The following is a 127,800-nucleotide window of genomic DNA, read 5'->3' on the forward strand; positions in this document are numbered from 1 at the left end:
ATACACAGCAGATGCTATCTCTGCAGAATGATTGAGAACTAGTGATAGCACAAGCTTCGCTGACTCTACCTATTCCTAAAACACTAAGATTTAATCTAAAAGTTCCCTTCTAAACAAACTATGGTTTCTGTAACACAAATAAAACACTTCTCGGGCTCCGGCCCAGGCAGCATGTTGACCCATTTACACAATCATAGTCTCCTGCTCCTAGGCAGTAATAATCACATCTGTGTTTCCTTCTGAAATTGGAATTTAAAACACAATTTGATTTACCTAAAACAGGGACAGTATTTGCAGGCTCAGGGAAACAGCTTTCTGTAACACTTAGGGCTCACCAAATCCATACTGAGCTTGGCTGAATTTAAGGAAGCAAAGGAGTGCAACTTTTTTTGCCCCACGTGAAATGCTGGCTCTCATGGAGTCAGGGGAAAATTCCCATTGACTTCAACAGGGCCAAAATAGGGTCATCTCTGCCAGCATATCATCCTTCAGGAAGTAAAATTTGGGGAGGAGAGGAGTAACAGGCTATGCACTAAAAAATATTCCAGAGTGTAATATTAGGTTTTACAGAACAGCTAACACGCCCTGTGACTTTCAAAGGACCTTTTAGTTTTTAAGCAATTTAGCTGCTCAAGACAACAGCAAAGAGTAAAACGAGAAGCATCCAGTTTTTCACTCCCATGTGGTTGCTTTAGGATGGGATCTGCTGTTTCCATGTTCCAGCAGGGACTCTCCAGCTTCCCACTGTACCGGTAAGTCCTCTGTGGGGCTTTCTCTGGTCTTCCCACCTCACTAGCCCATTTCGTTAGAAATGCTAAATTATTTGCACTACATCACTGCAAGGCAAGGTGGCATTATTCTCTTATTTGTATATGCAAGACCTTGAAAGGCAAAATTTAAAGCTGATTGTTAGACCTCTCAAGTGATTTTCATCGAGGAGCAACAAGGGCTGGCTGGTCCCTCAGGGCCAGCAAGGCAGGGACTGCCAGCCACAGTCTGGGCTGACGGGGGGTCCTGGGCCATGGGCAAGGTGGGGGAGGCCCTAGGTGAATCTGGGTAGGGACAGCAAGAGCTGTTAGCGCCCTCAGTTTTGGATCTCCCAGCTGGAAGTACCGGGAGCTGGGTCTTGTGATATCTTCATGTTCTGTACTGCTTCACAGATTGACAGCGTAGCTCTCAACAGAAGCATTTCCCAGGTCAGATCCCCTTCAGCTCCGGTCTCAGCTGCTCCTTTAGGACCAGAAATAAGAATGGCACGAAACGGCCATCCCGGAAAAGTTTGTTGCAGGGGCCAGCCCAGGTGACAGATGAGCTCCGCAGCAGAGGCAAAGCAGTGCCCCCGCAGCACTGATCAGCTGCCTGCGGCGTTTCCCTCCCGCGCTGCCCGCTCCTGCTGCCCACACACCACCACGGCCCATGGGAGGGAAGGACGGTGACTGAAACACAACTCTGACTCACTGGCAGGTCACGGGGCATCTTCTGCATGAATGAGGGAGTCTTGCAGCAAAGATGATGTAAAATCTCAAAATCAAGATGGACAAAAAGCCCTTTACAGTAAGGCCGCGTTAACTTGTAGGGAAAAGTTTCATCCTGTCATTTCCTAATTTTTAAGTCCTTGACTTTATATACTTATTCTTTTGACAGTATGCTATTGTGTGAATTTCCTACTCAGGAAAAAGAACCCCCACTGAGAACGCTAAGCATCATAAAAAATAAACTTTTAATCGATTGTAATTCTATCTATCCTGCACTCCATCACCTGGCTTGGAACATCAGAAGCTGCAGGTGAGTCCTGTGTGACTTGTGTTAATGAAGATACAGTGTAGGAGTGTGCCTAGGGAAGGGAGGTGCACAATTTCCCAGTAGAATTCAGAGTTATTAGGCTGGGGGGGGGGGGGGGGGGGAATGAAAACCAGCCATAATGATTCTTCAGTTTGTGTCACTCACGGCCACACAAATAGCTCTGTAAGCACAGCACAGCAGGCAGCACAAAGGCAAGAATGACTAAACTGGAGATAAGAGGGGAAGACCTCCTTACAGAGCCTTACCACCAAAATTGAGAGCACAACCAGAGCAAGCAGCATCTTTCTGGCTAACTAGACGGCGTGCTCACGTGGCTCGTGTACTTAGTGCTGCGGCAGGTCGCTTCCTGAGCAGTAATTTACAAGCAGTTTTCTGAAAGCTTGACACCACGTTTCCATACAAAATATTAGTTGTCTCTCTTTCAGCCTGCAAGGCAGCACACCAGATGTAAGACTTTGCAAAACGGTAGCAGCAGCAGACTGCAACCTCTGCAACTGGACATGCTCTAGCATCTGAGATAAAGGCTCCTTAAGTATTTCTTATGAGAGTCACTGCATGAAGTGCATAAATCTCTCCGGGGACTAAGTCCCAGGCTCCCTCCGTTCTGGCAGAAGGTCGTCAACATGGACTATGGGTTCCCTTTTGATCTGCTGTCTTGCTGGCCCCACAAATGTGGCATTCCCTTCTGCACAGCACCCCAGCTTCACCCAGAAGGACGCATGTCCTTCGGCGGCAATAGTGCCCCGAGCTACCCCCAGCCTGGGGAGAAAGGCAAGGCTTATCTCATGAGCCTGAAGAAGGACCTAGAGCCCAGGTGCCGGCTCCTTGGCAGGAGCTCCAGGCCACAGCGAGCAGCACTCTGCCCACTCCTCAGACGGCGCTCTGGAGGGAGGGGGCAGGACTCAGCGCTTTTTGGAGCACCTCAGCGCTGCGCTCTCTGCCAGGGCTAGGGCTCAGCTACACAGTGCCAGGCCGGCCAGGGGATTCAGGTAGGAGATCCACCCGTTCCCTCATCCCCAAAAGCTGATGGGCACAGACCCCAGTTCGGGCAGCACCTGCAGACGTCGGCCCCCAGCACCGGGTGCTGGAAGCTGGCCCCGGCTCAGCACCCAGCGGAGGAGCTGCCGCCCCCCCCCAGCCCGTCCTGCTCGGCGCGAAGACCCCAGCCCGGGCGCTGCGGGGCGGCCGGCGCGGCCCCTCCGGCCCCCGAACAAAGGCCCCGGGGCGCCCCCCGGCAAACCCCGCCCGGCCGCCGCCGCCGCTCCGTCCTTCCTGCCCGGCGGGGCGGGCGGCTCCGTGGCGGGGCGGGAGCGGGAGGCGCGCAGGGCCGGGCCGCCCCCGGGAGGGCCCGGTGCCCCCGCGGCGGGGCTCGGCGGAGAGCGCTGGGCCGGGTCGGTGCTCCGAGGAGGCGCCCAGCCGCCGCGGCGGGCGGGAGGCCGGGGCGGGGCGGCCGCAGAGCCCCGGCCGCGGGTGGGCACCGCCGCCGCTGGCCGCCGTTCTCCCGGCCGCCAACCCCCGCGGGGCGGCGAGGCTCGGGCGGGGCCCCCGGCGCGGCGGGGCTCCCCGAGGGCTGGCCAGCCGCTGCCGGCCCCCCCTTGCAGCGCGTCCCGCTTGGAGCCCAGCCTTTCCCCGGGAGGCGGGCCGGCGGGGCCGGGCTGCTGCCGGCGGCGGGGCTTCCCGGGCGGCGCGGCACAGCGTGTGCTTTACATGTTGCGCCGCTGCATACGAGGGCTAGCGTTCAGCCCGGGGATTCACTTGGCATGAAAAAAGCCCTAATTACAATAATTCAGAGGTGCCTGAATGACAGCAGGCTCAGTTTTTGGTTGAATTTGCAATTAAGGGAAGATAATTATGCCTCGCGCTAGCGCAGAGTATTAATATTTATGGTAGGAGCCAGAGGCTGCTTTGGCTGGAGGATGCGGCAGAGCAGGGGTCGAAGCCCCGCGGTATTGGGGAAGGGAAAGTTTGGAGCCCCATAAAGCAGGAAGACCGCGGCTGCCTCCGTACCGCTGATGGAATCCAGACCCCGCCAGAGCAGGCAAAGCTTTATACGTACCCTTTTCTCCATATTTATATCGCCCGAGATACGGATACTTCCTCTATAAACCTTTTACCATTCAGCAGGCACCTCCTTCACCTACTTCGTTTTTAGTCCCGACTATCGATCCCGGGGGCTTTCCATGCCTCATTAACAGATTGGTGACTAAATGAGTAGAATTAATTTTTTAAACCCTTTAATTTACTTTATTAATTACCCAAGTGCGCCCTCGACTACCCTGTGTGTCCGGCTCCCTCGGCACGCAGCGTGCGGGGGAAGTAGCCCCGCCGGGGTGGGCAGTGGGTTAAATGGGGAAAGAACGGGGGGGGCTGCAACCTCCCCGAGGCGCCTGTGCTGCTGCGAGGCGTCAGCTCGCCGGGGCCGGGGCATCACCTGCCAGCGCCGGCTGAAGACAATTTGCCGGTCATTTACGGCGCCTTCGCCGGTGCCGGCCTCAGCACAACAAAGGCGAAAGACCCGGCGCGGGGGTGGGGGCGTTTCTCCCACGGTTTCGGCCACTTGATTTCGGAGAGGGAAGAGGCTTTAGAAATTACCGCGCGCACCCCAAAACCTCCCTCCCCCTGCCCGCAGGCAGGCGGCTCCGGGAGGGCAGGCAAGCGGCGGGGAAAGCATCCTCCTCCTCCTCCTCCTCCTCCTCCTCCTCCCGGGCCGGCCGCCGGTGCCCGGCAGGCGCGGAGCGGTGCGGCGGCGGCAGAGCGGCGGCCCCGGGGGCGGCGGCGCGCCGGTCCCATGGCAACCGGGCGGCCGAGCCCTGGCAGCGCCCGCCGGGCCGCCCCCGGGGGGCCGGCCGGGAGGTCTCGGCTCGGGGGGGCCGGCCGGGAGGGCTCGGGGGGCCGCCGCAACCCTGCGGACGGTGCCGCGCACGAAGCCCCCCCCCGTGCGGGGCTGCGGCTCCCGGTGCCGGCGCAGCGGCTGTGGCGGCGGGGGGTCCCTCGCCCCGGGGTGAGGCCCCGGGGTAAGGTGCCGCCTCCCGCCGTTGTGCGGCGGGCGCTGCTGCGTGCACCCTGCGTGACCGGCCACGCAGGAACACGCTCCAGCTCTTCGCCCGAACGCGCCACGGAGCGGCTGGCGCAGGTGGGCGCTCCCCCGCGCTCGGGCAGGTCCGCGTCGCGCTGCCGCCGGGAGGGGGTCACGGATCTGCCCCTACGACAACCCCCACCGGGGAAAGTCGAATACTGGGAGTCGGCAGCCGGCGTTTGTTTGGGTTTCCCTCTCTCGGGACTTCCACTCACTCGCAGTGTAGCCTTCAAACAGTTAAATTCCCAGCCCTCAGCTCACGTGCCAGTGCATTGAAGAAAACAATCTTTATTTATTTATGTTTACCCTTTAAAAATTCTTTCAAAATCTTGGATCATTTCGTAACCATGTTGAAACACTATTTGGTTTTGTTTTTTTTTTTTTTCATGAACTGGAAATAAGACAGCGCAGAGAGAAGCACAGCTATGCATAGTTACATCATTGACAATGGAAGTCAGAGGTACATTATACCAGTCACCATTGGCTTTATGCAGCTTGCATCCTTTTGTATCCTTGTCATTGACTGAATAAGCTGCTCTTTTCAACGAAGGAAAAAATTAGAAATAAAAAAGAGACGCAGATCAGTTTGGGGGGAGTTAGAAGATGAGTATACGTACTTGTACAGATTTGCGCGCGCACGCACACACACAACCCCCATGCAAATATATTGTCTTGCTAGTAGAGCTGGCTGTGCCATTCAGATAGTTTATGCCAATAGGATGATTTATTAATGGCGTTTGCATGACATTTCCCTGCGCTGCCTGCAGAAAGGCATCACGGCATCATTGTAAACTCATCAGCGCTGCATGGAGAAAAACCAGTAGGATGCTGAAACTGCAGCTTGATAGAAGAGAGGAATGTAGGTGGAGAGTCTTAAAGTATCTTCCAGTGAGGACAAATCCTACCCCCCAGACTTCCAGACGATGAAAAACTCCAGTGCAAAGGACTAACAAGAGACCTCTGCAGCTTTTAAGCCTAATGCTGAGAATCTGTGGGATTTAAATGATTCACTGACTTTGTACCTGTCTTTCTACACAGAATTTAGGATGAATTTTATCCATGGCTAATCCCATTGACTTCAAAGGGAATGCCTGCGTGAGTGAAGTGGTTGATGTTTATTTAAGTGAGATCTTAAATATGTTTTTAAAAATGAAACAGCTTTCCCATTTAGTTTTCAAGGTTAATGCTGCCTTGATTCTGTCTCTCAGAAAGTTCAATTTTTAATTTCTCTGTAATCTGAGTAATTATCTCTCAACAGGTCCTCAATTTTTGGACAACAGTCAAACAGAAAGACTTCATACTGTTCAGAATCTGCTTAAAAGTGAAATATGGTGCAAACTAGTCTGAACTCAGTCACAGACACCCATGGACAAAAACATACGTTGTTTGGTTTAGTTTTTTAAAAGCACAACTTAAATGTGGAGAAAAGAGCATGGTGAGATTTTAATCAATGCAATAGGGTTTGAAATTGTGGAAAGAGAAGATGTATAAACCCGTTCTTGTCTGGTTTTTCTTGTCACTGTTAATTTCAAGGAAATCTCTAGTTGTAACTTCATCCTCTGCTTACCAAAATGTTTCTCAGGACAGTTTCTTTTACAGTAATGGAAATTCCCATTCCCAGTAGTTAAGTCAAGTCTTTGATGTCTCTTCTCTTCTGATAAGTTCAATGTTTCCTGTTTTTCCAAGATCCTCACATGTTAGTAGATTTATTATTGCTGTTTGATTGCAGTGTCATTCTCATGTCCCCCAGTCAGCATCTTTTTCCAAAATAACTATGAATTCCAAAAAGTCAGACCTGTCACCCTGTTCAAACCAAATAGCAACCACCTCTGTGACCGAGAGGGCTGTTCACTGAGTAAAATAGTCTCCAGGCAAATAGACAGCATAGGGATGTAACGTCCTTTAGAATAATATCCTGGAAACTCAGGCCATTCCAAAGTGCAAGAGACACAAAGCTGTGCCATTACTTTCAAATGCAGGTGAAGTGCACAAAATTACAGGTATAAAAAAAACCCTTCCCTTCCAGAGAGGAACATCTTTCACCGTCTATGGATTACCATTTTTTTAAGACAAGTGGGCAAGAAGATAAATCAAGCTGCAGAGTTTATCTGATGAATGCTGTCTTCATATGAGGTCCTGTTTGGTCTTTATCTCTTAAGCAGAGGGCGACTTCAATTGCAGTTAATATAAAGATTTATTAACCTGAGAAGTAAATATTGACCAAGGTGAAGCCAAGGTCAATGTTTACCTAGAGGACTAATAAATCTTTGCATTAACCTAAATATGGAAGGTGGTGGGCCATATTTTGCTCTCAAATCAGTATCTACCCTAAATTAGTCCCAGTAAGATCAAGGTATTTGCACCAAAAATGTTTAGTATACAAACTGTTGTAAAATACATTCTGTATGAATTTACAGAAATACAAGAATGAGGCTTTTTTTCAAAGGATAACTGATTATTTCTTCACATATGAAAATCTAAAGAATAAATAACAGCAGATGGCTAGAATTGTTTTTTGCTTGAAGGTGAACAGCGATTTAAGTGGATATAGGTGCAGATGAGGGTTTTGTTTTATTTTACAATCTGATCGGTAAATATTATAAATTATTGTGGAGAATAAAGGATACTGATTTGACATGACCTATTTCAAGAAATCACAGCTTTTTACCTTCTTGTTTATAGCAATACTAGTGCCGGCCCCTTCGTTAGAACGCGAGAGCTGCCTGTTCTAGGTAAAACAGCTAAAATATTCATCAAATCTGCTGGCCTGCCTTTCTCTAGAAACCCCTCTTGAAATAATTTCAGTGCTATAAAGGTTGAGTGCTTTTGTCTTTATAATATTTAATTTCAAATCCACACATCTGTGCTGTTTTATTGGTCCTCGTAGATTTAGCTGTTTAGCTTATTTCATAGGCATTACTGGGCCTTTAACTTTTAAAAATGCCAAGAAATCACCAGTCCCTTGGACCTCCTCAAATATTCTACTGTAGCCTAGTCTCCATGTGCCTTAGAAGAATATCACCTTTATAAACCTCTCAGGATGCTTCATGAGTTTTGACAGAATTAGTATAAGTGCTTTTCTCTTCTGTTATCTCTTTAATAGATTTTTTTTCCCCCCTGTGTTCTCTGTCTCAGTTGTCTGGTTGAAATGCCGCTTTCTCTATTCTCAGGAACAAAGAAACGGCCCCTGTTTAACTTAATCAAATACTCTGGTCTCTTTCTGATAGAAAGAATAGCGGCCAATTTACCTCTAGCACTATTAAGTCCCCAACAGTTTTCCTGCGTTTGATTTCTGTATGTGCTTTCAGTACAGCCTTTTTTTCCCCTACCCATTTTCCTTTGTCTCCCTCTCTTTAAGACTGACACAAAAGCATATCTTACCCATAACATATTTTTGCTGCAGAATTTAGTACTGTTTCACTAATTTATTTCTTGACATTTATTTGCAATTAAATTAATTCTACCTTCTGCACGCATGAGGTTTCAGTAAATGAAAGTATTGCTGCTCCGAGTACCAGATCTTTCTATCTTTTGCTTTGCTTAGCCTTTGTGCAGCAGAAATCCTGTTGGCTGTAATGGAAAAGCAAAGTATTACTGACTTTAACAGTCTTGCCTGTGTGAGAAATGAGTCTCGAGTTTTGTCTGTTAGTAAATGTGTTCTGGATCGTATTTCACAATCAGACTTTCATACGCTCTCTGCTAACATGAGGTTTCTAGGCTCGATTTTTTAGTTGCACTTCCCATTCATCACGCAGAATAACTGATCCTAGAAAATGAATCTGTGTTGGATAAAACAATAGAACGAGCATCCAGTCTTTGCTGCTCACTTTTCTCATGCAAGTGGACCCCTCGAAATCAATAGAATCATTCAGGGGAGTCAGACAAGCAAGAGCTAACTCAAAACAGGTACTCCGTGCTGCCCAGAAACAAAATGCTTCTGTCCTCTCTGCCTCTATGAAATATAGGTGCCTCAGGTTGTATCAAAATTACGAAAAGAAACTAATTTTAGAAAGAATTCTGTGGAAAAGTCTGTTTAACACTGATGGCTGGCTTTTGCATGCAAAGAGCACGGTTTGGCAGATGAGCAAAAATGCTATGGTTGAGAAATGTTAAGTGACTTTTTTTTAAGGAACTGTAACTAATGCACAGTTACAGCTTTTCTAACTTGTTTGGAATAGCAAATGCAACCTCCAGGTTTCTCTTTTTTTAAAGGGAGAGTGTTAAGGCAGAAGACAGGCAATACCTTAGAATGATACTACAAAACGGTTCTGCTGTTTAATTAATTTGTTTTCACTCTGTTTGCATTCCTTTTGTATCCAGTGTTTTCAAATGTGCTTCATAGGGACAAAATATTGTCCAGTGTTTGTGAGACTATCACTGACACAGTCATTTTTAACCAAAAGTGGAAAAGCATTCACAGAAAAGGAATCTGCAGCACATGGTGGAAACTCAGGTTTCCAGGGCTGTGTTTCATGGAAAGAAACACTCCTTGGGGTCCAGTCAAAATACCTCAGATGTCTACATGCTCATCAGAAACTTCTTGTGAAGAAACTGTACACTAAGATTTACTTGTTTATACAATTTTAAATAACAACTGTATTCAGATCTCTCAATATGTATTCACAGTTAACACTCAAACAGGGAAAGAGATTAATTTCGTTCATATAATTGATGGAATACAAATTATACTTGATGGAATACAAGTTGCACAACACACCACATTTCTGTGACAATGAAAACCTGGTCAGACTGGTGGTGTTTTATCTCTTAAGACCTGAATCTGGAGTTATTTTTGGAGAGTTCTTTTAAGTGTGGACTGCTCCCATCAGTAAAGCTATATGCATGTTTAGGCTGCTCTAGTTTTACTGTATTGATCACGCTGACCTAAACATTTACAAATTGCCTTCTAATTTCTACTATATCATGATAATTAGAATCTTTACAAATACTATTGTGAAGTCAAAAGCCCAGCTAAAGCATCAATTAAAACCTTAAGTTATGTTACTGCCAATAAGTGGTCATTAAGGGCATGTGAGGGCAACCAGAGTTTTTGTAGAATCAGATTCTTAGGGGTTGGTCTCTAAGGCAGATGTTTTTCATTTTTATTTCCTTTTTAAATGACTTATGAAATACTGAGACAGCTGTAAGGATAGTTAATATTTTTTTATATCAACAGTGCATTATGAATGCAGAGTTAAGCTTTTAAACACTAAATTTTATTATTGACGATGGAGGAATAATCCCTGATCTGTGGAAAAAGAAGCATTGCAACAAGATTGATAGTTTAGGAGAATGCTCGCTACATTTTAATGGGGAAAACAAGAATTAGTAGCTTTCTCTAGTGTGGCAATTTTCCTGCACATGAGAAAGGAATTTCATCAAATATAATAAAGGAGCAGAATACAATTTCTTCACACTTATTGGGAGGATACTACTAATTCTCAACGCATGCTATGAAAAGATAGAGTTCTTCAGTCTGTTCAACGTGATTTTTTTTTTCCTTTAGTATATCATGCATAGTCAAAATGGAAGTACTCTTTCTGATGAGCTTGTGTTTTTGTTCACGACCTGCAAAGTGCAATATTTGCTCAAAAAGAGGTATTACTGCTAAAATACAGTCCCAGAAGAACACTTCCAAATGGAAATAGTTAATTAAACAAACCTCAGAGTAGGTGAAAACTGTTAATTTCACTCGCCTCCTTATTCCCATATCACATTGCCACCCTAATTAATTTAATCTTCACTGAAAATGAAGTATAAACTCTTGTTTGGGAAGTAATAATCACAGCATGTAACAGGCTGAAATACTGTTCTTAGTCAACACCAGCTGTTTGGCTTGAGGTAGTTTGTGGTGTTGAAAAAGCATTTAAATTATACAGCAGCAGTGGACTTTTAATGGAGTATCTGTTTCCACTCAGTAGAAACTTCTCTGTTGAATCTCAACGTGAAACAGAGAAAAAGACAGATTCTCACCTCTTTTTTTTGTCAAATTTCAGCCTGAAGTACATGGAAGTATAGGGGTTTAGTTATAAAGCCCAATAATGTAAGGAAAAAATAGTATCCTTCCTGAAGGTGCAATAAACTAGATTCTGAACACAATTACTTTTGTGAGGTAAACCACAGAATAAACAGATGTTAGTGGTAGGTTTATGTCCAACAAAGTGACTGGGCAATTTAGCCTGTCTTGTGATATCCTCGGTGTACAGCACAGAATAGCTCTTTCTGTTTCCTTTCTCCGAAACTATTTTCATCTCAACTCAAGAACTACGGAGTTAATGGAATGGAAAATTCAGGCAACCTCATGCTCCTGATTTATGCATGACAAGAGAAACAGTTCCCGTAGATTTCTGTGATAAAATGCTTTCTTTTTATTACAATCAAGTTCTTTGCAGTTTGTTTGCTTTTTGTGGGGGCGGATGTTACCCGTCACAAGTTAGGCAGGACACAAGTGCTTCTGAGCTACTACAGGGTTCTGCTGGCGTAGGTATGTAGGTCACAGTGACTAATCCCCTCATACAGATGCAGTTTTACTAGCCTAATTTTGCTTTTTTTTTTTTACCAGGATAGTCCATGGAAACCAATCCTGTAGCTGTGTGGTGCGCATTCACACCCGTAGCGCTTTCCTGGTACGTTATACCACTCTCCCTATTTTGGTAGCATCTTCCTAGTATAGGCACGACAAAAATATCCACCATAACGCTGCCAATGTAAGTGCAGGCAGCTCAAGCAGGTATAAGTCAGGCATCGTACAGAGCTATTTGTACATGCAAACGTGACCTGCAGTGTGTTATTTGCAGCCCTCCACCAGATAGCTACATTTGACCCTTCAATGTCAACAGAAATGTCTGACTACCAGAACCTAGTTGTCATCTCCTTTCATTATCACAGGATTTTCTTGGGTCTTTTTCTATTCTTCATATTCACAACGCTAAGCTTCCATATTAATTAAATGTCAACATTCACTAGTCTCAGACTATGTTACCCAATAAATACCTGCCTGAAGCCAACTACATGAAGGGTGGAACTCGCATGATTTTTAATACAAATTATTTGTTCACAATGTTTGATCAAATTAATCAGTGGCAGAAAAAAATGGGAGCTGTAACCAGGGCTGAAAAGGATTTGAAAAAATATAAATGTTGCTGTTGTAACTCATCTCTCCACTTTGCCTCTGATAGCCGTCATTTTGGGGGTCTTAACCTTCCTCTGGGCCAGAGCTGGGTTGTTTGCCTGTATGCACAACAAAACAGTTAAAGATAGTAGGAAGCTTCACGCAAATAGAGTTTTATTTAGATCTGGTGGTTGGGTTTGTTTTTTTTTTTCCCCCCTCTTGTAGATGTCTTATTTTCAGTTCGCTTAGTTTTTTCCTTGACAGACAGTAGAAAAAGCAGAATCCTGATGGGAAATCTAACAATAAGTGGCCCTTTTCTCTCACTTGGTTTGACAATTTTAGCCACTGGCTGTAGCTGATGAAGCTCCCACGGGCAGATATTATTATCCTAATTCCCGAGACGAGGAAGCTGAGTCATGGGAGGGGAGCGGGGGGGCTGCCCAACCGCCCAAGACCGCACGGAGAGGCCTACTTTCAGGGAAGCCCCGCGCTCGGGCTGGCTTTAATCCGCAGAGATAGAAAGCACCTTTTGGCACATCAGAAATAACGCTTGCTCTACACGGAGCCGCTGGGAGCCCCAGGCCCCTCTCGCCGCCTCCCGGGAGCCGGCAGTGCTTTCTCGCGGCGTGGCGGGTCGGGTTCTGCAACGCGCCCAATCGCTCTCCCGCAGCCGGGAATTAATGGCTCGGGGCTGGCTTTGGCGCAGGAGAAATGATGTTTTCCCCAACAGTGCTGCAGATGGAGCTCCAAGCAACTGTCAAAAGCGCAGGGACTTCCACCTCCTCGTAACTCGAGGCAGATTTAAGCTGGTGACCTACAAGGAGAGGGCTCTGTCGCGTTTTCCCCAACTCTGGTGCAATCCAGCACGTTTTAATCTCAGCGGCCATCTAGGTTGTCGCAGGGATAGTGAGCCGAGGGTGTGCTGCAGCGCTTGAGGCCTTATCTCCTCATCAGGCCCTTTGGGATTTCTCCCCCTCCACGTGCTAGAAGCCTTCATTTCCATGGGATTTCTGGGAGAGGCAGCCCCAGCCAGTGCCTGCTGCTCCATCAGCCTCCTGAAGCACGAGGCGAGCAGCTTCTGCCATGTGTGGGACCCTGCGGCGTTCACAGCCCTGAACCTACTAATTGTTTACAATGAGGGTGGTCAAGCACTTGGAACAGGTTGCCCAGAGAGGTGGTGGAGGACCCCATCCCTGGCAACATTCAAGGTCAGGTTGGACGGGGCTCTGAGCAATGTGATCTGGTTAAAGCTGTCCCTGCTCACCTCTAAAGGTCCCTTCCAACCCAAAGCATTCTGTGATTCTACTCCACATCCGCAGTGGGAGAAATTTGCTTAATTGCTGGTTGTTGCATTTTCTTCGGAGCCATCAGGGAAGGATGAGGTAGCCCAGAGGGAGAACAGCACGTATGAGTTCAGTACTGCCTGGGAGTCTGGCCGACACCTCCCTTGGTCCTGTGCACCATCACCATCCTGCCTTACAGTGCGCTGCTGCCCTTCCTTCACCTTAACAACTACAGCAGGGGCGAAGGCGGGAGGGTGGTAGGCTCTCATAAATGGTGGTTCAAAAGCCCTCGGAAAGGACCTGGCATTTCAAAACAAAATGCTGCCACCGCCAGCGCCGCAGTGCTTTAATTACAATTCCACCATATCTGTATCACAAAACCTAGCAATTTTAATGACAAAGTGCTGCGATGCCACAAAGTATTTTTAGAACCAATAAAACCTCTGCAGAATATTTCCCTGGAATGTATTAAGATCCAATTGCTGCATTCATTAGTAATATCAAATAGTACGTGCTGGATGGTTATTTGGAAAAAATGCATTCAATGTAAATTGATTTTGTATTATCAGGAATAATGTGGAGAGAGGCTTTTCCAGCATCTTCAAGCTTCAGCCATTCCATAGCCTGCTGCAGTTTATGCCCTAATCTTGTGAGATTTACATAGCATTTTAATTTTCAGTCTTGCCTGCGTTTGCCAGCTGAGGGACTCTTATTATATTTTACATTAATTCCAAATTCACACCATAACAATAGCAAAAAATCAAGTGCTGACAAAAGCGGGAGGCCAAACATGACTCAATTAAAATAATATGTATCGCTATTAATGACCTCTGCCTGTCCGTCTACATTCCCGTGGTGGTGCCTCTCTCCGCAGCAGTAGCATCCGTGAGTAAAGCCAGCTCTCATCCCTCTGCTCCTCCCTCCTCCTGCCGCCTTCCTAAGAGATGACGAGCAGCTGGGGAGAGTGGGAAGGAGCCCCGAAGGGCAGCACTGGGAGAAGCCCGGGGCCAAAGAGGAGCTGGGGCCGGGGCCGACCCCTGCGCCAGCATGTGCTGGGCTGCCCTTCCCGCCTCGGCGGGAAGCAGCCGCTTGTGCCAGCCGCCGGACCGAGCGCGCCACGCATCCCGTCACCTGCCGTGGCGGCAAGCAGCCCTGCGCCAGTGGCTGCGTTGTCCTCGGATTTGTGCAGAGCTCAGCTGGTTGCCAAAGCTTAACGCTTCGCATTATTATTAACAGTTAATCCACATAAAAATAAGGCAGGGCCGATGACAAAGAACAAACGCAGACCGCTAATAACCACTCTCCACAAAGTAAACCCCCCTGGGTAAGCGAACTAAAAAGGGCAGGGCTTCTGCACAGTTTGCCACCAGCCAGCCATCGGGTTAATAGGAGACTGATGGGGGACAGGCAATGACAAAGGGGACACCGGAGGCTGGGGCAGGAGGGCTGGCCCTGGCTGCCACCTCCCTGGTGTCTGCCATGGCCCGTGCTGCAGCAAATGAGCTGACATGCAGAAATGGGGTAAGCTTCAGGATGGGGGTTCCACAGAGCGTCATCCCGAGGCAGCTGCTGGCAAGCTGGAAAATGGGGTGCTGAGCTGGGGGTCACTCCCCTCGACAGTGGCCGACAGACTGACAGGCCCCAAATCTGCTCACTGCAAAGCCTCACCTGGCCCCGGCTGTCATGGAGGCCAGGTTTAACACAGAGCACTTGGATCAGTCTCTCCCCTCTTCTGTGCTTTGTGCCATTACTTGCATCTGCTCAAGGTGGGAACAAACCGCTACTGGATCCAGCCGACAGCAGCCCTACGTCCACGTGGGCGGCGGGAGCCCTGCTGCAAAAGAAAGCCCCCACACAGTGATGGAGAGCAAGGCCGATGCATCTCTGCGTGACAGAGCAAGAACGCAGCCCCACACGCTGCAGACTTGCCCAAACGTGATTCTGGAGGTCATAATATGAGGCTGGAATTGCAATGCCTGCCCATGAAATTATGAAGCTTTTGAAGAACGAACTTGCTGCTCTCCTGCATCTGACTAGCCAAAGGCAGGTTCCCTCCCCCCCCAGAATCATTCAAATACGACGCAGGGAGCTTCTCTTGAAAGGAGCTTTGATAAGGTCTCAACCTTTGATAGAAAAGGACAGGACTGTGTGTGCAGGAAGTGATGTTGTCTTCTGCTCCCCTCTCTTTTTCCAGATAAGTCTTGTATGTGTCAGCATTACCCGGAGCCTATAGCACAGAGGCAGCAGTCACCAGAAACCACAAGATAGCTTGGTTCAAAGGAGAGCAAGGAAGACCATGCAACGTTTACAGTAAGCATACATATTTGATCTGGCCGTGCTAGCTGCTGGCAAAGAGCTCCAGCCCAGTGCGTACGGGCTCCATTTCATTTGAATAAAAGCACTTCGGGTAGACATGGAGGAAAAGAAACAACTTGCAAGAAGCACTCGCTAGTTTCACAGGAGTAATCAGTCATCTGAAACTGGTAACAAAAAAATGGCCCTGTAGCCAAGCACATCAAACTTCAGCTTGACTAATTTGTGACTGGTTATCTCTTTGTGAACAGTATGTTGAATCAGATCTGGGGAAAAGTGGGTAATTAATGAATCAGTCAATGACATCAGCTCAGTTAGAGACAAAGTTCACCATCTCTTTTAGCTTGGGACTGTCATTTGTTGCAAATGATCAAACACCTAAAGAAAGAACATTTTCGCTGAAAAATGTACTGAGGCTGGGCAGACCCAGAAGCATTTGCAACAAGAGCTGGGCTTGGCTGCTTCGCTGGGTTACTGCTGTACCTCAGCTTTCCTCTACTGAAACAGCAACACAAGATGATACATCAGGCAGGTTAATAGTAAAAGAAATTATTTTCCTCTCCATTCCTGTTACTGAAACTACTGGGAGAGGCATTTCCGATTTCCTTCTTCAGTAGCAACTCTGGCCATCATGTAGTTTATCTGACCTTTGGCTACGCCGTACCATGAAATCAGACACCGCTAGGAGGGGGGCCAGAACAAAGCCTGGAGAGATTAATAAGAGCATTATTTGCGATGTGGCACAGGGCCATGGGTCATCGTGCAGCCAGGCTGCTGCACCTTCTGGCAACAGGAACATCCCAAGTTCTGCATCAAGCTTTCACTTAAAAAAACAAACAAACAAACAAACAAAAATCTTCATTTCTGTTCTTTTATATAAAATCTTGATCAAAGGAATGAGTGGGAGAAGGAGGGAAAAAAAATACTCAACTGGAGTGGAAGGAAAATATAAACATAAAGTTCATGTGTGACTTTCATTCAAAAGAGTCTATTCTTTGCATGATTGTTTGGGGCTCTGGGGGATTAACCAATAAAGACAAAAATTCTGCTTGTTCAGCCTGATGTTAATGTTGGTGTGGTACTTTCATTAGCGCAAAGGTTTGCTCACATCCCCCTTTAATACCTTCCATCTTCACAGCCGCAGAGTGCTAGGGTGCAAATGCAGCTCTCTATGACAAATACTTCATCATCTGATGTCATCACGTACAAATGTCTTGACTGGGAGAACACTAAATTCTGTGCAGGTCAGGTTCAAAGAGCTTGAGGATAAAGAAATATACATAATTTTACAGTGCTATACCAAGCCCGGATAATAAGAAGAGGAATTGGATTTCTTAGCTTTGACTGCATTTGACTGTAGTAAGGTTAGAGATGAGCGACATCTTGATTAGGAAACAAGAATGATATGACTCAAGAGATTCAGAATGAATCAAGATAGTGTGAATCACAGCGAATCAAATATGAACGATATGAATTGTGCTCTGTGTTAAGGAGCTCCCTGACTATACCAAGCTCCAGCCGGAGAGCTGAGACCGGGGGGAGTCTCTGGGTGAGGAGCAGAGGGGACAATCCTGCTGGAGATGGGGCAGCCTCTCACAGCACGCCCAACCAGGAGGAGCCTGTGAACGGGCCTTTCTACAAACAACTGTCAGAAGTGTCCTTCTTACCAGCCCTGATCCTTACGGAGGCTTTCAACCATCCAGGCATCTGCTGGAAGGGCAACGCAGCATTGAGCAGGCAATCCAGGAGCTTCTTACACTGCACTAGCGACAATTTCATCGTGTGAATGCTGGAAGGGCCAGCCAGGGGTTACACTCTACTAGACTTGCCAGCGGTGAATGTGGTCACAGTATCAGCCTGGGCTTATCTGCTGTGACCATAATTGAATTCAGGGTCTAGAAGAAGGCTGGAAAGGTAAGCAACAGTTACAACTCTGGATTTCAGGAGAAGAAACATCAGTTTATTCAGGGAGTTGCTAAATAAAATTCCCTGGGATTCAACCATGAAGTGGAAACGTGCCTAGAAGATCTGAATGATTTTTAAAGATAATTTATTGAGAACTTCATGGAAAACAATCCTGTCATGCAGGAAGATGGAATTTCAGCAGAAGACCTAGCTGGCTATGGGAGCACCTTCTTGATGAAACAAAATGCATAAAGGGAGCATACAAGAGATGGACACAAGGGACGGCACCCATTTCCTGAAAGAACTGGCCAATGAGATTGTGAGACTGCTGTCTGCTGCCTGTGACAACTGTGGTGACTGGGAAAGTCCCTGATGGCTGGAAAAAGTCTAACACTTCATCTGTCTTTAAAAAGGCAAGAAAGGAAACTGCGGAACTGTCTGCTGATCAGCAGCATCTCAGTCACTAGAAGATCAGAGAGTGTGTCCCTCTTGGGATCCACTTCCAAGGCCATAAAGGACAAGAAGGCATTTGGGAACAGACAGTATGGATGTACTGATGGCAAACTGAACTTGACCAACTGGCCTGCTTTCTATGATGAAATGTGTGAAGAAGATGAAAGCGCTGGGTGTAATCTACCCTGACATTAGTAAGGCTTTAACACCATCTCACACAATGTCGTAATTTGGAAGCTCATAGGGTGTGGGCTAGAAAGACTGCAAGAAGGGCTGAAGACTGGCAGGTCATGTCTGGCAGGTCACCAGCAACCAGAGGAGCACTCAAGGGGTCAGTACTGAGATCCACATTGCTCAGCATCTTCATCAACAACCTTAATGTTGACACAGCCAGATTTGTTGATGACAAACTATCTGGACTGACAGGACAAACAGCAAAGCTTCAATACAGAGGGTCCTTGATAAGCTTGAGATCTGGGCCAACGGGCACCTCATGAAGCTCAACAAGGAAACATGATGCAGTACAGGCTGGGAAGCACCTTGCTGAAGAGTGATCCTGGTGAAAAGGAGCTGGGGCTTACAGAGGGCACGAGGCTGAACGTGAGTCACCAACGTGCTCTCACCTGAACAGGGCATGTGACGTCCTGAGCTACATTAGGAGGACAGTGGCCAGAAAACTGTGAGAAGTTATTATCTCCCTCTGTTCAGCTTTGCACCTAGTTTTTGGGTCCAGCAGTCCAAGAGGGGTGTGGAGAAACTGGAAAGGGTCCAGTGGAAGGTTACTGAGATGATCAGAGGCCCGGAGCCACATGAGAGGGGCTGAGGAAGCTCTGCTTGTTTAGTCTGATCAAGGGGAGGCTAAGGGCTTGCTGGAACAGCTGCCCACAGCTCTTTGAAGGGTGGCTGTGCAGACAAGAGCCAAACTCATCTTCTTAGTGCCAGAGGCTGTAAGAGGGGCCAGTGTCCACAAGCTGAGGTCTGGACAGGAGAAGACATGTTCACCAGGAGGGCAGCGTAACCCTGAAACAGGTTGCCCAGAAAGGTTGTGAAATTTCTGTTCCTGGAGATGTTTCAAGATTTACCTGGTCCACAAGCTGACCTTGTCCACTGTTGGTGACAGTCCCCCTTCAAACAGGGTGTTAGACTAGATGAACTCCAGAGGCCCCTTGATTCTATGATTAATCAATTGAAATAATAACTGTATGAAATGATAACAAAATATGATTATAAATAAGAGTAAGTGGATTCGTTTCCAGTTTGCAAGAAGGTGGTAGCTGAATATGCTCTATTTCATATTTTTGCACTGGAAGAAACCATACAGTGATTCCTGAGTAACATTTTTAAAAACTCCAAGATCAGGAGAACAGTAAATAACAAGGAGGCAAGATTGTAACCCAAAGAGTCAACTTGATCATTTGCATGGGCACGGTGAAACCATAAGCTTTCCAAAGCAGGCAAAAGCAAACTCAGACATTTACAAGGATGAAAGATTTACAGCAGAAGAGATGCCATGCTGAACAGCAGAGGTTAGGAAAAGAGACTTTGGGAGCACAGTAAATGAATTTGAATTTGCAGAGCATATTGCTGTCACAAAAGGAGCTAATATACAAAAATCTGTGCACACCAACACAGATAAAAGGAAATGCCAAGTATGACGTGGTAGGTTACGTCACCTCTGACAAGGGCCCTCATGTGCTGTTCTGCTGGCCACCTCCTGAGCAGAATATGAATGAACAGGAGAGCACCCTAGAGGGTACAAAACGTCCTATGGTGAGAGACTGAAACATTTCAGTATGGTAGCTTTTCGAAGGTGAATACAATGGTGATTTCTGCAGTGGTTCGAAGAGAGATGATTCGACATTTCTCAGTGGCATAGGGGCAAAACTGAGTCTTGTTGCTTCCTAGTTGAAAAGAAAGTACTTCAGTGTGTCTTCCTCCACCTCCTGCACGAAGGCAGAGCCAGCAAGCCCTGCGAGCCTGTGTCAAGCCCTGCGAGCCCCTGGTCCTGCTGCCGGCCCAGCGCTGGGGGAGCAAGCTCAAAGCGGGGCTGTGGGCATGGGCTGCAGGGCCGTGGTTGTCCCTCCACAGATCTGGTTTGCTGCTTCCAGCAATTTGCTGCCTGGGGCATCTGCCTGTCCCACCCACACCTAACGCAGGCTTTGGTCTCTGCGTATTTATACAAGGAACAGCATCTCTTAAACGTTTCCCAAAGGTTGGAGGTTGAAGCTAGATCAGTTTAAAGAGGAAACAAGCCACAATTCTGCATACAACATATATATGAACGAAATAACAGTCGTTAAATATTGAAATAAATTACTGGTGACTGGTGAGCGAACACTATTAAATTGAATGTCTATTTGTCCCAAAAGCTGGTGCTTTCTGCAGCTATTAGGCTTGAAACATGACTTATCCCTGGGTTGGCTAGGCAGGAGGTCAGCTAGATGATCACGCGGGGTCTTTCCGGCCTTAAATTCTGTGGCTCTGTGGAAATTATGTGTCAGAAGGTTTTTCTCATCGTAGCCAGACTGAGAGCTTGAAATCCACATGGTTACTGACAACTCCCAACTGTCAGTAAAGCTGTTTCACAGAAAGTGTTACATGACTGATGTCTCTACAACTGCACTTTTCCAAACAGATGGGGGAAAAAAAAGGCACCGGTCTCAAATCAAATTAGTCTTGACGGATTACGCAAAAGAAATTTAACACATGCTTCACATTTTGAGAAGCTTCTAAATATAACATCTCCATTGAAAACAAAGTATATGACGGTGCTAAAAATATGTAAATACAGAGCTATAAAACTATCCTCACACTACAGGATGAGGACCACTATTAGGGGCTGGAAAAATGACATTTTCTTGATGCAGGAGACCCATGTCAGGGTTGCCACACCTTGTTTAACCTCAGAGATAAGCTCATTTTTGAAAGCTCACTGTTTGACTTCTAGAGGTTTCTCTCTACGGAACACAGGGCAAAGATAAAAATGTTCCCATCGTAACTGATGTCGTCATTGCATTTAGAAATAATAAATCCATGACATTATGGAAAAAAATTAAAATAACCCACACAGGAAAATGTGATATTTAAATTCTGTTGCAACTGGAAACATACTGTAATAAGGAATTAACTGGTGAGTCTTGGTCTACACCCTGGTTTTCTTTCATTATAATTAGGCAGGGGTATAATTTTATTTTACCAAAGTAGTTATACCGGTAAAACATTTACTGCATGTGCAGTTTTACTCATATAAAGGTATGATGCATTACTATACGTTATGCCATCACCATTTCAGGAAAGAGATACAGCAATGTAAAAATAGCACACTAGTATACCTACGTATCTACCAAGCAATTGTACTGGTTTAAATGGAGCCATGTGGTTAAGGGAACACACTGTAGGTGTGCAGAAAGGTTCTTGGAAAGTTAGAGAGTGATATTCTGGAGATATGTCTTTTACAATTACTTGTAGGAATTATTAATAGTAGAAAAAGCAGTCTCAGAATTAGCAGAAGAAAAAGGCAGAACTGAGATTTGCACAAACAAAAAGGCAGATTTTTTTTCTGATTGCACAGGTAAAACAGGCCCTGAGAAGTATAGCAAATAGGGTCTGTATAACAGAGGAATTATTTTCTCAAGAAAATTACATTTGAATTCATTTATATCCATTTTAGTGCTCCAAGTGATAAAAAGCAAATCACATTTCTAGGTTCTTTATTCCATGTAGAACCTGCTTTGAAAAAAAGAAAAATGACAGCTTTCTAATTATTATTTTTAAGGTAATTTTTAAGATAAGAAAAAGAATCTCCCATGTAATTGTCAAAAATAATATCCTTTCAGGAACAGCAGCAAAAAATCGGACTGTATAGCCTCCTACCTGGTACAGGGAGTTTTCTTTGGTAAGACTGTGGCAGGCAGAAGAGGCGTAAAACTATCGTAGCAGCAGACATTAAGCACATTAGCATGGGGGGCAATTTTGTTCCACTTGTCAGTGAACACGTACAAGGTCATCTTACTTGTGTGGCTCTGTGCAAGTGGCAGAAGAAGAAGAACATCCATTTCTTCACGAGAAACACCCAGGGTACCACTGCAGGGAAAGGCACTTGCAGTTCTTGCAACAGTAGTTAGAATTATAACTGGGGGTACTGCAAAAAATATTAAGTAGAGCCTAAGCAGTGCTTTTTTATCTTCGGTATATTTTACAAACGTTGATTTTGATTCAGCCCTGGCTTATGCCAGCTTACAGCAGCAGGCAGATGGGGCTCGCTGCCCCACCGGGCACCTACACGATTTTGCGGGGACGTTTATACAGTGGGAGGTGCTGCCTGGGAAAGGATCTTGCTCGGGCATGTGCTGAGTCAATGTATTTCTCTGGCAGCTTGTACTGGCAGAACAATTATAGTGGCCAAAGAGTTATTTATAACTGTCCTCCCGCAACAGGATTCTTGAGGGAGGATGTTGGTATGAACACTGCTATTCCATGTACACACACATCTACACACACAGCAGCTGCATCTCTATTTAATGAATGCAGAATACTGTTCTGACATAAATTCTGGGGTTTTTTTCCCAAGGAGGTCACTTGTATGGGGGGAAAAAAGAATGCAGCTCCAACCACAGTCAGTCCACACCTCATCCAAAAGCCTGGAGGCCTCCCCACAAATTGCCATAATTTCTTCATGAACTCATCAGAACTGACAGCACTGGTAAGCCTCTGACCATGCAAACAAACCCGAATACTAATGTGGCTTCACTCACTTTGGCTTGCCTCAGACTCACCTCCTCTCGGAAAGCAGCCACCATACAGCTTCTGAAAGCCGTGCGAGAGTGGGGAAAAGAAAATCTGCCTCTGAGAAACTCAGGGCTCCAAAGCTGTCCCCCCCAGGAAAGCCACTCCCATCGGACACAGCCTCACCTCGCTCCCTGCTGGCTGCAGCCCCTTCGCTTGCTCATGCGGAACGAGTTACAAAATCAGATCATTGCTTAACCAATTTAACCAGTAACCTACCGCAGGTGAAGAATGACCTTCATACGATTCTTACTCTCTCGTAGTCTAGAACATGGACAAACCGGGTAGAATAATGAAATTATCTGAAAATGCAATGGCAAATGCCTAATCTGCAAAAAGCAGTTGCGTGTATGGGGCCTCCACGCAGCAGCGTGCCTTCGTTATTGTGCTGGCTGCGAGCAGGTCAGTGAGGAACAGAAATAGTCCTTAGGCACTCAAGAATGTGTGCCTGCTAGTTTATTTTCTTTGTTTTGTGGTTTCAAATGCGAGCGTTCAGCCTGCCTGGCTGCTGCGAGAAGGCTCTGCAGCAGAGGAGACGCTGCTTCCCCGCGCTGATATTTTGTATATTTTCCTTTCCTGGCATTTCCCTGTGCAGGGGGAAAACGTGCATTTTGCTCTTTGTGTACAGAAAATGTAAAGGAACTGGGAAACAGGACAGGGTTGTTTACTAACCCTGTCTGCAAGCCAACATAACAGTAAAGGAAGACCGAATGCAAAATCTCCATGAGAGAGAAAACAAAGCCTGTCTCTCTTCCATCTTGAATCTCAGGGTCCTGCCAGGCAGACACGATGCTTCGCACATTTAAAGGTGCAAAGCACATAACAGGAGCTATATCATAGGGAAAATAAATATCTGCATGTATTTCAGAAAAGGTAGGACTGGAAGCAAAAAAAGCACAAGCACAACCCTTTCTCCACCATTTTTGTTTGATACGCAGATCTTTATGTTACAAACTACCACAAAGGAGGTGTTGCAAGAGGGAAACAGGCGACTGATTCCAAAATTGGGATTCAAAACCTCTTGCACGCAGCATAGAAATTAGACTAGAGAAGTAATCTTTTGTACTGATGGGGCTGAGTTAAGAAGCTTTCATTCATGGTCATTCTATATTTATTTCAGCTACACAAACCCTGGTTTGCTTTGGAGGTTCAGAGGAGCTGGAAAGATTTCATAACGCCGCTGTGTCAGAGTTTGATGGCTGGTTTTTGTTCCAGACAATGTAAGGGATGTACAGCTGCTATCGAAGTGCCAGTATCAAACAAACATCAGCGATGATGCCCTTCACAGTTATTTTTATTCTAAGATTCATGTGCTTTGTTACATTTTCTTAAAAAAAAAAAAAAAGGAAAAAATCCCTCTCCTTAGTGGCGCTAAAATTAGCAAGGCCAAGAATAGATACCAAAATCATCTTCTTCCCCATTTATTTTGCTCAGATGTGAATGACGCTGCGGCAAGCGCAGAAAAGGTGTGTGTTAGTCTCATGGCACTGGAAAAACAAGTGTATTACATTGCTGAAACGTCAAGTTTCCACCATGCGTTTGACAATGTGCTCAGTTTCTTGCATCCATTTTACTGAAGATACGCTCTGCACTGGCCAACAAACCAGCCTGCCCTTCGGACCGAACCATTCCAGCCAACGGTGGCTTTATTTAGCCCTTTTAGGTGTGGCCTGGCCTCTCCAATGGTTGAGTATTTAAAAAACAGATAATACTTTCTTAACAACAGAACCTGATTGATTTTTTTGTTTTGTTTTATTATCCCATAATCTTCCATCAGACACTCTTCCCGCAAAGCTTTTTGGCTACCGTAACAGGTGAAAGGTCACACCTGGACATCATCCATCACAGCGGCATTTTCTCCGCACTGCGATTGCATGGGTGGTTGTTTGTTTTGCAGGCTGCGGTAAGCAGGTAGGAACAGCGCCGGCGAGAAGGGTTGCACGCTGTCAGTGCAGGTCCCCAGATGACTTCTATCATAATTTTAAGGCTCTGCATGTCATGAAATGCCCTGACACTAAGCTTCAGTCTGTTTCAAATTATACCAAATGCCCGCACATAAATCTCACTCGGAGCGGTCTTCCTCAGACACAGGCTGTGACAAGCTCAGGGTGTGGAGAGCTACATAACTAGGTACGACTGCTATATCCTAGTTATCATTTGAAAAAATGAAAAGGACTTAGAGTACCTTTCTTGACCTCACTTACCAAAAACCAAGACTGGAAAGCATCGGTGATCGCACACATGTTCTCTAAAAACTCTGGAGAAGAACTGGCTTCTAGAAATCTTCTCCCTTCAGCTGCAGCCTTGTGAAACCTGCTTGTCTTCAGAATCTTACAGCAGTAGTTGAATGAGCTGTGCTGTCAGCTGCCTGCTTTTAGACACGCTGCTGCTAGAAAATGAACATGGGGCCAGCACCCGAGGGATGGGTGCAGAGAGGGAGCCATAAGAGGAGAGGAAGGAGCCTGTTATCTATGAGAAGTGACCTGCCTAAAGAGCCCCCCGGTTGCTGCCTGCTTTTCTCCCCCCGTCTTGCCCTGGCCTCGCGCGATGTGGGATGCCCTGTTGTGTGGGAAAGAAGAGCTGAAAAGCAGTGCCGGAGGAAGACAGTAACACACCACCGGACACTGGAAAGTAGTCAGCATCTCCAGGAACAGGGAAGGCTGAAAGTAGCAGTGGGCACAGAGAAAATGTTACCAGCTTGATGAAGGTAAGAAGCACTGTAAGAAAACAAGAAAGGAAAGTAGACAAATTAGCTGAATAAATTTTGTGGTGAAAACAGCTGGGTGAGCATCTCTGGAGACTGAGAAAAACCAGAAACAGAATGGAGAGATCATCATAATCTGTCCATGCTTATAATGATGACAGATATGACAGCCCGCCCAAGCCAAGCGTTCCCGTCCTGCTGTGGCACTTTCTCTTCCCAGAACAAAGCTCCTCAGCAGTCGCTTTGAGCCCAACAAAAAACTGACGTCTTTTACTGCTGCATCCTGTGTTTTTATTTAGTGTTCACTGTTACTTTTTTACTTTTGTATTTTCCTGTCTCCCCATCTTGGTGATGGCCAGTAAAGAGCATTACCTGCAAAACTGCATTGCCTGTGAGCAGGGACAAGAAAAAGCTTCGCTGCCCTCCAGCCCCTTTCTAGAGCTGGATCCTCTGAGTCTCCTTAGCAGCATTTGTCCTTCATCAGATGTCATGTAAGAAATATCTGTGTTTAATAGTTGGCAAAGAACTCTTCATTTTGGTGTTTCTCTAGCCCAAAGGGTCTGTATTGAGCTATGTTCTTTAGTTTTGTGCTCATTTCTTCTGTTAAATCCTAATCTATCAATTTCAGTGTAGAGTTATGGTGCCTCCCTCCCCCTTTACTCCAATAAACTGCCAATGCAGATATTCCTGTCACACCACAGGGAATATCCCACCAATTATCAATTATATACCAATAGCAGGTACAAGACCTATGACAGAAATTGTATTATCATCTAATGTCTATACATCTTCTCTGTATTTTGCAGACCATCGTATGAGAAGCCATATAAAATGTCTTGTCCCTATGGAGGGAAGGGTGGGAAAGAATAACTGGCACTTAAGTACTCAGTTCAGAAGTTGAGCAAATGTGTTTTGTAGTTAAAAAACATGAGTTACTGACGTTTCTCTGGGTGGTAGTTTCCACTCATGAGCAAAGCTCCACTCTGTCCCTGACTACCGTTCATCCTCACCCCTCAGCCTTGGGCTGCATGGGACGGGAAGGGTAACCCAGCATGGCAAGCACCAGGTTGCCAGAGGGCTGGCAAGCTGCCATTGCAACTCCCAGCCACAAAAACGACTTTAGAAGGGATCCTGGGAATTGCAGACCAGGAAGTTTGCCATCCATCCTTGCTAATGGCAGTAGGGTCTAAAAAAATAAAAGTCACTGTAGACAGGGATAAACATGGTCTGTTGGGAACAAGGCAGCGTGGCTTCTGCAAAGAGAAACCCTGCCTCACCAACACACAGTCCTCAGAGTGCATCAGTAAAGACAGAGAGTGGGTCCAGCAGACACAGAACAGTCCAATTTTGAAAAAGCGTTTGGTAAGGTTCCACACCAAATGTTATTAGGGAAACTAACTTTCCACAGGATGGGAGGAAAGACTTTTACAGATAGAAAATCGGAGGCAGGCCATGAAGCAAAAGATAAGGCTTAATAGTCACTCTTCAGGGTGGAGAACAGGCATCAGAAGGTCTCCCCGCTGTGGGATTGATGGTGGGACTAGCTTTACTCAACAGTTCCAGTGAGTACCTGAAGGGGGGAGCATACAGTGAAGTCCTCAAGTTTGTGTGTTACACTAAGCTCTTTCAGGCAAGTAACTCTAGAGGGACTTCATAAAATTGAGTGAGTGGGCAGTGGGTCCATAAGCAGATACTAGAAGGGTTAGGCAGTGATGAGCCTCTAACACTCAAATCCAACAGCTGGGGATGCTGGGGGAGTATGGGCCACAGGACGTGACCAGGCTCACCTGCTGTCTGCAGGTAGCACTGCCTCCTACCGCTGTTGGAGACAGACTCAGGGCTGGATGGACCATTGGTCTGATGCAGCAGCTGACATCTTATGTTCTTAAATGTGCTTCTGCACACTGTCCCAAGACATTTCCTAGTTTCAGTGCACACTCTGATGGGGGCAAATTCCCAGCCTGGCACTAAGCTTGGGATGTAAAAACCCATGGAGTCCAACTGCTTCAGTCCCCAAAGCCAGCACTGCCTGCCTCCCTCCATGTCTTCCTAGTAGCTGACCTGCCAGGGACGCTAAATATAAAACCCTTCAAGGACCACAGCACAGCTAAAGAGAGAAGGAAACAGACTTTGCAGATGTGCTTTCGCACACGTGCACTCTCTCACTTCCTCCTTCTCCATTAGCAGCCCTTGAAGAGTAAAGATCTGTGCAAAACCAAGAAACACTTGACTGCAAATCCCTGCTTTCACCTCCTCACCTTTCCTGGGATTTGTCTGGGGTGTGATAAGCATCCTTTCAAGGTCCAGCATCACTCATCTTTCCATTCTTCCTTTTCAGTCTGCTGGTGCAGGCATGTCCCTCCCTCTGCTGCACGAAGGCCTGTCTCTTTTAAAGGCAGGGCCTGCTGATGCTCGTTCCTGCCTCTCCTCTACCCACGTCCTCTGCGGACCCGACCTCAGAGCAGGCGACTGGTACAAGTCAGTGGCTCAGTCTGCCAGCTCCACAGCCATGCTTTCGGTAGCCAAAACCAGCCCGATTCCATTCCAAAGCACAGTCTGCCCTCAACCATGACAAGGATATCTTAATCCATGCAGAAGGTCACTGTCAGAAATGCCATTAAGGAAATGAAGCTGAGCCCCTGCAGCCGGCAGGGCAGGCACCCTCCGACTGCCGCAGCCTGCGGCAGTGGGCTCTGCCTTGCAGCGCTGACGCTGCCCAGCACAGAATCAAGGGCTGAGGGGGGAACTTAAATCAAGAAATGTGTTTTCCCCAGTGAAATTCTCCGTCTCTCCCAGCTCCTCCTGCTTCCCTGTTTGTTTGGGTTGTATCCCAAAGCCTTTCCTGCATTACATCCCCTTTTCCAACGCCCAGATGCACGATCTCAGATGTTCCTGAGCCCACTTTACTGAGGGAGGACTGATGAGCCCGGCCCGAAGAGAGACCTCTGCTACCACTTAGAGGAGCTGCATCCCAGCTGCCTCTCCCCCAGCCCCTTCAACACCACCCACACAGCAATCCATCAGCATCACCCATGGAGCATCTGGGGGCAACATGTAATTAGGAATGATGCTGTCTGCCATTTATAGACATACTACCGCAAGGAAAAGCTGGTGAAAGTAATACCCACTGACAGGCATACCTTATAGCGTGCATCGAACATTAATGGGGAAAAGTAATGGGAAGGTGGAGGAAAGATACAGAGAGAAAGATGAAGGCGGTAGCGTACTCCACAGCTTTAAAACAAAGCAGTCATTAAAATACATGCTCAGAGTGATCATGACGTAGTTGCCTGATAAAACAGTTTATTTGAAGCAATAAATGAATTCTATAAAATAAGAGCACCCTGTCTTGCTGGGTTAAGTAGAGCTGCATTTGCTCCGTGATCCCTTTACTGGGATACAACCCAGCAGAAATTGTGCAGGCACCCACATGCTACATTTCCTATGTACAGGACATCGTGTGACCCATGGTGTTTTCCTCTCCTCTTGAAGACTTTCACTGCAAGAGATCTTCTTTGATATTTTCCTCACAGCTGACACTGTGTGGCTCATCTCAAGCATGCCTGCTCCTCAGTTTGGGAATGTTTCTTTTCAGTTATTTCCTGGTTTTAATCTCCACCTTAATTTTTTTTTTTTAAAGGATTTCAAAAAATTGGTTGTGCTTGTCACGACACTGTAAGCATTTAATATGCAGGCCTGCTTGTTCACTTTCGAGGCATACATCAGCCTCTTGTCACAGCAAAAAACAGCTGTTTGTGAGATGCTATAACAATTCTGCCAAGACTCAGTAACTAGCCTTGGAAAAAGCAAAGTCAAACAAAAGGGGTGTGAACTATGACAAGCAATGTGTGGAGTGGTAATTTAGAAGGGATGAAGGAGATGTGAAAAGTAATTAGCCAAATAAACAGAAAAACAGGACAAATTATTTAAGTGCATCACAACCTGGAATCAAGGAACAGAGGGAGTACCTGAGGTCTGGAAAAGCATTGGAAGGAGCTAAAGGAGAGATTCTTGCATCTCTCCCACAGAGTCATGTAGCAGATACATGCATCAGTGAATTTCAGTTAAAGCAAATGAAAGAATTAAAAAACAAAAAGACAGAGTGACAAGATGAAGGAAATCCAGAAAAAGGGACTGAACCACTATTTTGTTCAGCAGGAGAAAGGGAAGGAAGCAAATGAACCAGCTGCCCGCTCAGGGCACAACAACATGGCAACAGAGAACAGCAAAGACCTCAGCACTGTGCCTTTGGGGCTATGGAAAATGCTCCTCTAATGAGGAGTTTTTCAATTGCATTATGAAGCCAGATCAAATCTCTCCATGGCTTTGTTCTTTCACTTGCAGTGAAATCTGCAGCAGTAATACTGACCGCAGTTAAATAGGATGGAATTTATATCAGGCTTAGAAATTGTACTTGCTGCCTATGGTTTCCCTGCAGAACAGCTTCAAATTACAGCGCACTTGCGTGAAGTTGCAGAGTTTTGTCATCTAACCATTCCACCAGTCCAGAGCACATCACGGGAGCTGCACCGCCGTCATCTGACTGCCATATGCCCAGGCCCGGGAACCTTTCTTCAGTGTACAGTCACCCTCAAATCAACAAAAGCTTTTTCCTGGCTGAGGGTTTGCAGGACGAGCTCCCCAGACAAGTAGGACAGCCTCTCCGCAGCACTGGTTAACTAACATCCATCTTTTCTGTATTCTTCATGTGTCTGTCACCCCAGGATTCCAACACACTAGCGCCACATTTCATTCATCTGCAGCAGATTGGAGTGAACATTCAGCTGAAGTTTTATTAGCTTACTAGTGAATTTTCCCAAATCACCTTTTAGTTTTGTGGATTTTTTCAGTTCCTTCAATAGCTATTGCTAGGGGTTTTCACACTATGATCCTAACAGGTGACTTAGCTGTGTATAAAAGGATCTCTAGCTCTGGTCCTTTGGACTACTCAGGTTGAGGGGAAGGGAGAGGTATGTCCCTCCTTCAAGATTCAAGTCATTTTCATTAAGATTACAGAAAATTATTTGTGGTCTCTGAGGAGCAGAAAAAAAATCCAGATTTCAGATTGCTTTTGTAGTTCTGTGTCCTTCCTTTAGGTGTGCAATAATGTAGCTCTGTCTATTTTCACACAGAAGAAATCCAGCTGAGAGCACATTTTATTATAACTCCAGATGATGTTCAAGAAGATGAAAAACTCATTTTTCTCAGGTGGTCAGAGAACAAGTCCCAGTAAACTGGCATTCTTTCCTCTCTCATCTGAATTACGCAGAGGAACTCAAATTGTTTATAAAGCCATTTCAAAGATGTTTTAAAAAAGAAACACACAAAATTAAAAAAAAAAAAACGAGAGGACAGCCCTGGACTTTTTCACCTCTTCAATTACTTTTCAATCTCTTAAGAACAGTCATTTAGGTCAGAGTAGTTAAACTGCTATAAAACAGCTGCTAAAGCATTCTTCTATTGTAAATTAAATGGCAATTTTACCAAACATTCCCATTGCACGACTACATAAACACAATATCGGGATTTTAAAAAACACTTGGAGGGGGAAGGGCTGGGCCTAAAACAATGATTCATGACCTCATGACAATTCAAGTAAATGGGAAAAATTTTAACAGATTTTGTTACTAGTAGGTCATGTCTGATATAAAAAGATACATAAATATGGGGAGATGGTCCAAACTGGAGCTCCACACCTCAGAGACAAAGCCAAGTTCCACCCTTGCTGTCGGACAGGGCAATGTATCACAGGCACAGCTATAGTTTCTGAAACTGAAGCTTCTTAAAACACCATCATCAAACCAGTTCATTTTCTCCATTTTAACCAAGGGAATTACCACAAGAAAATGAGTTAAGGTCAGCTACACATTGATCACATCGGTAAACAGTAATAACACTTAGCACTCATAGCAGTTTTCAACTTCAAAGCACTAATGGACAACACCCCTGGGATATCCTACGAGGTGGAAGTACTCCCTGTGCCAGACCCAACCAGGTAAGGTTGGCACACTGCTGCCAAACGGACACGGGATGGAGGCGGGGAGAGGAATCTGTAATTCTTCTCAGCCCTACAGGTATATGCTGTACTCCACCTTTTCCAGGGCAGGGTGGGGTCTTAACCCATGCAATTAAGGACAGACTGACTTCAGCTCCATCCCTTTGGCTGTAATGGCATACAAGCAGCATAGGCACAACACTTGCTCTCCTTGAACCCTGCCCAGCCTCCCACTGCCAAATTTCCCTGTCTCTGGTGTGCTCCAAGCCCCTGTAGTCTTCACAGATAAACTGGCACAGGATTTGCTTTGGAGTGACTGAAAGCAATAAAGTTTCATATTGTTAAACTGTTCATAGAATCGCTGGAGTTATCCTCATTTCCATTCCGATAAAACAAAAATGTCTGCAGGAATCATGATCCAACGCTAGGCTGGCATGAGCAGCACTGCCACTGTGTCACCGACTGATGCAACTGCGTGGCCCCAAAGCAGGAGGCAGAGACAACAAGCCCTGTGACCAAACCCGGAGATGGCTACAGCAAGGAAGTATTACTCATGAAAGGAGATAGCAAATTTGAAGCTTCCTTACATATTCATTTCCCAAAGCAGGTAATAGCTGCAACACCAGTATGTTACTGATTCTTCTAATCTCCCTTTCTATCTCATGCCTTGCACAGCTGGGGATTCAGGCTCCAACACAGAGCATGAGCTATTCCTGAAAAGCTCTAGAAAGATTTTCCTACCTTTCCCTCAATTGAAGCACTGTTGGGGAAGAAAAAAAATAAAGTAATTTTATCACTTTTGCTTTGTTTCCAGCAAGAAGCAGAGCTGTTCAGAGCACAAAAGGAGTACAGGTGATGCAGATCCAGTGCTGATTCTCACTGCAATGGAAATCAGGTGGGCATTGCTGACCTTAATGGAAATTAGTACCATAAAGGTGGCATTAGTGAGCAGAGGACCTGGCAATGACCTGATCTCCTCCAGCCCCTAAGGATGCTTTACAGAAGCAAGTCCTGTGAAAGCAAAGACAGAAATCATTATGATTACATTTTGGTTGACCATGTTTGCAAGTGTGTATGTATGTGTATACAGGGAGGGGTTGCATAAAGATCAGAGCAGACTACAAATGGGAGCTGTTCTTTCCAAATTTTATACGTTGCTTGAGTCATAAAAAATTAACTTTGCCCAACTCAGTAAACTCCCTTCCCTCTTTGTTCGTATTCACTCTAGTATATCCATCATTTTTGATCCTCTACTGATTTCCATTGTTGGGGCTTATTTTCTGTGACCTGAGAACCTGAAATTACACTATATATCTTTGTAGCTCATTGAACTAACCAGCATTTATTTTAATTTAGTAAGGAAACATTTGGCTGGGTGTGACCAAATAAATACTGTGTCTAAACCAACACAAATATACTTTGCACAAGGCTATAAACCTGTCTCAGAGCTCTAATGATATTGCAAGTCAATGAAGCTTCAGTGTTCTCATTAACATGATTCCATCAGACCTCTATGTTGCATATTATTAATTTTTAACAATAGATTGTAATATAATTTATAGCACTGTGGAGCAACAAAGGCTGAATCTTGGTAGTAGTCCAACCTTTCAGATTGATAATGACTTTAACACTGACCTAATATTGAAAGGTGAACATGTAAGAGGCCATCAGACCTAATTATAAATTGGACAACAGGGATAAAACACATCACTAGTCTGTATCAATGAGACAAAACTTTCCTTGAGAGCAAAGGGCACAGATCTTGTCACAAGATTACAGTTTTGTCACTGATTTTGACACAAAAAACAATCAAAAACTTTGTTTTAAAGAAAGACATTAACACACTTCCCCCCCGCCCCCAAATCCAATTTTTGTTATAAAAGGAACAAAATATAGAACAGCTGAAGTTAATCTGGGTACCTATTCTTTAACTCAGTTTAGAGGTAGGAACTAGTAGGAACAAGCATATTTTTATGAAGAAAAAGCAAGCCTTCAAAATCTCTGTGGAAATCTGTTAAGATGATAACATTAGTACACTCACATTGTTCCTCTCCATAGCCTGCTGATGCATGATAGTGAACACAACCAGTTTCTGCTACAAACAGTAGATCATGGTCTTCAGCACTTTGCTGAGCACTCAGCGAGCCTCGTGGTTGGACCTCTGGGTGGGAAGGAACACAACTACAAAATGTGTTCAACCCAAGTAAGAGTAACTTCTTGTGAAAGGCAGCACAATAGCATTTCCTGGTTTAAAAGGCATTCTCATAATGCAAATAGGCTTCAGTACTGCTTATATGTATTTTCTAATTCAATCTTTTGTGCAGTGTCTAGAAATACAGTACAGTGGTAATAATGTAATTAGTATTTTCACTAGCTAAATTATAGAGCTGACTGCAGAATACAGCATAGTAGCATCAATATTAACAGTTAAGTATTATACAAAAATGACATCAGTAGTTTTAGTATAGTCATGAGAGACATTGTAATTTCCTCTTTCTCCAAGATCCCTTCAAATTGTGTCAGATGAGGAAATTCACAAAATCCACTGGCTTTTAGTTCAACTCAAATTCTAAATATCAGCATCTCTAAGATTTCTTAGGTAAATTTTTGTAGGTTCTTGAACAATATTCCTTTCTGAATATGGTATTAGTTATAAAGAATTTAAGTTCTGCTGCATCGACCTCTCATATGAATTTAATTTTCCCAGCACTTCTGCAAGTTAACAAAGGAGTATAACAGATACTTTACAGCTGAAGATGATGATACACAGGGATTTGTAATAATTATCCAAGACCATAAAAGCAATTCTATGTCAGTGCAAGAAATGGAACCACTGGCTTTGCAATCTAGTGCTGCTCTGTATTTCCTTTCTACCCTGGTCGCATAGTGAGATCTAAAACTCTAACAACCAAGATACTGGGCGCCAAACAGCCATTCAGGAAGATACTGAGGCAAGCATGCTTTCACAGATTCCTCACCTGAAGGAACAGTAGTCAGCCACCCCTACATGCCCAGAAATGAGAGGACTCCAATTTACACCAGAAGCTGAAGGCTATCCCACAGCATCCTCCATGCCTAAAACTCCCTTTTGGCCAAGCTAATTCACAACCCCGAGACCAAATCAAGATACACGGAGGATCTGCCCACACGCCATCCGCTTCCTAATTACAGTAACTTTATGCTTTACTTCACAAAATGAGATTCATTTCTTCCTTCACCAGTTCCATTCAGCTCCTTCAACATTTTGTTCGTTTGTTTGTTAAGATGCAGATCTCCAGCAGATTGATCACTTCAGATGAGACAAAGCAATCCCTTGGTAAATCCCTCTGGAAATGCGGAACATATTATACGCACAAGAGTTGAACTCCTTGAATTTCCCCTTTTCAGATCCTCTTGGTTTCCAGTCATTCAGATAAAGAATGGAGCTTTTGTAGGCCAGTTAATCCATCCACTGAATGAAATATGGTAAAGTTTTACACATCCACATGTTCTTTCAAGGCACTGGTTTACATCTGTAGATGTAATAATAGCTGTAGTAACGTAGACAAAAATCATGGCTCGGGCCCCCAGAGAAGATCTTTAAAGACTTGGGTTGAAAAGTCCCAATGCTGCAGTCAAAGGAACAGGCAAAATGATTTAAGGGCTGTCTCCGCTCACATTTATTTCTGCCAAAGCACTGGCTTAATTTTCTTTGTGTGTCTTAATAAGCCACCTCTGTGAGAGGGACTCTTACTTAAAATGCTTCTATGTCCTAAGCTCAGAAGTAGGCACTGTTGAGTGGTAAGCCGAGACAAACATCCAAAGGTGGTGTCAGGCTCAAGCTGCAAAACGAGCCTGTTCTTCATCTTCTCTAGCATCAGTCACAAACTAGCATGAAAACAGCATTTACGCAATGAATTAAAATGCAAATCTACATTTTATTCTATGAAATTGAGACAAACGATACACACTTGAAGCCTGCCAGAGTAGTAATTACAAACATTAATATAGTTTTAGATGATGACTTAAGCCAAAGGAGAAGATGGAATAGAAAAGCTGTACATCAGAGCCTATGAAACACTACAGGAAAAAAGCAACTCTTGCCCTAGTAATGTAGACCTAAAATACAAATTATCGATAATTCTGCTGTAAAGGGCTAGATCTGCCTCGTGCAGACGCGTACTTCCAGGGAAGCCTCTAGCCACAAGGTGTATGTACAATGCAGGGAAGCAGCCTGCCAGCAAAGGAGAGCTGAGGGGGTCTCGAAGTATGCGGGAGAGGACTTTGCACTGCCACAGCCTAATAGGATGTGGCATCGTCCAGGAGAGTCCTGCAACAAGAGGCCAAACAGCCACTGGTCTAGGACAGAACTGCCTAGCTGGTGTAAAGATGTATTTATGCTAGGTTTGATTTAGATTGTGCTCTGCACAATCAGATCGCTTTGAAGGTTTGCCTTGTGCAATCATTTCCTTTGTCAGGAATCAGAAAAAGACTGTGAAAAGACTGTGAACAAATTGTTTAGGCATTGAAATTTAACCCTGTGGAATCCTTACAGTGTAGCACAGTGTGACACAGCAGGAGCACATTTGTCAGGGGACTGAAGCCTCTTTGCTCTCTCCGCACAAAACATATACATTAGCATTGCGTGGTGTGGGTGTGCTCCCCAGCACATGATGCAGCTATGGGTACGCAGCTCTGTGCCTACCCTGCCTCCCATCTGCACTGCAACTGCATTCAGCCCTCTGCACCATTTCTGTTCCGTTAGAGAAAATAAAGGCTTCAGATCCTTCAAGACGGTCCAGTACATTTTCTTTTAGACACTGACAAGATTTGATTTTTAAATATCCATAATGCATGTGAGAAAATTATTGAGTATTACACCGATCTTTTTAATAGACCTAATGTTTTTCCACTAGTGTTCTAGCATTAATAATGTCAGAATATAAACACCAAAAATGAAAAGGCATTTGGTAGAAGCTAGTCAGCTCCAAGACTTTTCACTCTGATGTGGGCTAAGGAAAGAACCCAGCTGGTGTGGTTTCTATACCAGCATTCATGACACCAACAGTTTCTATCTCAGTTAGGCTCCATACAGCAAGGTACTGTGCATCCCCTGCTCCTCCTGAAGAGCAGAGTCAGAGAGCACCAAGTACCTCACAGCGGGAGCACAGCCCCCTGTAGAATTAAACCTTAACACAAGATAGCCCATCAATGTTTTTGTGAACTGTTGAAAAATATGCTGACAAGAATAAAAGAAAATAGTCATTTGGAAGTTGGCAGAGAAAAGCCACTCTAAATCATTTCCAACTGCAGTAAGTCTTTGCTCCTGTTTTACAAGTAATAGAAGAGACTATCCCTGTTTTATAAACTCATTCAGTTAATATGTTTTAGAAAGTAGACAAGTTTCTCTCCTGCGGGGGTTTTCAAATATTGTCTTTCCTTGTGGCTGCCAGTATTTCAACATCCCGTTCCAGAAATACTGTTTATTACTCTTTGGGAAAAAAAAAAAAACCAACACAAAAAACTGCTGCATACAAGGAAAAGAAAAATGGTTAGAAGAACAAAAAATGGTAAATGACAGTTACATATTAAGGAATACTAAAGGGTTGCACGCTGCTCCCTGCTGCTACAGTACACCAGAGGAGTAAGCAGAATGGAAAAGTCTTTTCACTCTACATAAGGTGGCAAAAATATTTCCAGGGTGTTCTACAGACAGGCAAGAGCTCATACCTCCAATAACCTCCATGTCAATGTGATCTGCAACTTCAAGACTAAGTTCCAATTGTGTTCCAACTCAATTCTGCAGCAATTTCAGCTCTTGAAGAATAAGTACTGAGCAGCCTTAGCCCCACCACTCAAATCAGTGGGACTCAAGTATGCTCAGGTTTCCTCTGAATGTGCTCAGAACTTTGCCAACAGTGTTCCTGCAGCCAATCAATTCTCCTCTCTTCTGAGCCACACATATTTGCAGCTGACCCAAATGGAGCCGAACCTCACAGGGTCCTTCCCTTTGTGCCCGTGGAAGTCCTAAGTTCACTCTGTTCTTTCCAAGAGGAACAACGATGCATACACCAAACAGTGTATTGCTCCTTCTCTCCACAGTGAATTCTGCCTTAATTAGGAGGACTTTTGAAGAAGATATATTATCTACCATGCCAGGACCACCACACTATCATATCATGCATAATTCAGCCCTTTTATCATCATCAGATGTGATTATTTCTTTACTTAGCAGCTACTAACACGTTTGGAGATGCAAAATCACATCGCTACTTTCTGAAAGGTAGCAGTAGGAGATATCTCAAGTGCAGAATGGATTCCATAATTAGAAAAAGCACAGGGGCCAGCTTTTTCCCCCTCATCAAGCTTGGGAAGCTCTAAACAATATGCAAAGGCAAAAGGGGAAAATGGTTACAGTACTGAGAAGGCTAAAATTTGAATGAGCTAATAACAAACCTTTCTTGTGGAAGGAAAAGGAAATGGCTGATTCTAAAAAAGCTTCTGTGATAAATCATCAGCCCTGCATGAAATTCCATTCATATATGCTGGAATATCTGGTAGTAATGTTCGAGAAAAACAAAAAGGAACAAAAACTTAACAACAAACAAGTTTATAAAGAACAAAATATAGCTTGCTGGAATTGCTGAGCTCTTTCAGTAGTTCAAACAGTAGAAGGAGATTTCAGAATCAAACAAGAGTTTCAACAGCTGTATTTGTATTACGGTCATAAAGGCATAAATGTGAAATACAGCTCTAATAAAAAATTGAAGTTTATAAAACTGGATGGTAATTTTCCACCCTTTCCAGAAGTATCTCAGAATATCCAGGGGAGTAATACCTGAAAGAGAAACATTTTGTTTGTGCATTAGACTACAAGGCATGTTCTGTGCTAAGTAATGAAACACTATTCATATTTCTATTGATCAGGAAAAAATCCTAGCATTAGACACTAGTCAAGGAATTCTTCAGTTATTCCCGTACAATGTTTTAAGAGCCTGCTTTTCAACTTACATTATCATTTATACTTGGAAGTCAGGTTTTCAAAAATACGTTTAGCTTCTTTTAGGGCATGTAGGTAAGCGGCTAGTTTTTAAGATAGGTTCCGCAGCCATAAGCATTGTCTTTACTAAGAAATGTAGATGTTAACTTCTTTTGAAATTATGGCCTTTAATAAAAAACCATGAGTTTACACAGAACCATAGGCTGCCAGACGACAATAGTCTACTGCTGTTCGTCAAACATAAGCACACACCCCAAAGCTAATGTGAAGTCTACATCAATGCGAGAGACATTGATTCTGGAACAAAAAAATTTATCACAATGACCTTCTGTCTCTAATGCCAACTCAAGGACGGAGATTATCCAATAGGTTTTCATTAGAGTAGGACTCTATGGTGCCATTATTGTCCTGCTGTCATTCAGTTGGTTTTCCACAATGGACCAACTACATGCTTCCAATATGCAAGCATCACCAAAGCTGCATTTAGTTCTTGTTTTCCAGGTTAAAATTATCTGAAATTTATTACTATGTTATTCTAAAAACATACATCTCAGTACATTTCTGGTTTTGCAGACATGTAAATTGTCATCTCTGAGCCCTGGAAGCTTTAACTACAAAGAGAGAGGAACACGCTTCCATGTAATGCGTGCCTAAAATGTATTCAAGTAGAAATCCCCAACGTTTTCACACTGAAGGAAGATCCATTTAGCTTGTTGATTTTCATTTTCTGGATTATTTCTGCATAATGTAACTCTTTTTAAAACTCGTATTAGTTCTCTGTTTGTAAAGCTAACTTTTCAATGCATTATTATATTCAGTCTGCAAACAGCCTAAAATAACAGGTCTCCAGGACAAACCCAGAGCTGGAGTCTATTATAGCAGCTGTGCCTCAGGCAGCACAACCAGCACAAGGCAGCAGCACAAAGAGGCAAGCTGGAGATGCTCGAAGGGGCCCTTTTCTTTATTACATCCCAGCCTACATAAGTAACCTTGTTTCAGTTACAGGGAAAAAAAAAAAAAAATAGCTGTAACAAAGAAACATTAATTATATCCAGGAAAGTGTAAGTGAATGTCCTCTTTCCCTCAGAAGCATTAGTGTTTGTAGCTGCAGAATAAAGTTCCTTTATGATTTTGCTTTACGCATTTGACAGCCACTGGCTTTTCCTTGTGGAGACAAACAGGGCTTCATTTTGCGTGACTTAGTTTGTAGCTACTATTAGCCAGAGAACTCTGGTGCTATAATTAAAATTGATGATGCAGATTTTCAGAGCCTGTAGAGGGAGTGCACGAGTACAGCATCCTTTTGATGTGTTGATGGAGTGAAGGACTGGTAAATGGATATCTAGAATCTAGGAGGGCATTTCTCTCATTATTACAATTTAGGATGGTGACATTTTGACTGTAAGCTATTTAATAGTGTTTCTGTATTCATTAAGGGCAAAGTTCAACTTGGTGCAGACAGCTGGTGTATGGTCCTTTTATATAACACTTAAGCCTCATGATGAGGCTGGGGGAGGAAGGGCAGCTGTGGGCAGAGCAACTGTGCAGGAGAGCCTCTGGACCCTCTGCACATCAGAGGAAGTTTCAAAGGAGCCTCTGAATACACTATCAGACAGGCTCTCAGGGAAGTCAAGGATGCAAGCAAAGATTCACCAATACCTGTAGCTTGGAGCCTGAGTAATCCATAAATAACTTACCAAGATAAACTCAACTTCCCACGGACATTCATTAATATGAGAACAGTTGTGTTGAAGTCTCAGTTTGTCTGGGTAGTGCAAGACTGACTTTTCTCCCCCAGTTTCCTGTGAGAGCCTGATTATTTGGCCTTTGTTTACAGAGAAATTTGATCCCAAAAACAATCAGAAAAGAGAAAGTGTTCAACAGTACGTGTCTAACGGTTGTGTTACCACTGGGGCAACCAACCAAATGTTATGCTGTTTTATTAAAAACAAAATTCCTGTAAAAGTTAAATTAAAATTTTAAATCCCTGCCTTGTGTTGTTCCCGTGAAAAACATCTAATAATGTTGCAAGTATGAGTTTTTTAAATTTCATTTTCCTTACCTTACTATTTCCTCTGGATAGCAGTTGTTAATAGTGTTGATATATTCCTGAAGAAGTGACCCAGCTTCTGCTTTTATTTCTTGAACCTTTTTAAGTCCACCGGTTGTTACAAAGAGACGACGTGCTTTACTGTCATGTGGTAACACCTACACACAGAAAAGTACATTGAAAATAAAAGAACATTTTCTTTTAAAGGAATCTCTATGCTACCAGTCTTAAATATTGCTTATCTGTTTTTAATTCAGAGGACAGATAAAATGGAACACATCAGAGGCACAACATCTGTAATGACTACTGTATTTTAACACCCAGTTGTACAGGGAAAAAAAAATCATAACCCAGCCCTTTATGGTTATAACATAATTTAACATGTACTTTAATACATAACATATATAAACACTGAATTGAATATTTATCTTTATGTAAATAATATTTCTTAAATTATTCCTACAGAGACAATATGATTGCAGAGATTAAATAGATAATAAAACCAGAACACTAACATGGAATAACAACAGCATCTGTTCTACTTAAACCAAGTTATTCAGGTCTTTTATGTTAATTCCCACAGTTTAATTGTAGAGCAGAATTTTATATCATTGTAATGATCTAGTATAGATTAGTGCATGAAAACAATACTGAGAATTGTTGCAAGTGAACAATGCAGCCTTGAAGCATTACATGCTACTATTAAATTCCTAGATATTAAAATCCTACAACACACTGTGTAGCCATGGAAGCCTTTTACAAACACACACACACACGCAAACACACACACAAAATGTGAAGTTTCTGCAGCCAAAGGGGATGAGAAGCAGAAATGATCAGACAATACATTCTGCGCTCCCTGAGTGATGCCAATATGCAGCTCTGTCCAGAGGATGGGAGGGAAGGAGGGAGGGAGGGAAGGAGGGAAGTGGGGGCTGGGCCAGGCAAGGGAGAATGACAGCATGTAGTCCATAGGCCCACAGGGCTGCAAAAATATTAAAAAAAAAAAAAGGGAGGGGGAAAAAAAAAAAAAAAAAAGAAAAAAAAGAGGGAAGAGAGGTAATGCAAGTCGTCAGCTGCATCTACAACAAAACCAGATGGGTTTAAAACCAACTCTGAGTTACATACTATGGGAGCAAAAGCATTTTGTAAGCCTTCACACTGGTCAGACAAATCAAGCCATAAATTTCACTGTATCTCAGTGTAAAACAAGAGCCTTGAAGGAGGAGGAAGGGATTGCCTAAAAGGATGAAGGAAAAGAAGGATGAGATTTTTGCCATGCATATAGGCAAACAGCCTTCATTTCTCTGATCCCTCTAGGCTGTACAAAATCAACAGACAGGTAAAGAAAAAACAGGGGAGCATAGAGACTTCTCCCTATTATATGCTCCATGGAAGTGTCAGGAACAACTGTGATTGTTTCGTTGTGGGAACTGAAAAGACGTCTGTTTCCACGTATCTCCCACAGCAAGAACTGCCAAGAAGGAACTAGCAAGGAGACAGGATATGGCCCTTTCCCTGCCTTCCTCCTCCCTACTGTGACTCCCAGGCTGGATAAAACAGCAGAAAACTCTCTTGGAAGAGGCTCTAAAGACAGACAGCACCTCTGAGACATGGTCCCTTCCCCCAGTCCAAACTGAGACAGCACAGAATTGCACAGACCCTGAAAAGGATAATGCTAAAATGACACAGTCCAGCACCAAGCACGGATAGCATCTCGCTCTGAAGCACAGCTCGGAAATAAGGCTTTTACTGTGCTATAAATAAGCCAACAGAAGTAATACACCACAACTCTAAGGCTAGGAAATTCCCAAGCTATGGTACAGAAGAGAAAAATGCTTTTACTGCAGAGAACTTAATTTTAAATGTATACTTCAGAAGAGCAAATGCCAGGCAAGTATAGTTTGTTTAATACAATGTAGGAGAAGAAGAAAAATGAAACAAAACAAAACATCAGCTGATATGGAGCTTACAAAACCACTCCAACAGCAAATAACATTCAAATCTATACACTGGCTAACCAATTACCGTGCACTCAGCTCATTAATAGCTCCAGTCACACAGAAGCAAAAGGCACTGGATTCTGAGCAAATCTCCAATCTTTGTACAGACTTAGCAAGAAGACAGGACAAACCTCGGTGTGGCAATATAATCAGGAATCTGCACTACAAATAGTAGTGCTTCCAGATCTGTGATAATCAGAACTGAATATCAAGAGTGTTTTACTTGGCACTTCCAGAAAACACATCTCACCGAGAGAGCCTGGTACCCCCTGCTAACAGATTACGCTGCAGACGATTGCACAAAAGATAGTCTATAGTTGAGCAGGATTCCCAACAGCTGGTGAACACTGCAGACACTGGGAATCTCCTGATTAGTTAGCAATTGCTTAAATAATTTGAAATATTTTTATTCAATTATATTGCTTTGTACATGCTGCGCTCAAATCAACGATGTAATTAACAACAAACAGTTTCAAATTTTGAGAGGGATGAGAAAAGATTTGGGATTTTTACACTTAATTGAGACTGAAAATTAATGAGGATAAAAGTGGTGAAGCTTTTACACTCCAGATTATTGTAAAATACCTGACTTAAGTCACTCCTGTACAGACAGCTTGTATTTTATCTAAAACAGATGTGACTGGGATTTATGTGATACATTGGCTCAGTGAAAATATTTGCACGTGAGTTAATATTCCACTTAATCTCAAGAGACAAGGAAGAAAAAAACCATCTTGCTTATAAGCAACTGTTTTCGCAGTCTTAGGATGAATTATGGCAGGTTCCAGATGAAACAGTATCCAGCTTTATCAGACAAAAGAACGGGATGCTCCAAACTGCTTCTGCAGGGGATGCTCGAGGATCCTGAGAAAAACAACTGAGACCTTTAGGAAGACTTCATCTCTGGAAAGATAGCTTCCTTGCTAAATAGAAAACAATTAACGTATTACTCATCAAGCAGAGCCTTTTCTTACCTTACTAAACTGCCCAACAATATGCTTCATAATATTGGGTGGGGCATCATGCAGCAATGGTTCAAGTGCTGGAAGATACGTGCATTTCTGAAGGATGCTCTTTAAGGCTTTTTTAGTCTATTGAAATGCAAAATAAAATTCCTCTAGTAAGACACCAATGAAAACAACAAGAATTCATGTTATATATCACTAAAGTCTGATCAAAAAAGCAAATTGATCAGAATTCTCAAAGAGAATTTTCTGAATAAAAACTATGATATCTATCAGGTCACATAATGAAGAATCAATTTTCTACTTAGATTTATTAAACCTCAAAACCCACAGTGCATCTTATTCTTATTATGTTACCTACAGTCAGAGTAACGGCGATTTTCCTTTGACTATAATGGAAGCACAAGTAGACCCTTTAAGTAAATTGAAGCACTGTAATATAATAAGAAAGCTAAATCAAAACACATTTTAAAAGATTGTATTTCAGAAGTGGCTTACTAGGAGAGTCTGCTGGTCTGGGATAGCAAAGCGCACTACCGTCCAAGCAGGGAGGGAAAGAGAGAGTGAAACAGTTGTACGTCAGTGCTTAGTTTCTGAAAACACTCAGTGCTGACTGCTACAAGCAGTAATGACCTTCTTGGGTAGGATTATAGGTACAGCTAATATGGCCTTGATATTTTGGTGACCACCGAAAATGACTATACAAAAGTTATTTTACAGATCTGGAACGTTATACTTCAGTGGAATGTACAGAAGCATAGTACCACATGGGAGAAAGTATCCTGTCATATTATACTCTTCAGTTTGTTCATTTACTGTTGCTCTTATATATAAATACACTATATATAAAATACACTTAACCAAACGCAACTCTACTAGCTCCCACACAAGGAAGGCCCTAAACAGGGACAGTTGAATGTTTTCAAGAGCAGAGCTTTGAGTATTTGTTACAGTTTTATTATAAGAATAGAAGTGTAAGCAAATCTACTACAAGGACTATAATATGTTGTACAAGAGCTTATACTTAAAAAAAAAAAGTAGATAATTAGCAAATAGTCACACACAAGAAATTATAGCATTTATGGCTGTATGCAACTCTGATCTAAACTGGGAAGAAAATGAGGGACTAGACTGCTGTGGCAGTACCATATGATTTGGTATGCACCATACGCACACCCATTAGGACCAGCCAGTCCTAATAAATGACACACAGCCCTTGGACACCCTACACCCAGGAAATCTGTCACTCGATGAACATCAAGAAAAGCACATACCGTTTAGTAGTTTTTAAGCACTTATACCTGTTCGTTACAATAAATATCTCATACTGCAGATACTACAAATATACTTGCTTTCATTTGAAGATCTTCTGAACTGCGTGTGTCCATATACATAGCAAGCAGTGTGGGTAGCACATTTGCTACGGCAACAGCACGTGCATGCTCAGGAGTATGTCTTCCAACCTGTCCCAAGGCCCAAGCAGCTGCTGCCTTAATATGATCTTCAGGTTCTTCTATCAAGCAGGCACACAGTGGTGGTATTCCCTGTAGCATTAATCAAAAGCACAACCTTTGCAAATCTACACCAGGGAAGGACAACTTGAAACTGATACAGATTGTTAGAAAACGTTTCTCTATTTACACTCTTCTTCTAAAATGAGCTATAAGAGAATGTACGCTAGTGGTGTCATATTTTTACAACATCATGTCTAGCAAGAATTTTGACTAAATCTTAATAAATCTAGTTAAGGAAAGAGAGAGACAGATTCAATGTTCTAAGTCAGAAGGCAGTTTGAGCTAACACACATATTTAAGGGATAAAAGGAATAAATAACACAATTCAGGCTGTACTAAAAGTAAAGGCTTCAGTTTTGTCAGACTGAAAATAAAAGAATTTGAGTGTTTATCAATCTATGAAATCAGTTTAAGACCAGGAAGGGCCCATCATTGAGTCTTTCTTTTTTTATCCACAGCACTAAATTTCAACTTATCAACCTCTTCTTGAGTCCAGCAGTTCATGTTTGACTCATCCAATCACTTCCAGAATGGTTTCACCTCTTGATTTGAAGACATCAAGAGATGGAGAATACCTCATTCACATCCAGCTGTCACTGAAGTTCTTCTGGTTCAGGGTCACAGTCTTCATCCTTTCTCCACGGGATTATGGAGCTACTTAGCAGCTAGTATTTTATGCCAGGATACTTCAATAGGAATCATTTCCTGCTACTTTAGGTAAGGCAAGGCTACTAAACCCTAACTTTCTCTCCATCCCATGGATCATTTTTTCGTCTTTTCTGCACACTCTTTGGGTTTTTTTCAAGATCCTTTTCAAATACAGATAACAGAACTATATGCACTAGTACTACAGATAGATTAACTTTTTCTTTTCCAATAATGCTTCATCTTCCACTCTTTAATACTGCACAGGACTGAATTTTGCCACTGCACTGTAGCAGAAGACCACAATGAAGTGTTTGTCCAGTATGACCCCGAAAATTATTTTTCAAAATTAATCCTTTCCAGGATACAGTACTGCAGAATGGAGCTATCACTTTACATCATAACATCGTAGATGTGTAACTGCATGTGGTTATGCCACAGTGCATTTCTTTCAAATGGTTCCAGCTCACCAAGCCATGTCCTCAGCACTGTGTACCATTCCACAAGCTTAGTTTCCTCTGAAGCAATTTTTTTTTTTTTTAAATGGGGTTTGGGTTTATTTGGGTTCCTTTTGTGGATCATTCGTTAAAGTTTTTATTTTTATGAGAGTTTGCACAGATCCATGCAAAATCTCTCACTGCACTCCCATTCAGTTATGGCAGCAACCATTATTACTCTTCAAAATTTTATCACTTAGGTGCTTCCTCTTGAGCTTAATCCTGGATTCATCCCACTTAACATCAAGCACTCAACAGCAGGAGCATATTTGCTCTCGGCACCCCTGAAAGTGGAGAGACAGAGACACATCCAGAGAAAAGGGGCCTCCAGAGGGCAAGGAAAGTGTCTATTTCTTTAGTTTTCAAATGCAGAAGAGCATTTTTTTTGATCACTCCCACTTTCCTGGCACACTTATTGATGTTATGTTGTAGCAATTTCCATTTTCTAACTTGCATTCCTACTAGAAGACATTTCTGTTGCTCTGTTTTTATTGTTTCGTTGTTTCCACTCATACAGTATATTTCAAATGACTGACACAGTGTGAAAATGGGCCAGCAATGCTCAGTGAAATTACTTCCTTCCTCCTGTCATTAGTTAACATTATTCACATCAGAATATTACGTCAGGCACTAATTTCACCTATTGCGAATATTGCAAATTCTCTCCCTTCTATATCATTGCCCAGCAGAATTTATTTAAACATGAAAATGTATAGCTTATCTCATTTGAAATGTCACTTGCACAACTGAATCAAACCATACTACATTAGAAACTGAGGTCTTTTCAAGTCTGAAGATTTCTGTTGCAAGACTACTCTAGCAGTACTAGCAGAGTCATGCTAGTGCAATGAAGAATGTGCCATTAAACATTCTTGTTTCAAAAAGGGTTTTGATGTAGCCACAAATATTCATTTTAAGAGGAAACAGACCATAGAAATTCACTGACTTATTTACTGTAGCCGTGCAATTGCAACACAGAAGAATCATGTACTGTAATACAAATGGCTGTTCACAAACTAATCCAGGACATTTTATAAAAAGGTTCAATTTCATCAAGACACACTTTCATCAGGTTACCACATAATTTCAGCCACAGCAAGCAGCAATATTAGAAGAAAGTGCATTCATCAACAGCAAGTATATAATTCTGTCACAAAATACATTCTCTGCCCATGTTAATTTGTATCTCTTTCTCAGAATACCACTGAAGAATTACAGGAAGACAACAAAGTGATAGCTAACCTTGGAGACAATCACTGCCATTGACAGGTTCTCCGAATGAGCTGCTACGTAACCAAGCATCATGATGCCAGGCAGTCTGACAGTCCCTCTGCAGCTGCCAATACAATCAATCACAGCAGCAACTCCACCTGCATTTACTATAAGCTGTGAAAGCTGAAAAGATAAACGGAAGAGATTAGATACTGTTAAGTATCAACAGGCATAAAGCACGACACTAGAAAAGTCTTTAAATGTATTACTCCTGATTTACAAAAAAAAGCTCCAATAAGAGTGATGTATCATACAGACTGCTGGGCACTAAGTGCAGCATGAAGTTCTCATGAATTAAGCTATTCTGCTACTCTGTTTTTGAGTGACTTTACTGCAAGGAAATCGGGACTCTGAATTCTTGATGCTGTACAGCACGGAATGATGTATTCTCAACGCCATTAGTATACACCAAAGAATCATGCAAATGACAGCCTAATACATGAATGCCCTTGCAGACGCACCTACTGAGCCAGATATTCTCTTGTACTAATGCCCACTCATTCCCAAGCCAACATCATCTTTTCTGTGCAGGGACAGAGAGAAAGGCCCACTCCTCCTCTCACCCGCATTCTAGATAACCTCTGCAGCATAAAAGCCTTTGTGGATCCCCCTGCTGAGGCATGAAGCACGTGGGTGCACAAAACCAACTTGGACTACACCACTCTGCCATGTTCGGGTGTTCTGAGGGAGGTGTCCAGGGAACACACTGGATGGGCAATGCAGTTTGCCCCAGAATGCCAAATTACATAGCCTTGCTCATAAATGATAATCATGTCCACAGTCTATGATGCTTGCTGTGTGTATCAAGCGATGCAACGTGTTTCTTTCAAAAATGTATCACTTCTCACATCACTTGAGGGACAGCAGTAGTGTTATGTACAATACCAACAATGCACAGAAATTAAAATAATTTCATATTATGATAATTTTCTTCTATCTTGTTAGGTCTATCACATTTTTCCCAAAGATTCCAAAGCACAAGAAACACATTCTTAAAAGTCAAAATCAAATTAACAAAGCTGAGGCATGTGGATTTCCAATCCAGTTGATTTATACAAACATAAAATCCACTGTTGCCTTAGAGCCGTTAAAAGAGGCTTGGGTTTTTTTCATGAAATAGCTAGATGAAATTTAAAGTTATTACTTCAGAAAAAACTCTTCACATGATTGTGAACTGCAGCCAGCGATGACCAAGTCCTCCATCTGGGCACAGCCATGTACACAGAGCCCCTGCACACACTCCCTGGTGCTGTGACCCTCAGGCCCTCCTGCAAGTCCCCCGGATCCTGACCTTCACGTGAATTTTGGTGCATATGCAGATAGAGAGCTGAGATCCAAAAGCCACAACACTCACATGACTGACACAGCCCACTCCTCTAGAAATACCGTTTGCCAATCTCTCCCTGCTGCAACATGTGTTGCTTGAATAGAGTTGCTCAGAGATGGACAGAGATCACTGTCACTCTAAAGCCGAATGTGGATTGTGACTTCCCACTGGGAGTCACCAAGATGCTTCTACAGCTCCTTTGGAGAGCTGCTAGAATGGCCAATTCCCCTTGCACGGACGATCCTGTGCTACCAGCTCTTCTGACTTTACCTGCAGTCTCATGAGTTTGGCCTCTGGCTTTCGACTCTAGTGCCCCCCTTTGATAATGATAATTTCTTCACTTTTTTGAGAAAGTGAAGTTGCATTGCTCATGAGGTGCAGAGAGAAAGCAGGAAATGTGACAAGACTGCAACATTTAATCACCAGCAGCTTAAAGACTAGCCGGCTGAAGAAACAGCACAATATTCATGTTTAAACACTTCTCTGTTAAGCTAGTACCATGGCTTTGACATGGCTGCGCTCAGCATTAGTGCGTTCCACAAATACATTGGTTGTATTTCACTCTGGAGTCATATTTAGAGCCTTTTAATTATCTCTATGGACTGACAGATTAACATAGTTATAATTATTTGTTTTTCCTATTTATTTTGTATTGACTTTGCCAAACATCCCCACCTTCCTGTACCAGTTATTGGCAAAAGCACTGCAAATGCTGAGACTCAAATTACAAAATCAAGCTAATAAAAGAAACTACCGTCAGTTTAATAAAAACTAAGAGAACTTCTGACCTTCATTGTCATTGGAAAAATAATTAAAATGTGATCCCAGCACCCCAGAAGGTATTTTAAAAAGACACACACCATCTATTATTGTTATAGGATGATCTTGCCATTTATTAGCTGGTATCATGACTTCTGTGAGGCTTTTCTCATGCTATTTTTAATATCTAGGACTGACAATACTGTCAGCCTAAGACTCCCTCTCTGTGCAGATATCTTCTGGAATGAAGTAGCTAGGTATACGTTATATGATTCCTAGTTTCCTAACCCAAGTCACATTCAATTCACATCTCATAGTATCAGCAAGCATTTCCATATTTTTCCAATGAACATGCCAAACAGCTATTTGCCCTCCCTTTCAAAAAGCAAATGACAGAATAATCCTGTATTTTATTTAAAGTGTAAAATCTAATGATATGACCTTGTATTTGCATTTTCAAGGTTTTACCTCAGGCGTATGCTTTGCTATCTCTCTAATTAAAGTTGCACCATTTTTCTTGACATATTCATCTGAGTCCTTCAGGCATGTGAGCACAACTGGGAAAATTTCTGCTTCCACCACCAACTCAGCAAGATCCACTGAATGCTTTGCTATTTGGCTTAGAGCTGACAGCACCTGACGCTAGTAAATAGAAATTGTTATAAAATCAATAGTATACAAACATCCCACAACATACCCTCCTCCTGCACACAAAAATCTATTGCATCAAGGAAAACAAAGCACGATAGGGAAAACAATTACAGCTATTTTACAATTCACTGAGTCAATTCATGCACGAATATAATGGCACAGAACATTCGCTGGTTCCTGAATAAAAGTTTCTCCTTTGTTTTATCCCATTCAAGCTTGCTATGTATTAAAAAGGAAAAAATATATATACCATTTAAAACTGTAATTTAAAATTTAGTGAAATCTATAGAAAGTATCTTTATTTGCATAATTTTGGTCTGTCAGACATTATATTAAAGCATTTTTATCTATTTGTTTGAAGTGGCATTTTTATGTTGTCTTCTGTTTCTGTTAGAGTGAGACAGAAAAATTATATTAAGAAACAATTTTTTTGACAATTAAACCCCAGTGATTAAACCTTCAACATCAGCTATTCACATCAGATAGTACATTCCAAAATACAATAATACGTTTAATATTAAACTGGTTTATAGTATAATCTTAAGTATGCAAAACCTTTTTTGTAACTGAATTGTGCAAATTTTATCTATTAAAAATATCTGTTGCATTCTTCATATACTATTCTAAAAAAAATTCGTACTCTTCACTTTAAAGATTAGTTTAGCTGTTCCTCTCAGAGCAGCAGTTTTTACCCAGTAGCTAAATCTGTGAATATGTTCAGAACTCTTTGTCACTAACTATGTAGTTACATTTTGTTAACGCCCAAAACAAGAGCTTCCTAAATAAATATGCACATCAGTGTCTTTGATTCAATATCAAGTAAAGACTGGTATAATGGAGATTAAAAAAAAAATGTTTTTAAATGTACCTTCAGTTTAGCATCAGGGTTCAGGATCATCTGAGCTAAGTGAGCGATAGCTCCTGCATCCACTACTGTCTGTGCTAACTCTGGAGAATGCTTTGAAATATCACTGAGAGTTGAAGCAGCAATCCTTTTCAAAGCAATTTCTGGCTCCTGGATACAGAGCACTAAAAGAGGAACAGCTCCTGCATCCACCACAGCTTGTGACAGTTCTGTAGGTCCAAGGAAAGTAATTAAGTGAGTATGGGTGACTGACCCTTGTGCAAGCCATTTTTCACCCTGACAGATACAGCAAAGGAAAAAGGGGAGGGTGTAGTTCACTGTCTCGACATCTGCATTTCAAATCAGCCCTCCTGGTTTCATAAACCGTGTGGACCAATCCACAACTGAAAAGAATGCAGGTCAATAGATGGACCCCCATTTACATGCACACATTTGAGGTAGATTAGGCTGAAATGGTTTGTTATTCTGTTTTCTTTTTCTTTTTTTAAAGTAAGCAGATGTCAGCTGTTTAAACCCTGGCTATTCTACACTGATCAATAGGAAAGCATTTTATGCATGGCTAACAACAACACAGAAAGCCAAAGTACCAAAATTTTACCAACCACCTAATTAGAGAGCATTTTACCCTCTTTAAATGATAAGCAGATATTAGCATAGATCAAATGCCAAAACCAAAAATACAAAAAACATACATAAAAGATTTATCTTGCATAAAAGATTGGAAAAATGGAACTTGCTGATCAAAACTAGGTTTTGCTACCATACATGGGACAAGACAGAATTTATACTTTAATGACATGAAAATGTTATCATACGCAATTACACAAATGAGAAATATCATCAGTGGGATATTTTGCATCTGAGATTAGTACAATATCCTTAACTAACTGCACCTTAACTAAAAAAAGAAAAAAAAAAATCTGAGCATATGATTAGGTGACATGGACAAAAATTACATTATCAGAAATTCATTAGCTCTCTCCATGTATGCAGCATTAATCATAGTCCTAAAATAAGAATTACTGGATATCAGAAGCAAAATTTATACTGTAACCAAGCTGTGCTATTTTAAAATAGTGTTGAAAAAGTGGTAAAAATCATGGGGGATTCAATAATCTATTAGGTTCTTAGTACAGTTTTGCTACACCTTATTATGCATATCCATTATTATCTTTAACATTTATCTTGACTTACAGTACCATGGCAACATATGGCTGTTGTATTTCAAGACTCTAACTTAGCTTTTGATTTATAGTCCATCCATAAAGAGATTTTAATACTAAGAAAAATATAGCATACTTCATTAAATATACATAAACTAATATAGTTTTTCATGAAATATGTAAGTCATGTCATCATTACGTTGTTAATATCCAAATAACGTTCCTGGCCAGATTTGTTTTCAATTAGTGAGTTATAGCCACACACTCCAATACATGTGATAAGTCAAATATTTACACTGTATGTTATTTTATGATACAATATTTTAAAGAAAGTATAAATATTACCTTACAAAATTACAATAAATAATGCAGTAATTTTAAAACTAATACAAAATTAACCCTTCAAGGTTCACTTTTCAAATAACTATTTGACTGAAAACATAGCATGTGCATCCTCCAAATACACACAAATCGTAAGATTTCAACAAAACCCAAATGCTATATCTTCAGTTTTACAAATTTGAAATTAAATATACCTGAAACGTATCTGAGAACAAACCTGAAAACTAGCTAATGAATATAAGTGGTATAAGCTACATTCAGCTTTTCATGGAAAAAGCCATACTTGATTTCTTCAAATTGTATTTTGGTGCTGTACACTAACCAAGCAGCATACATCACAAACTACTGACCAACAGTCCGGATTAATCCATCTGCCTGTGCCTCAGAAGCAACATCAGAGCAACCAACTCAATTGCCTACAGTCTGCTAGGAGATGCTAATAGCAAGAAAATCATGTCAAGAAGGACAGAACACTACTAGAAGAATGGGGTTCTTTGATGCCTTATGAGCGAAAATCATGAAGTTCAAGCAGGGAGAGAAAGAGCAATACTTTAAGGTCACAACTACGCCCAGGCATGCAAAAATAACCATAAAAGTTATTTTAAAAGAGCAAACTAGATCTGATTCAATTTAGACCAGCCCTTGCTGTTAGAAGTCTGATATCATTTAAATACTGATGGTTACTGTTGGTCATGGTTAATTAAATGGTTGTTCTTTCAGTGGTGTTTATAAGGTTCATGGCTAGTAACTTACCACATGGAGGGCTGGACCATGTGTCAAAAGACAGGCAAGCAGTAAACAGACTGTCAGAAAAACAGGAAAGCTGAGGCAGGGACGAAAGAAAATATAGATCTTCCCATCACATTCCTCTGCAAACTCAGCCCAAAACTACGATTCTAAGTATTGATGACTCTATGATAACTGCGATTCTTTTGTCTGAAAAAGAGGCTCAATTAACCTTCCCACTTGGTAGAACACCTTTAATTGAGACTATACACCAAGGATTTACGAAACTTTGCTATCCAATTACAAAACACAGACAAGGGTGAAAAAAAAAAGAAGGCTCAGAAAGAGATAAAGGAGAAAACACAGTTGTCAAGAAGAAATTTTTGAAAACAAATATTCAAAGAAATTAAAAGAGCTGGAACAAATTACAAAAAGACTTTTCTGAACAGTATGCCAAGACTGCATTATAAGGGCAAAGACAATAGCTGAAGAGGAGAAAGACAGCAGAGAAAAACTAATTTATGAACTTCATTTAATTCCACAGAAAGTTATGAAAACCCTGAGCTTCGAACTTCAGTCTGGGGTATGGCTCAATGAACCTGTCCAACTACATGATTACAAAGTAGGACTTCTCCCTGTGTGAGTGAAAGTAGGAAAGGTTATTCTATGTATGCTCAGAGACAAGAGAACTAAGACTCAAAACCCACCATAAATTAGTTGCTTTTGTCCAGAACAATATGAGGAAGATTTTAGCAAATGGAGATACTGCAGACATGAAGACAGACTGACATGGAGGTAGAAGAAAGACTGATAAAGAAAGACTTTGGAGTTTAAGATGTCACCAGTTTAACTAGAAGTTGTACTAGAGGTGTACTGATTTGTCTCAATACAAAAGAACTCATCAGGGACTAAGAAATGAATTCAAAGTTAAGTTGAGGCCTAGTCGTTAGTTTATGTGATCGGGAAGAGTGGAAAGTCAACAAAGAGGAGTCAATAAGATCCTGACTACATATGCAGTGAAATCAATAGGAAGTCTTACAGGATTCATCTAAACTGGTTTAAGGTGTTACAAAAAAATATCCAGACTAACATAAACATGTTGGCAATAATAGTATGGATAAAAAAAAAAAAGTTTAGGGAGAAAAGATGAAGGTGAGAAAGTGAATGTGCAGGTAGCCCCCAGAGAAGGAAAATCAGCTCTGAACAAATGCCATATTCACATAGTGGAGCAGCAGCAAAACGTTCTTTCCTTGGAAGCAAATGCACGTTTCAGTCCAGACCAGGGTTCTCAAACAGACCCTGCTGTGGTGGCAGGTGTATCCACAGGAAACAGCAGCTTTTGACCAAAACAACCATCAATAATGTATTTTTCTGAGGACTGCATGATCATGTAATGGCCGTATAGGAAGACTCTAATCCCCACAAGTAGTCCCCACAAGGCTGCACTTCAAAATCACAGGTTTACGCAGACCGCTACAACCACAGTGCTAAAGATTCCACTGGAACCAGTGGGAAAACCTTTCATCAGAAGGAGGATGGAGGTCATTAATCATGGGGCAAGTTTAGATCCTGAAATAAGACAAAGTTACTGCTAGACTCAAATCACTGAGGAGCTGAGCAATCTGGTCTAACTTTGTAGCTGACCCTGCTTTGAGCAAGAAGCTGGACTAGAGACTTCCCGAGGTCCGTTCCAAGCTGAGCTATCCTATGATCCTAAGAGTACCACTGTATGACAGAAAATGAGCGTAACTCCACTCTCAGCAATACGCTTGAGTATAGTGTTATTTATTTTTGTTTTCCTACCAATTTACAATATGCTGAAGCAGGTAAGAGATGACTAATAAATTACACCTTTTATGTAGACAAAGCAAATGGAAAGTTAAGTTATTTGCATATCTCAAACAATAATTCTGCATTTTAAAAGTAACTGAATATGGTGTAAGTAAAAATTTACAAAATACTTTTCATGGATCTGATGGTATTTTGATGGTATTTGAAACACTTTACACTTCTTTTGAAACACAAGTAGTAGAAATAACGAATGGCAAAATTACAGCAGACTGATATGTATACTTTGGAGTAAGAGCAGCATCTGATTCAACTCAAAGGGATCTTCAAGAAAGAGCAGAACTGCAAGGGCTGTTCCTAAATTCTGGAATCTGCCCTGGCAAGATTTCTGGTGTCTTGAAATCTCATGAGACATCTGTCTTGACCTAAAATCTCACAGGCCTTCTGGAGACATCTGTTCACAGAAGAACTGCATTTTAAGAGATTGTTGTATGAAGACAGTAGGGAACTTGCTAACCAGAGAATGTTTTCATCGGGGGGGAAAAAAAAAAAATAGTAGTCTTGATTTCTCAGAATGGAAGTCTCTTCATAGGAACACACACTGCAGTTCCTAGAGAGCAGCTTTACCAGGTCATGCATGGAATTTCTGATTAAAAGCAGAGAGACCCTCCCATTGCAAACAGTTATTGCTGAATGCTGGGAGCCTTTGCTTGCATTCAGGGAGACAGAGGTTCACATCCCGCCTAAGACAGATCAGGACCTTCTCCAACGTACATCCTAGACATATGCCCTAATTACTGAACTTTTCCTGCTGGGGCAAATAAGCCTCCCTACCCACCCCCCCCCACCCCCCACCCCCTCTTTTCAGGAGAGAAAAAAAAATCTGATATTCATCTTGTCCCATTTAGGAACTGAAACAATTTTTGAAACTGAAAAATCTTTCGTGGGTGGGGAAAACCATTTCACACCCAACTATTTTTAGAGTTTAAGCTGCAATATGTGTCCACAGACAGTCAATGACAGAAAATCATAACTGCCCAATTTTGTCAACACAAGCATGTGAGTCTAATCCAGAGTTTCTTGAACAGTAAACACCAGATGTTGGTAAGAATAGCTCCACCTATCTTTGTATCCCATCTCCAACAATATCTTGTTGCAAAGGCATGCTTGTAGCAGCGAAAGAAAAATACCATGCACAGAGTGATCTTTCTTCAGTGTAACTCCTCTACTTTCCGTTATCATTTTAGAGACTTCCTCCTGTGACTGTGTTACAGAGGAAGGTAAATCCCCCAAATTGGCTGTAGCTGGGCAGCGGAAGAACAATTTTTTCAGGGTTTTTGTTTGGGGTTTTTTTGTTTGGGTTTTGTTTTGTTTTTTAATTGATTACATGTAGTGATCTGTCTACATCCTGATGCTTGCAGCTTGGTAGCACTTGCAATTTCAACCTAATTTCTGAAAATGCTGTTCTTATTGCTGGCGTAAATTGACACGAGACACGTACCCATTCACCGTCAGTGAATAAATAATTCATAATTGTGGAATAAGAATTTGTACAAGGAGTTTGTTCTCTGCAATACCCCCACATCATTTCCATCTTTGCAGACAATGCCATCACAGAGTGAACTGGATCACCCTAAAGATCAGCCAGCATTCATGCAGTGAATAGCATGAAGGGCAATTGAGGTGAGTCAATATTGATTTACTGACATAACAAAACTACAGAAATGTTTATGTTAAGAGTAACACAGACACACACTTACACTACACACATTTATACAAAGGAACACTTTAAAATGACACTTAAACAAATATCTTTCAGATGGAAGCAGCAATTATTTTCCACCAAGGGTGGGATCCAGACGCAATGACCAAAAGATAAAAGATCTTCAGCACACAAAGGTCCCCCAATAATGAATTTGTTCCCCAGAAAAAGCAGTCTGGTGGGAAGGTGCTGACAACTTTGGAGTCTGTCCCAGTAAGTTAACCCTCTCTAAGTGGGAAGGGGAAAGCCCCCACACCTTCTGCAGTCCAGCACTCCATATCAATTAAAAAAATAAAGAAGAAAATCACAAATTCAGTCTATGTACATTTTAGAGCCAAAAGCAAACGTAAATGTATGAGTTAATGTTGCGATCCTAGAATAATTTTAACTTTAAACAATATGAATACAAGCCATTTCTCCCACCCATTCCAGCCAGCAGTTTCTTCCCTCAGTTCTTTGATTCATAGCTCTAAACTTTTACTTGAACTATATAAATAGCTGGTAAAAGAATTATCAACCACGTGGATCAGCTTTTAAATAGGAACATGACACTGCCAGTGAGTTATACAACTGCTTGTGAGACAGCAGTGAACTGCTCGATATCGGATTCCTAGGATCTATTCCTGACTCTCAGAGAAGAGTGTGGTCTACTGGCTAATGATAATAGCCAGTGCAACGAATTTGGCACATTTATCCTGCAGGCACTGCGGTAAGCTGAATGAAACTTGGTTCTGCCTAGGCGTCTCCATTTTACTATGTATATAAAATAAGAATCAATGTCGAGCAAAAGAATCTTTGTTCCACAGTGACAGTTATACAATACATAAAGATTCTGAAATTTCTTCATGAAGGAGAAGAAAGCAGAGTGTAGCTTCCTGGCCACAGGCCCGATGTATCTCCTCTTAGAGCACCTCTCATAACTGGGCACTGGTGGTGTCAAATATGCCAGCTTCCCACAAAAGGTACAGCATTGTTGGATCGGTATAGTTAGAGTAGGTTTTTATTCCAAATTTAAAATTTTATAATGGTAGAGAAGAAAAAGCGTCTTGTTCTATTTACGAACATTACAATAACGCAATTCATTTATTATAATTCTCATGTAGCATTAAGCTGAAAGATAACACATGTGAAACCTGTTACCTGAATTGTGTCGGGCAATACACCCAAGCGCCCAAGATGCAGCTTCTTTGACTCCAGGGTCAAAATCTTCCAAGCAAATCACAAGCGTTTCCAGTGCTCCACAACGAACTATTGCCTGAGCTAGCTGTGGAGAATGTTTACCAACTGCTCTTAGCACAAATGCAGCTGCTTTCTTGTAGAAACGCTATACAAATCAGAAAAAAAAAAAAAAAAAAGCTTTTACTAACATTAAGTAGTTCAAAGCATAATACAGTTCAGACATGCATAAATTAGACTTTTTTAGTAGCAGTAATAACTCATACGGATTCAAATCAGGACCACTAGACACCACACAAACAATGAACCTACAGTCCTTCTTTGAGACAGCTCATGATCTAAAATTTGCAGTAAGTGCATAAACAAACAAAAAATGAGAGGGCTAAGAGGATATGGGGAAAAGATAATAGTCTAGATAAGCCTGTTTGTTTAAATGAGTAGTGAACGATAAGAGCTGCAGAAACAATAGCTCTTAACATATTTAACCAGATTGCACAGGTTATGCAGGGCAAGCTCCTAAAATAATTCTACCCATCTGTGACACTTGCAAGGTTTCACAATTTCTAATGTACATGCCCTCACAACATCCCTATGAGAAAACATTGTTTACATGTACAAACAGGAAACAGAGGCACAGAGAACTAGATCCAACAAAAGGGTTTAGGATCTGAATCCTGAAATGCCTAAATACTGCCTAAGCCAACAGCTAAGACCCTGAAAACCCACCCCACCAAACACCCAACACTGGGTGTTCCTCAGTTTTGACCAGGCAGCCTGCAATTCTACTCCTGCGTGTGTCCAGAAACAGCTCACTTGACAGGACGAAGAAGCTTGGCACCTCTGTTGTAAGTTCAAGCAAAATCCAAGTCTCAGTTCTACTCATCTCCCTCAGTTGCTGGACCAAATACATGTTTTGAGCACATATATACACACACATATAAAAAACATACGACCCTGCATACATCATGGGGGTTCCATGTAAACTACAGTGGTCGTTGTGGTTTCATCTAAGCGCACAATTAAAGTCTTCCCCCCAAGTGTCACACTTCAGTCTCGTCCTGCAGTTTCATAGCTATCATCATCAGGATGTGGAAGCTGAAGATTAAACTTCTTCCCCTGCCTTACAGTTTCAAATTCCAGAGCCCAGTTAAAGCGCTCTGGCCACAGACACCTGTGTTGGGAGAAAGACAGCTCAATTCCCTCTTGAGGCCACTGTGCAGCAATGAGTGCAAGATTCATTGGGACACAAATAATCTACTGCTACATCCACGTGCTCAGAGTATGCTCTCCAGCCTGGCAGTTGACAGATCAGCCCTAAAGAGGAGCTCTAGAGGGCCCTCTCTATGTGCCTGCTGGCTTTAATCTCATTCCAAGATGCTTCATTCTCCCCCGCTCTGCACAGAGGGCCTGGGCATTTCACAGTGCTCGATTCCTACTGTCAAGGTACCCAAAATTTAAACAGTGCAAAGCCCACATCCCTTTTGGATCAAGTCCAGAGAAACAAAGAACCACGTGAGTGCTTTTGTGCATCCTGTGAGGTGCCCAAACACCTTTGACAGTCTGATCTAAAGCACTAAGGTATGGCAACAGAGGAGTATCTGCAATGGCTCCACAGGAAGTAAAAGGGACCCAGGCCCGCTCCCTGGCCGCGAAGGGAAGCGACGCAGCATACCACATCCGTCCACCTGAAGTCCCCTTCCCTCGAAGCACGATGGCCTCATCCACGCTACTGGAAACTGCCCCTGCCTTGTGCTATCCCCTAAACCACGTCCAGGGCATCGTCAAGTAGTTTGATGGCTAAAAACACATTGGCATTGGCTAAAAACACATCAGAGAGCACATTAACGACTAAAGAGCACAATCACCTTCCAGTGCTCAAACACGTGCCCTGACCCTGCTTAGTTTACCAGTACTGATATAATTCCTTAATGCCAAAAATCCAGTCTTCTAACTTAAGGCCTACAAGCAGGGACATTAAACATAACTTAGAAGCAAAGCTTTAAACATCATGTAGGGGAAACAGAAGTTAAGGGAAGCAGTACAGACAAATGGTCAAATCCCTAGCTAATGCAAGTTACGCTAATTTTTGCTGAACTCAATGGGGCTATAGTTGTTTACACCAGTCTATGTCTGTGCAAATATAGGTATGTTATTTCTGTGAAGTAATTATGCTCCCAGCAAAGAAAAACAGTTATTTGTTTTTATTATTCAAAACACATCTATTTACAAACAAACCATATTCAGGCACAGTCAGAACACACTATAAAACTGTATTTTGCTCAGTTTAATTGACAAAACATTGATCTGGGATGTGACCCTGTAACTGTTCTCCATAAATCAGCAGAATTAGTATTTACTGCGTACTCCGAGAAGCTCCTCCTTAAATATAGGTGTTGATACATGAAGAGTGAGTGGAATGGAAACGTAACTGGGTTGGGGTTTTTTGCCTATGGGAAGTAACAAACTGCATGCATTGCTAAACTCTGCATGAACTGGATAATGAGTTTCCTTCACTTGCCCTCAGTCACCAAGGCATAGTAGGCTTTCCATGACCTCACACTAATCTTACTGCTGCCCCAAGTGATTCTGAATTACAGCCGTCTCGATGTAACGACAGCACGGGCAGTAACATGGAAGAGATAAATCAGGGTACTCAAGCTAATTTAGTGAGGGCTTTGAGTTGTAGCAGGGGGTGGTTTCCAACTCAAAAACAGAGGATAGAGAGTTTTGTTCCCCTTCTTCCCTTAAAAATAGAAATAAAATAACTAAAATGGTTATAAATTTGTCTAACTAAAACCATAACTTTCTTTCCATGCTATACCAGTATCTTGACATCAAGGTTTTTCTTTGGCTGTTTTTTTTTTTTAATATTAATTGTATAGGCAATGACCACATATGCACAAAAAATATGCAATGAGTACTTACATTTATATTCGCTTCAAAAGATTGAATATTGAAATAAATAGTTTTCCAAATTACATTTCCATTGAAATCCTACTTCTCCTAAACCTAATAAATCAAAACTGCAACCTAAGTATGGCTGTGATATCAATGTTCTTAACTCTCAGCTGTCTCTTTCTTTTTCCAGTTATTAGGAACCTTATTTCAAAGTATTTCTCTTAATCTAGGTTAGGATCACTGGAAAATCAAAAGCTGGAATATATGCAAAACCTGAAGAGAAATGGCAAGAAGGGAGAAAAAGAGACCACCAGATTTATTTGCATTGCAATTGCAACAATACTTTTTTGTTGTTGGGGGTTTTTTGACAAATATGAAGATGAAAATCTTTCAGCATACTTTCCTGTGTCAGTGGTTTGATATTTCTCATGCTACAGATTTCCAAAAGGCTATGTTTGGAGAGATGAAATATTTCATTACAGAAGTTCAGGGTTTTTATATATATTTTACAAGTGTTTGGTATTATCAACAAATCCTAGTCAATTATCACTACAGCTTTCAGATTGTCTCATTTTTAAAGAGGGACCTTTTATAAAGCATCACTCAACATTTCAAAAACGTAACAGTGCCATGAATATATTTCCTATAGCGCACTAAAAGGTAAGATGATATTTTAAAGTCAAGCTTATTTAAAGTCAAACTTAGGCACACAGTACACATTGATCTCTCAGCAGTTCAAACAGACATGCTGTCTCTGACTTCAGTACATTTATTGCTATACTTGAACAACAGCAGATAGCTGGTACAGAAAGATTTCCCTTTCCCTGTGCAATAGTTAAAAAAAAAAAGATTACTTAAGAAAACAATGATGCCTTACATTCTGCTCAGACAATGAACACACGAGCTGTGGAAGAATGTCTCCCTTCACAACCGCCTCTGCCAGGTCATCGTTATAATTGGCAAGTCTCCCAAGAGCCAAAGCAGCAGTCTGTTGAATAGTTGGGATGGCATCCAGCAAAAGAGGTCTCAGCAAAGACATTACACCTGAGTTACACCAGGAAGAGAAAAGCCCATTTGGTAAGCAGAAATTTTTCTAAGCATTTGCCTTTACTCATAGAAACCTGTTAAATTACTCTTCCAGGTAATAAGAACTTGTAGGAGATCCAGGTGTTCCACTGAAATGAAGTTGGCACTTTGATAGCACTGTTGATGCATAGCAATGTTTCTGCCCATTTTTCATAGGTACAAAACACTTCTGAAATATAAAAAAAAGTCACATGTAGAAATAAGCTATATTCAAACATCTATAAAATACATGTGTTAAAGCATACAGAAGAAAATAAGGTATATTCAAAAATATATAAAATGCATGTGTTAAAGTATGCACAGGAAACTCCACCTGGAGGTCCTGGTGAGCTGACATTGGCACGTCACTCATTCAGCATGCCAGCAGAACCTCTATGTTGAATCACACCAGATTACATTTCATCTATTTTAAACAATGATTGATTTGGGGACCAATATCCATAATATATTACGCTCCAGATAGAAGAGTTGAAGGTTTTCTTATCATGTTATTATTTATTATGTGTTTTCACTGATGAGTCCACAGTGTATCAGCTAAACATTAAAGAATATGAAAGTCCATTCCCTAAGGTGGTGTTACAATACATACTTGAAATTATAGGTGAGGTAAGTAGCCGTGACGTGAACCATTAGCAATTACAGCCTAAGAAAGTCCTTATATGGATAAACATCTGGCTAAAAATAGGAAGTGGGAGGAGTAAACTTTCCATTCTTGCAGTAGGAGGGGGGAGGTCACAGTGCAGTTCTGCAGGCCTCCGTGTGGGAGGGGACAGGTGCCATTCAGCACTCATCTATGACCTGGAACAGGATGAACAGCGAGGCGACACCTTGCTGGCGGTTCAAAGTTGTTCAAGGTAGTACCAGTGAGGGAAACGGTAAGGAACTAGAGACTGAATGACTGGATAACAAACCAGCAAGTGAAACGGAACACACATGGGGAAGCCAATTCCAACCTCGCATATGCAGTGATGGACCCCAAACAGATCACTACCACCCAGGAGAAAGATCTCTATGTTGCAACAGCCAGTTCCATGGAGATACCAGCTCATTGCTCAGTAGCAGAGAAGAAACTTTACCCACAGAAGTATACAGAGCCCTCAGGATTATTTGGAAAGGAATAGAGGCCAGAGCAGAGACCATCGCTATGCTATTGCATGAATCTATCCTATATTTAACACCCTCCCCTAGAGCAGAACTGGAAAAGGCTCAGTGAAAGGCAACAAGGATGATCAAAGATGACCACTCTGTACGTGGAAGCTCTTCCTACAGTTAAACTAAGACTCTTCAATAGGGATATAAATGAGATCCACATGGTTACGTAAAAAAATATGATTTGTAAGGTCTGGGAAGGGAAAATTACTTGTATTGCGAATCTTCAAAAGTGCTGTCCCTGTACCAGCCAGCTGCATGAATTAATACTCCTCAGCTTTGTACCTCAGCCAGAAAGCAATGCTCTCTGAAGATGCAGAGTGCTACAACAGAACACCAAACACTCAGAGCTACAGTCAGAAATCTCCGCACCAGCTGTCTCGGTTCTTTCCACTACATTTTTTTTGCTAACGAAGATAAAGATTTAGCTTGGGTGACTGTGGAAGAAAGCACACTTCCCTTCTCAAGGGCTCGTGTGGTTATAAGCACTGAACAAAGGCCTTTTGGTGCAACATTCCCACAACAGTGGGAACGCTGCCTAATAGCAGATGACACCCAGGTGTGGAACAGGCACACCATGACCAGGAAGAGCTGAGAGCCTTAGAGCAAGCAATAGTCCAAAGGGATGAAGGCTATAACAAGTTACACACATAGAGTACTTCTGTATAGAAGGGCACTCTGAAAAGAAAAAAAGCAAGCTGAGCAGCAGTGTAATTCTCACAGAGAACATTTTTTTAAAATTAAAACCAAATTGCTCCCAGCAAGAAGAAAATAGCCTAATAATCTATACATGGCTCTGAAAGGGGGGAGGTGGGGTGTAAAACTAACCATGGAGGCCATGCTGAGCACTAATGAATTTGTTCTGGGGAGGTCAATACTCCAGACAGAAGCTGCACTGCCACGAGAGGTGCGGCCTCCCAGGATGTTCACAAGTCAAAATAACACAGGTCTCAGGGGGGCACGCAGTAAAAGGAGAAAAGTGAAATGAAATTGTGATGTCTAACAGCACTACAGAAGCACCAAAAATGGCTTTGTAACATGCATTAATTGAACATGTACGTGTAGAACCTATGGAAATAGGTCTGTAGCATACTACAGAGCTGGGGTCTGCTCACACTTCTGTCAAAGCCACTGGGAGCTGAAAGAGGCCTCCTGTGTACCAACAGACAAAAGCTAGATCCTCCAGTATTTTAAGATCGATGTGAATTCATTTAGCACTTTGCAGAAATCACTACTTCAGAATGTGGTCGTCATATTGACACCTTCTCACAAACTCTCCCAAATAGCAGGTATGGTCTCATTAGCGAGTTATGCTTCATATCAAAATGCACTAAGTACTTTACATGACAAGTTAAAAGTAAAAACAAATAAGCATGTGAGTTGGGGCCAACCCGTATATCATCTATAGTGACCTATCTTTTAGCAAGTCACCTGCACTCTCTATGGGAGAGCATTTTCTTGTCCTTCCCTCTAACATCAGTTGCATGGTCAAACAGTTGCTGAAATTCCTAAGGGGACCTCATGCTGTTCTGACTCTTTACACTGAAGGTATTTCAGTAAAGCAGGAACAGTTAGAAATAGTACACTCGTATTTAGTGTACAGATACTACATTTGAACCTTTAAGTTGAGATTACTAAATAATCTTACTTTCATATTAAGAGAAACAAGAAAAAGAAGAAAAATTTTAAATAAAAAAGTTTTAATGATATAAAAGATACTGTTAGAAGTGGTTGGGGAAAAAAAGGAGTGCCTCAGTGTGCAGTGTCCTGACCCTAGAAAAGCCAAGAGCCTGATGGGTGCGACATTCAAGCAGGACGTGGCAGACAGTTTAATTCTGGTGATGGTCTCAAAATCCAGTGAAATTCAAGCAGACTAGAATCACTTTACCCAGGAGGAACCCATGAGCTAGATCCAGACCACGTGACATGTTTCTATCCTGCATGACATAGCTAGACACTGCAAAATGTAAAACCACATTTAAGAAAGTTTACCTATGCATATGCTTTGAGTTGTCCCAAATATGAGATTTATATCATTTCTATTTTCAAGATTAGCTGATAGAGATTTCACTTTTGGAATAGGCTAACAAGCCTTGAAAATGCTTCCAAGCAGCATGCCTCCCTATGACCAATACCATTCATTTCATTGTAGCATAAACCATGTAAAGCTTGGTGATGACATTTAAGTGTCAGCACAAAATGTTCTACCGCAAATTACTTTAGCTGATGAAACTGAAGGTGAGGAAAGAGATGAAAAGCGAAACAAGAGTTACTGTTTGAAGAAAAGACACAGGATGCTAAAACAGGGTTGAAAAAACAGTGAGTGGATGGAAAAGGTTTAGGAATAATAGAAACCGTGCTGATCCTCAAGGAAAATATATTTTCCTAAAGTGATGTCTGCATGTGAGAAAAGACAGTGAACAAATAATTATCATGACAAGAGCTCTGGTGGAACAAGAAAAAGAAAAATCAATTCCTGTTGCTGTACAAGCCTTATATTGACATCAAATTAACTGATAATTGAGAGAAGTGTATAGGCCTAGATTATGCCTGTGCATTGAACATAATTAAAAGCTTCTACCTCTACTTCCCACCTTCTCTAAAACCAGTTTCTTTCTCTGCATCGAGATGCTATCTGTCACCTCTGACTTCTCTGCAAGACCAACTGCTTGAGGAGTTTTCACCATTATCATGATTTTCACATCTTCAGCAAACAGTTTCTCTCTTTACAGCACTTAGAAAAAATAAACAACTCATTCTGAGAGTGTGAAAACAGCTACATAGAGATTATACGGTCTTCACTAAAACATCTGTAGGAAAACCAAGATGTCCACCTTTCCTTCTATGACTTTTGAAGATAGTGCTGGAGAGGACAGACGTGCCTGACACAGGAGCAGGCTCTCCTGTCCAACCCAGCTCTTTCTCCCAGAGACAGCTGTATTTGGTGAGCTCCTCTATCTGATCTCTTCATTTCTTTTGTCTGTCCTTGCCTAGAGCAAAGTCTACCCCTCTTCTCCAAAGAGGCCCAAGCCAGGACTCCTATCAGCATTTTGAATTACATTCAAATTTCTTTAACATTATCTTAAGGCAGGAAAATAGGCAAGAACCTTCCAACAACTTCCTTTTACCTCTACCATTCAGTGAAGCGAACAGGGACGTAGAGAGCAGGGAGTAGCAGTGTCTTGCTGCCGAAAACTTTAGGAGAACTCTTTGGTGGTCTTCTAAATAAGCCTCTTGTGACAGAAGTAGGAAATTCATTAACTCTAATTCAAAGGCAGCAACACAGAAAGTAAACTACAAAATAAGGCATTTAGACCATTGGACTAGATTTGTTTTGGAAGAGTTCCCACTAGCAACTCAGAAACAGAGTAACAAAGAATTACTGCCAAATATTCTCTCTTGCATCACGGAACCTTGACTGACCTTGGGCAAGGAACGATTCCCCTTTCTGTCCTCAGTTTCCCACTCAGATTTGTTTCAAGGAATGACACACTTTACAAGCTGAATCACCCTTATACACACTTCTCAAGTGGAGCTGTTGTGCACAGGCCTGATGCACTTTCTTTTAGCAAGCCAGTGCTGGCTGCTGCCTATCTGGGAAAAAAAAACACAAAACAAAAACAAAAACAAAACAAACAAAAAAAAAACCCACCACACCACAAAACCCAACATCGCTCAGGGCAGCAGCATGTTCCAACTTTTTTCATTCCAAGTTTCTGTAGCCAGACAGTTAATCACTGTTCTGGAGATACCAACCTTCGTTTGGTCATTTTGACTTCTTGGGGAAAACCACCTGGAAGTCAGGCAGAATCCCTCTACCCTCCTCCCACCCCCGCCAAACCCTTGTCAAACTTGAATAGTCACAAGTCAGAGAAACATCACTCTACGTTTCAAATTCTATTTCTGCACCTGAAGATGACCTTCTACCCTATTCTCCTTCGTTAAAACCAAAAATTATTTCCATTTTAAAATGTAAATGTGGAAAAAAGGCATTCTATGCTAGTGTTTTCTCTGAACACACTCTTATCTTAGAGATGCTGTTCTTCTAATTCCTGCTTTGGGTCATATATAACGTTGTCTTCTCATTTTTGTGTGCTACCTGTTATACTAAGAACATTCACTGAGCTAACATTAGCACTTAAACATTCATCATATCACCTTGATTTTTCAGGGCTCCTGATGTCTAAGTCAGCTGATTTAACAAGGAAATACAATGGAAATTTATTTCTGCCTCACCCCAGCTCCCTATCTTCAACTACCCTTTCCTAGAAGCAGCATTGCAGCGAGTTTTAAGTAGGAGACTTAAAACAAATTTCCCAGCAGAATAGCGAGAGAGAGAACTTTCACACTCACTCATCTTGACATGGCCTCTTCCAGAGACGACATAGTACGCACGTCTCAAGTACATACTCCTCAAGTGTGACTCACCCCGAGAAAGGACTCCTCACTGCAATGGTTCCATGCACAACACAACTACAATCCTTCAAATATCAAAGGGAACATAAATACAGTTTGGTAACAGAGACTCTGAGTGATCAAGTAGTTCATAGAGCAATTACCAGATGGTGTGGGACATAATGCAGATTCAGTTTGACAGCGGGGCTGGAGATTTCTGAAGGATCAAGGAGCAGTAAGTTTCTCCTCCGTAAAAGCTGATCTGGCTGATCGTTTTCCAGACCCTGTTTCTGCGTTAATGGAGCAGAACTAATCCCGTCCCAAGAGGACTGAGTTTCTGAAAATGCCCCTCACAGGGCTAGTTAGTGGCCACCACTCATTCCTTCACAAACACACCAAAACCAAGGTGGTCACAAGGAGCTGCTTCTTTTTAATGGCCACTCGCTAAGATGAGACAGAAGTGCCCAACACATTCTGGCTTTGAAATTTCTACTCGCCAATCTCCTCCAAACAGGCCAGGAGGCTGAGAAGAGGAAGAATCCTGGAGCAGTTGAGCTTTCAGTTGATTGAGTTACAGAAAAAGCCAGTCCTCCAGCTTCAGCTACATTTACTTTCCTCTTCTCTGTCACCTCGCTGGTACTTTGCTTAATACACAGCCTCCTTCTGCCCTTCATCAGGCACCACCGCATCGTCAAGCCTCAGGGAAAGCCACTCTCCTCACTTGATCTACTACAACTCCAAAGATAACCTTTTGCCTTTCATGCCACATTGGATACTTCTCTCCCACTTCTCCTCCCACTAAAGCTCAGCAAAGCTTCTAACTGAAAATAAAAATAATTTTTAAAGAAGAGTGCATCCTTCACAAAAGAGGGTGCATCAACTCAAATATTGAAACTGGCTACACAGGGGCACTGGAGTCTGTCCATGCATATCCACTTGCAAGGTCCAGATAGGGTGAGAACACAGATGCTTTAAGGGAGCAGCTCTTCTTCCGCACAACTGACTCGACAGCCATCCTCCCTACACACCCTATGCTCTCAGCAGGCTCTCTACAAAGCACTGAGCTATCAGAGCACATTCTTTAGTATTACGGAAAATGTGGAACTACATCCTGAAATCCCTTTCCAGATTCTGATCCTCCTTACGCAGGGCCAAGTGTCCAACTGTTGCACTTAAAATAGGTATATTTAAAATACGTACACTAGGAAGAGAAGCTGAGAAAAGCACAGGCAAAAAGACTCAATGTAACTGGATGAGGGAAATAAATTTGAACAGCCTTTTCTCAAAAACAGACTCCTAAAACCACTCCAAAGATTTGGAAAAACAGCTTTTAAAACCTGTCGGCAGTGGAATAGCTCTGGAGCCGGGAGAGAACCAACGCTCATGACATCATCCTCTACTTGCATAAAAACTGACCATGAAGTAAGGGAAAATCTGCCATGCCACAAGGGTTTGTGATGGAGCCCTATTTAGACACAGATAAGCCCTGCCCCCACGGTATAGCCTCTTGCCAACACGGATTGCATTGCGAGGAACAGATACAGGAGAAGATGCCCAGAGGTAAAAGAGGAGGAGAGGATGCTGTCCTACAGTATAGCTTGTACGCTGGAGTATAAGGCCTCAGAAGTAGCTCGATACCAGGCAGAATGGAAAGACCTGGGCTCAGGGTCAGTGGGAGGACAGTTGGATGAGATTCACTGGGAAAGGGTCTTCCTTTACACTGACATTTTGGAACCTTCCTGGAACCCTGCAGACTGGCCAGCAAGTATGTAAGGCAGAGGAATAGAAGTTGAAGTTATCTGCCCGAGATGATAAAAATACCCCAGCAGCAATGAGAAGGGAACCCAGGTGTGCAGGGTCCCAGCACACAGAGTCCCATGGCAACGCACAGGCTGCTAGACCACACACAGCTTCAAATTTCTTCTTCCATGTTCCAGACTCAGCTTTCCCTATGACTTCCACTGCCATTATGCTTAAGAATGTGATCAGCCCCAAGAAAGGGGTTAAAGAGCTGATCTTGTAGTATCTTTAAAGCCAAAGGCTAAATTGCTAGACTAAACTGTTTCTTAATCCCAATGATATCCTTAAATAACTCGCAAATTAAAAGCAAATAACTTACAAATTAAAAGCAACCATCCCATTACCACAAGCTCTAATGCAAAATAAATAAATAAAAAATTAATTCATACTGTGAGACGATACAAAAATGAATACCCAGAAGTAATTCAAGTCTTATTCCGATACATTTACTAATGCTGAATTGTAAATGCCTCTTTAAAAAAAAAAAAAATCAGAACAAAACACTATTTTAAAGGGACTATTTATTTACAGAGTGCTGCACTTCACAAGGCAGATGAAGAAAGAAGAATTAGGCCCTCAGTGACTACCCCTCTTAGAAACATACTGGAACCAGTTCAAATATTCTCCTAAATTTTCTAAAAGACAGAAAGCTGCCTATATCTCAGTGCAAGAAAGAGAGCTCAAGTTCATCTGCCATTGTAATTGAAAATAGTCTATTTCTAGGATTTTAAATTTTGGAAGGACAAGGGGGTGTGGGGCTCAATAATGCATTCCAGTACCAAACTTCATGAGCTGTAGCTGCCAAATTAATAGATTGATTTTTAAAGAATATGTTTAAAACCGTTACTATCAAAGTAGCTTCTCCCATTAGTCAGCAGCCATCCAGAAATGAGATTTGATAAATTAATTGTCTGTCATTGTTCCAAGTATATATTTACTAAACGGAAAAAGTTTAGGAGTTTTGGAGGAGATTTTTTTCCCCCAAATATCCATTAATTAAACATTCAAAGGACAAATCCTGCAATTACTGTTCATGGTAGTATTGAATCATAAGGAACAAGCTTATCAAAGCCAACCACATAGCTGGAAAACACACAGGAATGAGTTCTGACAAAGGAATTTCTCTGATCATGCCTTGCACTTGCCTGCCAGCAGAAAGCTGCTGAGCTCCCAGGCACTAATCCCCCAGGGCATTCCTGACCACGAGAGAGCCACTGCCGTGTAAATGTGTCAAAGTCCAGGGCCAGATTCCAGCTCCCTGGTTACAGCCACTTTCAGGTTCTCTGCTCGGTGCAAAAGGCAGCTCCAGAGCTGTACGAGATACAGAAGCCTCAGAAGACAGATGCCCTGGGAAAAGGTGGGCTCCCTGTTGGCCCTCTCTGACCTTCTTTCCAGCTTGCCAGTTCCCACCAGTTTTCCATACAGGTCATACATAGGAGTCTCCACAATAATAGTTCCTTAAGCACTATTAGTGCTTATTATAGTACTTAACAGCCAAGCCAGCGTAAGAAACTCCCACCTCTGATCCTGGCCGCTTGCTCCCCTCCACGCTGCAGTCTGCCATCTCCTAATTTGCAACAATACCACTGCTAGTACCTGGTTTAATACCACAGAAGCAGGACTTACAGTGCAGTAAAGAATTATTTTTTAACTACACTTCCACCTTTCATGATATTAGCATGGTGGCCCGAGACACCTCCTCAAAGAACAAGGTCTCAAACTGTTATTTATTTTCCTTGTAAGATCAAAAGGACTTCTAAAAATGGGACCAAACACTTTATTCCTTGAGCACTGATCTTTCACTGCTGCCAGTCTGAATTTCGGATATTCCAGGAATATAAACCTAGGCCAGTAACACAAAAGTACACTACAGTACATTTTAAAGGCTCAATTTTGTTCAAGTCACTGTCATCTTGCCTTCTGCTTCAGCCAGAAAAAGACTAAACCCTGACAACCTTTGAGATCCAACTGAAGAACCCTGCAAGGTGCCCCTGACTCCTAAAGCTAATGGAAAATGACAGCAGGCAAAGACTTTCCGCATCTTCTTAAAACAGTGATCTCCCTAAGGGATGCCTAACTTTCTTTACCAGAATAAGAAACGAGCCCCCAGTCCTTTTATATATGGATTTATAGAGAGATGCATGTATAGACAGACATCTATCTTTCTTGTATCGTTGCACCAGAGCTCACTAGATCAAGACCATAAAAGGGACGCCAGTTATCTGCTAGACAGCTATGTCTCAAAATACTTGTGTAAGTGCTTCAAAAAAGGACCAAATCACATCTTATTTGGGGGGAGGTTTTAAAACCCACTTAATCACATTTCATTTAGGAGGAGGTTTTAAAACCTGTATCTAGCACATCAAGAAAAAGTCAAAACTAACAGCTACCATTTTAATTACATAACTATGAATTAGTTTCAAAGGCACAGGTAGGGAAGAGGGTAAAATGTTTGTGGGCCTCAGCCATTCAAATAAAGTGTAATAGGAAACACTGTATTTGCAGGCATTCCCCTGTTTTCTGAAAAAATGACATTCCCCTTAGCATCTGAAAAACTAAAGCCTATGGAAAAGCAGCTCAGTACCAGAATGAGCCAAGAAGGATGACAACCTACACAAATGCACATTTCCACATTACTACCCCAGAGCCTGATCCTCATAAAATTAACCTTCAGACCAACACTGGCTGCGCACAGAAGAAAGTTTCAGGCCTCTGAACTGATTAGTTCTTCTGCACAAGCAACAAATCAGTTCTGAGGTAAAGCCACCAACCAGACCACATCAAATAATTATTTTAAGAAATACAACGTAATTAAAGTTAGCTTGGCACTTTGTTTGCTTTCTTAAAATAGAAGCTTTCTGCATTTAACTCTAAGAAGCCTGCCTAAATGGGATCTCTCTCTGTAAGCAGCTAAAACCACAACTGTAAATGGACACAGAGGGACCTCTTCTTACAAATAAGACATAAATTGTTCCTATGGCCAAGATGTCCCTTCGGTATATGAAGGTAATTTGTATAAACTAAAGCAGTGGCATTAACTCGCTGAAAGATGCGGGGGGGCAGGGAATCAAGAGGCACAGCAAGGCAATACAAAAGGCCTGGTATCAACGTGTCACTCCCATAATCAAAGCAAATGTTTCTTTAACAAGAATTTAAGTGATAGGTTTTCAACAAAAACATTTTAATAGACAGTTGTAAATACAACAACCGAAAGTTGAAAGCATTTACGTGATTGGTTTTCCTTTTTGTTTGTTTGTTCATTCCCACTGTATCTCAGAAAAGACTGACAGCTTTACTAGATTTGGGAAACAAGTATTAAAAACAAAATCAAGACAAAGCAAAACACGATCAATTCATGAATACCATATGGTAAACCAACTACGGATTTATAGCACTTTTTCAATCTGCCTTTCAGGTAATCAATTACTGAGCATTTCTTCTTTTTCCTCTTTTAAGCTCAGGAACTCTGGACAAGGAGAGCGGGTCTGCCAGATGCCAGCAGCACAACAGCTGGTAGAAGTGCTCCCGCAGCTCCTGTTTCTAAAAATGCTCAATTTGGTTCACGACATCCCACGACAGCAATATAACAAAAGCGAATCCCTCCTAAGCTGAGCAAATCTGCCGGCACAAAGCACCGAAGAATTCAGGAACAACTTGTAAAGCTAGTATAAAAAGTTACTTTTAAAGTAGGTTTTCCTTGGCAAGCCAGCGCTGGCTTCACCAGGAATTCCAGCTTCTACGCTTTACGTAAAGCTCCATCGGAAGCGCGAGGAAGTAAATGGAAGAAGCGGGTTACGCTGAGAAGTTTTCCCTGAAATAAAAATAAGTTCGGCGATCACAGCCGGAGACATCTACCGCAAAGCGGCCACAGGAATAACCCCGCAGACAAGCGGGGCACCCCGCGCACCCAGCTGACGGCCGTAATTAGCTCTCCCTCGCACCGCGGGGCCGCGGCACCACGCCAAATCCCACGGGAAAAAAAAAAAAAAAAAAAAAAAAAATCAGTGAAAACTAAGCGGCCAGCGCGGGGGGCAAGAAAAACAGGGAAGCGGCCCTCGGGGCCGGCCCAGCGCCGCCCCCCCCCTCCAGGGCCCCGGCCTCGCCGCGCTCCCCCCGCCCCGCCGCCGGGCGTCAAGCGCCGGGGCGCGGAGCTCCCCGCAGGCGCGCACGGCCCGGCCCGGCCCCGCCGGCTCTCCCGTGGCGGAAGGGCTGCGGGCGCGTACCTGCGTTTTGGAGGGTCTCGATGTTCTGCGGCCGGGTGGCGAGCTCGGCCACCGCCTGCACGAACTGCGTCCGGGCGCGCTGGTACTGCTCGAAAACTGCGGGCGGCAGCGCCGGGGCACCGGGTTAGCGGCCGCGGCACCGGGCTAGCGGCCGCCCCGCCAGCCCCCGGCCCCGGCCCCGGCCGCCGCCGCCCCGGCCTACCTTGCAGGACCTGCCGCTGGCTCATGGCGGCGGCGCGGCAGGCTGCGCGCCCGCGCAGGGCCGCGCTGTGTACCCGTCGCCCTGGCAACCGGGCGGAAGCCGCGCCGCGGGAGGGGGGGCGGGGCCGCGCCAACACCGCCCGTGACGTCAGGGCGCCCGCCCGCCCGCCCGCCCGCCTCGCGCCGTCCCGCGCAGCCCCCGGCCCCGCACCCCCGCGGGCACCGGCGGCGCGTGCGAGCGGGGGACTGCGGCACGGACCGGGCGGGGGGGGGGGGGGGGCGGCTGTGCCCGGGCGGCGGCGCGCGCGCGTCAAGTGTATAGGTGTAGGCACAAGTGCGGGTGTAGGCACCTGCGGGGAGGCGCGGGGGCGTAGGGACCCACGGGGCCGCGGAGAGGGGGCTTCACGCCTCTGCACCGCAAACACGTGCCCGGCGGCGCGGAGATGCGCCCCGTGGGTACGTGAGAGCGCCAAGTTGCGTAAGAGCGCGTACAGGCAGCTGTGCGTGCCGGGCGCTATACGGGGAGCCGCCGGGCGCTATACGGGGAGCCGCCGGCCTCGGGAGGATGGGGACGGGCGGCGAGGCGGGGGGGGCGCGGGCAGCCGGGCCGGGGCCTGCCCGCCCCCGCTGACATTTGGGAGCGGCGCCGCGGCCGCCCCGCCGGTGCACCTCCGCGGGACGCGCTGCGGGGCGGGCGGCGGCTCCCCGGGGCGGGCCAGGGGGTCCCGGCCGCCCCGCGCAGGCAGCCGCTGCCCCGGGCCCCGGTGCCCGCGGCCGCCGAGCCGCCTCGTCCCGCTCCGCTGCTGCGCGACTCGCCGCGGGGCCGGCGGGCAGCGGGGAGCCCCGCCGCCCCGGCTGGGAGCCGCGCACCGCCCGGCAGCTCCCGCGGGATGCCCCTGCCCGGCTGCCGCTCCCCGGGTGGGGGAAGAAATAAAAAGGAAGAAAAAAAAAAAAACATAAGGGCAACCGCAGCGCTCCCGGAGCTGCCCCCGCCGCACCCCGCCGCGCCTTTATTCTTCGGGGAGGGGGCTGCTTTGATTTTCATTTTTTCCTTTTCTTTTTTTTTTTCTTTTTTTTTTTTTTCTTTTTTCTTGCCACCACCGCGATTCCTCCCCGGGGATCTCCGCTATTGCCTGACACCGCCGCGCCGGCCCACGCCGGGGTTTTTGGCGCCGCACGGGGAACAAACTCGCCCCGCGCGGGGCCGCGGAGCCCCCGCCCAGCCGCGGCCGCGGAGCCTCGGCCGTGCGGGCAGCGCAGGGGCCGGCCCCTGGGCCACGGCCGCTGCCGGGAGCCAGGCGTGGGGCGCCGTCCCCGCCGCAGGGGAAGGCTCTGCGCGCTCCCTGCCCCCGCGCAGAGGTACCGGGAAGGCGGAGCGCACCCACCCGCGCAGGGCGGGCAGCTGCCCGTGCTCCCTCCGCGCAGGACGGGGCACCGGGGGCACGGTCCGGCAGCACCCCTCTGACTTTGCCAAGCACGGGGACCAGCTATTCCTGCACACCGTAACAGCGTTTTTTAATATGATTTCCGCCCCCCAACAGCCTGTCATTCTGGGGGGTAACCTGGTGACTGCCTTCCACTTTTTCCACCTTGCTGTCTCCATCTTACAGACTATTACAGTCCTTACAGGACTATTTACGAATACTTCTCTTCATAACCGGTCGGCCAAGGCGTGGCTGCACCTATGAGTAAACACAGCCTTGGAGGTCTTTTCAACAACTAACGCAAACGGTGGGACTGCAAAATGAAATCAGGGGCATCGGGATTTGAATGGAAATAGACTCTACATCTCCTCCAGGACGTTTTGAGGGCGATTCCCAGGACGCGGGATATTTGTGAACGAAGTTCCTAGTTCGCTCCGCTATCGATCAGGCTGCTCCAAGTGAAATTGTGATCCACAGCAGAAAACCAGAGTTACCATTCCATAAAAACTGCCCCTTTCTGTAGGCACCCTCAAACGCACAGTGGCTTCAGGATTTCACAGGCTGGCGTTTTGTTCTGCAAAGCTCTAAATGTACAAAATCAGATGACTGACACTGTGCAAACGCATTATTTGATAGGCAGTATAAAGTTTTGTCTCATATCTTAAAGTTGAAAGGCTGAAGTTACTTCAGCCGCATTTTAAAAGTTTGAAAAAGTGTAAGACAGACGTCTAATTTTAATAAATCATCTCTGGGTTTGCTCAAGTGAAAAGAGGTGGGCTAACGTAAACAGTATCATGGTCTAAAATGAGCCACGTGTTTCCATGAGTATTTAATGCGAAAAAAAAAAAAATCTCTCTTTAAGCAAACAAACAAAACAGGCGATGTGCTGTTCTTTACAAATAAATAAGACAAATTAAATCACATTGGTGAGAAGGTCGTTTGCCACAGAAAATATTTGGGGAAATTATCACCATGTGGACTTGAGAAGGGAACAGCTGTTAAACACATTTCTTTATACTTATTTCTGTTCTTAAGTGAAATTAAAAAAATAAACAAACGGTGATGAATTACTTCCAGAGGTTTTTTTTTTTTAAAAAAAAAAAAAGCAGATGTGTCGATTACAGATAAATTGATTTATCTGTCTAATTAAGTCTAATGTTCGGATAAGTGAAACAACAAAACGCACCCCGAGTACCTCCAAAACTTGCTGTTACATTTCGTTGCTTGATACTGAGAGTCTGTTCACGTGGTTAATAATAATAATGAGGAATAAACACCATGCAAGTGCGGTCTACGGAAATGTCACCCGTTCTCGCAAAAGTACTGAAGACGGAAAATCATTTATGGAAATGACGTAGTTGTGATACTTCATTGCCTGCTGCTGGGGTGCTCATTAGTAGGCAACCTGTATCCTTAAGCGGGTGGTGTTAATAACGACTGCGTTACTGCCCGCGTCAGCTTAAAAAATAAACCGGAGGCCAGGGGAACAGTCGACAGTTATCCGAATTGATAACGTGCATTCGCTTTCTGGTGGGTGTTCTTTAATCTCAGCCTTTGGTTCACTGGGAAATACGCCCGTAACGGGGCAGGGAAGCATCATTTTCCCCAAGTGGCTGAAGGGCGAACTTGTTGCTGGAGTTTTTTTGCGGGGTGAGGGGTGCCGGCAGGGGGGGGGGGGTGGTTTCCCGGCTCGGTCCCGTCCCCGCGGGTGCGAGGCAGCAGGTGGCTCGGCCCCCGCCGGGGAGCAGCCGGCTCCTCCGCAGGTCCCCCCCCGGCTGGAAGGGCGCTGGGTGCCGCCTCCAGGGCCGGGCTCGCTGTCCCTCGACGGCTCATGCCCCGCGGGGCCGCTGCTGGCCAAGCCGTGGCTGCTCCTCCGCGGCTTGAAACTGCGCGACGCTCATTAAAAGGTGAGGTGTGCCCGCGTCGTGGTGTGGCGGCTGCCCCACGGGCGGCGGGACGCCCCCGGCCGCCCCCCGGGACGGCCCGGCGGGGCTGCGGGCCAACCGGGCTGGAGCCCCGGCCGCCCCCCGGCCGCCCCCCGCGCCCCTCGGCACCGCGCCGGCTCGCCCGATCCGCCTCTGGAGGGTCTCCTCCGCTTGCCACACGCCTGGCAAATTGTTCAGGGCTTCGAGCAGATATTTACAGGGTTGCAGAAATTAGGGGGGGGTGGGGGGGGTGGTTAATCCCGTGCTTGGACGACTGAGCGCGTTTGGTGGGAAGAGGAAGGCGCAAACTCCCCCGCTCGCTCCCGCGGGTCGGGGTTGAAAGCGCTGGGCTTCTGGAAGCGGGGAGGTTAAGCGTGGAAAGGTTAGTGGGAGGGAATGGGATGCAGGGAACTGAAGCGCTGCCTGGAAAAGAGTGTGCTGAGTGAGCGATCTCCAACTCCGTGCATAGCCTCTACTGAAAGATAATGTCTGAATCCTTGAATAATTTAATTTTCAAATTTAAGTTGGGATTTGCCATTACCTGAGTCTAGCAAAAACTCTGTCGGTGGGACCGTAGCCGTGGAGAGTCCCCTCTCTTTCTCCCTCAGCTTTGACTCGGGGCTCCAGCGACTCACGCTATTCTGGGGACCCCTCTCCGGATTTTCGGGGGCGAGTTTAGTTTGTGAGACCTTCCTATAGAGTAAATTAGTTCTGCGAGGCGAAGACAGAAACGTCGAGGCACTTCAAACGCACTAGAAAGAGGACTTCTCCTTTTTCTTCACCTAAGAGGACGACGCCGGCGTTTGAGCAGACGTTTGTACCCGTAAACATGTAAACGGTATAGACTTGGCTAGTGGAGGTTGGTGCGTCGCCATTGCACTAGGCAAAGGCAGAACAAAAAATGCAAGGGATAAGTAAGCCGGAAAAGGGCAAAACATTTCAGGTTGACTTGCAGGATGGGACCAGGAAATATTAGCTGGTAGGGCTGAGCCCTTTTTACCACGTGCATATGGTTACACCTCTGGTTTCCTGCGGAACCGTCAGCGCTTGTGCAGTGCCATTTAAAAAAAAAAAAAAAAAAAAAAAAAGACAAATATTTTTGGGACGTTCCAAAACTGAAAGCCGGAGCTTAATTTATTCTGGGGACTTGAAAGGAACGAGGTCTTCCTTTGTGTCTGTTGCTCCGGGGGAGGGTGTGTGTCGGCTCGGCGCTGAACGCTGCCCGCATCTACATATGTAAACCCAGCAGCGCTTCTCCCCCCGCATGCCGGTCGGATCGCGGGCGCTGGCAGCTCACAACAATGCTCCCAGACAATGCCAAATGCGCGGAGCCTGCGCGGCTGCGGCGGGGCTGGCCAGTATTTAGCTCTTCATCTGGAAGGACCAAATTTGCGCGGTGCCCGGCGGAGCCCGCGGCCGCCCCGTCCTCCTGCCCCATCATTGTCCCTGGCTGCTGTGCTTAGAGGGGCGGGGACGCGCAGCAGCCAGACGACGATATCCCGGTCTGCAGAAGAAGGTGTAACGAGAGGCACCAGCAGCAGAAAAGGCTGCAAATCGCTGTCGTGTGGTTGCTATTAGCAACAAATCAGCTGAACAGCCTGCAAACCCCGAGCACCTAGGGCGGAGGTGGCAAGGAAAACGCCAGGGCTGGGGAGGCTGGGGCTGGTGGGCGCTTTCCCGAGGGGACCTCCCCTGCGGCCCCGGGCTGTGTCCTCGGAGGGCGGCCGAGGAGGGCCAGGGCAAGGGGAGCCACCGCCGCCACCGCCGCGCACGGCGCTCCAGGAGAGGGGAAAGGCAACCCACTTAAAAGAGACAAAATGGCAGCTCGTCGCTCGTAGGCATCCCTCTCGGCGCTCAGCGCCTGCCTCGCCTCCGCCGGTCCCCGCTGCTGCCAGCCCCTCGGTGCCCGGGGGCCGCGCCCCGGCCCGGGCAGCAGCAGCGCGGTGTCCCCCGGGGCTCCGGCCGCAGCCCCTCGCCCTCCGCGACCAGCCCAGCCGGCCTGGAAAACAAACTCCCGTCCCCGCGGATGGGACGCGTCCCGACCGGCTGCTCCGCAGCACCCGGTGGCCGGGCGGAGCCGCGGCTCCGTGCCCCGCGCAGCCCAGCTCCGGTACGCGGGCTGCCGGCGCCGGGAACCCGCGGAGGGTGCGCGCAGGCTCCGCACCCCGCGCAGCGGCAGCTGCCTCGCAGGGCCGTCACTCACACAGCACCCCTGCACCTTGGCCATGCCAACGCCTTCCCTTCCAGAACCGTTTTCGCTTTGCTTTCGGGGTGTTTTGGTTTTGGTTTTGGTTGGGATTTTGGTTTGGGGTTTTGGTTTGGTTTTTATTTTTTCGCATTTCCCATTTAAAGTTTTTGGGGTTGTTCATGCGGGGCTGTTCTGGGGTTTGTTTTGGTTTGGGGTTTTGGGGTTTTTTTAATGTTTCTTTCCCTTGTTTTAGGATCAGCCCGTTTCGGAGGCCTCCAGCAGGCGCAAGCTCTTTGGCACGACGTTGTCTCGCAGATCAGAGAGTGCCTCGCTGAAGAGGCACCTCTCGAGCATCCCCCGCACATGCGGAGGGCGGAGTGGGAAATGCCAGTGCTGGCAGAGGTGGCCGGGAGCCCCGCGCTCAGCGGAGGCCCCGGGATGCGGGGCGGCGCCTCCCGGCCTCGGCCTCCTCCGCCGGGGATGCGGCGGGCGAGAGGCACCGGCGGCGCGGAGCCCGGCGGCGGGGGAAGGGCTGCCGGCTGCTTCTGCTGCGGGAAAAGCGCGTCCCTGCCACCGGGGAGATCTCGCCCGGCCGCTCCCCGGGGAGTCTGCCCCGCCACACCGTGGAGAGCGTGGGCGCCGGGAGCGGGGAGAGCATCTGCCTTTCCCTGGCGATGGGGAACATGCAGCCCTTTGTCTCTCTAGACGAGGTGCGATATTCAGCTGCGTGCCATGAAAATACAGGCGCCAAATGGCTACCGCGGCCCCCTCCCCGCTCTGGGGGAGGTCGGGGCGCCCCGGGGCCCCGCCGTGCCCTGGGGAAGGCTGGGGCCGGCCGGCCTCGGAGGGAGGCCGGGTCCCTGCGGCAGGGCGGACGGGACCGCGGCGCCCCGCAGCCGGCCGGGGGATGCCGCAAAGCCACGTCCCGGTGCCCGCTTGCCGGCACGCGCGTCCCCAAATATGCGGGCCCGCTGGGGCACCCTAAGGGCAGGACGGGGGGGGGGGAAGGGCAGGCGGGGGCACAGGGCGGCGCGGGGGCCGCCGCCCCACCGCTGCGCCCCGGCGGAGGGCGGCCGCGGCCGGGCGTGCTGCCCGCCGGGCGTGCCCGCCTCCCCCCGGCCCGGCCCGGCCCGGCCCGGCGGCGAAGCGGGGCACCGCGTCCCGCAGCGGCCGCCCGCGCCGGCGGGGGCTGAGCGGGCAGCGCTCCGCGGGGGGGGGGGGGGAGGGGGCGCGGAGCGGCGCGGAGCCGCGCGCAGCGCCCCGGGGGGGACCCCGCGCGCCGCCCCCCGCGCGCCCCGTTCGAATCTGGCGGCGCGCGGGGGCAGTTCCGCGGGCGCGAGGCGGGAGAGCTGCGCAGGCGCAAGATGGCCTCTGCCCGGGCGTGGGGGGCGCGGGCCGGGCGGCCCGCCCGGCGGCGGGGCAGCCGGCGGGGGCGCCGCGGGGGCCGGGCCTGCTCCCGGGCGGCGGCGTGGGCCGAGCGCCGCGAGTCGGCGGCAGCCCGGGGAGCCCCGTCCCCGCCGGCGGAGCGCGGCGGCACCCCCGGCTCCCCGCCGGCCTTCCGCGGCCCGGGGCAGGCGGCAGCCGCTCGCCCCGCCGGCGGGGCGGCCGGGAGGCCCGCGGGCTCCTCGCACCCCTGAGGCAGCGCCCGCCGCCGGCGCCGCCGCCCGCGACCTTTCCGCGGCCGCCGCTGTCCCGCCCGGCGCGCCCGCGGCTCCGCGGCAGCGAGCGGGGATGGACGTCCCTCTCCCTGCCCACCCCCGGCGGGGAAAACCTCCGTCTGCCATGGGAATTACGTGTCCGTCGTGCTTTACCCGTTACCGACATTTTTTTTTTTTTTTTCTTTTAGCCCACACCATCACTGTTAAATAAATACAAATATCCCATCCCCAAAGACGGTGAGACCGAAAGTTGCCCCGCTTCCCACCGGGCTGTAGCAGTTTTTCTGTTCTCCCGGTTGGGACTCTTCTGTCAGTCGTGGGGAAAAGGAGCGAAGGAGCCACAGCCGGGGGGGGGGAAAAAAAAAAAAAAAAAAAAAAAAATTCCTCGCTGCCAGAATCCTCGTGCAATTCTTGAAGCAATAAAGCACAAAGCAACCGTGGCTTGGAGCTCTCGGAGCGGGGCAACGACTTTGAACTGCGGAAAGCGGAGATCCGCAGCCCTCCGGGCGGGAGAGCAGGTTCTTCTCAGGGCGTCCTCTGGGCAGGAGACGGGCAGAAAAGATGAAAAAGAAACTGTTTGTAGTAAAATAAAGGAAATCCGTTTCAAGTACCCAGAGTAGAAACAAGAACGTTAAAAATTAACAGCGGAAACAGGAAACACTTAGCTGAGTAAACATCGCCTCAGAATCTCGCCGTATTAAAATTGGGAGGGCGCAAGGTGCTCGCCGGGGCCGCGGCCGCCCGCCTCCTGCCGCCCTACCTGCGGCGGGGGCCGCCGCCGCCGCCCGCCCCGCGCCGGGGCTGCAAAGCGGGGCCAGGCACGGCGAGACAGCCCCATCCCCGCGAACCGCTTTGGTGGCAAAGCTCGGAACTGCAGGAGCCGCTGCGCGGTGAGCGGCCGACAGCCCAGAAGTGATGTTTGGAAGGCAGGAGCCCGGCTCCCCGCCACCGCGGCGAAGGGGACGGGCGCTCCGGGGCCGCGGCGAGGAAGGGAAGAGGCGCGGGGGTGGCGGGGGTGGAAGGGGGGAGGCTTCGCCCCCCCGCACCGGCCCCGGGAGGACTTGCTTTGGCCGCGCTTTGAAAAACCCCAGCGCAACGAGTGAGCCCTCGGGCAGCCGTGCGGCGGCGGAGGTGACAAGCGGTGCGTCCTCGGCAGCCGGGGCTGGGGGGGGACCGGGACCGAAAGCATCGCCTCAGCCGCGGGGACGCCTGCCGCTTGCTTTGCCTCCGCCTTCGGGGTTCAGCGCCCGCCGTCGTTAGCGGAAAATCGGAGAACGTCGCCTGCGAGGGGAGCTCCCCGCAGCTCCCGCCGGCGCTCCCCGGGCCCCCGGCGCTGCGGCGGGAGCCTCCCGGCGCTCTCCCCGCGGGACGCCGCCGCTTTTCGGGAGTTTCTCGGCGGTGCCCGCCCGCCGGCACCGGCCTGCTGGAAGGCGGCGGCGCAGGTTCTTTCGAGCAATGCTCGGTGCTGGGGGACACGCGGCTCGGCGTAGCGAGCTCCTCATGCTCCTTCTCTTTCTTTTTTCTGCATATTCCCGCGTTCCTTCTCCCTCTTTCCGCCTGTCTCCTCCAGAAGCCTGTGGAGCTCGTTATGCTCCCTCTCCCTCGCCTCCCCCGGGGCTGGATCGTTGCCGCCTGTCCCCCATTCCGGCCGGGCACAAAAGCGCTGCTTGGAGCTGCAGGCGGCTGAAGCAGGGCGGAAAATTTGGTCGGACGAACTCGGGAAAACATCATTTTCCAGCGGGGACACACCGCCCCTGCCTCTCCCCTTGATCAGATTGCTTGTTGAACAAGCTCAGAAAAGCGCAGCAGACTTCGCCTTTATCCCTCGATCTCTATCAGCGTAACGTCGGATAATGAAAAGGGTCTTCTTACACACGCCGAGCTGAGATTTCTTTCCAGCTAGGGAGGGTTTACGTACATTTGTAAGGAAACCCGGTCGCTATGCAGCTGCGAGGAAAAATGTTGTGAAACCGGGGAGGTTGACACAGCGGCTTCGCGAGTAGAACATCAAGATGCTATCTTTGATCGTCCTCCCAGTTGTGCTTAGCAATATATACGCATCGCAGTGCCATCTGCCTCGGGCCAGCAGCAAAACAAAAGTTTCACATGGCAGCACAAACATCCTCGGCGGCTTCTGCAGCTCGGCAAGAGAGATACTGAAAACGTTTGTTCTTTTTCAGACGGGAGATGTCAAATTGGGAGATGTCGGAAGTGCTGTAAGAGCTTAATAAACCTCGAAAGGAATTATCCCGCTCCTGTTTCATTGCCTTGTGCTTCACGGACACTTTACAAAGACCGAGAATAGTTCCGTTTTGATGCTCAAAGTTGTCATTACCAGCTCCTTCCAGTAAAAATAAGCGCAATTTGATCGGTGCGCTCACGTACAACCCTCTGCTGCAGGTTCAGTGCTGCTCTTTGGGTGAATTAATTGAACCAGTACAGTGTGATTAACTCATATAGTTGAGGGAATCGTGCCAAGATAGACACTCGGTCGCATGGGGAGACATCTTTACATTAAAGCGTATTTAGTTCCACTGAGGCTTTAAAAAGTAATCCAGAGCAGCGCAGGCGGAACCTGGCACTCGCCATCACAAAAATCGTGTTCTTCCCTTCCCAGGCAGTGAGGTTTAAGAGGGGCTAAGTTTGAACAGGTAGGAGGTAAAACCTGTGCCTGACCGGGACGTGAGGATACACCATTTGCTTATCTTCAAGAATAATTCGGGGTCAAATAAAGAACAGCAAATGTTCTCGAGGCAGGCGATCAAAACAAATCATGGCGATTTCTAGGCGCTTTTTTTTTGGTTGTTATTTTAGCACTATACTGCTCTGTTCACTGAAATCTTTTGTACACCCAGAAAGACTTCCAATGAGAACAAGATGTTTGTCCTTTAACACCACATTATCAACAGAGGTAATTTGCTATTTTTCAATGAATTATCCCTTTTATTTGTTTATTTCTTAGATCAGCTATAAATGAAAGTTATTCGTGTATATAAAACTGAAGTTTTTACTGTTGAAATTGAACTGTACATGTTTACTACAGGAAAAAATATCAACTCTTGTTTAACAAGACATTATACATCAATAAGCAATAACCTTGTGGAGGATTTGCAATCACCTGGTCTATAAAAACAAGCAGGACAAATAACAGCAATTTATATGCAAAAGTAATGATTTAATGACTATAAGCGAGACAAAGCAATAGAATTGTGCTTCTTTTGCAGACTGGAGACAATGAAATGTTTAACTACAATTTTCCCGTACAAACATGAAACAATATCCATATAGAATAAACACCCTCACAAATGTATAACTGATGGGTGATGAACACACACGAAGTTCGACCAAAGCAAAGCACAAACTGAAAAGTGGTCTGGGCTGTTCATATTTTATGGTGGAAAAGTTCCTTCTACTGAAAAAATAATACCCTTAGAAGCCTCTAATAAAATGCACCTATTTGCAGGCCATTAAAGAGGAGGCATTCTCCACAATTTATTGGAAATATTAAAGTACCTGTTAAATTTTAATGAAGTTAGTACTGTACCATATACATATATATTAAAACAAATTTAGATAAAACGCCTTCATCCAGCAACTTGCTGGTTCCTTAAAATTTATACCAAATAGTTTATGGCTTCTGTAATGATTCCATGTGCTTTTAAAAACACAATCCCACCACACCAAATAATAAAAAGGTAATCAAACAGGTCAAAGACTTCCACGTCCCTTAACTTCCCCGCCCCCCCCCCCCCGCCCCCGCTTCACTGCATCACTTCAACAATTGGTAAAGTAAAAATATATCACTTGGAAAAAAAGACAAAGCCAGTAAAATCCTTTTAAGATTGCCAATTGCCTCCAGGTTATCAGAGACTTGAATGTGCTTTCCCAATACTGTAGCTCTCACACACAAAGTGTTTCTTGCAGTATGAGCAAAGCTCAAACAGGCGGCATCTGCAAGGGTCGAACCAGTTTAGAAATTTAACAACCATATCATGAGTGCATGAAACACAATATTTTCTTTATAGTATTTATAAATATATCATACAATACTGTTTCCTGTTATGTCATATACCAATATGGCATTGTACAATAAGCATAATGCCATCTGATTCTTACAAAAGCGAATCATTTAAACAAGTCAGTAAATAAAACGGTAATACCCGCTTTTAGGCATACAGATTGTAAAACTGAAGTTTACTTTTCTTTTGATCGGTTCTGCGCAGCAACAGAGAAGTAAAAGATGCAACATAAGAATCAAAATGGCTAATACGCAAAAATTGTTATTCACAGTGACATGGCTACATATATGCATTATTCTATGCATATTCTTTCGGTTTTGTTTGATTTCAAGATGAAAAAGCACTTGCTTTCTACAGGTTCACAAAACAGCATAAGAACAATAACAATCGAAGAGAACGCAATGGAGGAGTTAGTCTGGATTAACAAACTACTTCCCGGGATTTGTATCGTCTTCTGGAGACTCCCGAGTCCAGATGATGGGGACAGAAACAACTCCGCATCACTCAGAACAGGTGAAGGTGTAACTTTTGTTTGCTTCCCAGTCCTCTGAAAACAATTTACATTTCAATCTTGCGTTTCCATTAACGTCCATCCCGAATGTCACCTAGTCCGCCTTTTATAGCCAAGTTCAGTGTCACTACAAAAGAAAGCAATTTGGACGATAGTCACATGGATTAGCATCTATAAAGCTGTAATGGCATGGAGAGATCTATATAAAGGAGGGGCGGGGGGGGGCGGTAGCCTGGTTGGCGCGTCAACCAGATGAAGTGGCCGAGGAGCCATTTATCGACGTTTTCCGTGCTCTGTTGGTGAAGGAGGACTGGTGGTTACTGCTGGGGCTGCTGCTGGTGCCGTTCATGGTGCTGGAGATGTGGGGGAACTGGGGGTGAGGAGACTGGACCGGCGTGCTGGGGCTGGGCAAACAGGAGGAGGTGGAGGGGATGCCTCCCGCCGGGCTGCTCGCCTTGTCGCTCCCAGAGTCACTTTCCAGCTCCCCGCTGTTATTCAAGCCTTCCCTCTGGTGACTGATCTTCATCCTCTTGCAGGTAGGTCGGACCCGGTATTTCAGGGGGAGAGGCCCGTTCTGCAAGGCAAAGGGGAGACGCGGGTAAGCGCCCTCCCCAGCCACGACCCGCACCCCCCGGGAGGAGGCGCGCTGGAGATACTCACCCGCCTCCAGGTGTAGATGTAGGCGATATCCATTAGGGTGTAGTAGTCCTTCAGAGGCTCCTCTTCGTACATCACATCGATCTGTTCAAGATACGAATCCTTGCATTAAGGAGCACCCAGGCATTTACCCCTAGCGTATGACTGCTCTAAGGTGGAAGCAGCCCCGCTGCCATATCTCGCAGAAAATTGAAAAAAATGCTCTGCCAAACCCAGCAGGAAATAGGGAATTTCCCTACCCATTAGATATCTTTGAAACCCATTAAGGAGCAATTTCTTGATACCTCGATATTTACAGCAATAAAAAATTACAGTGTCACCAAACTCTCCGGATAGACATTTTAAAAATAATGTTCATAATCCCATCAACGTATTGCACACACCAGAAACACTTGGTAGCTACCACTTGCTGGAACTGGCTGTAATGAGAAAATGAGGGCTAACCAGCGTTCGCAGGCTTAGAATAGCAAGACTGATGTTAAAAAAAAAAATGACTCTTTCTCCATAGGTACCTGGAAAGTGTTAGGTATATCCATTTTACTCCGCAGGAACTTTCTTAGATGCATCACTGTCATTGCTGCTGGGCAGCGCAAGTATCTTTTGTCATTCACCTGACGGCATAGTAAAGAAAATCAGTCTCCTGAGGACAAGCAGTTACTCCCGCCAAAGTTGTATTCCAACATTTCACGTCATTTTTTTTAAAAAATGCACTTTATTAAATTAGGAACTAGAACATAACAATTCCTGCTGCCTTAGAAGGAACAACAGAAATAAGTGGTAAATTACAGTTCCAGAGAAAGTAATAAAAAAATGCAACTATTTTTGTACATAAAGATTTGTATCTCATACTAAATGCCTTTTTAGGATATACATGCATGGCATATTAAATTTTTTATTAATTAATAATTTATGAAAATAGAAATTTATTGCAGAATTTGTCAAAAAATCAGATTCTGCTTTAAAAGTAATACCAAAGGTATTTTTTTTATTTTAAAGAGTTGCTTACATATACAGCCATATGAAGATGTTCTACCTCTTCTGTACCTAGCCCCATAACGGGAGGTGTGTTTCTTTTGTGCTAGGTACACATGCCTATGTGTTTTTCTCAGCTACAAACCCGCCCCAAAGATGTTTGTGTGTGTTATGTTTCCTCTGGAGTAAAGGAAAGTTATTTACCTCTTCCTTTGATTTTTCTTTCTCCTTATTTCCTTTTCGTTCCAGTCTGTGAGAAGAAATGAAACAATTACAACAAATAATAAATACAGCTGCTATCAGTCAGGTAAACATAAAATATTGCCATTCTGGAACTTGCCTATTCTGGTCAAAGAATTCAATGGATAAGCTTATTATCTCGTCGTCTGTTATAATTCTTTTGTCTTCGTCAGCCACTTCTCCCCTGTCTTCATTAGAGCCATTGGCAGCTGCGCAGAAATTTCCACAATAATTTACATTTTGAAATTCAAATCAGGAAGAATGGCAATTCTCAGTAACAAGAAAAAAAAAAAATCTCCATAGTAAGATTATGAATTAAAGCTACCTAACTGTTAAAACAATAAACTTTTTTAATGCTGAATTTACTACTTAAAATTCTGTCACAGTAACACATAACTTGTAAGTTAAAAAGGAAACAGCAAAGCGTCTAGGCCGATGCTACATTTATTAAAGTTGCGAACGAGAAGTTTTACCATCAGCTGACGGATGAGCAGCATAAAAATCCCTTCTTCTTTTCATTTCATCTAGATGGAAAAGCATATATTTTTCTTTTAGTATTTGCTCTGTAACTCCTGGTATTGATACAGGATAGCAGCTCTGGTTTGGTTTTTCTGCTCTTAGGAAAAAAACTACTTACTTTTGAAAAGGCCTGGTACTAGCTTGTATACAATATCTTGGAGAGTTTTATCTGACCTGAAAAAAGAACAATCCCAAAACATACAATTAAGCAGATGAAGGGATATTTTAATCCAAGCGGCCGCTCCTCATTTATAATCTTTCACAACAATGAGGCATCTTCTACAAAGTGGGAGGCTAGTCATAAAAAGTTAACTTACAAGACCTTGCAGTCAAACCAACACTGCTCTAAATGCTGCTATAAACCAAAACTCATCTGCGCTACCACAACTGAAAAATAATTCTCTCGGGGCGAAGGAAGGCCTTAAAAACTACAGGTCCTCCCGAGAAAATAAAGACAGAAAAAAGTAGCACTGACAAGAAAAAAATATTTCTGAAAGGAGAAGCGTGCTTTAAAGGACTTTTGCCTCTTAGCTTGGAAAGTTTCAGCACGAGTTGTCATGGTTAGGAGCGATGGCTGGAGCGAAGCGTGCCTGGGAGAAATAGAAAGTGGAGGTAGAAACTGTGGGGATGGTACACATGAGAGTGGGGGAGAGGGGAGAGGCGTTGCATCAGTGGTCGGCGTATGCAAAAAAAGACCAACAAAAACTTTCTGTCTCGCATCCAGAGAAATCTTCAATTTCAATCAATGACAAAACTCCAAAGAGGGAGCATACACACGAGTTAGCCTGTAAATTGACAAGTCCTTTCAGATTTAAATCGCAGACGAAGAGATAACATCAGCACGACTACTGCTGGTCTCCCCATATAAAGTGAAATAAGAGATGCAGGGCGCGCATCGCATCCTTCTCCTACCTTATATTCAAAAGCGGTCGAGTTTTGTGAACTTGGACATCACAGATGGGACAATACTTGCTGGTCTCCAAGTAACGCACGATACAGGTCTTACAGACTGGAAGTCAAACACGAAAGCCTTTTAGTGATGGTCGTAGGTGACGCTCAGATATGCATAGATCGAGGTGCGATTTTCTAAACTATGCAAGCTAGGGCAAATCGTCCATTGTCAGCAGCGCGCTGCTTAAGCTAAACAAATACCCAAATAAGCTGCGATTACCATGAAAAGGGGACGCTTAGAGTACATATATTATTACTTTAACAAAGACCGTAGGGCCGTCGTCAGAAAAACTGCACGGCGGCCGGGCCACCTATTTCCCAGCCCGTCGGGGAGGCGGCGGTGCCGAGCACCTCGGGGGGTTCGGGCTTGCCGGGGGTTTGGGCTTGGGCTTTTTGTGTGCGTGTGCGCTCCCGGGATGCCGGGAAAGGTGGGAAGCGGCGGGGGAGCAACGCGGAGCGCCCGGTCGTACTTACAGGAGTGGAGGCACTCTATGATGGTTGTCGCATCAATGAAGTACCCGCCGCAGAGCACGCACATGAGATGGGGGTTTAGCTCGGTTATTTTGATTCTGGTCGTTCGGTGCATGTTGGCGTGGCGAGGGGCGGCTCTGCAAGACACACACGGAGGGCGGATCAGCGGGGGCGAGCGCGGCGGCGTCCCAGGTGCCGAGCCCCGCCGCGGCCCCGTCCCCGCCGCGGCCGCATCCCCCGGCGCAGGGGGAGGCAACGCGCGGAAGGCGGCGGCGGCGGCGGCGGGCGGGGGCCGGTCCCGGGGCCGGGCGGCGGGCGGGGGCCGGTCCCGGGGCCGGTCCCGGGGCGTCCCCGCAGCGCCCCGCACCGCGGCGGGCCGGCCCGGGCGCAGCCCCGCGGAGGCGCGGTCCCGCCGCGGCACCCACCGCGCCGCTCCCCGGCGGGCACGGGCTCTCCCGGCGGCGCGGCGGGGCAGCGGGCGGCCGGGGCTCCGCCGGCGGCTCGGCGGGGCGGCGGCGGGGCGGCGGGGAGCTGCGGAGCGGGGGGCGGCCGGGCACCGGGCTGCCGGCGAGCAGCACAAAGGGGAACCAGCGCCTCCCGGTGCGGCTGCCCTGGCATTTCCGGAGAGCGGGGAGGGGCGGCGGGGGGAGGGACGGGGGGGGGGGGACACACACGCACCTCGGAGCGGGGCCGGGCACCGGGGCGGCGGGGCCGGCCCCGCCAGGGGGGTCCGGGCGGCTGCCGCTGCTGCTCGGTGCCGATCCGGATCTGCTCCGCTCTCCGAGGGGGTTGCTATAGCAACTTACACTTACACTTGGCATCCTGCCACCGCTGGGAACACACGAGAGCCGGGCGGGGGGGGGGGCGGCCGGGGAGGAGGGGGGGGGTGGGGGGGGGGGGCGGGCCGGGCCGAGCCGAGCCGGGCCAGGGGGTGGGACGCGGGGCCCGGGGGCTGGCGGAGGGGGTGGAGGAGTCGAGGAGCCCGCGGGGGTCTGGGAGCCCGGTGGCGAGGGGAGGGGGAGGGAAGGCGGGAGGACGGGGCGGGGGGGGGGGGCGGCCCGGGCGGGGTCGGGGTGCCGCAGCCCGGAGGGTGCCCGGGGCGCGGTGCGGGGCCGCCCGGGCGGCGGGAGCTGCCGCGGGGCTGAGCCGGGCTTTGGGGTCTCAGCCCGGCGGAGGCGAGCGCCAGAGGCTCCTCCCGAGCCTCGGCCATTTCGGATCCTCTCAGGGGCCTCTCTCCACGTCGACTCGGTGCGAGGAGCTGGTCTGAGATCGCTCCTCTCCCCCTCCGCTCCCTCCCTCCCTCCGCCGAGCCGAGCCGAGCCGTGCCGAGCCGCCCCGCGCTCCCGGGCACCGAGCCCCCCGCACCGCCGGCGGGGTGCCGAGCCCCGGCTCCCGCTCCGCGCCGCCGGCATCCTCTCTCCCCCCCTGCTCCCCTTTCCTCCTTTCTCGCCTTCTTTCCTCCCCCCCCCCCCCCCAACTCTTTCTCTCTCGCTTTCTCTCCTTCCCCCCCCTCTTTTGACTCTCGTTTGAAAAGCCTCCCGCGGACGAAGCGAGCGCGGTGCAAAGTTTTCTAAGAGGTGGAAAGAGATTTGCAGCACCAGGGTAAGGTGTTCGGACGGGAGAAAACAAGTCTCCGGATCCTTCAAGAAACCCCCTTTTCAGCAATCAAGCACACCAAGGCGGCGGGGGGGAAGGGGGGGGGGGGGCGGAGGGGGGAAGCCCAAACCGACTTTAAACGGTACATTAGTGACAACATGCGAAGGACCATGTGACCAGATCATTCCTAAAGCTAAATCAACACCTTGTCAACACAATGCAGCGACAAGAGTGAAAAACAAATGTCATTTTCACAGTCTGAAACCCATAAACCCCCATCGGATGCACTGGCACCAGCGTTAGATGCACACATACTATTTGAAATGAGAGGGAATAAGAGGTAAAGGGGAAAGTACACCGGGGGAAAAAACCCTGTCAGCCACGTCAATTGCAGAGTAAATTATTTTCTGTCAACCAGATCCTGAAAAATGTAACGTAACAACGTTGCTCCAATGCAAGCTATTCATCTCCCCGTGTCAGTGCTGCCAGCACACCAGCTCCTACCCTTGGTCCCCACTCCTCCCGAGGCAGAGCTTGCGAGCCACCTCTCCCTGCAGCACCGTGCGAGATGGAGAAGTCTCAAGGTGCGAGGTTCCCCCCAGCCACTCGCAAACTTCGATGTTAGGCAGCGGAAAAAAAGAAGAAAAGAAAAAGAAAAAAAAAAAAAAAAGGAAAAGAAAAAAAGGACAACACACCAAGCTTTCTAAGAGCTTTGAATTTCGGCCAAACTGCCCAGGACAGGGGTACAATATTCCTCAAGAAGTGCGCACAGCGCCAACGAGCGACCCTGGCCAGGAAACTTCTCTTGCTGCTGCAGGAGAACCCTCGAGTGAGCAGCAGATAAAACTCCCCAGCAGCAAACCACAGCCGGCCAGCACGCAGAAAAGCAAAGTGCAAGAAGCTCCAAGCCAGACCAGGTCCCCAAAGCTGCTCCTAGCCCCGTGCGGGAAAGCAAGACCCCCGCTGCATTGTACTGCGGTTTAAATGTCGCTTCCAGGGTCCCTGACCCTCCGCTTCTTACTTTTAAACCGATGCCGAGGGCTTGCTTTACCCAGAAAAGGCAGAGCCGGGGCTTCTGCACCCCTCTCTGAAGAGTCCAGCGCCCTGAAGCCGGCGACTCTGAGGTCCCTTTGGGCACTCAAACACGGGCAGGCTGCCTTCACGGTTCTGTGTCTTATTTGTTCAAGCCACTACCTGATAATTCATAAATATCCGAACCAAAAAACCCAGCAGTGACCGAGGTCACGCAAGTCGGCTGACCGAGAATTCCTTCCCAGCCCTGACAGACTGGGACAAACCTTTCAAGACATTAACGCGTTTATTTCACGCAGGCGTAGCCCCTTCCTAAATGGAGGGGGATTAAATTCAACCGTGAAACCTGTTTTGTCGAAGCAACCCCTAAACGCGGATTATTTATTGCCCAAAGTTAGCACGTTTTCAACGTGCTACGAGCTATCTTTGAAATCAGTGATTTTCTCCAGCGAGCTGAACCAGGCGCCTAACTTCTCCCCAAAAGCCACCCGTACAGGCACACGCACACGCGTGTCTGTGCCTGCGGGTATGTAACACGAACGCAGCGCATTTTACTACAGCAGCCCGAGCTTAATATTTTGGTACGAGGGAAACCCTTTCAGATTTTTTTTTTTTTTTTTCTGCTCGGGCTGATAGCACGGCGAATACCAACACTTCACGCAGTCAATACAAACAGCCTCTTAACCAGGACAATATATATTTACACATTGACACACGGAACAACTAAACGTAAAATATACGGAGATAATACTCTCTAGAAGTAAACACTGCCAGCCAACTGATTATTTAGAGGCCTTAAACGGGTTATGTCAAAATGAAGAAAAACAGAAGCGCATTCTCCTGCTAAGAATCAGCTACATTATTAAAAATCTATAAAGGCAATAAGCTATCAAACCTTGCTCGACAGGTCTCTAACAGAAAATACATACATGAAAACCAGAAGCATCACTCGGGTGGGTTTGTGTACTTTGCACCCATCTCCTCTCGGAAAACTCTCATCAGGAATAAAGCAGCCGTCATTCTACATCCTCACCTATTATCAGTCAGAGCCACTTTTACCATCGAGCCTGTTATTACTCTTTCGCTTAAGAATGGCCACATATGTTTTAAAGGGGGGGACGGTGCTGCTTCCAGGGAAGGCACACGGAGCTCAAATATCTCTGCCCAGCTCGCTGCAGCCAGGAAAGACCTGAATATTGGCAACACAGTGCCAAAGGACCCCAATCCTTCAAATCGCCTCCCTGGAACTAGGTGAAGGGCACTACCCGTCTACTTTAAAACCACACTAAAATGTTAATTTTGTACTATCTAAGCGATCAGGTAGGTCAACCCTCCGTGTCTCTGGCAAACTGCAACACAAGTCTGTCTCAGTTTCCAGGACGCACTGCACAGAGGCACTCAAAGTAGTCTTACTGGACTGTATTTCCAGCATCTCCCCGGTCCTTGGGACAGCCCCATAAAATCAGCCGCTCTGACCACTACGGACTACGCAAAAAATCCTTTTAATGCCAAGCTTGCAAACGGGCGCACACGCCCAGGTTTTCCCCAACTTTTCTGGAGAGTGGAGGAGGGAAGGAAAGTTTCTGGAGGCTGAAAAGTGACTCTCTCACTTTTACAGAAATGCGATTTTTCTGCTCATTTTTACCTGATTATTTGCAAATATTTACAGTAAACACAGAGAAACATCCCGCGTTCTATATTGCCAAGGCCAGACAATTACAAAAACATACACCAGCAACTTTCCAGTGCTGCCCATCAGCAGCACGAGGAGCCCACTCGTGACATCTTTTAAGATCTGACAAAGGATTTCACGTAAATTTACCCTTCCCGGGCTCAGGAGGAAAAAAAAAAAAAAAAAAAAGAAAAAAAAACCCCAACCAGAGAAAAGAAATCCAAAACCCCCCCCTGCGTCCCACAGACACATCACCTTTGCTCCAAAGGCTCCAGCAAACCGCACGCCCCAGCTCCCCAAGATCGCGGCCAAACTGCTGCCCTTAGCCCCCCCAAAAGTTATTTCTCGGTGTTGGCCACCCCTTTCCTCTCCCAGCAGGCAGAACCCCCCGAACTTTAGCATTTAGAGGAGAAATGTAAGAGGAGGCATTGGAAACAACTGGGAACCGCCATCTTACAACCCATCCAATTTCACACAAGTACTTGTCCAACTTAAGTTAATAACATTTTCTGCTGGGTGCCCCGCCGCCTAACAACCCCTCCAGGAGGATCGCTACCCCCCGCTGGCTCTATCTCTATAAAATGGGTGCGTTATCTGACATTTTAACCTCCCCCAGACACATTTCTTTCGGGGAGGACTGAAATCACTTGACCCAGGCAGCTCCAGATTTCACGAACGTCCCTGTTTAATCAAAATCTGCCTTTAAACAAAGGGCGCTCGGGCCGGGCTGGCAGCAGGGTCTGGAAATATAAATATTCTCCTCGGGGGCCATGTGCACGGAAAGGTTTTAGGGGGCGTCTGGAGAAAGAAAGGAACTAAAATTTGCAAATGTGGGTGCGCAACGCCAGCGAGTGCACAGGCTGCTGCTGCTGCTGCTGCGTGCCTATATGTGTGTGTGTGTGGCTGGAGCAGCCTGTCAGCGCTTTTCCCATACGGAGAGCTCGGGGGACACCTAGGCTCCCCTTTGCAGCCCCCAAACCGGCCGAAAACCGCCGCCGAGCCCCCTTCGCCCCCCGCCCTTGGTAAGGCGACACCTCGCTTCATACGTACCCGGAAAACGGAGCCGGTGGGTGATGATCGGAGCGGCCAAAAAAGACAATGAAAGTTAAAAGTCGTTCAGCAGAAAATGAATGTGAGCCAAGCGGCCATCTTGAAATGAACTGCAGACGCTGTCAATTGCAATAAGCTTATTGCCGCCGCCGCCGCTGCGCTCCGCTCATGTTAGTTACAAAACAGCCGGGTTGCTGCTGGCGTCCACCGGCCCTTCTCGCTCCCTCGCTCGCCCTCCGAGTTCGCCGCCCGGGCGGCTCAGGCGCTGGGAGCGCAAAGTCTCCCCGGTCCGGATGGGTCCTCTCTCCACCAGCCCATTGTCTCTCCCTCTGCCCCCCGCTCCGCCTCGCGGCCTCGCTCGCGCTCCCTTTTTTATTAGTATTATTCTTATTACGAGTATTATTGTTGTTGTTATTTCATAGTTGGTGGCGGGGACCCGGGGAGGGAAGGAGGGCGGGCGGGCGGGCGGGCGGGAGGAGGGCGGAGGAGGGAAGAATGCAACGCTGAAGGCACACAGTGGAAACTGACACCGTCCCCAAAATGGCTCGGAGTTCGCCCGCCCCGCCAGCGTCACGTGGGGCGCCTCATTCCTTAAGGGCGGCCTGGGAATTAGCGGCGCTGCCGCCGGGGCCCGGCAGCCTCCCCGTGACCCAATCCCGCAACCCGGCCGCCTCCTCCCCCCCCCCCCGCCTCCCTCCCTCCCTCCCCTCCCCCGCCCGCCGCCCCCTCCCTCCCTCCCCTCCCCCCGGCCCTGCACGCGCTCGCCCGCGCGCCGCCGATGCCTCCTTTTCCCCGCCGCGCCGCCCGCCCGCCCCCGACCCCCGGCCCCGCTCCGCGCCCGCGGCCGCCGCCCGCCCCGCGCCTCCCTCCCCGCCCGGGCTCCGCGCCCCCCCCCGCCCCGTCCCGAGCACCGGCTCCCCCCCCCCTCACCCCACCGACCACCCCGCGAGGTGCGGCCCCGCCCCGCCCCGCCCGGCGCTGCCCTCTCCATCCCCCCCCCGCCGCAGCCGCCCTGCCCGCCCGCCGGCCCCCCACGCCGCCCGGCCCCCTGCGCTCGCCGCCCCCCCCCGCGCACTTGTTGCGCGCTCCCACCCGCCGCCCCCGGCCCCCGCCCCGCGCGCCCCGTCCCGCCACGCAGCGAGCCCCCCGCGCGCCGCCACGCCGCGCCGCGGCCTCGCGCCTCCGCCGCCTCGTGCCCGCCCGCCGCCGCCCCCCCTCGCCCCGCCGGGGCTGCGCGGGGCCACGCGTGCCCTCGGGGGCCGCGCCGCCGCTTTCCCCGCCCGCAGCGGCGGCCCCCGGCCCGCCCCGGGGGCCCCCCGAGCGGCGGCGGGGAGCGGCTGTCGCGGGCGCCCGCGGTGTCCCCCGCCCCGCGGAGGGGGACGAGGAGCGCCGGGCGCCGGCGGAGCGGGCGGGAGGGAAGCGGGGAGACCCCGGCGGGCGCCCGCCGCCGCCCCCGGGCGGGACGCCGCCCGCGGCCCCGGGCACGGCGGAGCGGGGAGGGAAGAGCCCGGCCGGGCGCCGCGGCGGGGCGGCGAGGGCCCGTCCGCCGCCGCGCTTCCTCCGCGGGGCCGCTCTTCCCCCGCCGGCAGGTGCGGGCGGGCCCCGCGGCGGCCGCCGGAGCCGGGGCGGCCCGGGGCGAGCGGGAGGGGAGAGCCGCGGCCCCGCGAGGGGGGAGACGCCGTCGAGCCGGAGCCGACGGCGGCCCCGCCGCTGCCCGTCAGGCGCCCCGGCTCCCTCGGATGCAGCTGAAGTCCCGCTCCGCTCCCGCGCCGCGGACCGACCTTTGCTCTCACGGGAGCCGCAAGATCAGTCGGAGCGCGATACCGGAGCGCGATACCGGAGCGCGATGGGCAATTTGGCAAACGCGCCGCAGCAGCGGCACGGGAGGAAGGGGTTTTCGCCTGACGGAGCCGATCTAGCGCTCAGCATCTGACTTCTAGGTACAGCTAATTCACCCACAGAAATTGCGGAACGGGAGCGAATAAACTTTATTAGATCCCAGAGAAAAGTAATCAGTGACCATTCTAAAAATACACAAAATAAAATAGAAAGAGTGTTTTGAAGACACGACAGTTAAGCAAATATTTAACAAGAGTTAATTAAAAAAAAAAATGACACGAGCAAGGAATACCAAGTGCGGTCGTAAAAAACAGTTATTTCACTTAATTCGCATCCAAGGAATTAAAAAAAAAAAAAAAAAAAAGAACAGTTTACATCCAGAGATGAAAGACATTTGTCTTTTAGAAGACACTCTTAGGAATGAGAGTACTTCAGCTCAGCAGGCTGACACCTTCCTTCAATCACATCTGAGTCGCTCTTTCTAGACTTTTTGCAGCATCTTTTAGTTTTCCAACTAAATCCTAAGAGATGAAATACTGTCTCAGAATAAACATATTTTTTAAAAGGTCAGCTAGTAGAACATGATACTTTTTTATACGCAGAGTCGTGGGAAACCATCACCTTATACCACAAGAAATGTTGCAATTGATGAACAATGCCAGCGAGTAATTAAATAGCTCCCTCTTTTACCATGTAGTAAGAAAAGTGGGAGCTGAAGGAAAACACCTTTTAACGTATACAATCATCTAGTAAAATAGATCACTACTCCTAACACGTAGATTTTATCGGCATCGTTACAATGGCTAACGCTGACATTTGCTCTAGGCTTTGAAGTACCATATACATTTCTAAAATACTGAAAATACCTTGAGTGTAATTTTGTACTAGGACCATTCTCCAACCAAAGCACGTCAGATCTAACCGAGTCAGCAAACCAATTCAAAACACTCATTATTAAGTGAAGGACAACTTTTGAGACACACATGAAAAAAGGAGAGGTGTAAACCTTTAGTTTTAATATCTTGCTTTTCCTCTCCCCCCAACCCCTCTGCCCAATCCTCCAGAGTTTGGTCACTTCCAAGCATTACAATACCTCTATTGTTCAGTTACACATTTAAATCGCTAAACAAAGATCAACGTTTGTTTCAGTACATTTCTTACATGTCATTAACACCACTGAAGAGCCTTCAGTTCGTTCTCTATTTTTAATCGTGACACATTTAAATCATTGAACCAGCTTCTTTAATCATTTCTCTAAAGCACGGGAGATCAGAGTTTCAGAAAAATGATGTATTTCCTCCCATACATATATGTTACATATACATGACAGTTATGAAAACAGACAAAATATTTATGCACGTATGTAAAATGCTCCCCATGCAACTAAAATCAGTTACTTTGCAACTTTATTTGAGAAGACAGGAAAACTACACTCGGATAATTTTTGTAGAAGATCCTCCCCTACCCTCCCAGTCCTGGATTTTTTTTTTTTTTATAATAGTATATATGACTTCATTTTGATTGGCAAGTTGTTAAGAACATTTATATCCACAACTGGAGCCAAGCATAGAAACAATAATGAAGGAAAGAAGTACCTGTAATTGCTCCATTGTGCAACTAAAACTAACATCTGGGTGTGATCCTGAATCACTGTTCTGAAGAGGAAAAAAAAAAAACACAAACAAAACCCAACAATGTCTGTTTCATTAAAAAAATTATAATGAAATTGCATTTTTTCCTCTGAGGGTGCTGGGAGTACAGTACCTCTACATTTAAGGTCACCAAGTAGGAAGGCTGGTAAGTTTTATGAAGTTGATTGCTCTACATTAAAAACACAGAGCATAGAAAAAAAGTCAGGTCTCAGCACTGAAACAGACTAAAGAAACACCTTGATGTGTTCAAATTACCTTGATCTGATATTCCAAGCGCCAAGACACATCAGTTATATGGAGAGGAGATCTGCCTATGCTGAAAGACACAACAGTTACAAGTTCCCCGCACTAAGAGAAAAATGTCATTTTCTCAAGCTGTCCATCAGCAAGTAACTTTTTCACGCTCCTTGTAATGCTTCTTGAAAAGTTCAAGAAGTTTCTTAAGACTAGAATTCCAAAAGGAGGAAGAAAAGTTTCAAGAGCTGTTTTCTAAAGTTCGTTAAAAATGTACTTTTTTTTTTTTTTTAATGGAACAGTATTTCTTACTTTAATCAGCTAAAGTATGCATAGGTGTCTTCCAGGACAGTTTCAAAGTTGCTGTAATTGAAACTATGTATCTGTGCTGACTGATTGACCTACCTTCCCAATAGGATTTCCAATGCATCCTTGTTTTTCTGGTGGGGGGAAAAAAAAAAAAAAGGAAAAAAAAATTTGCTAGGTTCAATAAATTCCTATGAGAGAAAGAAAATATAAGTATGTTAAAATTGGTTTAAAAACCTGATATTCGGTGCAAAATTGTTCTATTCTCTCTTTATCCAGTTTACAGTCTTCTAGACATGTGCTACAGGGAAAAAGAATTTATTAGTTTTCTGTTAACATTAACTCAGCAGTACAGTTTAAAGTAACAACCGCTAGAAAAAATGGGGTAGCTTCAAAGTGTTAGTACCTTATAGCAGCAATGTCGGCTTTGTGCTTTCCTGCCTCCAGAATACACGTTGCAGCCGCAGCATGGCAATGTTTTAATACCGTCGGGTCAATATCTTTCAGGTCTGGATCGTCTAAAACAAATGAATCACTGATGACACACTTATTTGCCAAATCCCAGCACACGGTACCCAGCGCTGCTGCTCGCCCTTTGAACGGTAGCTTTCCCACAAAAACTTCAACATGAAACACGTTTGGTGTTTCAGAGCGAAAGGACGGAGCGAGCAGGCAAGGTGTGAGGAGGAGGAGGAGGAGGAGGAGGAGGAGGAGGAGGAGGAGGAGGAGGAGGAGGAGGAGGAGGAGGAGGAGGAGGAGGACGAGGAAGAGGAGAGGGGCTGAAGCGCTGGCCGGTGCGAGCCGTACCAGGCGGGGCTGCCCGGCGATGCACGCCCCGCCGCCTCTCCATCTCCTTCCCATTAAAATAAAGGAGGGGGGGAGGTAAAAAAAAAAGAAAAAAAGAAGGGAAAAATCTCAATTTCCTCTCCAAGCCCCGTCCGCGCTTCGCAGAAGCCCGTCGCCAAAGGCGAGGAGCGGAGCCGGAGCCACCGGCCGGGCGGGGACCGGGGCTGCCCGCCGGCACCGGCGGCTCCCTCCGTGCGCGGAGGCGGCCTCATTAACACCGCCAAATTAATTGCACGGCCCTACACCCTCGCGCCCGGATTGCCGTGGGAAGCGTCCACGCGCGAAAAAAAAACAAAAAAACAAAACCCAAAACAACAAACCACGGTCGCATCGGGGCGACCGGGGAAAGCCGCCTCCTTGCCCTGCCACCCGGGCACGAACGTGCGGGGGATCCCGTCCCGGGCCGTGTCGTCGTGTCGCCCCCCCCCCCCCCCCCCCGCCCCTCTTCTATTTTCGGCGGGTTTAAGCTTTGCTGAAGCAGGCGCGCATTAGCGCTGACACCCCGCGCAGCGGCACCCTGGAGCCGTCCACGGGCGACGCTCCGGGTGGGAGCCGCCTCCTGTGCAGGGGTGGGGGGGTGGACGCCGGCACGGACACGCGTGCATTCGGGCGACGCGGAAGAAAGGCGCGCCGGCGCGCTCCGCGGAGCACCACCGACCCCCCCCCCACCCCCCCCACCCCCCCCCACGCCTTACCCAACCCGGCATGGGGGTGATCGAGGAGGCTGCGGAAAGCGGCGCGGAGGAGAGCGGCGTAAGGGCGGCGGGGGAAGCGGCGGGGGTCCCCCAAAAGCCGCCAGCCGCCCTGCGCGTACGCCGACAGCTCCATTGTGGGCGCCGTGACCTTCGACACGCGCCCACGTGACGCGCGCGCAGCTGATCGCCGCGGCGAGGCGGAGCCGCCGCCGTGGGGCGGGGGGGGGGGGGGCGGACACGGGGGGAGGCGCCGCTCGCCGAGGGCTCCTTGGAGCCCTCGGCGAGCGGCGCCTCCCCCCGTGTCCCCCCCCCCCCCCCCCCGGTCACTGTCCTGCCCACGCGTGTCTTCTGTCTCACTGACCGCCTGACGCTCTTGCACCCCGGCACGCCCGTAAAGCGCCCGATATCGGTGCGAAGCCTTCGAGGCGGCAAAAAGCGAGCAGACCGGCCGCCTGCCAACTTAAAACATCAGGAATAAACCCTTAGCCCTTTCCCTATAGGTTATTCTGCTCCTCAAATGTCTACCTTAGATACGTGCATCACAAGGTATTCCCCCCCCCCCCCCCCCCCCCCACCCCCGTGGTTATAGATCTGTGTATCAACCCACATTTTCTTTAACCTACGGTTATCGCCAGCTGAAATGCGAGCTTAGAATCAAAAATACTTTTGCAACTAAGATTGCTCCGGCGTTTTGATAGAGGCTTGGCGTCGTCTGACGTACGTAAAATAGTGGCTCCGGCATTTTGACAGAGGCTTGGCGCAGTCTGACGTACGTAAAATAGTGGCAGACAGCCTTCGCTGGTGATTTAGTAAAAATGGACAAACGCTATCTAAAAACATCTCCGCGTTAAGCTAATAAATTCCTAATGTGAGGCGTTAACCCGTTGCGTTAACGCTTTATTTTTTACGTATGGAAACATCGCCATAGTCCCCCCCAAAATCTTAATGTTTTGCAGGTAAACAATGAAATAGCGTGTGTTTATATCTCAGCTAAGGGCCAAATTAGGACGGAACTAATAAAACGTAAGTAAAGGCCTTACTACGTCGCATGAATTATGATGTATACAACCTTTGGAGTTGAAGTCTGCAAAATGTTGTAGATACCACCTTTTCCTTTGTGCATAGCTATTCTGAATTGGGAAGAACAGTACTGTGTAATCGGGCCTTCTTTATTGAACAAACATTTCCGCTGAACATTTCTTAAAGGGAAATTCAATGTTCAAAGCTTCTCGGCCTAAAAAAAAAAAAGAGTAAAAGCTAAAGGCCTCTGCCAGATTAATGATTTTACAATAACATCTACATAACCTCAAAAAAGAGTTCTTTTTTTCACACTACAGGTACGTATCAGACAATGCAGAGTGCAAAACCAACTGTCTTTGCAAATTATTGCCAAATGCATATTGCCAAATGTATATCTAGGTCTCAGTGACGCCCGAGCTGAGGTCAAAAGGAAAATCACACTGGCTGCAGGATCAGGCCCTTAATCCTAACACACTGTATGTACAGTATTAGGCCTCACGATGCTGCGAAGAACGGACACTTCGAGTTTTGGGGTGTGATCTGAAGTAATACTGCTAGCCTGATACTTCGGCATAAAAATTAATACCACAAAATTAATGAACTCTGAGCTTCAGAGCTCTGGCTAATGGAAGTCCTGGTAATTTTTATTTTGCCAGAAACAAGAAAGGCATGGCAACGGACAGGTGGGTTGACAAAATAAGGCTTTCTCTGTCTTTTGGTATGGTTGTCAAATACAGACACGATACCTAAGAAAAGACAGCATAAAATGGAGGAGAAGAAAACCCATAAAATGGAGGAGAGGACAAAGCTCTGGGCTGTAGAATTACAAAGGTAAAGAGACAGAGGCTCTAAAAAAGGACAGTCACCCCCAAAAAGTTAGAATATACACATATGGCATGATTGCACGTTACAGAAATTTATTCTTCAACATCCCCTTATCGTTTATAGCATACCGAAATCTATAAATTAAAATCTAGCTTTAAAGGCAAAACAATTGCTAAATATTCATTGCGAGATTATGTACTACATATAAGCTTAACTACTTTTCATCGCAAAATTTGTATTTTCAATTCCCCTATCCAACCTCTCCGCCTGACTTTTTTTCTTTCTATCTTTTTCCCTCCAAAAAGGACACGAGATGGATTCAGACTGTGAGATTGCTATCAGATTTTAATACTTGTGCACGGTGTATACATATTTAAAAACCCTGTTCATTACAATTTCTGAGAGGAAGCTAAACTGTATATTGAATAAAGAAAGGATGAAGGAAATGCATTAATATTTGAATATTAATTAATCGGGGGAAAAAACTGCCTCAGTCCACACAGGCTAGTATTTTTTACAGTATTTTTTTTTCACTTTGTTAGTCAAAACAAAACAATGCAACTGTACAAAATGAAGGGAAGTCACTTAGCGTGTCCAGAGGACTAATTCATAAAATTTAAGAGTTGGCATAAGTATTTCTGAGAACTCTCAGATTAGCATTTTTTCTTCTGTGTATTGCTCTTCACAGAGTTAAAAGACAGTAATTTAAGGTGATACTCCAGTGTCAATTTTCTCCAAAATTATTACTGACTTCAAGAGTTTCATCCATACATTAATGGAATACCCCTAGAATCTTTCTTTTAAGTTAGTATCAAGTCTTCTTTATTGTAAAATATATTTTACTGAATAAAATATTTGAAGCAGAATAGAACAGTAAAGAATAAGTAACTATTTTCTACAAAATTTATTTCTTGCTGGATTCATATCTGAAGAAAAAACCTGATACTCCAGTATCAGTCACTGACATGATTATAGCATCAAACAAAAGGAGTCTGCATACAATACCCTGAACAGCCCAGGAAAATTTCTCTCATGTCACAGGCACAGAAGTGCAATACAGTAAAATAAAATACTGCCTCGAACTAAGCCAGGATGTCGATTATTTAGTCGGTACGATTCTTGTAGACAGTCCTCGTATCCGGTGAAAGTCCAGTACTTGTCACATATTTAAAAAAATATTTTATACTTTTGGAATTTGTTGGTATGTATTAATTTCAATAAATGCATTGTTTGGCTACGGACAAGCATTATTCAATAAAAAATACTTTGCTCACAAATAGTTCTGATTAGCAGTTCAGGAAATAAGCTTTTTAATTAAATATGTGAAAGCACTTGATTTATTTCAGTAAGGTAAAACCTAGAGTAGCTGAATACATTTTTGGTTAGGTATTTAATATCTTTTATTCTAAGTTTAACCTGAAAAAACATTTTTGCTACTAGGTAGTATTTTTGGAATTAAGTGACATTAATTTATTAAAAAAGAAGAAGGACTTACCTATTTACCTTTTGATTAGCTTTATTCTGACCTGGTTTTATCTTCTATTTGTCAAAACTTAAAACCTTCTGATTTTTCCCTCAGGCATGGAAAGAGCCATGTATTCTTAGGCTGTAAAAAAATTTAACAAAACCTTAGACCTTTCACGTTTAAATTATACACTTTTAAGCTATTAATATTTCAGTCCTTATTTAAGCACTCAGGAATAGAGGCAACCAGAGAAGTACCACTTGTTTAAAACTTCATCGCTTCTCTGATTTCTAACAATTCGGGAAAATCTTACATATTATAAAAGTTCAATTTCCCCCTTATTTTACTAAAACATATGTCAGATCAAAACCCTAAAAAAATGTGTTAGAATTTATATTTTATTATTTCTTGTCAAATAAAACAAAAGAATCACAGGGAGAATTTGTACACTTTATGTCTAAGAGCACACCAAAAACTGAGTAATAGAAGGATGTAAGGATTTAGGCATGTGAGCAAGCATCACTGTGATGTACTAGATAGCACATCCTCCAGGATAGCAGCTTTGTCTTTTTGTGCATTTTAACATATTTTAAAGTCCTTCTAATTAAGTGAAATTGCTGTATTTACTGAATTTTCAGTCGTTCTCTTTCTCTCACACAGAAATAAAGCTATGTAGTTCATAACGCATTTGCTCTTTCTTAAGATAAAACTCTAGTGTCTTTGGCTAAATTTATGGGGATTTATAAATGAGGCCTACAGAAAAGATGCCGCCTTTAATGTCGGATGGAGAAATACAAAGATTCCTGCTGCTTTAGTGGAACCACTACTGTAATTCCATGTCTAGTCCCGTGTCACAGCTGAACATACTCACATTGTCATACTCACAAAAATGCTAGGAAAGGCTTTTTAGTGATTATATTGGTATCCTCTCTTTCTAAGCAACATTTGTTGGTAGTAGATTTTAAATGGGAATTTTTGCTACTTTTCAAATGACCTGACATCATTTACAGATACTTCAAAGTTGTACCTACTGCTCATGCTGCTCAGGCAGCACTCAGATACAGATGTCACGCATAGTACCCCAAGTCCTCTACATTTAGCCTTATTTTTTAGATTTATTGAGAAATGTCTAATCTGTATGTGCTTTTAAACAGTAAACCAAGTACATTTGAAATTTGTCAATGTTTTAAGTAAGCCTTTTTACATGTTTATACACTCGATGGTAAGATTGTAGCCTTACTGTTGGAAGCCTGTAAGGAGGATATTATGCTCTATTGTCAAAAAGCATTCACAGTCTGTCACATTAGTGCTAGAGATGTGTATAGAAGAGTAATTATTATAAGCTGACATCTAGCACATGTAAGTAAAAATAGATAAACCTCAAAGGAAAATTAGGCTGTATGTTTTAGGTACTATTTGTCTACAGATGTTTAATGTCAGGACGCTAAAATGTTATTTAGCATAGCACCTGATTGGTAAAACAATTTTGTATTTATGTAACAAACAGAAATGTGATTTGCTTAGCTTCTTATCAAGGTAGATAAATATGAAAATACAATGAGTTATCAGTAATCCAGTATTTAAAGAGATGCATGGTATAATGTTTTTAATTTTAGTTATACAGTTCATCAGTACCAAGCAGCAAAAATATTTAAATCTAGTGACATAATGTGCAGTTTTCATTAAAAAAAAAAAAAAAGAGAGAGATGGAACAGATATCACAGCAAGAAGGAGCACTATGTGGTATTTTTTGCTAGAATTAATCCTGCTGTTTCAGGAAAATGTTTGATTCTGGTCATAAAGCAAAGCTGGCATGCCAAAATGATAGATGCCTTAAAAGAAGCTTTGATAAATAAAATCCTGCAGACCTTGGCATTCACAGTTCCCTTTTGGCAATAGCGAGGAATGGCTGAGCAATAGTTAGGAAATTGACTTATTTAAGAAGGTTTATTGCATCGAAAGATATTAGGGCTAGATCTGCAGCTAGTGTAAATCAGCATATCTGCCTTCAAATTACTTATACTGCTTTGTGTCAGCAGAGAATCTGGCCCATATCCATTATCTAGAGGGAATATCAACTACTACAAAGCATACTTATCTAACCAAAAGCAAACGTAGCGTGCGTAGCTCATTGATGTTTCTTGTAACACTTATGTTAACCTTTATAATGTGATAAAAATCTGGCACAGTTACGTGTGGTTGTAAATGAACTTGCTTTGATAATATCAACAATTATAAATTAGCATTTATTGCTTTTAATACTGCTTCAAATTACATTGATAAAAGCTTAACTTGATATTGATGAGAGGACTAGTAATTTAGGACCTTGGTGTTGCTCTAATTAACTTCACTGGGAGCAGAATGAGGCCTCTTCTCTGAAACAGATCTGCCTATCAAAGTAGTATGGAGGTTTGGGTTTTTTTTTTTAATATAGTGTATTTTTTGTGTTCTCTTTTGGTGAACGTATTTCATAGCTAGTGACGACCACATTTTACAGAGCTGCTAAGTTTAGACTCCTGGCTTTTACATATAAACAAGCGTGTTATTCAACCCAGTAAAATCACCGAGAGCGAAGTTCAGATGCAGGCATCTGCAAAGTCCGAGTTAAAAGTTTTAGTTTAAAAGACTGCCCTGTGAGACTCAGAATAACATAACAAACCCTGGCTCATTCTTCATTTGTTCAGCTCAATTAATGAAAGAGGAAGTTTACTAATTATCAGAATTTTGAGCAGTAAACACTGGGTCTAAGTAGTATCTCAATTAATGGTTATAATGCTGCAACCATTAGACCTGTTCAGCAGCCGTTCCAGCAATAACTTACAGGCAAATCAGAGCATGGAAATACATGGAATTTTGCATGTGCTGAGTCGTCTGCATTGTTTATATGACATCAAGTTTATTTCAGATTGTAAAAATAGTTTTGATATTAAAAATATAGTTGCGGTTTCTGCCCATTTTTAAATGGCAAATGACATTATGGTCAATCGGAGAAAACAAAGAGGGATGCTTTGATGACCCTAAATTTATGATATTGGCAACACCGCTGAAAACTACAAGTGTCCATGTACTGTCTGTTTCATGCAAGATTTATTTGTTGTGAGAGAAAACCCTGATGGTTGGTTAGTGAATTAGGTCAGTAAGCAGTAGGATAGTGATAGGGGAGATTCTATTGCTCTTGGGGATTTAGGCTTCCTAGCACGACATTTAAATCAATAGGAATCATCAGCTACCCTAATCTGCCCATACCAAATAGCACTGGGCCTGAGGTGGTGGAGAAAAATTGGAAGATTGGGAAATTGCTTTTTTTCCCCTCAGATAATTAATGAAATGTGTGGTGTAGATGCTTATAAAAATATTTTATCTACTTTTACTGTATGTGCAATTTGATTAAAAATACAACGCACTTCTAAAGGTAGCACTAATTATGATCATCATCACTTCTTATCGGTGCACTCACAGAACTCTTCAACTATTTTTGCAAATGCATCAGTAACCTGTCAAAATGTATACAAGAAAGAGGTACAAGGCAAGAAATTCCCATTACAGTATAAACAGAATATTAAGATCCTGGCTTGCAACTGCTGGTATTAGTTAACCTAATACAACGTTGGCGTGGTCAAAATGATAACAGAAAGACAGAGTTAAAATTACAAAGCTATGTACAACCAACATGAAGCAGTCTAAGCAGCCTGTATTTCATCGGCAAAGTGAACGCTTTTTCTTCAGTAATAATTCAAATTGCTGATGATACAAACCCAGGACTAAATAAGTGCGTCAATGAGATGCACGGATAAATCTACATTGTTTTCACATCTTATATTTTCACTGAGTACACAGGAATTTGAGGTGAACGTATACTGCCATAGCAGGGCTTAGAAAGCTGGTAAACAATGTTCTTCTAAAAGAAAGTTTATTTTCTTGATCTCTTAGTAGCAGTCAAATAGAATTTAAATTTGGTCAATTTGCTATGTTAAATCATGAATAATATTTGTTATATAGGTAATAACAATTTTAGACCATATATTATAAACAGTGTATCACTGAAAAAACCTCTTCCCTCCTATTGCCTTATGCTTATTACAAGACATAAGTGAACTCATTCTTTGTTTAAATGGTTGTATTTATTAAAAGGATCTTTTAAGACAAAAGACTTTATCTTAGACCACCATTCAAAATAAGCATTAGATGCTCCCCTTCAACCCCACTGTATGCTCACATAGGAACATGTTAACCTTAGAGCTACGTCAGCTTGTAACAGACATTCACTGACAGCGTCGTTCTGATTTTGTCAGCCAGGAAGCCTTCCTGCAGCACCTAGGTGGGATGTGTATTTGTTCACTCAAATGTTTTGCCATTATACCATTTTTACAGCAATAAAGTTCCATTGAGGCCAATTAGGAACTATTGGAGTGGAGAGTGAGCAAGAAATTTCAAAATTTGATCCACCATTTCTTGGCTGTCGAACCCTGTGCCCATCTGTTCACATGGCAAACAGCCCACTAGCAAGTTAGCTGGACCTTTCCCCTGAGAAATGAGTGATGGGCAAGAACAGTTTAGTTAGTCCGTATAACAATGCAAACAATTTTTTTTTCTGCAGGAAGTCTGGTCCGATATCTAGGAGAGCTGGACAGCATTTGCCTCCTTTCATTTAATTATATTTTTTGACATGTACATTGTTAGAAATGGTTGAGTGAAGGAGGAAAGAAAATCAGGGGCTTACTGGTACTGGTTGCTGCCAAAAAGACAGGTTGTATTGGAACAGGTGCTTTGAAAATCTGTGAAAGCCAGCTGAAAGGTGTCAAAATGTGCATAACATGAACCAACAGTTCACAGACATTTTGTGTGAATTTGGTCTTGTAGCAGGAAAGTTCAGAAGTAAGTATCTGCCTTAGGGACAGCCAGGCAGCTTAACAGGCATACCCTTGTCTGCTCAGTGACCGTCTGCATGATGCTCTCATGCAGGAGGGAAGACAAAGGGAAAAAAAAGGTTTTGACTTTTTTTATACTCTTCATTTTTTTATATCCTATCATTTATATCCTTCAATATCTTGGAATCGTCAAATTGGGAAAAAAAGTATGATAATCTGGTCCTAAAATATGTTAAGCTGATTATCTAGCCTAAAAAATAAAAGTAGATCAGTTGAAACTCCATAAGCTGTTTTTTGGCGAGTGATTAACTGCAGAATGTGTGCAGGTAGAAGAAAGAAGAATGCATGATCCTTTTTATAGTACCGGTCAAACTAATGCCTGTGAGCCACACTTGTCCCTTGACCTTGTTAAATGTGGCCCACGTGTTGGCGGGAGTACAAGCAACTTTTCCGACACATTCCCTTCCCACGTGTTTTTCCTGCAGTGTGCTACTGTAGATAGTTCTAAAACACATGGGAGTACAAGTGGCTTCTCCATGTGTATTTAAAGCCTAACAGAGCTCCAGCAGTCAAAACCACATGAGGATAGAAAAGGAAAAAAAAATGCTTTTCCACTATTGGTGCTCATGTTCTTCATGTGCTCAGGGAACACATGGGAGAGCAAGAGCAAGACAAAAAAGACAGGGGATAAGAAAGGAAGAGGAAGAAAGAAGCAGACAGAAGCAAAGAAAAAGGAACAAAGCAAGACGGCAGTGAAAAAAAAAGGAGAAAAGACAAGTGAGAAAGGAGAAGGCATTACAAGGAAAGGGCAGGAACTGATAAGGCAAAAATCATAGAGAAAATAATTTTACTGCTTGAAACGGTGAAATCAAATAAGCCTGCCTGTCCTTTTCATTTCAGCTTTATAGTTTGTGTGTGTGTTTAGTTTCAACAAATGTAAGAAGAGGCATGTTCTGGATATTCCCCGATGTCATCCCTCCTTTCGTTTTGTCTCCAGATACTGCATCTTTGTTTCTGCTTCTGCTTTCTGTCTCATTCTGTCTCCTGCTTCCCCCTCCCCTTTTTCTCTTCTCTGCCTCTCACAGGCAATGAATGAGATGTAGCATATCACTGTATTAGCAGGATCATTTTTTTTCCCAAACTCGTCTTAAAAATGGAATGCCAGTGAGTACGTTGTTATTATTTCAGACCTTTTTTTTCCGAGAAGACTTAGTTGAGACAGCCTGAAGTCATCAACATAAACCTAAGTGAGCATATGGGTGAAATGTGACTTTTGCTCCATGCTAGTCATGGGATATGGTCATAGTCTTGATTTCAAGGAGCTTTACAAGAAGTCAGTGCTGAGAAAGTTTTCACCATAGTTGGTGAGGACCAACAGAGGAACAAATAAACAATCTCCCATCTTCCTCTCTCATGCTTGTGGACACATGTCTGCATCCACAGCCTCTCCTCTGGACTTCCTTAGGTGCCCTGCTTTCTGTGTGCACCACTGACCCTGTAAGCTGTTGCTGGGAAAGACAGTTTTGTATGTTGCACAGCAAATCTGAGCACACTCACAGGAATATACAAATACGACGTTCCCTAATATTCTACATTTGGTCTAATTTGGATTGGAATAAAAATTAAATAGCTTTGAACCCAATTTTTATTGTATTATCATTTGATAGACTTTTGTTCATCTCAGAACTTTTTCCTTGATTTGGGGATTTGGACACTGAGTTTTGGCATTGCACTTGGATTTATGATTTTTATCCTTAAAGGCAGAGGAAGACTCTTAAAACATGTATGTACTCTGTTTTTGCCCCTGCTTTCTTTTGGTTCTAGTCTTTTGCTCTATTTTTTTTTTTTTCTTGTTGTTGATCCTTTTTAGTTGTATGCCAGGATCTCAAGGTTTCCAACTAAAGCCAGGAGCTCAGGAGGATGAACAACTTTCAGGAAACGGTCAGCGGCTCTCAGGGTGCAATTCTAAAGGTCATTTGTTATCACATCTGTTCCTGTCAAGGCGTCCTCTCTGAGGCAAAGCCCATCTGAGGGGCTGGAAACCCTGGGAGGTTCTATGGTGGGATTTTCTCTCTTGTGCTGTATGATGAAACTGAAAAGAATGCATTCGTCTGTGGAGTTCTCCCAGTGTCAGGGAAAACTGTCAGAAACCTTTTCCCTCTGCCCTGTTTCACTGTGACCTTAATTTCCCAGCCACTGGCCTGACTCTAAGTGCAAAAAAAACCCCAGTTAATAGTAGCATTGGTCTGATTTCCCCTGCATCTCTTGGGGCAGGGTAAAACTGGAGACCACCATTTGGCAGAAAGTCCAAGATTTCATGAATGTGGCTATGAAGAACAGGAGTCAGAGGAAAAAGGAACAATGCTGGGATTGAGCAACCTGTTAGTGTTGCTAGTGTTGGAACTTCCCAATGCTGAAAGATGTTCACGCCATGAAGTTATGGAGCTGATTAGGCTGGCTGAGTCACGCTGCTCAGGCCTGGAGGTAGAGTCCTGCTTTGTGCTTCCCACCATCCACCCACATCACTAGGATCACTGTGCCACATTCTACTGGAAAATACCATAAGGATTTTGCATATAGAAATGGAGTCATGCATGCATTTTATGGCAGTAATTTAATTTAATTATTTAAGTTGATATATTTTCATTACATTACAGTCCCCTGGAAAAAAAAAAGGCAGAATTTAGAATACCCTGTACTGGACCCAAAAGTGTTATCTAGTAAGTTTTTAAATAGTCTGTGAGTACAGTAAAATACCCAATTAACTTAAAAAGAGTTGTTATATCAAGTAGATAATATGTGCTTTAAACGTAAGCACATACCAGAGTACTTGTTCACTTAGTCTATTATTTATGGGACAATGTTATAGACTAATGTTATGGGCCAAAGTATCTCCTAGCACAAGCTGGTAAAGCCCTGTTGGGATCTATGCAGCTGTGCCAATTACACCAGCGAATAACTTAGTTTTGTATTTTCCTATATTTAATGGATAGAGTACTTAAATCAACTAAACTGTGTTGTGCCTCAGTTCATATTTTGGAAAAGAAATTGTTTATGTAATTTAAAGAAAGTGCAGATATAGTTGCTTAAAGCATAAACCATTTTTAAGCATAAATAAATTCAGATAAATTCTTTATACATTCTAAGATTTCAGCTAATTTTTAACACCTATATTGCTCTATGAAGGCAAAAGATTTAGGTAAAAGTGGTATTTTCTGGAAGAGACTTTTGTCCTTGTCTACAAAGCAAAGATGTTCCAGAACTGTTCCACGTTGTATTTTACATGGCAGATAGCAGATAAAAAATGGTGAATTCTGCATCTGTCACTATTCTGCATCTGTCACTCAAAGAAAATTCCCCTTTCCCTTTTTGGGAAAGTTGCCTAAGGATGATGGGATATGGCTGATAACAATAATCCATATTTAGGCAACCAGAAGATTGTGACCACGTTAGCCAGAGTAAGGGAATGCAGACTTAAAATCAAAACATCTGTTATGGTAACTTTAACTTACCCTATTATTCCTAGATGTTGCAGTGTCATAACTTAACATTCCTGCATTGTCTTGCCATAAAAATATACATCTAGCCTTGAAATTCAGCACTAACTTTAAATTAATTTGCTTTAAACTTCATATCATAAAATTAATATTACTGAAGCATGGCAGTTCATCTTTAGACACTAATAGTACAAGTAAGTGATCTTCCACTAGATAGTAGTTTTATGAGAAAGATTCAGAATATAAACAGACTTCATTGCTGTTCCTAACCAGAATATCTGAATATATACCCTTCCTTCCCTCCAACCTGTGCACATCAGCTTGCCACGGAAATTTCTGTCAAAACAGAGATTTCTTTGATTTTCCAGTGCTTCATATCACAACATGTTGCTGTATCGCCAGCACTATAGCAATGAGGACATGGTTGCATAAATCGTGGGAGACAAATGCCCAGAATAAAATACTGTAATGAACAAAAAGAGGTGTGGTGATGGTGGGCCTGATCCTGTCAAGTGAGAGATTTCAGTCGGAAGACTTAATTCTGTTAATTTCAAAGAGGATCAGTCCCATCACATGTACTAGGAAATGTTGATATTAATACTGATTCTGCTCTCTTTCTACCAGTCACTTTTCTAGCTATGAGCAAGAGCCAGTGCTGGTAACTTATAGCTGCTGTGTAGCTTGAGTTTAGGAGCGCATGCAGTGTCTGTGCTTGGGCTGCCAAATGACATTGCATGTCCTCTGTTCATTTACTATGGCTGCTAGAATAACTTATTATGATACTGGACTTCCAAAGAATATATTAACTTCCTGACTCTCTATAGTAATACCATACAGCTGGTTCAAATAAACATTCCAAGCCAGTGCATTTTTCATCTTGAAAAAAACAGCAATCCCAAAGAAGTTTTGTATTTATTCAGTGCTTACTGTCATTGCCTTTGACACCAAGCACAAAATTAATAGTTTAAAAAATGGGAGTTACTCTCTAGGCCTTTGCATTGATTCTCTCTTGTTGTTCTTCATTTATTTTGTGGACCATTGCAGTCAAAAAGAGAGGAAAAACTGCTCATGGCATTAATTTTCTTGAGTTATTGCACTGTTCTGTCTCACTAAAACTTTATTGTTGTTTTCTATACTTTGAATAAAATGTGACTGTTTTTATGTGAAGCAGAATCCATATAAAGAATTCAAGTTGCTCTTGACTTTACCTTACTATTTGGAAATTCCATTGACATTGATACAAGAACATAACTAGGTAACTAAGTTATCTGCATTAAACTTTTGCAGACTATTAAAAATATGTTACTTTGTTTCTTTAATGATTCCATTGTCAGTTCATTTATTAATATTGCTCCTATCAAAAGAGCTGCTGAAACATTACAAGTGAGACCCATAGGCAAAATAATCATGTAAATAAGGGATATTTTGGCTGTGTAAGGGCTGAAGGTTTGGTTATATTTGTTCACACAGTTTTTGTAGTTATATTATTGTAGGTGCACTGAGTTTTGGCCTCCGAAAGAGTACACATGATTAAATAAAGATTTTGCTCCAAATATTGCTCATCAATAACATACTAATTCCCACCAGAGAAAATGAAATATATCACAGCGTACAGGTATTCCATTTCTATTTCATACTGCCATTTACTAAATAATTTCCTAATTAAAATTGTTAGGTGCGCCAGGTTTCTGAGTTGGATTCTTGTACTCTAAGCTGTAATTTTGGAAGAAACTTATGGATGGAATTATGGAAATTATGGAAAATACTGTGCATGTCCATACTTTTCTGAGTTTTGTTTTAATTCCTTGGGCTAATTATGAAGACATTAGTGATATTTCCAATAAGTTGTGGAACAATCAGAATGAGTCAAACACATATGATACCTGTTTTTAAGGACTTTTCAAAAGCTGGACACTAGTTTTCATAGAATCATCCAACTGCAAGTCATGTAAATGGGAATGTGTCCTGGATTTCAGTGGGAGCAGGAGTAGGTGATGGTTTTTCATTGTTATATGAAGAAGGCAATTGTGTATGCAAGGCTTACGATGATGTCAGATCTGCATTTTTATATGTTTTGTTACAGTCTGTGAATAACTGGACCGTATGGATATAAATCTGCCTTTGATTAAGATGGATTATTCTGGTGTCCTGTTATAAGATTATTTTACATAAACAGAGTTATCATTGACAAGTACAGAATCATTCTGATTTATAGTACTTTCTGAAAAATATACACATCTGTGAAAAATGCTAACTTACGGCTGGAATTAAGGGTTAGATGCAGGTTCTTTTTATTCTGCTTTTGCATTAAGGAAAACTATTTTGCCTGTTACTGGTTCAAATAGTCATGGAAATTTGCTTCTTCCAGAAACCTATCCTTCATAATTTACAGATAAGGTAAATCAATCCGTAGTTTTACGACTGGAAGTGAGGGAGTATTGTAAAACTGCAGATTAGGCAAAGTACATAAGAACATTCTGAACCCCCAAATGTTATATTAAGGTCACACACGTTTTAAATTAGGAGCCTCTGTTCTCACTCATAAATGTCTCAAACTTTCAACTTCTGATCTGAAACTTTTGGTGGTTGAATATTGTAACAGTAGCCACTGGAATTAGTAGATACTGACCCTTGTGCCATATGACAGGGTATATATAACTGTTTGTGACCCTGACCAGGTTCATGTGACTGGAGCGAAGAAATTAAGGTTAGTCTCTCACTAGAGCTCCTGCATGCTAGAACTTTATTATAAAGGGAAAGGTGACTGTTTTTTAATTAGTCTATCAATATAAAATACACTTAGAGAAAGAATGAGATTAGATTTAAATAATTTTCTCCCCCTTCACATGACATCTATCATATTGTATTCATAAGCATGAGGAAAAACATAGCTCAGTCTCACTGCTTTCAAATTTGTGGCTGTTACCAGTGAATGCCTGAACATTTATCTTTCATGTTTTCAGCTTAGATTTTTAAAAATTTTTTTTGGTGTTGTTTCTTTGTTGTTTTTCTTTTGTTCTTGCTATCTGCAAGACATGTAACATGACAAGCAATGAGCATCTATTTATGTGGAGCGTTCAAGGAAAATGCGAGTTATAAATATGTATGTCTGATGACAATATGTAACTATGACAAAGATATTCCTGCCTATATTTTTTGGAAGTGACCATACAAAGCTATGGTTTATTGAAATAATAGTAAAAATAACATTCTAAAAATGTACTAGTTATATGAACATTCAAAAATACAAAACTGTGTTCTTACCAGGTAGAAAAGCTCCTCTTTGAAATATTTGGAGACAGACGTCCCTGTGTCTCCCTATCCCCCAAGATCCATTTTCTGCAAAGCTCTTTTAAATGTGAGAGAGGATAGAGTTTCGCAACAGTTTATTGCTAGATTTACAATGCTGGCGACAAAGTCATTCTTAAAAAATGGGATAGACTTCTCCCAGGAATTGATCTCTGGTTGGGTTAATGGATTATATGGGCCAGACTGTGACTGTGACTAGCCCTTACACAGTAATGCTGCTGCAAATGCATGTGAGATCCGGTCTCGTAGGAAACTGCTTGTGGGAGCCCAGCACCCCCACCCTCTGGGTAACCTCTCTAATGGAGCAAGAATAAGACAGGGTCATGCTTATGTCTCCCCATGTATACAAAACGAGGAAGAACGGTCGATGCATCCCTAAAGGTGGTTTAAGCCAACAATGTCCCTACATTGGTTTCGTTATGGAAAGATTGTTCCTTTTGCAACTACTCCTAACTTGTGTTCTTTGAAACAACAGTCGTCAAGACTAATGTTCAGCACATAGAAGGTTAATTATTTGGTTGTGTATTTTGATATTATTGACTAGATTTTACGATGTTCTTTTTTGTTCCTTATGTAGAACTTTAGCTGAAATCAGCAGTATGTAAAATTGACATCTTGTATTTCATATTTATATATTATTTTAAATAATTTCCAGAAGACCTGTGCGAGAGCAAAAGGCAAAAACAGTGGCTGAAATGGTTTGGTACATTAAATTGGGTGGGGTTTTTTGTCCCTGCTGAGTACAAGAAGATCACTGTGTCCCAAAGTCTTTATCATACCACCTAACTGATTTGCAAAAACTTGCTGCCACAGGCAGCTTGATCTTGCTGCCAGTGACACCGGTGGCGAAACCCTTTTCGTCTTCAGCAGAAACAGGACTGGGCTGCCCAGTGCCTGCAGCATGGAAATTCATCGGCTCCTCAGCGTCGCTCCTGGTGTATGGTGATTTTTTTACTCTTCTTTATTTCAAAGAGATGCATGGAGGGCTGCTGTACAATAGTAAAACTAAAGCAGCGCAGAGTATGAGAAAAACATACAAAAACTTTACAAATTACTTTCACTTTTGAAACTTAAATCCTGTATAAAAGGTTGCAAGATTACAGCTATTAATTTTGGCATGTCCTTTCGGTTAATAATTGCTTTTGAAGTGGCTCTGGGCTTAGATCAGGGTAACTTTGTTTTGTGTGACTCGGTGACAGACAGGTTTTGCTTACATATAAATTGATAAGTGTTTGTAAGAAAGATACAAAGAAACAGTATGGCACAGATGTAGTGCATATATATGCACATATATGTGCACACAACACTTACTTTCACGTCACGAGCCGGTGGTTTTAAGGCTGCAGCAGCAGGACTCGCCGTGCCTGTTGGAGCCTCTGGGCAGCAGCCACCATTTCCCCCGCCATGGCGGCCTGAGGCCCGCCCATCCGCTGGGGACTGTGATGGTGGCAGGGGGCTGCCGTGAGAGGCCCCTGCTCGGCATGAGGGGCTGGCGAAGAAGAGGCAAGTGAGGAAGGAGCTGTCCGCCACCGCCTCCTCTGGAGGGCCTCGAGGTGGAGGAGCTGCGGCGACATGGTGGCTGTGAGGCGCCGGGGTGCAGGCCGAGGTGGTTGTTCTCAGGTGGAGGCGATACTTTGAGGAAAGAAATGGGAGTGAGGAAATAAGTGGGAGAAAAGTGGAAGAAAACCGCCAGCTGAGCTGGAGAGCAGCTGGCCCCGAGGCAGGAGGTGGGTGTGAGGCAGGGAAGGGCAGCGGTGGGATGTGTGGCACTGTACGGTGCCTGCGGAGAACAGCGGGAAGGAGCACTGCCGCTGCGGCAGCCATTGAGGCAGCCGAGGGCTGTGGCAGGCTCCTGGGGCTGGCTGAGGGCAGGGTTCCCCAGAAAGGTGTGAGGGCCTGGTAGGGGCGTGCTGGTGGGCACTGCAGGCTGGCCGGGGTGCGACAGGAAAGCGTTTCTCCCTGGGGAGGCCCGTGATGGCGGCCATCGGGCACAGTCCCGCACGGGAAGGCTGTCATGGCCCTGCCGCCCTGTCAGGACCGGCAGTGCTCCTGCGTGCGGGACTCAGGCATGCGTGGGGTTCATCTGTAGCTTTTTATTAGCAAAGCAAAAACGTCCGTGAAATTCAAACTTTTTGCCATCCCTCCAGCTTAAGCGGTTCTACGGGTAATTATCTTAAGAACAATTACACAAGATGTTACCTCAGGCAAATCATAGAAAATTAAAAGAAAGAGTACAGTGCCATATCGTCAAATTTCATGTCGGTAGGAAGTTTTAAAATCCCCAGTCTTCTGGAATTGCTGTGTGTTCACGATACACACCAGGGGAAAATGTACAGTAATCCCATGCAGAAATAAATGTGACTGAATCCCGTTTGCTTTCAAATAATTGCATTTATTTACATCAGTTTAACCTCCATTTAAAATGTCATGTATAGCTCAACTAGATTAATGCATGTAAAAAAACAAGCCTCTGTGGGAAGTGTTTCGAGTAAGCAATTTGTTTTGCTTGTAATTAATGGATTCTTACCTAAAGTACAAGTTATAAATAAAAATAAACTAACGGTGAGTGGTAGTTTGCTGCTGTCGTTCAAACAGCGGACAGTTGGGTAATTACAGACCATCAAAGAACCGCTGCACTGCTGATTATTATCTTTTAAGAATTTACCAGCCTTTCATCATTCAAAAGAAACTTGCATTGAAGACTTTAACTATATGCTATTAATAAAATAAACCTATTAGGTGGTGTGAAGGTTGGTATTTACAGCTCACACAGGAGAACAAGTCACTTTTCCTTTGTTGCTTTGTCTGATACAGAATGCCATATTGTGAAATCGGTAGCCAAATCTCATTTAGCCACATGTATCGGCGTCTATACCGACGGCTTCGTTCTGCAAACATGTAAGGAGCTTGACTAAGATGAGAGGCTTTGGAGCGGAGTTGGACTATACCTCTGGACAAAGCTACTTGAGCGTTTGTAAGGCCAGATCCTGAAAATGTCAGAAAATCCATGCACATAAACCTTGTATGCAAACCTTTGAAGTGAAAAGAAAAAGTACCAGTGAGGAAGATGTTGGCAATAGTTGCATCTGCTCTGAACTAGAAACGTGTGTGATTTCTAACACATTTTTATAGGTATACTTATTCCATGTGTTGTTAAGAATCGTTATTTAAAAATCCTTATGAATAATATCTTGATATGTACTTACAGAATTTCATTTTCAAAACTGAAAAAGTCACTAGCCACAGTAGTATTTTTCACAGTTGTGATTCTCCATTTAGTTAATATAAAAGTGAACAAAACATACATTTCCATGGTAATTTTAGTTAAAAATTGGACTTAGGATGGAAATGATGTTATATATATCCCTTTTCCTCATAGAGGTAAACCCATATTTAATACATCCTAGGCTGTGTTCTTTGTATTGACTACAATTAACATTTGAAGCATAATCTTGAAAAACATGTTTATGCACACAGTGATGCTGGAGATAGTGAACTTTCTGTTTTGGGGAAGGAGTGGGTACATGCGGTGTAGAACTGATTGTAATATGTTTCCATCACAAGTACTGCAGAGCTCTTGGAGCTTGCCAGGACTTTGGATTCAATATTGCTGTGCTCATCTGCCTATAAACCCTGTACAGATAGCAGACACATTGCCTCCAGTAAGGAGGCATCCACTACCTAAGTTGATCTATATAGTTTGTCTACTTGTTTATCTTGTGTTTATATCGCAATGAAAGAGTCAGTCCTGCATCTCTCATTCAGAATACTTACATGAGATTGGATTATTCATCTGAATAAGATTTCCAGGATGGGGATCATAAACCTCTGTAAATAGAACACTGGAATTATAAATAATATAAAACAAATGCTAAATATTGTACTATTCAGTCACTTTCATTGAGCTAAACTCTAATAATCATTAAGACATGCCAAAAATATAGAGATTTATGGCTATACAAAAGGTCAGTTGCAGTCCACGGTTATTTTTAATTCATTGAATTGTTTTCAGCAGGCATATCTGTATGTAGCCTAATCTCTTGCCCATTTTCAGCAAAACATCCCTAAATTCATCATACATGAAAACAGAGCTGGAGGAAGAGGAAATGAACAATTTTCCAATTTATGCAATTTAAGAGAAATATGGGGGGGTCCTTAATGACCATTGGCTGTATGAAATACAAATTATCTGTACCTATCAAGCTGCAAAAGCCTGTTGAAGATGGCATAAACGCTGCTTTTAAAGGGTTCTGTAGTCTTGTGAGACTAGTTTTGTTATAAATCTGCTTGTGTGTCATTGAACTGGATACTGTGACTTGTAAAAGACCATAAATACAATTTTTGTTGTTAATATCATTATTCATTTTGACATGTTTTAGCTTGACGGTTTTGGCATAATATTTTAACAAGCTTTAAAAAATCCTAAGTTAAAAACAAATTAAAGAATTTCAGAAAATGAGCTATTTTAAGGTTACTTGACAATTTAATTGAGAACTCACTGATTTTAACAGTACAATTATGATGATTATCTTACTTTTTTTAAAAAGATTGAAAATTTCCAGGTGCATTTACAGACTCATGCACACCTGTTTTGGGGGGTTTTGGGTGTTAGGTTTTTGGTTTTGTTTTTGTTTTTTTTTAAACTGCAAAGAAGAAAAAGGTTAAACCTCTGAGAATCTGGAAATACCAATTGCATGAATACATAAGGAAAGCAATTGTTGAAGTGCTCTGAGTGTTAGCAGAATTTTTAAAGCTAGTTAATGTTGTAATGACAAGACTAGGAAGGGCTATAAGACTTAAAAATATGCTGTACATGATCATATGATTTTCATCTTTTGTATTTACACTTAGGTAGTTACTTGTGGAAATGGAGCAAATGTACAGTGTATTAACATGTAGTGTGATAAAACTGAAAAAGCTAATGATACCGCAATTACTGCTTCGTTGCATGAAAAAATGAAAATGCTGGATCATATTCTTCTGAAAAATACATAGTTGCAACATGTTGTAATGCAGGATGATCAGGAGTCTCTTCAGTAGCAATTGGGATATGTTACAGTGTGTATTTATTAACATACCATTTTTTCTTAAAGTAGAATTTCATATATCTAGAATAATTATTTGGAGGTAGTAAATAATTGCAACACAGACTTCAGAAAATCTAGAAAGGCTTTTATGTAATGAAAGAAAAGTGAGAAAGGAGAATGGGTAAGGAATGATTTTAGTCCTTTCAGGCCTAGAGGGTTCCTGGGCAGGTGAAATGATGAGATTTTACATGTTGTCTGACTGCTCTTGGACATATTATTAGGGCCCTACATCACGGCCTCAAGGAGAAGGAGGAGGACGTTGGCATTGTCAGAATATGCTGCTGTGCACAGCCTGTATTTCCTTTTCCTGGGAGGATTAAGCTGTGTGTGAGCGGCAGCGTTCTGCGTAGCAGCTGAGATGTCTGAACAGAAGATCCCTTCCCCCAGGGGTGGCTTATCTCAGTAAATGTTCAGGTCACTTGAGCCAGGGGCCAAGGTCTGCATTTTGACCAAAATGTATTAAACGTCAGAGACGTGACCTCTTCTGTTCCTATTTATTAAGTACTATATGTGATCCTTTATTTAGGGGCAAGTTGTTCTCATTTTATTCACAGAAACAGCCCTCTTGAAGTTAGTGAATTGCATGCGTGTGGAAAGGGAGAGAGACTTAGCTTGTGTGTGTCTCCGAAATAGTTTATAATATAGTCTAACAATAATAGTTAATAATAAAGTCCCTCCGAAGCCCCTCATGGCAAGGACAACGGCAAAATGGGATTGTGGCTCCTCATAACACCCTCCTTGCCCTGTCTCACCTTTTATGGACCAGCTTAGCTTTATTAAATGACCAAACAACAGTCTTTGTACGCTGTGTTCATACTTTTAGACGTGTATCATGCTTTTGTTTTACCTTTGATTTCCTTGCACATGATGCTATAGGGAATTAAAATAAAGTGCAGTCATCTGTCCAGTTTCCTTCCTATAGCCATATTGCATATTAAACTCTCGGTGTTCTGCAGGAGATTATCCAAGAAATGATAAATCCTCGGTAGGAGCCATCAAAGCATCATTGCCAGTTTGCAGCTGCTAAAAAGACCCTCACATCTCTTTCACTGTCACTGCATTATTGATTACCTTGCGAAATACTGAAGCTGTATTGATTGCAAATATTTAGGGATGAAAAAGGAAACATTGTCCTCAAAGGTATTTGCAGTCCTCTCCTCTCTGTTAAAGAGATCTTTCTTCTCTTGTATTTCTCTGGTTGTCTCCTACCTATTATATGCTGCAGGCAGATGTGTTCATCCAAGGCTACTGGCAAGATGGGCAAATGGCTGCCTCACCCTGCCGTGGCCGGTAGTCACCAAAAAGCTGAGAGGCAAATGAAGGAGAGTGCTTAGAGCAAGACTGCTCGATTGGATTTGCACACACGTGCATTTGGACAGAAATTATAGGAAGCCAAACTCATTTCCTATTTGTTTATGTTTTAATTAATTTGTATTTAAAAATTATCTTAATGGTCCAGACAATCTAGGCCATGAGGTCTGAAACAATCCTGCCTAAGCAGCACATAACTGGCTGACATTCTAGTCCCATTAGACAACATAGCTGCTGAAATCCCAGCACATTCTGTCTCAATATTCATGGGTTCTCCTAATCCAGTTACAAGAATACTCTGTGCAGACAGCCTAAAGTACAAGACGCGAGAAAAACCTTGGCTTGTTGATCCATTCGGGTGAAGTCTGAAAAGGGGCTTTGCAAATAAAGAACAGTAAAGTACACAACAAAACAACCCCCTGCAAATTCAGCAAGTTACTTCTTGCTGTCCCTTCTTCAAGAAGTCCCTGCTTAGCTCCACTGGCACATGCAGGTGGTTTCTGCATGGTTAGTGTACAGTTAGTTCTCTGCCTGGTACTTAAGCTGAAATCATTAACATGTGTCTTGTGTGTTACCTGAATGAAAGGCGAGTTCACGGGTTATTATTGCCCATTTTTTCTCTTTGCTCCTGCACTTCCCTGTTTCGATTACAAATCCCCCTCCAGGCACAAAGCAAGCTGGACACCTACAGTGCAGCTAAAGAGTTATTTGTTCCCTAGGTGGACACTAATGAATGACTGCAGTGCTGCCCTGAGTGAGGGGGTCCCCACTATTAAAAGTTTAATAGAAAGATCTGAGAAGCTGGGGGCCAAGAGGAGGAGGAGGGGACAGGGAGCTGTGAGTAACTCACTAAGTGCCTTCTCTGTTCCTTTGCTGGAGTGGAGATTATACCATCCATTAGGACAGGAGCAACTGGAGAGAGGTCAGTTCCCTCTGCGTTCTCCTTTTGCCTTCGGTCTCACCACAAGCTGTTGAAATGGCAAAAGTACGTTGGGTCCTTTCCACTGTAAAATCTCTGAAAGCAGCAGGAATATGGCCTGTCTGAAAAATGAGCTAATTCAGACTTCCTTTCACTTCTCTGATTTTTTATCCTTTTGTTTCCCTCCCACTCCTCTTTGTTCTCTTTTTTTTTTCCCTAATCTGTCTCTATTTTCTTTACTCTCCATACTCTTATCTTCCTCTACCTCATACTTTTCAAGACTTGACACTAGGATAGGTATATTTAATTTGGGGGTTTAAAGATTCTTTTTTTTTTTTTTTTTTTAAATTCTTTACGTATTCCAGCACCCCCATGAATTCCTGTCTATCCTAAGTGATCATGAAGTTTCACAGAACAATGGAAATACATTGTCCCTTATTTCAACTCAGGTAAGTATAAGCCTCCTCAATTTTTCTCTCTCCTACTCAATTGTAGAGAGCGAGATCTAGTTTTAGTTTTGCTTCTAGTTTTTGATCTAGGCCCCATTACTGTAGCATCTGTCCATGTCTGAGACCATATGAAGAAAAGAGATACAGAGATGTACCCTTTAGTCTCTATCTGCTGTGTATTACCAAGAATATTCTGAATATCTCTCACATAATCCTTACATGGAACAAGATGAATGTCTTGTATACCATTCCTGTTATAACTCCAAAAAAAGAGTTTTTTATTGCAGGTTGAGGCCACCAACACATTTGGTATCCTGGGGTCCTGTGGGATGCTGCTCGCATTGCGAGGGACAGCCAGGGAACAGCAATGGAAGAAGCTTCCTTGCACCAGAGGTGTTTGAGAGAGTTAGAATTCTGCTGGAGCTAACTGTAAGCGTACGAACTGAAGTTTGGTTTCATAGTGGGGTATCATAACCTCCCTCCATTTTGGCAATAGAGTTCTAGGATTAATAATCCTCTGCTAATCTTTTGATAGCTGGTCATAAATGTAGCCGGAGGAACTAAAATATAATGGCTTCTCCATGGTTCTTTGGACCCGCTGTGTCATCTTTCATACAGAGCTCTTCTAGAAGGCAATGCAAGAACATTGTGAGCCTGTAAATGTAACCTGAAAAGAGCACTGATACCTGAATTTGATGCCTGACCTCTTCGAATCAGTCTGGTTAAGAAAAGGCCTCCAGAAGCGGTGTTGCCCATACAACCTGTCAGCATGGGTTTCTTAAGGGTGCTGCCTGGCTGAACATGTCAGATTCCTGTTTGGAAATACCTGGAGTGGATCCACAAAGCTTACCTGCATTTTCCTTTCTCATTGCCTTTCCTCCAAACATTAGAGTTCTGGCTGAATTATAGCACTTGGACAGATGTGAAGCTGACTAGTGTGATCACCTGCAAAATAACTTTTAGAACTGCGGTAGATGTTTTCTGGTGAGAATATTTCAGGGACATGCGTTTTCCTAAGCATTGCAAGGACACAAAATTTGTGTTGTTCTCATTCTTTAACAAACAGTGGTTTTGAGTCTGCTCTAAAATTTGCCATTCACTTTTTTTCTTGAATTTAATCTACTTAAGAAAATACTTTTATACCATGTTAGTAATCTTACTGTACTTGAAGTTAACACTTGCCTTCATATTGCTCTGAATACAGTGGCTTTCCTGAACGGGGGCCTACATTTAGAGCTTAAATCTGAATCCTGGACTTCAGAAAATGCTAAAATAGGCTGCTGTTCCTGAAAAGACAGGCTGGCAATTCCTCTGCTTTCCTGTGTGTTCTGTAGAGACAACATTAAAGTTCAGTTGCATAAGACTCATTCTTATTTTCACGGTATTCGCTATTATTTTAAGAACTCTTAAGCATTCTTAGTAGGTGCAGTTCAAAAAACAAGGACAGGAAGGACAGCAAATTTCTCCCTTTCTTACCATGATAATAAGAAGTGCTTGGGAGAAATAAGTGCTATGTGAGAAGCATCATTATTACTCTTCTTGGTGTTATGTGAGAAGCATCTTTATTACTCTTCTCAGTGTTATGCTCACTTCTTATACCACTAAAATTTTCTTTCTTTTCACTGTTTTGAAGCAGTATGTTGATTGTTTTGGGTGGGTTGGGGTTTTTTTTGTGTGTGTGTAAACTATTAAACCGACTGCCATAATGATTGCACTCTTTTCAGTAGTCACTCAGAACAGATAGATTGCAGGGAATAGCTATGCAAAATTCCCCATATAGTATGTCAGGTGAGATCTGAAGACAAGTTCTGAATGTAGCCCTCTCTATTTGGTTTGGGGTGGGTTTTTTGGTGTCTGGTTTTTTTTTTCCACAGCTGCAGACTGTATTCCAAATTACTGATAATAGCAATAGCTGTTCTATAATTTTGTCGCAAGTCACACTGAAACAACTTTTTGTCTCTTCTGAACAGAAGTGCAACTATACATTTCGTGATCCAGAACCAGGCAGCCTATGCCATTTCCTTTTGGTAAACATGGTTATGGAGGTTGGGAGAACAGTTGACTTCTAGGTTACCCAACAGTCTTCAATTAGCAATACCCCAAGATTTCTGGATTTTCTCATCTAGCCTTCTTTTGTGTGGCCTGCATTATACGAGAAGCCAGAGCTAAGTGAACTGGAGAGGTCAGTAAAATACTGTTGTTCAGTCTTGTTCTTTGCTTTTAAGGTAAGTTGATCCTATTTGCAGGGATGTCCTTTCAATTATAACACTTATTCTGACTTTACTAGCAGACCCAAGAATAGAGGTGTTTAGTTAATAAAGTCTTAAAAAAAAAAAAAGGTAAGCCACCTTTGTCTCTGAAAAACAGCGAATCTGTATACAAACAACTGAATAAAAAAACCCTCCAAATGCATTTTATTTGAAGAATGAAAAGAACAGAAGTCTTGCAACTGATCAAGAAAAACTGTCCATACCTGCTTCTTCCAACCTTTTGAATCCTTCTTCAGGAATAATGCTTTCCATGGTTTGATGCTTGCAGCTCCATAAAGAAAAAACTTTTGTCATGGAAATCTTATTCTCTGCTTTTAATAATTTTAATAGCAATGTTGAATTATATTAGTTGTACATTTATTTTAACGTCCTGGTTCTGGTAAGGACTAGAATCATATGTTTCAGAGGAAAACACAAGAAATCTTTGGGTGGTATGCTGTGCACTTACAGACTTCTGTTACAAAGTAAGCAATCAGAAATATATTTGGGCAGAAACTGAGTAGCTGTTCTGAAATTTTTTGTGACTCTGAATTTTTGTAGTTTGGGCCGCATTGCAACTTGAGAGCTGACAAACGGTTGACCAAAAATGACACGTAGAATAATAAATACTGCAGGTGCATGTGCTTTTTGGGTGGTAAATGGTCCTTTCCTGTGAGAAATTGTAGAAATAGATGCTCATAGTTACTCATGCTCATAGTTAACTCATAGTTAATGAGTAATTCTGAGATACAAGCGGGAAGATGCTTTGGTTTCTGTTATATCCTACTGAATTGATTTTACGACAGTTCTGGCTGAATAACTAGACCTATTTTTCTGAACAGAGGATGAAAATATGGTATGTTTATAAAACTCATAAACAATACCCAGTTTCACCCTCTGTCCTATATTAACTTCCCCTGACATTCAGGAACCAAAGCTTATTATCTGAAGAAGGTCACAGATGTCATAGCAATGACCATGTAAGTTCATGGGTCTCAAAATAACAATAAAATAATGTTATAAAATATTAAAATATTATAAAATATAAGAATAGTGTTGTATTACATAGTATAATATTTTCATATATTCCTAATACATTTGTATACATTTATGTTTTTGTAAAAATATATAACAAAATATAAACCATAGTTAGTGAATCCAATAATGGTATTTAAATTATATACACTAGCTATTAGAAAAAATTAAGCAACTGCTGGTAGGATCCACAAGAAATAGAGTACCAAGGAAGAGAGCTGTCCAGAAATAAAGAACAAAACACTGATAGGGAGGACGATTAATCTGAAGTAGCAGCCCTTTCTGGTTTCTGAACGCCTTCAACAGCACTTGGCCTTTTCCTTTATACTGAAGGAACAGACAGAAACCTTCTCCTAAGGGTAGACAGCTAAACTTTTCCATTCACAGAGCAGTGATAGATAATGTTGCTCGCTGGTATAATGGCTCACTGGTTAGTGCTTCAATAGCCAGCGGAAGTCATCCATGTTCAGATCTGCTGCTGCTCTGTGGGTTTCAAGCTGAAGAGGTAGCATTCGCTGTTGTGTATGTACTTTTTATTTTCTTGTAAGACTTTAAATGAAAGGCTCCGAGATTCAGTGAAGAAGAATGCTGAGAAGAAAGGTGCCAAGTGGCACCGTGGCCTCACCTGCAGCACTCTCGCTGTCCCGCTGCATTGAATAGGCAGCCACCGGTGTCTAATGCCCGGTCCTGTGCTCCTCTCAGGCACCTCCAAGTTAGAGCTTGTGCTCAGTATCAGCACAGCAAAGTCCCTTTTTAGATCTGGCCTCTAGACACAGATTTTGAAAATAGTCAAATTTACGTTCATTAGAACTAATTGGGACATTCATGTCTATAAAGTAAAATGTTTTGGGGCCCAAAATCCATGCCCAAATGTTCATCTACCTGTCTATGGGTTCGGCCTTTGTTCAGACTGGAATCTTGCGATTTCCACTAAATACCTATTTGCTTGCGCATAAAATCACAGGGCTGTTTGCTTGTCCTCCTACACAGAGAAAATAGAAGTGGTCCGGCCTGTGAACTGATTCTTCTGATGCTGAGAATAGCAGAGGTATGGGTCGGAAAGCATGCCGCAGTGGGTGCGATGCCCCAAAAAGCAATCTTTAAAATAATTATTTTAATTACTGTTCAGGGTTTGCATGTTTTGTCTTTCTCCTCCATGTTTTAAAAGACATTGGTCAGTAAGGTACCAACAATATGCAGTAAAAAAATTGAGCAGTACTGTGATAATATGGACATTTATGTAGCTATTTTCAATGTACTGGAAAAACTGGAAAGGCTGAGCTGTGGACAATAAATGGTCAGCTTAAAGTTACTCACTGAGCTGAGGAACCAAGTCTGACGGTGTTGAAGAGCAAGGTCTTGCACAAAGCGTGAGAGCTGGAGTAACACGCTCTTGCTCTTACTCCCGCTGCTGAAGACTCCCTGGTTCCAGGAGCGAGCTGGGACTCCTTGGTCTTGGGGTGGGCAGAGACTAGGAATTAACCAGCACCTGCGGGGAAAGGAGTTAGCACCCGTCCTTGTGTCCGAAGGCTTTCGGCGGGCGGAAGAGCTGTCAGGCAGAGCTTCATGGAGCCGCAGGGACAACGTGAAGCAGCTGATACTGTAGGACTTCAAACAGCATCAGTCTGTGAAGGAAAAGGGGAAA

The 127,800-nt window shown here is 44.4% G+C and overlaps 3 protein-coding genes across 6 annotated transcripts; all 3 read right to left on the reverse strand.

The window, feature by feature from the left end:
• Positions 1-25,364: 25,364 nt before the first annotated feature.
• On the reverse strand, positions 25,365-73,690 carry SPAG6 (sperm associated antigen 6). 3 transcript variants are annotated; one of them, XM_075705509.1, is made up of 11 exons: positions 73,666-73,690; positions 73,464-73,559; positions 61,688-61,854; positions 57,877-58,060; positions 50,959-51,164; positions 49,908-50,081; positions 47,324-47,476; positions 44,778-44,969; positions 43,435-43,551; positions 40,470-40,615; positions 25,365-25,446 (listed from the first exon to the last, which is right to left on the reverse strand). In XM_075705509.1, exons 1-11 carry the CDS (start codon positions 73,688-73,690, stop codon positions 25,365-25,367), a joined length of 1,542 nt encoding a protein of 513 aa, XP_075561624.1. The 3 variants fall into 3 exon arrangements, with proteins under 3 accessions (XP_075561624.1, XP_075561625.1, XP_075561626.1); XM_075705510.1 differs by lacking the exon at positions 25,365-25,446 and adding an exon at positions 38,179-38,245; XM_075705511.1 differs by lacking the exons at positions 25,365-25,446; positions 40,470-40,615 and adding an exon at positions 38,222-38,245.
• Positions 73,691-85,633: 11,943 nt separating this feature from the next.
• On the reverse strand, positions 85,634-89,314 carry BMI1 (BMI1 proto-oncogene, polycomb ring finger). The gene is made up of 9 exons (XM_075705140.1): positions 89,203-89,314; positions 88,690-88,786; positions 87,896-87,951; positions 87,732-87,782; positions 87,359-87,467; positions 87,223-87,268; positions 86,559-86,657; positions 86,050-86,130; positions 85,634-85,963 (listed from the first exon to the last, which is right to left on the reverse strand). The coding sequence occupies exons 1-9, from the start codon at positions 89,312-89,314 to the stop codon at positions 85,634-85,636; spliced, it is 981 nt and encodes a 326-aa protein (XP_075561255.1).
• Positions 89,315-96,769: 7,455 nt separating this feature from the next.
• Positions 96,770-100,254, reverse strand: COMMD3 (COMM domain containing 3). Of its 2 annotated transcripts, none has more exons than XM_075705142.1 (8): positions 100,122-100,254; positions 98,987-99,098; positions 98,818-98,881; positions 98,680-98,714; positions 98,296-98,356; positions 98,153-98,209; positions 97,984-98,043; positions 96,770-96,909 (listed from the first exon to the last, which is right to left on the reverse strand). In XM_075705142.1, the coding sequence occupies exons 1-8, from the start codon at positions 100,252-100,254 to the stop codon at positions 96,850-96,852; spliced, it is 582 nt and encodes a 193-aa protein (XP_075561257.1). In that variant the 3' UTR covers positions 96,770-96,849. The 2 variants fall into 2 exon arrangements, with proteins under 2 accessions (XP_075561257.1, XP_075561256.1); XM_075705141.1 differs by having other exon boundaries at positions 98,987-99,115; positions 100,115-100,254.
• Between the last annotated feature and the right edge of the window lie 27,546 nt (positions 100,255-127,800).

This window comes from Pelecanus crispus, chromosome 2 (assembly GCF_030463565.1).
Source record: "Pelecanus crispus isolate bPelCri1 chromosome 2, bPelCri1.pri, whole genome shotgun sequence".
Taxonomy (NCBI): Eukaryota; Metazoa; Chordata; class Aves; order Pelecaniformes; family Pelecanidae; genus Pelecanus; species Pelecanus crispus.

Excerpts from the sequence above, each read along its gene's own strand:
- SPAG6 (XM_075705509.1), bottom strand. The coding sequence starts at position 73,690 with ATGAGCCAGCGGCAGGTCCTGCAAG. Across the intron at positions 73,560-73,665 it reads CCAGCGGCAGGTCCTGCAAG|TTTTCGAGCAGTACCAGCGC; the intron begins GTAGGCCGGGGC and ends TGCCGCCCGCAG. Across the intron at positions 51,165-57,876 it reads TATTGCCCGACACAATTCAG|AACTGTCACAAGCTGTGGTG; the intron begins GTAACAGGTTTC and ends TTGGACCTACAG.
- COMMD3 (XM_075705141.1), bottom strand. The coding sequence starts at position 100,254 with ATGGAGCTGTCGGCGTACGCGCAGGGCGGCTGGCGGCTTTTGGGGGAC. Across the intron at positions 99,116-100,114 it reads CATGCCGGGTTGGGTAAGGC|TGATTCATTTGTTTTAGACG; the intron begins GTGGGGGGGGGT and ends GTGTGTCATCAG. Across the intron at positions 98,715-98,817 it reads AATTTTGCACCGAATATCAG|AAAAACAAGGATGCATTGGA; the intron begins GTTTTTAAACCA and ends TCCCCCCACCAG.
- BMI1 (XM_075705140.1), bottom strand. The coding sequence starts at position 89,314 with ATGCACCGAACGACCAGAATCAAAATAACCGAGCTAAACCCCCATCTC. Across the intron at positions 88,787-89,202 it reads CATAGAGTGCCTCCACTCCT|TCTGTAAGACCTGTATCGTG; the intron begins GTAAGTACGACC and ends TTTGACTTCCAG. Across the intron at positions 87,269-87,358 it reads GAATTCTTTGACCAGAATAG|ACTGGAACGAAAAGGAAATA; the intron begins GCAAGTTCCAGA and ends TTCTTCTCACAG.